This window comes from Protopterus annectens, chromosome 2.part2 (genome assembly GCF_019279795.1).
Source record: "Protopterus annectens isolate FY-2018-M chromosome 2.part2, PAN1.0, whole genome shotgun sequence".
Taxonomy (NCBI): domain Eukaryota; kingdom Metazoa; phylum Chordata; order Ceratodontiformes; family Protopteridae; genus Protopterus; species Protopterus annectens.
Window position 1 is genome coordinate 786806420 of NC_056730.1, and position 144179 is coordinate 786950598.

A 144179-nucleotide genomic window follows, 5' to 3' on the forward strand; every position below is an offset into this window, starting at 1 on the left:
GGTGCTTTGATGCGTATATGCAGTCTATTGCACCCACTACCTCAGGGTATTCTGCTATTTGCTGGAAGAGACACATATTGCTGGCCAGTACCTCACGGGAATTGGGGAAATATATATATATATATATATATATATATATATATATATATATATATATATATGTATGCTGACATGGCATCCCGGAACTGGTGCAGTACTCTGGATGCTGATGCCTGTGATATCCCCATCATATCACCAGTTGGTCTCTGGAAGGTACCTGTTGCTAGTATTCTTAGGCCAACACATACCTTGGTTTCCACTGGGATGGGTTTCCCTCTGTTGGTTCTGTGTGTGAGGCGTGGCCTGCACAGCTCAACAATTTGCTGCAGGAGGTCTCTGTCCACTCTATATTGCTCCACTATCTCCAGCTCATGTAACCCCTGGTAGGTGACCCTGGGCCTGTACACTCTTCTCCGTCTCCCCACTGTGGCTTGTCCGGCAGCATTTGCTTTATCACTACCCTCAGCATGTTGCATATGTTGCCTTATAACAGCAATGGCAGCCCCTAGCATTTTTTGTCTGAGTGAAGCTTTTTCAGTTTTCACTTCTAGTAGCTTACTCCAGTGTTGCAGTGTCTCTTGAGAGAAACAAACTGCACTGTTGTTTGGAGAGTTTTAAGTGCTGGGCTGGGCTGGTGTTCTGCCTGTGTAATTGTCTGATTCCGACTGTTTGCACCTGCTAGCTCTACTAGTATTCCCTGGTAGCTTCCTACTATTTGTTGTGCTTCCTTTTTCCTTTCTGTTTCCTCAGGGGGGAGTGACGCGCATACAAGTGCAAACACACTCACAGCAGCTCACACGCATGCACACATACTTAGACGGACTAATACTTGCTTATTCGGGTTAAAATGCATGCACACCAGTGCAAACACGCTTACAGGTCTTTAAACAGCCTTATACATGCTTACTCCAGCATAAACACACGCACTCACGCTTCCATGCGCGCACTCTGTCTTACTCGAGTTTACAGGCACGCACACGCACGCATACCCGCTCAGCAAGAAACTTTGGTGTTATCCACAGTATACACCTTCCATTTCTTGGCTTTCCCTGGCCTACCTGTTGACACACCTCTTTCCATGATGTATAATTGACAGCTAACACATGCCACTCTGCTCCAGTGAGCTTCACTACTTTCATACATACCCCCTTGTGATGTCACCTATCTCCTACTCTGTTACTCCCCATATCCTACTCCTACACTGCACTGACTGTGCTCATTTGCTATGTAAAAGTGTGATTCACTATCCTAACACTCATTTACATAGGACTGCCTACTAATGCTTGGTTACATGTCTTAGACTGGGCTTCTCCCCTTAGCAACCCCAACTCGGTGGCCATGTTGTCTTCAGACTGCTATTCCATTACATTGTAATTTAACAATTTTCATAAGTTCCATGTTTGTGGCTTTTATTTTCTTTTTTTATGGTTTTTATAGCGCACCCCATTTGCACGGCGCTACGCTATGCTTAAACATTGGAAATCGCCGGAAAAAAAAAAGTATTTTTATTTTAATTTTGCATCTGGGAACATTACCAATGGCCGTATATTTGGCCATTGGCATGCTTCCTCAACCATATGCAACCTTTATTTGGAGCTGACAAGGCTCCATTGTGCTATTTGCAGAACGGTACTCAGTTGTCAACTGAGTACATTTCTGCAACTAACACGGATCCTACTCGGAGAGGTTTGTGCTTCCTGGATCGCAAATTTACCTCATTTGCATGCCTTTCAGCTGCAAGTGAGGTAATTTGCATATCCCAGCCCTGTCCGTGTAGGAGACATTTTAGGAGCTCTCTTACACGCCCCTACAGGCTGTTCCTGGATTGCTCATTGGACATGATGGCTGCATGAAGTCTTACTCTACTCGTACACTCCATGCAAGCCATCGTGAATCTGGCCCTATGTCTTTAATGGTAAAGACAACAAAGGGACAGACATAATTTTACCAAAGTTTCCTTACATTTGAAATAACAATTACATTATTTGCTGCAACTTAAATAATATTAGATTTGCCATGTAACCCATATTTAAAAAACAGTGCAAGAATAAAAATATTCAAACAAATAAATATTCCTTATATATTTACAGAATACATTTCTGCTCTATGCATATAACTTTATGCCTTCATATACACATTATATATAAGTATAAAAAGAATATATAAAATCATATGTATTCTTATGTATTATAATTTAACACTTTCAACATAGTATGAATAAACAGTAGATTATGTGATATTTATGTTCTAAAATCTGAAATGCTACATTTGTAACAATATTATGTCATAGAACCCCAAGTTTTAATAACTTCTCAGAAAAAAAAATAGCAAAAGGAGAAAATCTTAATGTTTTAAACTTCTTTATGGTATTGTATCATTCGACCCTGGATGGTGAGTCCCATCCAGTTCTAAAATACATTTTCTTTCAACAACCTCAGTGCAATTTCTAATATTTCCTCCACATGTAGACTTAAAGAAACCAGTTGAATAACTAAAAACTTAAAAGGCATGCAGCCAGATGCAATAACGCCTACACAGTCCATTTAACACTGTGGCATGCAAATTACAGATAAGCAGCTGAACTGTATGCTATTCAACCAATCCAAGATGGAGGAGCTATTCAACAAGCTATAAAGCAACCATGTAGACTTGGTGCTGGTTTTCCGGTTTTCCCTGCAAATTCCCATGCCTATTGGAATACAGCCACAAAAAGGAGTCCATACAGAAACAATGTTAGGGGCTGCTGTTGCTTTAATTTATGTGTATGTACAACACACCAAAGTCTATGCTGCTGCTGCTGCTAACAGGCCAAGGCCAAGAAGGCAAAGAGTTTTCAGACCCTGGGTAACTTATCACAACCTACATGATGTGGAAATTACAGAGGGTTACAGGGTGGAAAAAGACAAACTACAGAAACTCTGCAACCTCTGTCATTCTAAACTCAGAGCCAGGGAAAACCAAAGGGAAACCATCCTAGTGGAGACAAAAATATGTGTAGCACTTAGAATTTTAGCTACAGGTACCTTTCAGAGACCGACAGGGGGCATGCTGAGGAAGTCGCAGGCATCAGCATCCAGTTTCCTCCATCAATTCCTGAATGGAATGCTATGCTCCAACATGCTAGTGACCATATATATTTCCCTGTACTCCTGAGGACAGGGCAGAAATATGCAGGAGTTTTACCCTGTAGCACATTATTCTGAAGTACTGGGTGCCATAGATTGTACACATGGAGAAATTAAGGCACCACCTGGGGAACAGGGAAAGCTCTACATTAATACAAAGGGCTTCCACTCTATTAACTGCCAAGTCATGTGTAATGCCAAGGGAATCATCCTGAACATGTATTTTGGCAACCCCAGGCAGTTACCATGACTCACATATTTGGCACACCTCCCAACTGTATCAGATTTTCACTAGGGAGATGTCCCACAGAGTTATTTACAGGGGGATGCAGGTTATGCACTTGAGCTGTGGCTGATGACACACATCAGAAATACACACACACACCTGCTGAAGAATGCCATAATGAGGCACATGCTCAAACCAGAAATATCATACAGCATGTGTTTGGGCTGCTGAAATCATAGTTCCGGTGTCTAAATACATCTGATGGAGCCCTGCAGTACAATCCATGAACATGTACTGAAATATTCACATTATGTGCCATGCTACACAACATCATCCTGAACAGCTTCAGCAGGATCAACAAGGGGAAGGGGTACACATCCCACCACCAATGGCAAGGTCACCACAGCCACATGCAGGTGCGGAGTCAAAGGGGGAAGCAGCAGCTGCTGTGTGTGTAAGCAGATATAGGCATGCTCAATGTACCAAAGAATTGGATAAGAGACAACACAAAGCACACTGACTCACCACCTAAGTGACTAAAACCTTCTTCCTATACCCATACATATAGTCACATTGATAGCAGACAATGCTCACAACCTTTACCTACTCATGTATTGGCTGTGTACTGCTTGCATTACACAGAGTCAGCCCTGAACTAAATTGTTGCAACTGACGGATTTACAAGGCAAGTGTTGACCCTGGCATGTATTGTGTAATAATATGAATGACTGGCATATCCTTGCATGTTGTTACTTGGTACTGTAAGCAAGTAAAAAGCGGTAGATTTGTACATAAATGACCTTGATATGTGACATCAGAGACTTATATGTGTCCATTATTAAGTAGTAGGCCTTAGGCATGAAAGATTCACACAGTCAGTCATACCTCTCAAAAGTAGTTTGGTCACTGCATGCCCCCATACGTTTGTACTGGAAAATCATTAAAAGAGAGAAGTTAGAAAGTAATGATACACATTTCAGTTTTAGACTTCACAACCCCCACAACATCATTAACAATAAAGATGAAATATTTTGATGTTATCAACTGTCTAACTTTCTAAGACCAATATAAGTCAAAGGTACAATTACCAATTCAACATCACAAATGCAGATATACTAAGCACTAAGTCAGCTATGTATCCTGAGCATCAGACACAAAGCTTATATATCCCTGAATCCAAAAGATACAAGACAGGGATATCGCACAGTTATCATCACTTGGACAGGGCATTGTTTGGGGGAGGGGGCAGGAAGCCTAAGCTGACACAAAAGGTCAGTCAGTGTGTGTGAATAACAAAGAGAAGCAGGCAGACATTTGGATAAAGCAACAAATGGACAATGAGAAAAAATTAGGTTTTAAACTTCACAGCTGAACCATGTAACTATTGTGTCTGTATGGATTCTCCAGGTGAAAATGGTATGTGAGTGTCTGCATGTACACAGCCAAGCTCTGTGCTAGCTCTATATCTTGGTATAATGGACAGGTGTAAGCCATACCTCCCAACCTCTTCGAGCAAGAAATCTGGAAAAGTCATACATAAAAGTGGGACAAATGCCAAAAATAGGGACAATTTTTAAATATTTCTCTTACAAACTTTGACAGTTGATAAAATAACAGGCTTTGCATTAGCACAAATGTTTTGAAGGGAATGAGGCCTGAAACTCAAATGTCTGTCATTATTTTCTAACTTCAGTCTTAAAGGATGTGCCACAATCTTATGAAAAATGGGCCAAAAGTATCAGGCAAAAATCTGGACATTCTGCGAAAATCTGTACAGTTGAGAGGTATGGTGTAAGCTGTGCATGACAGAGGTGGCAGTTCATCATTGTCATACCTGACCAGAAGAACTGGCTCTGCCAGGAGTTACACTGGCACATCCATGCCCATGGTCAGATGCACTGCTGATACCTTAATGTGAATGATGTCTGCTGGATGAGTTCCCCACAAGGATGCCCAGGACCATGACCGCATGGTATGACATGTCTGGGTGTTGACAGCTCAACCACTGATGGAGCAGTGGAAGTACTGAAACTATGGGAGCCTGATTACCATGACCACATTGGCTAACAGCAGATGATGTAGCTTTCTTACATGTGTGAGGATGCAATCTCCCTCCCAGCAGATGTTCCATCACAGATGCCACTTGCTCCAATATGTCATCATCCAATCCATTGAATCAGAAATACTGTGGAGACAGACATGCATCTCGACCTGTGCCACATCTAAAATCCTAAGCATTTTGCCACATCTACAACCCTAAGCATTTCTCCGGAGAACCTATGGGAATGTTCCTGTGCCTCTATGATGGCCCTAAATATATGTTGAGTGGCATGGGAAGAGACACCTGGATCAGGTGGAGGATGGATGGCAGGCTTCATCTGAGCACCCCTAACAACCTTCCTGCATGACACCTCACCCACACTTTGGCTACAGCAAGTGTCAACAGGCACTGAAGCTGTAGTAACCACAATTCCCTGATCGATTATCTCAATCTCCATCTGTTCAATATTTGAGGGCTCATTGGAATGGGTAGGTTTAGGCCTACTGACGTGTCAAATTCAACCTCTGCACCCCCTAACCCAACTGTGCCTCTTTTTGGTCCCCATCATTATCAGAGTCTGCTGATCCTCTGACATCAGGTGGTAGCAGTCCCACACTTCTACTGTCAGGATCATCTGTGATAATAAGCAGCAAGCACAGGAACAATTAATACCTACATTACTATAGTCCAATACATGCTAACCAAATAACAGTGGTGCTAATATTAGACAATACAGCAATACACACAATAGTCCTGACATCATCACAAAAACTAAAATATTTCTTTGAAATGCTCATCAGTACTGACATAAAAAATGCTTGGCTTATGATGTGCAGATGATGGTAGGCTCTCTATGCTGGATGGTCCTGAAAGAAGTTAAGCAAAAGGTAAGGACAACATCATCACAAATAACAGTAACACAGAGGGTAATACTTTTCCCCCCTTATATGGCCATTAACTATACTTTCAACAAGGACTTGGATGACAAGTCCAACCTAAGCCCATGTATAATCAATCAGAATGTGTTGTTAACTTCAATCCCCCACCCACCAAAAAATTCTTGTGAAACACAAACTAATATATTGATTTAAATTGTTCTAATATTCAACAGTATTTTAACAACCGAGATACAAAAGCCTACCTGGAATCTCACCCTGCGACATGCGTGCTGTCCCTAAAATAGTAGTAACAATGTCAAGGACATGCTGTTCTGCAATTTCCTGGTACCTGTCTAGATCCATGACAGTGGACAGGAGCTCTTAATTTGCTGTTAGTGGTGGCTCTGTAACAGGCCCCCGTTATCATCCAATCACAGGCCACTGCAGCTGTTGTCTTGCATGCATATAAGATCATGTTAGTGGCCCTGTGGCTCACCTGATCATATGTCCTGCTATGTCTACCTACTACATTCACATCTGAAACTATCTACTGCCAAATTAGTATTTTGCTTGACATATCTCCATACCCCCTCTCAAGCAAAAGGCACCATGTTAACTAAAAGCTTCCATGATGACCTGATTCTAAGGATCAGTGAAGGGTAGTTTTAAGGGACTGAGATGGCTATGTGCCATAGTCCTAGGTGTTTTAAAAGACAACAGAAGGTCAATAAACATAACTATCACATAACTACAAAATAACTGTTCCCAAATAAAACAGAAAAGGTAGCATTTCAGTATTACCCACTGGAAAAACATAAAACAGTCTAGAGATTTAAAATATGAACATCAGGTCGGATGCAGAAAAAAAGGAGAGTAGCAATAGCAGCATATTTATAACAAGTGCACATCAAATTTATGTAATATACGCCTTTGGTTTTAATACTCTAATACTGTAATATATTTTAATCAGAATGCAGTTTTTTATTAGTTTTTCTCAACCATTCATTATTAAATTTAAGCTTATTTATCTGGGAATACTTTAAATATCAACAGTACCACACTCGTACGTTCTCTGGGATACTATATTCAACTCATTCAGAATTTAGGTAGGATTAATTTTGCACAGACATGAGTGTTATTTATGAAGAGATTAGGTGTACAGAACTTAATTTTAACTTTAACTGGGAGACAGAACAGTATATGCTGCTTTTGGTGCCAGAGTGCAAAATCAATTATTCAATTGATTAATGATTAAATTGATTTATGACTTATTATTCTGTTGAAGTACTTGTTCAACAATAAATTTCTTAAAATTGAATTCAATGGGCTGTTGGCTATCTACTTTGGACAACCTTCATTGTGCCGGATCCTGGTTTAGTGCATTTTTTGGTATTTCAAGTGTTTGGTAAGGTTAATATCCTTGTTTGTGCCAAAACAGAAATGCAGCATTACTCCCCCATTCCCAAAAGAACAGGCAAATAACACATTTTGCTAACAAACCATCAATGAGATGCTAAAAGTGCTATCAAATGAACTGTCCCTGAAACATCTACAGAATTAACATAGAACAATCCATTTTAAGGAATTGCCAATCATGTATACCTGAGAAATTCCATGACAAACATGCCCATGCCGTCAGTACACTTCAAACTAATGTATACAGATAAAAGTGTAGCCTTTGCTAATGCAAAAAAAAAAAAATATGTATATATATATATATATATATATATATATATATATATATATATATATATATGTGTGTGTGTCTATCTCTCTCTCTCTCTCTCTATATATATATATATATATATATATATACATACATATACACACACACACACACACACACACTATATATATATATATATATATATATATATATATATATATATATATATATAAGCTATTAAACAGATTTTTCTTAATTACTTTTCAGAATATGCAATGTATAGCTGACAAAATGCAAGCATACCTTCACTAGTTCATTAATCTTCAGTGCAGATGTATACCAAAGTAATAGCCTCTTTCTGTATTCTCCACATAAGCAAGTCTCCTCACCGTCAGTTTTCCTAGTTACACAGCTGCCTTTTTATGGTGTAAATTCAGGGCTGTCAGCATGGTGAAGATGCAAAACAGGTGTGAACTCATTAGAGTTATTGAATCCTGAATACTATGCTCCATGTATCAAATGTAAACAAAGTGCAGACACTCCTTCAGTGTTTGTTTTCAATGGATTGCAACTGTGAATGATTAATGGCATGGAAAATGAAAGCTCAACAGCAATGCAGACTGCCCTACATACAGTGTGTGTGTCAGGTTAGACTTGTAAAGTGTTAGATGTAATTTTCTCAAGGCTGAAAATGTAAGCAATCAGCACACAAATCACAGATTCTGTTCATTAACATCCAATCTATGTATTTCTAACTACATTCATCCTATTATTGCCTCTCTTACTGCTTCTTACACTCACATCTCTTAACATCCACTTACACTCCAAACATATCTCCCTACAAACCCAAAATGCTGTAGCCATATAAATAATCATCAAACCTTCTCCATTTTTCCATCTATCTTCTCATTAACTACTCCCTTACCAAAAATACACTTACCTAACACCCAACTAACACCTACCAAACGCAAAACCAAATACTACACCCCCACTGTTAATATGCTCAAACTCATCTACCTCCACAAAAACCATTTTCTTAGCTGGAGACATCCATCCCAACCCTGGTCCAACACACCCCACTGCTAGCCCTCCTAACCCTAAAGTCAATAATCTCCCAAACAAACATCTTTCCTATTCAATAAACACTAGGAGTATTCTGAACAAATTAAGCAAACTACATGCTTGGATCTCCCACCATACTCCAGATATCCTTGTTCTGACTGAAACCTGGTTGAAATCCTAACACCAAGGCATAGAAATCTTGCCCTCTGGCTATAGCATACACCATCTAGAGAGACCAAAAAGGAAAGGTGGAGGCATTGCTATTCTACACTCTAACCACCTTACCATTGCTAACTCTACATTTACACCCCAAGCCTTCTGCCCAGCAAAACTTTTATCTGTAAACCTAAATATTAATAGCCATTCCACTATCACCATTGTAGAAATTTGCATTCCACCAGGTGATAACATCCCCTACTGGAAAATATGCTTGCTCATACCTCCCAGCACATCCCAAATGAAACTATTATTCTTTGGGATGTCAACATTAACTGGCTATCTCTCTCTTCTCAAAACTCCTCACAACACCTCTTATCTCTATGGCTTTACTCAACTCATCTCTGATCCCACTTATTTCAATAACTCCCATACAGCCTCATCTCTCCTTGACTGGATTCTTGTCTCACACCCTTCCAAATACCATAACCCTGAAACACTACCAAATTATCTAAGTGATCACTGCTCAATAAAAATACTCAGATACACATCTCATCAAGTTAAATCTCAAAGGTTTATTAAGCACCAAAAACTAACAAACTTTAATCCTGAAACTCTCAAATCTTTATTATCAAAAGTGAACTGGAATCCCTTAAAACTACTCCCCTTGGATGAAGCTGTCCACTTTTTTTAACTCCACTTTCCTTAGTATTTTAAATTCTCTGGCAGCCCTTAGAACAGTCTGCATAAAATCTAACATATCCTCATGGCTGACCGTAAACACTCGTGCACTACTAAAAAAAAAAGACAGAGCATGGAAAACTTGGACTAAAACTAAACATCAACCAGACCTCCAGAGATATAAAGAACTTAGAAATCTTGCCAAAAGTCACATAAATAAAGATAAGAAAAACTTCTATAATAAATCATCTTCTACCTTTAAATTCAACCCTAAAATGTTCTGGCACTCTGTTAATCAAATACTACACCCAGGTGCACTAGTCTCCCGAAACCGTCATCCTGATAAAACACATGAGGAAACTGCCTCCATATTCAACAACTACATTATAGACACAATATCCAAATCACTAAATCAAGACACAGACCATCCCACCAACAATAATAGACCTAATAGCTCAAACTCTTCCATCAATAGTAAACCTACCACTACCTTCTCCCTCAAACATGTCTCCACTAATTATATTAAAACTCTACTATCTAAATTAAAACCTTGCTACACATCTGTAGACAACATTCCCTCCACATTCCTTCAGGCTGCTACTGATGTCCTTGCTTTCCCATTTTCAATTCTAATAAACTGCTCTATCATGGAATCCACATTCTCTTCCATCTGGAAGCAATTTTACACCCTTCCAATACACAAAGGAGGAAACTCCATAGATATAAGTAATTTTAGACCCATAGCCATACTCTCACCACTCTCCAAAATTCTGGAAAAATGTATACACAATCAATTCTTACACTATCTTCTGCAAGAAAATCTACTCACACCTACCCAACATGGCTTTCGTCTCATGCACAGCACTAGTACAGCTGTCGTCTTTCCTAAACTCTGTATCACTAGCTACAGACAGTAACAAACTTATTTCCTGTCTCTTCATTGACCTCTCTAAAGCCTTTGATACAGTCTCTCATAAACTCCTTCTCCTTAAACTTGCAAACTTACAGTTCTCTCCATCCACCATATCTTGGTTTAACAGCTATCTCTCTGACAGACTCCAATCAGTCAAATGGCTCTCAGCTTTCTCCCCTCTTCTTCCTGTTAAAATGGGCGTTCCACAAGGCTCCATCCTTGGGACACTTCTTTTTAACATCTTTACCAACCTCCATCCTTGGGCCACTTCTTTTTAACATCTTTACCAACCTTCTCTACTTTTCCTGTCCTGGATCCTCACTGATACAATATGCAGATGATTCTACACATCACTATTGCCGAATCACCAACTCAACTAAAATCACACATACAATCCTCTTTTACCTCTGTAGAAAACTGGCTATCTGAAAACTTATCCTTAATCCAAAGAAAACCAAATTACTACTCTTTCTCCCTAAAAATCTTAACCATATAAAGTCTTCCTTCTCCATATTGCTACACAATAATACTCAAATGCAGGTGGACACCAGTACAAAACTCTTAGGTATTGCTATTGATGATAGACTAACCTTTGATTTACATGTCAATAATTGTATCCGAAAAACACATCTCAAGCTAGTCTCCTTTATAGACACAAACAATATATTACCAAAACAGCAAAACTAACCCTTTCTAATGCCTGCCTCTTACCCACTTTACTCTATAGCTCCCAAATTCTCATCATCCTCAACACTGGGCTACTAAACAAGTTAGAAACAACTTATAACAGGATTGCCAGATTTTCTGTCTGAAATTCTTACAAGTTCCATCACTGTCTCTCACTAAAAGAACTAAATTGGCTAGAATTACCTAACCTGCTTCAGTATAATCAGTTTCAGATTATTCACTCCATTCTCTACAAACCCTCTTTCTGTATAAATATCTCATCTCTAATCTCTCATTACCTACCCACTAGATTACTCCGCAGTTCTGAACAAGGCCTACTAAAAATCTACAAATGAAGGACCAAAATGGGTCACCTAGTCTATAGCTTTAACCCTCCCAAGGCCAGGAATAGCCTACCACTAGATATAAGATCCCTTGAATATCCCAATCAATTCAAAACCGCTAAAAAAATACCTTCATGAACAATGGACCTACTAATGTAATTATCCCCCATAAACACTCCCCTATAACCTTCTACTTCCCTTCTTTCTTTCTTCACTTCAATAAACAAACTTACTACATTATCCTCTCCTCTTGCTACATCACTGTACAAACATAACTAGTAGATTCATAGGTTCATAGGTAGGTACTAGGCTATCAGCCCGAAGGGATTTATAAGCCTAGCCAGAATGTGTTGGCTTTTGCTTTCCCCTTAGATTAGTTCCCTGTGCCTCTGTCCAGTAGAGCCATTGAAGTGATCCCCGGGGTAAGCTTTCTGTTTCCCATCCACTCGTCATGGTTTCTCTTGAAGAGTGTTAGTGAGGAGCTCTGCCTAATGTAGATTGGAATCTTGTTCCAGAGCATGGGAAGTCTCTGGGACAGGAATCTATCCCTCCAGCATGTCCTATTTATTGTTGTGGTGAGGTTTAGATCCCTAGAGCATGTGGCTCGAGGGGATATGATTTTCTTTAGGTGGAGCATGTCCATCAATTCTGGGTTGGACATGGCCTTGTATGTCAGGTATAGATCACCTCTGAGTTGGTGGTATGCAACTGAGTACAGCTGGAGTTTCTTCAGTCGAGCTGCATAGGGCATCTGTTTGAGGCCAGTGATCCTCTTGGTGAGGTACTTCTGTGGTCTTTCCAAATGTTGTAGGTGTCGTGTAAGGTACATCCCAAATGGGACATTGTACTCTATGATGGGTCTGATGAGTGATGCATAGAGGGGCACATGGACCTCTTTTGATCTGGATGCAAACCCTTTTGTGATTAGATGGGCCACATATAAGGATTTTCTAACCACTTTGGCAATGTGATTATCAAAGGAGAGATTACTATCTACTTGGGTCCCCAGATCCCTTATTATGTCTTCCGTATTTAGGGGGCTACCACCTATGTGGTAGTTTGTGGGTACTTTGTTTTTTCCAAAGGGGATGACTATGCACTTTTTGGCATTTAGTTTGAGGCCATGGTTTTGACACCAAGTATCTGTCTCAGTGAGACCCTATTGGAGGATGTCTGTGTCAGCCGAAGAGTCAATTATAGTCCCTAGTTTGCAGTCGTCTGTGAACTTGGTCAACCGTAGACCTCCTGTGCTAGCCTGTACCTTTGAGAAGTATATGCTGAACAGGAGGGGGTCCTAAGACTGAGCCCTGGGGAATGCCACTTGTTACCAGTTTAGAGTCAGACCAAGCTTTCACAACTCTTACCATGTGGGTTCTGTCCATGAGCCAGTTGTCAATCCATCTTGTGACATAGGGGTTTATGTTCAGGCTGATGAGCTTGTCTATAATACCAGAATAGGGAATGGTGTCGAAGGCCTTTGCAAGGTCTAGGTAGGCTGTGTGGATCACCTTTCCCTCATCTATAGCCTTGGTAACTGACTCAAAGAAGTCCACCAGGTTTAGGAGGCATGATCTGCTCTTAACAAAGCCGAACTGGGTAGTGTCCAGTGTTTGGAGGTTCCCAATGTCTCTATTAATGAGATCCATGATGGTTCGCTGCATAGCCTTGCAGAACAAACTAGTCAGGCTTATAGGGTGACATTTCCCAGGGTCTGTTGTGGCTCCACCTTTGTGGAGCAGAATAACCATTGCTGTGCACCACTCTATGGGCATGTAGCTTGTGGAGAGGCTGAGTCTGAACAGTGTGTTTAGGTGAGTTAGTTCATCTTTGAGCTCCTATAGGATGCAACCTGGGACACTGTCCAGTCCCATTGATGCTGTGTTTTGGGCTTTGGAGAGGGCTGTTTTAACCTGAGTGTCTGTAATCTCAGGGGTACTACATTCTTCTGGTATGGTTATGGGCCCTTTTGGGGGTGAAAGGGGGCTGATGTTTGCACTGAACCTGTCTGCCAGGATGTTGATGATATCGGTTGGTTTAGTGTATTTTGTGCCATTCTGCACTAACTCTGAGCAGACCTGAGAATTGCCACTTAGATTCTTGTCATAGCTAAAGAATGCCTTGTGGTTATCCTTGGAGTCCTTGGCAATTTTTCTTTTAAAGCTAGCCATGGATGATTTTATGAGGGATTGTAGTTTCTTGCTGATACTTATCAGGGATATCTTCCCTTCTTGGGATTTTGCTCTTTTCTGTACTAGTTTCCCCCTATTATATAGGTTGTTTATGGCAGGGGTCCACCAGACTGGTTTCCTTTTCTTGGAGGAGTGAGTCTTGGTTTTGCTTGGGATAGCATGATCCATGCATTCTTGTAGGTGCTGATAGAGTGCATTAGTAAAGGATTTTGCAGCTTGGGCAGCATTATACTTTAGCATGGGGGCTTTGAAACTTTCCACCTCAGTCTTAAGTAATGTGAAGTTTGCTTTTGAAAAGTTATTCATGGTGTTTTTTTTTTTTTACCAGGGGTGGGGGCGGAATGTGGATATCCAGAGTGATTAGTTTATGGTCAGATCTAACCAGCAAGGGGTTGACCTCTGATGTGGAACACTGGTCGCCCATGTTGGTGATGACCAGGTCCAATATGTTGTCACCTTTGGTGGGGGTGTTGACCAGTTGATCCAGGGGGTTTGAGTTTATAAATTCTAGAAAATGTTGGGCAAGGGAGTTAGTACTTCAGTACTTTTCCAAGTTAATGTTTGGGTAAATGAAATCACCCAATATCAGGGTGTTTAGTAGAAATGCAGAATGGGGGTCCTAGGACATAGTGGGTGATCTGTAGCAAGCCACAATTTGAATTCCTGTTTTGCCCGTTGTTAGTTGCCCGTGGATGATCTCTGCAGCATCGTGCTGTGCCACTAATCTGGAGGTGTGGGTATCCTTGATGAATATGGATACGCCCCTGCCTTTTGTATTTCGGTCCGGGTTTTGTGGCCAAAATGTATGGTATGAGTTGTAGCCTTGTAGTGCTGGGGTGCTCTCTGGAGCCTTAAACCAGGTTTCTGTTACTGCATATATATCGATTTTCTCCATATTGAGGAGAGCCTCGAGTGCGTGCATTTTGAGGTTTAGACTTCTGGCACTGAGTAGCATTACCATCAGTTTTTGGTTACTTGTGCTATTTACAGTGGTGAGTTTGTCTTTTGTCCCTTGCCTAAAAAAGGCACTATGGGGCTGGCAAGAGCTTTGGTCAGTATTCGAAAGCCTAAGGGTGACAGGTGCAAGCCATCTCTATTGAAGCAGTGTGGCTTGTCGAGCATTTCATCCCAGGCTGATAGACACTGGGTCCCCTTTGAATGACACCAGAAGCTTAGCCAATTGTTGAAATTGATACTTTTTTCTTTATACCGTGGTATCATTCTTGGTGATGGCAGGATACTACTCAAGGTCAGGGTCATACTGGCCTGAGCTACATGATCAGAGTGCTCTTCCATGTCTCTTTTCATGTAGTCCAGGGAGGTACAGCTCAGGTCATTCATACCAACATGGACAATGACAGAGTCATATTTGTACTTGTTCTGGAGTGACCTGAGTGCTTGTGTTATGTGGCGGATCCTGGCATCTGACAGGCAGCTAACAGTAGCCTTCTCCTTGTTCAGCCTGGCGAGTGGGACGTCAGTGTGCCTGACTATAGAATCACCTATTATTAGTGTGTTGGGTATGTTATCTTGCCTTAAGGGCTGTGATTGCATGGGACACTGGTTTTGTGAAGTATGTGTTTCATGGTTTGTGTTGGTGGGTGGAGGTTGCTTGGTTGTTTGTTTTGGAGGTCTCTGTTGCTTTTGCAGATTTTTATTTAGAGCCTCCGAGTATGTCTTTGTGAATTTATTTTTAACCGGTGCTGGTTTCATAGGTCTATGTGAGACTGTTGGTGTGATGCAAGTAATTCCTTTCTCCTCTTGACTGTCTGGTCCAGTCTTGGGTTGAGAGAGCTTAGCCTCCAGTTTGGCTGTATAATTGCATCTCTCGCATGTGTTAGTGTTTGGTGGTAGGAGGGGAGAGTTGTCATTGTACATGAGGCAGTTGTAACATTGCCTCAAAATGCCCAGATTCACCAGTTGGACCAGAGAATACACCTGAAACCGCCCTTTAGACATGCCTGGATAGGTACAATGAACTGTTTTACTGATTGGCTTGTAAGGTTGAATAGAGAGCCTTGTCCTTCTCTACAGTATAGGGGATCTAGTGCTAAGGTTTATTAGTGCTTGCTATGAGTTTTGAGCAAGTGCCGGACTGAAAAATGAATGGTTTGAGTGCTTAAGTTGAAAGTTTGTCTAGTTCCAAGGGAAAAATTAAAGAGTAGACTTTGTGGAGCTGGGAACAGTTATACCCTAGCTAACCATTGCTGCCCGTCGGGCAAAACCGCACAAATGCGGATTTTATAGCAGGGAAATGAAAGAGATACAAATTAGCCCAAAATGGCCAATAAACTACTAACTACTAATTACAGCTATGTAACTATTGCACTATTATGTAAATAATATGTAATTATGAATGTATCCCTCTGATTAATGCATTTTTATATGTATTTCACTTGCCACAGTGTAATGTATGACACTGTAGTGCAGTAATGTGTGGTACTGATGAATGTATTCTATATGTATTCAATATGTAAAATTTCTATTTTTCTGTTGGATCTTTTCTCCTCAGGCATCTGCTGAAAACGGGCAATTGTAGCCCAGTCGGACAAACCCGGTCAACAAATACAAAATAAAAAAATAAATAAATATAACCTCTCCTTCATTTTTTTGCAACCGCATGTCATATTATTCCCATTTAATATCCTCATGCATTTTAAGGACAATTATATAGAATGGCTTATGGACTGCATGTCTCAGATTATTGGTGAGATAACAGAAAAATGAGCAACAAACACAGAAAGATAGAAAGCTGTATATTTGGAAGCAATATTCATAAACTGGTTGCGTGATCACTCACTGCACTACATCCAAAATGAGTAAATGTAAAAATAACTTGTTACATGGTATCATAGCACTGTAGATGTTGCAGTTGGTTGTATGCAGAATGCTTATCTTTGCGTGAAGCAAGGCAATGCACAAGCTTGGACCAGTAGCACACCCAGGAAGCAGACAGAACACCTGCAGAACACCAGAAAATGGGGCGTCTGTAAATGGGCAAAGGTCAAAAGCAATACATTGTTGCAATTTTGTTTTCCATCATACAACTTCGCTTAGCTGTGTTGCATGGCAGTTAGCAAGATTTCCTAAGAGCTGCAGCGATTGAACACTGGCAGACAGGACTCAGACATCTAATAACTGAAAATGAAAACATTCAAGTAATTCTGCTGGGCACCACTCAAATACACTAAGTGGCATTGTGTGGGGGTTAACACAGAGAACTTAAGAATGATTAGAAATTAGGAAATGCCATGTAGTTAACCATGTGGCAGCAGGTTTAAGAATAAGGCTAGAGTACAGATCGTCTTGGGTTCTAGTACAGGGTGGGCACATAGCTTGCTTCGAGGAAAAGGTTAGTTTGCTTTTTATTTCTTATATTTTGCATTACTTTATTGCATTTTTCTATTTTGTATATTGTGATTTGTTTTCTTTACACACTGTGTTTTACTATTATTCTTCCCTTAACTGCATATTAAAACTTGAAAAGAGACCACAGCTCTGTCTCTTGTGAGTCAGACAGAATTTTTTCCTACCCTCCCACGTTATTACTGTTCTGTTGTTAAACACCACTGTCTTTTTAGTTGCCTGCCACTTATGTTAATTTGACCATATATCTCGTTTCCTCTCTGCTTTTACTGGCTGGTGTGGGTAAGCATAACATTATCATTTTGTGAAATCACTCCCCTTCAGCTATTTAAATTTATTGACCATCCTACTGTATTCCATAGTACCAGAATACAAAAGTTCCCACCCCCTTTCAATCTATCTTGCTCTTTTAAAAATAGTGGCTCTCCACTAAGACTTAACTTTTTATACACCTAAAACTTAATTTACCCACTTTCATATCTAATGGCTTAGTGCACACTGCAGTGTTTAAGATAAGCCATTTTTTTTCATCTTACCTTTAAGCATTTATTGCAAGACCACCAGTTATGGTAGAGCCCACATTCTGTCTCTCAGTTGTCATCTTGGGATTAGTGCTTCTGTATTCCCCTGGTGAGAGGAGTACATGGACATTATTTCCTGGAGACTGCTGATCACCAGAAAGCCTAATAACTGCTTTGTAGGTGACAGCTTGGAATCGGTGCTTATATTCTGATCCTGGTGGAATAGGAGCAGACTGCATTGATTCCTGACTGTTTTTGACTGGAGAGTGAGTGTCTCTGCTTAACGTTGTGATTGGTCTGGTTGTTATTCGAGGCATCTACCAGTAAAAGGCTACAAGCCTAAAGACCTTTGTATCATCTGGGACAATACTGTGGATTACTAGACAGGCTGTGGCCTGCTTCTCTTCTCAGGATTGGTGATAACATTCTGTTTCTGGTGAGAGAAGAAGCAAATGAGTATTGTATCCTAACAGAGTGAAACTGTGGTGAGACCAGCATTAGTAGTATCCAGGCAGTAGCTTTTCATGCGACTCCCCTCTTTTCATCATTCTTGACAAGCCAATTCTTTTTTTCAGTAAGTACTGCTTGATTTGTTCTAACTTCAGAATATCTGCCTAAATACTTCCTTAAATTTTCAGGGTCTACATATTAGTTTCCCCTCAAGTGTTTGGCAGTGCTCTGTACAGACTCAGACACCTTGAGTGATATTTTTACTGTAAACGCACAATTGAATTTTCTCCAATATCTAGTTGCACAGAGGAAAACTAGTTTGCAGTAACAAGCACTGTCCACATAGTTGCAAACCACATACTCATGACAGTGATTGATATTCTCACTCCAACAGTATAATCAATAACAAAGGGTCTGTTGCCATGGATATGAACTTTCCTACAGCCTCCATTACTGGCTTGATGGATATGGGCATCTTGAGGCAATGTAGAAATTGCATCATGTTTACTGACAACCAGTTAATTCTCAAACAAACTGATATGGTATGTAAGAGATGTATTTACATAACATCACTGGAGGCAAAGCTCTCACATAAAGTACTCCTAATGTCAATAAGGTCATGCTGCACCCATCAAGCACAATTCAAAGCAAACCTAGAGACCCACATATGCTGAGGCACTTACATGTAACCGTCCTAAATCACAAAGACCTCCTAGACAATGTACACATAAGAAATACCCTCAGCAGCCCCAAACACACTCTTTCAAAACAACACCCACATCAACACATAGAGTTACATCTCATTGAGCCTCTACCTTTAAGCCCATAAGGCAACTTAACATACAATCCAACATTCTAATCATTGGAGACTCCATCATGAGACACACTGATGTCCCTCTCACTTGGCTGGGTAAGGAGAAAGTTATGGTCAGTTTCTTATCCGTGGCTAGGGTCCACCAAATTTACACATGCACTACCATCATTGGACCACAATTACCAATCTGACTCAGTCGTAGTCCTTGTGTGAGTAAATGACCCTGAGACGTACCTCCCTAGACTATATGAAGATAGACATTATAGAGCTCTTGGAATATGTATCTCAGGCTGGTATGAGCCTAGCATTGAGCAGCATTTTACCTTTTCCAAGGATGATGCCACAATATGAACAAAAGATTATTGACTTTAATAATTGGCTTAGTTTCTGGTGTCATTCTAATGGGGTGCAATATTTGTCAGCATGGAAGGAGATGGTCAACAGACCACTCTGCTTCTCCGGGGATGATCTGCACCTCTCCCCTCTAGGCTTTCAAATATTAGCTAAAATATTGTCTTCCCCATAGTGCTTTTTTAGGCAATGCCAAACTGAAAGTACTTCTGACATCGCAAATCAAAAGCAAGAAAATCTAAAGTTATTGCTGCTCAGTGCTAGGAGACTAAACAAAAAACTCAACTTTCTGGAAGGTTTCTTTGTCCTAGAGGATGCTGATGTCTGTGTGGTCTCTGAGACATGGTTTAAAGCCACAGAGAACACACCAGCAGTGTAGGGTCATAATGTCTTCCACACATTTAGAGCATCTACTTCACGGGTAGGGACTAAAGGTGGAAGTGTCTCTATTTACATCAAAAATAAATATACTTCAAGGGTGGTCAAACAGGACAATGCATATGAGCTGCTCAATGTTCAAATCACCATAGGTAAAATCCAGTACCACTTCCTTGCAAGCCATAGGTACCCCTCTATGACCCAGAAAATCTATACCATGTATTTAAACATATTAGAAACACTAACCATCTAACCCAGTACCACATTAATGGGTGACTTTAATTACATCACTATTAACTGGGAATCCTAAATGACATCAAATGTACATGCACAGAGATTCCTGGATTTTGTAAACACAAACATCCTGGACCAGATAGTCAATACATCATCCAGGGGTGCATCCGCACTTCATCGGGTCCTCACTAATATGGGAGAGTGCTGCACATCACCTACTGTAATGCCTTCCCTGGTAAGGTCAGACCACAAAATGGTCTCCTTTGAAGTAAAAATAAAACCTTGTCTTCCAGCTCAACCGGGAATATTCAAGAACTATTCTAAGGCTAACTTCCTCATATTAAGTGAGAACCTGGCAAAATATCAAGTCCCTATAAACCCTAAGAACACTTCTGCCTGTGCAGAACTGTTCACAGAAACCCTGTATAAGCATGTTAATAGCTGCACAGAGGCAGCTGTACCCACCAGGAAGAAGTACAGCACTAACTCAAAAAACAAGCCACTCTTGTGGAATCACAAAATCAGTCCGATGTATAACAGGAGGAAGAAAATCATGGCAAAAATTAGGTGGTGCAGCACCCAGAAAGATAAAGGCACACTCATCAAACTAAGCAAACAACTCAGAGGACAAATAAAATTTACCAAAGCCAAATTTGAGGTAAGTTTGACCTCCCAGGCCAAGGTCAACCACAAAGCATTCTTTAGCTATGTTCGCAACCTCAAAGGCAATACACAATTGTGTGCAGAGCTCACTGCAAATGCAGCCACCTATACTGAGCCAGAAGATATAGCAAACCTCCTAGCTGATAAATTCAGCTCTAACTTTACCCCCCCAGACCTTCCCTCAGGAAATATCATCAAATATAACTCCCCGTACTATCACTAGGGAGCAGGTCCTTAATGCTCTCTCTAAGACCAAGAACACTGCATCAATAGGCCAAGACAGCATCCGAGGATACCATCTAAATAGCATGAAACATGACCAATCAGGGCTTCTGGAGTTTCTATTTAACTGTAGCCTCCAAACAGGCTTTGAGCCTCATAGGTTCATAGGTTCATAGGTTCATACTAGGCTATCTGCCCTAGGGCATTTATAAGCCTAGCCAGAGTGTGTTTGGCTTTCACCACCGATTTTAAATTAATTTTGCTATGCCCTTTTTCGAGGTAAGTATACTGTGCCTCTGTCTAACAGTGACACAGAAGTGATACCCGGGGTAAACCTACGATCTCCCATCCACTCATCAAGATTCCTCTTGAAGAGAGTCAATGAGGGACTCTGCCTAACCTGGACTGGGATTTTATTCCAGAGTGAAGGGAGCTTCTGGGTTATGAATCTGTCCCTCCAGCATGTCCTATTTATTTCAGTGCTGAGGTTCAAGTCTCTCAAGCGCGTAGCTCAATGGGATTTGGATTTTCTGAGGTGCAGCATGTCCATTAATTCCGGGTTGGACATGGCTTTATATGTCAGGCACAGATCGCCTCTGAGCAGGCATTATGCCACTGAGTAGAGCTGGAGTTTCTTTAACCGGGCAGCATATGACATCTGTTTGAGCCCTTTGATCCTCTTGGTGAGGTACTTTTGGGGTCTTTCCAGTTGCTGCAGGTGTCTGGTAAGGTACATCCCAAAAGGGGCATTGTACTCAATTATGGGCCTGATGAGGGATGAGTAAAGAGGCACGATGACCTCCCCTGATCTAGATGTGAATCCCTTCATGATTAGGTAGGCTATATAAAATGTTTTTCTAACCACTTTGGCGACGTGGTTGTCAAATGAGAGAGTGCTATCAACTTGGGTCCCCAGGTCCCTAATTACTTCTTCTGTACTTAATGGATTACCACCTATGTGGTAATTTGTGGGCACTTTGTTTTTGCCAAAGGGATGACTATACACTTTTTGGCGTTTAGCTTGAGGCCATGGCTCTGGCACCAGTTGTCTGTTTCTATGAGGCCCTTTTGGAGGATGCTTGTGTAGGCTGGAGAGTCGATTATGGCACCCAGTTTGCAGTCATCTGCGAACTTGGTCAGCCACAGTCCTTCCGTGTTGGCCTGTACCTCCAAGAAATATATACCGAACAAGAGAGGTCCCAGGACTGAGCCTTGTGGGATGCCACTTGTAATTGGTTTGGAGTCTGACATGGCTCCAGCAATTCTAACCATGTGGGTTCTGTCCTTGAGCCAGTTTGCAACCCATCCAGTGACACAGGGGTTTATATTTAAGCTGGTGAGCTTATCTATAAAGACCGAGTGGGGTATTGTATCAAAGGCTTTTGCAAGGTCCAGGTAGGCTGTGTGGACCACCTTCCCCTCGTCAATGGCCTTGGTGACTGTTTCAAAGAAATTGACCATGTTTAAGAGGCAGGATCTGCCCTTAACAAAGCCAAACTGGGTAGGATTCAGTGTCTGTAGGTCCCCAATATCTTTATTTATGAGGTCCATGATGATCCTTTCCATAGCTTTGCAGACCAAGCTAGTCAGGCTTATGGGGGCGATAGTTTCCAGGATCCATTGAGGCACCACCTTTGTGGAGAGGGACCACTGTTGCTGTACGCCACTCTTTGGGTACATATCCTGTAGTAAGGCTGAGATTGAACAGTAGTTTTATGTTTGGGTTTAGCTCTTCTTGGAGTTCATGTAGGACGCAGCCAGGGACACCGTCTGGTCCTATTGATGCTGTGTTTTTTGCTTTGGAGAGGGCAGCTCTTACCTGAGCATCTGAGATGTCAGGGGGCAGCACTCTGCTGGGATAGATATTTGCCCTTTTGGTGGGGGGGGGGGTTGTGCTGAACCTGTCAGCTAGGCTGTTGGCAATGTCTGTGAGTTTGGTGTATTTTTTGTCATTTTGGACTAATTCTGAGCATATCTGGGAATTCCCACCCAGGTTCCTAACATAACTAAAGAAAGCCTTGTGATTATCCTTAGTGTCCTGTGCAATTTTTCTCTTGAAGCTGGCCTTAGACGATTTAATGAGTGCCCATAGTTTTTTGTTAATACTGATCAGAGATGCCTTCCCTTTTTGGGATTTTGTTCTATCATGTAGTAGCTTCCTCCTTCTATTGTATAGTTTGTTTATGGCTGGGGTCCACCAGATAGGACGTCTGCCTTTGGAGGATTGGGTCATGGTTTTATTTGGGATTGCGTGATCCATGCATTCCTGAAAGTGTTCATAGAATGCATTTATAAAGGATTCTGCCGTCTGGGCCGTATTTTCCACAGGTCCGGAGGCTTTGAAGGATTCCACCTCGGTTTTGAGGAGTGTGAAATTTGCTTTAGAGAAGTTTTTCACTGTGGTTTTCTGGGCAGGGGGTGGGGTCGGGATGTGAATATCCAGTGAGATTAGTTTATGGTCTGCTCTTACCAGTGAGGGATATACTTCTGGTCTGGGGCATAGAGTCCCCATGTTGGTGATGATCAGGTCCAGTATGTTTTCCACTCTTGTGGGAGTGGTAACAAGTTGTTCCATAGCATTTGAGTTTATAAATTCTAGGAACCTTTGGGCTAGGGTGTTGGAGCTAGGGTAATGCTCCCAGACTATGTTTGGGTAGTTGAAGTCACCCAATATAATGGTGTTTGGAGAGACCTTCATATTTTCCAGTGTTCTCAGGAAGGCCGAGTGGGGTTCCTGGGTTTGGGAGGGTGGTCTTTGGCAGGCTATAAACTGGAAGGCAGTTTTACCCACTGTTAGTTGCACATGGATAGTCTCTGATGCTTCGTGCTGTGCCACTAACCTGGAGGTGTGGGTATCTTTGACGAATACTGATACTCCCCCTCCTTTTTTGGTTCGATCCAAGTTTTGGGTTGAAAAGCATGGTATGAGGTATAACCTGGTAGTGCTGGGGTGCTCTCGGGAGCCTTGAACCAGGTTTCTGTTACTGCACAGATATCGATGTTCTCCATGCTAAGGAGAGTTTTGAGTGCATGCATCTTGAGGTTTAGATTTCTGGCGTTTAGTAGCATTACTCTTAGTTTCTTATCCCTTGTGATACCTATGGAGGTGGGTTTGTCTTTTGAGCCTTGCCTAAAAAAGGCACTATGGGGGTAGCAAGAGCCTTTGCCAATATCCGAAAGGCCAGGGTTGACAGGTGCAAGCCAACCCTAGCGAAGCATCGTGGCTTGTCGAGCATGTCATCCCAGGCTGACAGGCATTGGATCCCCTTTGAATGACACCAATACTTAAGCCAATTGTTGAAATTGATCATCTTGTCTTCATATTGTGGCATCATTCTTGGTGAGGGTAAGATGCTACTCAAGGTCAGGGTCATACCAGCCTGGGCTACATGCTCAGAGAGCTCCTCTATGTCTCTTTTCATGTAGTCCAGGGAGGTATGTCTCAGGTCATTCACACCAGCATGGACAATGACTGAGTCATATTTGTACTTGCCTTGGAGTGACCTGAGTACTTGTGTTATATGACGGATCCTAGTGCCCGACAGGCAGCTCACCGTGACCTTCTCCTTGTTCAGCCTGGTGAGCGGGACGTTAGTGTGCCTGATGATAGAGTCACCTATTACAAGTGTATCAGTTGTGTTGTTTAGCCTTAAGGGCTGTGACTGTTCGGCACACTGGCTTTGTGAGCTATGTGTTGCACGTGTCTTGTTTTCGGGTAGCGGTTTTTGGGTGTCTGCTTTGGAGGTCTCTGCTGCTTAGGCAGATTTTTATTTAGAGCCTTCGAGTATGTTTTTATGTGTTTATGTGTTTGGTTTGCTGTCATGGTAGGTCTATGTGAGACTGGAATTGTAGTGAGTGTGGTTTCCTTCTCTTCCTGACTGGTTACGCCAGTACTGAGTTGAGAGAGCTTAGCCTCCAGTTTGGCTATATGGTTGCATCTCTCGCATGTGTTGGAATTTGTTGGGAGGAGGAGAGGGTTGTCTGTGTACATGAAGCAGTTGTAACATTGCCTCAAGTTTCCCAGATTCACCAGCTGGACCAGAGAGGAGATTGACAACTGACCTTTGGACATGCTGGAATAGTATTGGGAATTCCTTTATAATTGAAAAAAGGGCCAATGGGGAACAAGGTACTCAAGGGGAGTTTGTGAGGGTGTAGTGCTTTTAATTTTTTAGTGCTGACTTATATAATTGTTTTAGTGAGCAAGTGCCATGAATGGAGAAAAGCAACAGTCATCCCTCTGCACAAAGGTGAGCCATCTACAGACCCTGGAAACTACAGACCCAGAAGTCTCACTAGTCTTATATGTAAAGCCATGGAAAGGATTATCATGGAGATGATCAATAGAGATATAGTACACCTCCAGACACTGGAACCAAACCAGTTTAGTTTTGTCACGGGCAGATCATGCCTACTCAGTCCTGTGGACTTCTTTGAGAAGGTCAACAAAGCAATAGATGAGGTCAAAATCGTTCACACTGCCTACTTTGACCTGGCCAAGGCATTTGACACAATACCCCACTCAGTCATTGTTGACAAACTCAAGAGGTTAGGTACAAACCCGTATGTCACCTGGTGGATAGCCAACTGACTCACAGACAGTACCCAGGAAGTTAGAATTGGGGAGTCCATCTCTACAAAGAGTCCAATCACAAGTGGAATCCCTCAAGGATCAGTCCTTGCACCGCTCCTTTTTGGCATTTACTTCTCAGAAGTCAAGGCCAATGTCAGTGGTCTGTGGCTGACTAAATTTGCAGATGATTGCAAATTAGGAGCTGTCATTGAATCTCATACTGACACAAATGTTCTCCAGGAGGGGCTGACACAGACAAATAACTGGTGTCAGCGCCATGGACTAAAACTAAATGCCAAGAAATGCATAATAGTATCCTTTGGGAAGTCATCCATCCTTGGTAACTATCATATTGACAACATTCTTCTTAGAGTTGACCCAGTAGTCAGGGACTTAGGGACACACATAGATAGTAATCTAGCCTTTGACCATCACGTGTCTACAATGGTGCGGCAATCATTCTATGTTGCTCAATTTATAACCAAAGGTATGACATTTAAGTCCAAGGAAGTCATTCTTCCACTGTATTCGGCATTCATTAGACCTATCATTGAGTAGAATGCACCCTTTGGTATGCACATAACCAGGCATATCCAACAACTGGAATGTCCACAGAGGTTCCTCATTAAAAGAATACAGGGAGTAAGTAATATATCCTCTGCAGACTGCCTCAAGGTCCTATCCCTGTTTTCTGTCTCCTACAGGCTTTTGAGGAGAGATCTATGCCTGGCATACAGGGCATTGTCAGACCCCATTCTGATGGACCTCCTGCCAGTAGCAAAATTACCTGTTCTAAAGACATAAACCTTGCCTGTGATATAAATAGGACCTGCTGGAGAGACAGGTATGTATCCCAGAGACTACCCCATCTATGGAACAGGCTCCCCATCCATGGGAAGCAGAGTTCCTCCCTAACCCAATTCAAGTGCAATTTGGACAATTGGATGGGAAACTGGAAATTCATCCCTGGTTTGGGACCTATGTCTCTAATGCAAACAGGTATCCTGTAAATGGTTGATCTCCCAGGCCCATGCTTACACTTATCAAGTGTACCAGAACTTGTAAGAGATTTGGGATGCATGGCTAGGCTTAAAAAGGCCCTTGTGGTCATTAGCCCAGTAAATACCCATGAACCTATGAACCTATTTGTACTGTTGTGGCAGTGCAGTTTATAGCAGTGAACTGAAAAATAGAGAAGTGTTATTTCAACGTTCTTGTGGCAGGAGGTGTAAGTGTAGGATTGCCATACACATGGTCCTGGATTCTAATACAGGATATTCAATACACTTTTACTATGGCTTCACCTTCCATTTTATTCACTCTCACTTATGGCACTTTACATAGTGGAGCTGATATGAGATATATGTATGAGGGATGAGACACAATTATTGTGTTTTCAGATGTTTGACTGAGGGTATTCTCTATATTATATTTCTGAAAGAATAATTCTGCTATTTGAACTTGCATGGCCTTCATAATTACATACGACACATGCACACCTAGATGTATATCCAATTACCTTGTCAGGTCACACACATACTTATGTAACACCTCAATCTGTCACCCGTATTTATGTATGATTCCTGACTATGTCTGAGCAGCACTTCTGTGGTAAAGATGGAAAATCAATGCTGTGAAAGAAATTTCTTGTCCCTTATACCTAGGTTTGAATTCCACAGTGTAAAAATCAATTTTCTGTGTATAAAGGGAAAAACAAATGTGTCAGATCATTGCATTTATACCCCAGTTAATGTCTGCAAACTTAACTCACCTAATAGTTACCTTACAATTTCCAATATATATTTCCAGGCTACATCAGTAGACACCCCTCAAAATAGGACCAAGTGTCAGAGTAACCTTTCAATTTCAATTATTTAATTCTTCCTTGCTTGGCACTGCTGCTCTATGCTTAACATCCTTAAATTGTGGTTGGTATCTTTGCTTAGGTTTGTGCATTACCAGTAAGTAAGATAACTGGAATTGTAGAGAAAGCATCAGTTTCCATTGCTCTAGTTTGGTTGATAGACATAGCTGGCATTAAAGAGGAAGAAGCCAAATTTAGGGTATGGGGGGTGGTGTCCAGGAGTCCAGGATATGTATTGGACTCTTGGTAAAGCGACACGACCAAAGGCTTCTGCAGGGGGATGATTCTGCCTCCCAGTACAAGTCTGAGGCATGGTATAGTTTGGCTCAGGATGTATCCAGTGGCTATGGCATCCCACACACTGCAGGGCAGTGTAGACATCATTTTAATGGATGCACTCACCTGTTGGTTAAATGAATTTCAGACTGTGGACATCCTGCAGCTGTGTACATATGACAATAACAGAATACTTGTCCATAGGTTAATACTAGGCTAACTGCCATTGCAGGCTATTTTAAACCTATCCAATTACCCCATGTGAAAATCAAACCCTGCACTGTGTATTTGTAAGGCAAACACCTTAACCATTATGCCAGCCTCCCACTCTGCAAGACAGCAAAAGCTAAATATAGGCAGGACTGGTGTGAATAATGCTCTTCTGTTCTTTTCTGTTCTTTCCTCAATTGCCACTGTACATGCATTCAATAGGCAAGTTCATGTTGCTCAAATGGAAAGACTGAGGGAAGCAAGTGGTATGTATGCAGCGCAAAAGAGGTTTTATTCTAGCTTTAAAAGTTAAAGATAGCTTTTTGGATCTTTATACAGTTTTATCAAATTGAGCATGCATATCCCAATTGTAAAAACAAGTATGCATGTATTTCTCTGTAATGTTGTATAAATATCCCATTTCTGTAAACATGTCAGGCATTACCTACCTAGGTGCATTTTAGAACAGCACTTTATATGCATATTCACCACAGAGGTGGCTTCTTGGACAAGTGGGACACTCTCTAGCAGAGAAAATATATATTTTCCAGAAATATTATGCATATATGTCATATGCTAGTAATTATATCAATAACTTGAACAAGAAGGTGTTTGTGTCACTCCATGGTATCAAATGTTGGAATACACAATGCTGAAAAAACTTTACACTGATAGTTGGTGTCCAACTTGCACTCCTTTGTGGATATTTACATTTATTTGTCAATGAAATATGAAAATATGCATAACTTACTACCAAGTTACTTATTCAATAAAGAATTACCATTATGTCTGGATGGCGTATTATATTACCATTGTGAAGCATAGTGTGTGCTGACAAATGTATATATATTTTAACTCTTTTTGTAACTCTTAATAGTTTTTGAGATATATAAATTTGTTTACGGGTAGTTTAGAAAACTGTAGTCTCAGAATTTAAGCTCATGTGAAACTTGGACAGACAGGTGCTCTGCAGGCGTCAGGTGGTATGAAATTCATCTCAGGCAAGGAGTCAGAGAATTCACAGTGTGCAGATGCAGGAGCTGTGCACTAGAGGGTGCTGTGCAGTCAGAGACAATGATCAGCATAATTGCAGAATGTGTGATTCAAGTGATTGCGTTAGCAATGATTTGCACATCCAGGCAGCTCAGTATTGTAAGTCTCAGGAATAGAATGTAGTGTGCAATGATGCAGAATTTCGAAATACACTTATGTATTTATCAGAAGACATATGGTAACACAATGCTGACTTACAACAGTAGAATTTCTTCTTCATACAGAAAACAGTTTGCGTCTACATTTACTTTAAAATTTGCAACTACCAGGTTGGCTAAATGACAAGAAGAAAGTTCTAGTAACTCAAATTCATTAAATTACATTTATGAAATCACCACAAGGACTGATGTTCAAACCACACACATTGTGCCAAACCATCTCCATGTCCTCATGTTAGGTAGAATATATGAAAAATACTTGGGAATTGTTAAGTGCAAACAAAATGACACATGGCATTGTGATCTGGCTAGAATTTCCAAAAACTTTGAGCTGGTGATTAAAAAAAGTAAATAAAATAAAGTGTCAAAGGCGTAACATAGAACAAAAGTATTTCCAAAGAACAGTGATATCTTATCAAATTCCATAATGACCCTGGAATAAAACTGCTTGAGATTTATTTTAGTTTAATGTCAACATCTTATTTGTTTATTACTATTCTAACTACCCTGGGTTCATGAAGCTAAAATATACTTTTCACCAGCTGTCAGAGCATAGTTGAAGTCAAGTTTTCCTTACCACTCTACTCCCGATATGCTCATTGCACATGGTGATTCATAGTTTGCAAGTCACAAAATTCAACTGTCTCCTTCACAGCCAATGGATTTTTCAGTATATTACAACTTCATCAAGATGCCCTCAATCAATTGTTCAAGAGATGAGCCTGTTCCTCAAACTGTAAAAAAACATCAATGTGAAAATGTCTTTTGAGCTCAGAGTAGGATTTGCTGCATTTCTTTCATACAGAAACATACGTCATGAATCCTATACAATCTGTGCCTTTAGAACCATTAATGAGAAGGAAAGTAAGCATAAAGGTACCAGTTCTACTCCAGTCATAAGGAGCGCAATAGGTCCAATAGACCAAACAGAAAAATACTACAATTGCAGTTAACAAAGACAATCTTTTCCTTCAGAAATATATACACAGCAGTGGTGTAGAGGGCATAGCTTTACATTTCAAGATATACAAGGGTAGGGAGGGGGGAAACCAATTGCAAAACAAAAATTCTTTCATGGTTCAACAGCAAGTTGCTGTTTTTTTTTCTGTTCATCATAACTAGTTTTCATACTCTTAGGTGTTGAATGCTACTTTGCTGATTTTTAGTGAGGCTACCATTTACAGTGATACTATGTTTATGCATAACCCTGATAATACCTGAAATCATTTATTAAGCTATGTATGGAAGCAACCAAAGAAACATATGTACATTGAGTTGCTAGTGACACTGTTTACAATCTGATAGAAAAGATATTGGCCGGGATTCACTAATCCTCCGTGTAAGACTAACTAAGTCTTACTCGGAAACTGCAGTCTAAGAGTATGATGTCAGCGCATCATGCATATTCATGAGGGCACGCTGACTCAACTCTAAGGCTAACACGGAGCATGCAAGAGTGCAGGGGGCGTGTCAGACTGCCGAGCAGTCCAAATATCTACGCCCCTGCAAGTGCCTAAACTGCAAATGTCAAGTGAAATGATCGGGTCCGCTCAAATGTCTACATACCCAACACTACACTCCCCCACATTCTAAATCCCAGTACAAGTTTAAAATGTAAAGCTTTCCTTTTTTTTATTATTCCTGATATAGCTGCCCGTATTTGCGTGTGTATGCACGGGTTTGCCTATTGCTTAGCTACAGTTAGCAGTGTAGACATCGAAGAAGATAATAAACTAATTATATGCAAATTAAGCCAAATAGCAATAGCATAGTGGTAGAGCCTTTGCATAAAGAGGAGGCATTCCCGGTTCGAGTCCCACCACTCCCCTTCCCATTTTCTGTAGGAAATCTGTGCATAAAAATAATTCCTTACATTTACCTTTTAAATTTTAGTAAAATGCATTGAAATGGCCTATGTACTAGTGAACGATATTTTATATATATATATATATATATATATATATATATATATATATATATATATATATATATAGATATAAGAAGATTAAATGGTCATGCATACTGATAAATGCATAAATAATGTATCTTAAGCAATGTGAAGCACTGCTAAGCAAAGTTTACTAGTATTAAGCACAGTTAAGTATAATTGCTCATAGCTTAGCTCTACTTTAACTAGTGCAATGGCTTTGTGCGGAACTGCGCATCGCGCCAACTAGTGCAAACAAAACATGTTTGCGCGGAGCTGCGCACCGAGTTAACTAGCACAACGACGGGCAATGTCGGGCAACATCGGGCAACGTCGGGCAATGTAGATCAACATAGAGCAATGTCGAGCAACATTGGGCAAAGTTGAGTAAAGTCGGCTAAACACAGCCACACCTCCTAGCCGGTCTGGCCAGTAGTAAAATAAAAAGCAATGACAGGCCTCCAACCCAGGATACTGTGCACCATAATCACAGTACTAAACCACTAAGCCATGACAGCTTTACATATGGATGCATTTCCAACACACTCATATATATCAGTGGAAGTTTACCCATTGCTAAACAGGTTTGCTTTTAGCTGAGATTTTTCAAAACCAGCCAATCACAAATAAGTGCGGGAAATGAGGCATATTTAAGCTCCATAGGCGGGAATAATTGCCATAACTGGTTGTAGCTCCCATCTGCAGACAGTATGGCTGGTTTTGGAGAGGGCTCTCATTTTCGAGTGCAATGGTGGGGCATTGAGGAGTCAAAAGTAATGGTTTGGCTCCTCATCCATCATCATGATGCAAGACTCCTATAGGGCCAGTTTCAGGGCACTGAGTACAAAGCGGAAGCCTGAACCATCTAGCACATGATCTCAACAGTGCCACAGGCTTCCCTTGGACTGGTGAGCAGGTCAGACACCACTACTCAGACCTGAAGAGACGCAAGGAGGACCAACTGAACCAGTGGATACAGGAGGCCTGTGAAATGGAAAATGCCCCACTACTGAGTATGTAGCCATGGAATGAAGTATGTAAGAATTGCTATTGTAGTCTATATTATGGATAGGTATGTCTCAATATCCCTTCATTTACTTCACAGCTGCAGGTGTCCGTGCTGCGAATCAGCAAGCCTACACAGATAGGTTGCTAAGGCTGCGCCACCAGGCAGGGTAGTAGTTATTCTGCATGTGTTGTCATATAAAAGAAGTGAGAGAGCCTGAAAAAGAATGTTGTAACCCATTAATAAAGGTATAATAAGTGTTGAATAACCTCTCTGCATGTAGTGTTATATAAAATAAGTGAGACAGCATGAAAAGGTGGTGTAACCCATTAATAAAGGTATAATATGTCTTGAATAAAAGACCTCTGCATGCACTGATATATCAAATAAATGAGAGAGTCACTAGAAAAGTGTGTAATGTAATTAATAAAGGTATAATTCCTGGAGTGTGTCCTTTCACTTTCTTCGATATGTTGTTGTACCCTTGCATTATAGAAATAGTACTGTTGTATTAAGAGAAGTCAACCCATACATGGGTAGGCCTATATAAAGTGGATGAAGGGAGTGCCAGTAGCTGTTAAGCATATATATATATATATATATATATATATATATATATATATACAGTCCTCAACTGTCGGTTCATGGCCGGCATGTACAGGTTAATCTGGCACATGAGTAGCTTGTTATTGTGTTCCCCAGAAATGTCAGTGTCCTGCTAGAAATGTAGGGGGCTGTTAATATATACTTGATAATGTCACCTGAACACATCCAGATATGTAGATATATAAATATAAATTAAATATATAAATATGTAGCAGTAACATCTGCATCCAGGACATTTTGTATGTCAGATACAGGTCAGGTATATTAAAAACTAGCAAAACCCATTTCACAATTTAACAGACATTGCTTAGTGTAATTATACATGTAGGGGATATATAACTGCAGTCAATAGGAATGTAGTGTAAACTATAAGTATATATAAGTTGTTAATGGAGGTATCTTTTTACACCCTACTGTATGTGCATAAACAATGCAATTCCACACCTCAATGGGTATGTCTAATCTCATAACATTTGTTGGGACACATGTCTTATTGGTTTATAAATATCTGCATTTACTTTGATGCATGTGCCCTGTTCACATACCACGATTTTGGTGGCCTGTTGCCACCAATCAATCCTGCATGCTGTTGGAATGTCCACTGTTGTTCTATATATGCATGTATTATGCTTCCTGATCAACTGTTGGAACTCTGGTGTGTAGGGTTAATAGGAATACTACTGTTTGCTGTTATAAATAAATTGGAATGCTGTTGGCTATTACTAACCCATACTGACATTAAATCCTCCTAAACATAGAACGTATGGGAAGGCCGGTCCCTGCGGACCCACCCGTCCCACCTCAGCTGGCGATGGCACCTGGCACCAGCAGATCCGGTGCCCAGCCCGGGACCTCCTTCTCCATTGGTCCTGTGCCACCTTTGGATGGAAGTGCTGCAGGTGATGGGGCTCGTCTCCCCCATGCAAGCGTGGCCAGAGGAGGGTCACCTATCACCCTCCGAACTGTCCGGGCTGTGGTGTGTAGGGAGATCGAGTGTTCAGTCGCTGATCCTCTATGCCAGCTCGAGGCAAGAGTGGCACAACTCACGGGTGAGCCTGCCCCTCCTATGCAGCCCCCAGCACAGCCACCCTCCGGGCTGTGAAGGTGCAGTGGTGACTGCCCATGGGTGGGGATCTGAGCTCCACTGTTGCCATCTGTGGGCTCATGGGCTTGCGATTTCCAGACATCTTTCCCTGTCAATGGTGTTCACCTACCCCATGTGTCATATTCCACCCCTGTATGCATCTTGTTTGTCTTGTCTGTTTACCTCCCCAACCTACCTCCCAAAATATACCTACTTTCCCTACCCCACATTCCACTCTCACCTGAAAAACAAAAAATGGGCAATCTGCTCCCACAAAAAAATTACGCCCCATACATAGCTGCCCATTTTGTACACATGGCCACTGGACACATAAACTGAAAGTTAATTGGCAGTACAACATACTTCGTTGTCCTCACCCCTCTCTCAGGGGAGATAGGTTTCAAATTTCCTTCCAAATTACTAGTATATGCACAGCTGTTGCTGTTAAAGAAATGGGCAGCTATGGACCTTCCCTACACCCGTCCTGCACATCCCGAGCTGTTTTCCCTACTGTCTTTCCCTCTGTGTGCCCCTTTTTCACCACTTTCCTATCTCCCCATTTTCTTTTCTTTCAAATAAATGAGCGCAGGGGTTAGCGGGAGTAAGCACTTTTAAGCAGTAGTTAGCGGGTTTGCGCGAGTGTGTGCTTAGCTATGCATTGCTAAGCGTCGTGCAAACCCATGCAAACCCACTTACAACTGCTTAAAAGTGCCTTACTCACCCTGCATGTGAGGGCCCTTGTTCTGCTCAGCAGCAAAATAAACCACCACTGGTAGTCTCGAACCCCGGACCTTGGACACACTAGATTGCATAAAGTACCACTAAGCCACAGTAGATATACATCAGGTTGCTGCTGAAATATATATATCATGCATCAGAATGAGTGAATGTAAAGGAAAGATAGGAATGCCATAACACAAAACCTGTTCTGTGGAACTTTACCAGCAGTTGTTGTGGAATTGCATTACATGACTGTGATAACAGAACCAGACATTCTAGCAGTAAATAATGTTACAGCAGCACTTTACAACCCCCACACAGTATCATAGCTGGACAATCCCCACCCAAATGTACAAAATACCTGTGTGTTCAAGGTCCAGCAAGGATGTAGGTAGGCATACTCAGTACTGGAATTGTCCAGTTTTCATGAGCATCCTGTGATAATGTCAACAAATGAAAAAGCACAAACTGTGCAGAAGTGAGTACATTAATATCCACAGTATAGCAGTTCCCAAACAGTTCATGTGCCAAATGAAAACATCTCAATAACTACGTATGTATGGCAGCTAATTGTATAAGTAGAAAATAAACTACATACTCCCATGTATCTTGTGTTAGGATTTGTAGGGGTGAGTACAATTCTGCACTGTCAACTTTGTACTGGAAGTGGCAACATTCAGGTCTGAATACAACATTCAAATCACTGGCTACACCCCTAGCATCAGTTATAAGAAGTATACCAACCTTCTGACTTACATAACGGTGTCCACAGCAAACAAGCATGGTCCCCACTTTGGAAAGCTGAAAGGGCTACGCCTACCTGACTTAGCAATTTATAGCATTGGACTGCTATAACAGTGAGTACTGCAAGTACCACACAGCAGGTTGCATGCAATTGCCAAATGGTGGCCACCAATTCGTGCAGAGGCCATCACATGCACATGTGCAGATACCTATAAAAGCAGGCTGTACTTGCTGTCCACACATGCAATCATTTCATTGCAAGTACGGAGGGAGAGAGAGAGAGAGCGAGAGATAGAGACGGACGCAGACAACAGCAGCAGAAAAAAAGAAAAAAGATAAAAAAAAATATATCAAAAGAAAAACTAATATATTGAAAAAAAAGAAAAAACAAAAGAATATATTGAAAAATGAATAATATATTGAAATAAAATATATTGAAAAAAAAATATACTGAAAAAAAATTAAAAAATTATATTGAAAAATAAATAATATATTGAAAAAATATATATTGAAAAAATATATTGAAAAAAATAAAAAACTATATTGAAAAATAAATAATATATTGAAAAAAAAATTATATTGAAAAAAAATATGTCTCGAAAAAAAATAAGATAAAAAAGAAAATTTATTGCAAAACACACGGAACCAACAAATACGAACACATGCAAAGGAAAGGTATGTAACAACTATGTATTTACTGGCATGTAGTAGATGTTTATGAAGAGTATTCTACATAGTTTGAATCATCCATATGTGGCAGCAGTACGTATCTATGCACAGATGCCCTGCATAACTACTGGCATGGAGAAATCAGTGTGTAGCTGTGTGCAGTGGGATATGACTGTGACATATGTAGTTCAGCATTAAATGCCAAACATCTGATCCATGTTATCTGTGTTCTGTACAGTAGTTTGTACAATGTCTGTTTGAGGGAGTAGCGCATACAGTTATATAAACATGGATGTGACAGAGTAACAAATGCATGATAGTCATATTAATGTGTAGCTTAGCATTGGCAACAGCTGTACCAGGCTAGTATGCTAATCTAGCATTTGCAGCTATATATACACCCTCTAATATTACTGTATGCTCACATGTGACACCTGTTCATGTTGCAGCAAGGCCCAACAGGTCAGCCGTGAAGTACACGAACTTACAACAGTGCTTGTGTGTGTATGCCACACACATATGGAGAGATATGTCTGTGTCAGATATATTAGCATCTGTACATGTGCATAGAGCAAGGGACATACTGCAACTGTTTGTGAAGGGTGGACATATATATGTTGTTGAAGGTTGTTATGTGCATATTTCTATGTAGGTTGTAGTGTGTGGCAAACAAGACAGCATACAGTGCTGGTATATGACATGTGTTGGTTAAATGCTGTGGGTATGATTCATAAGGTTTGCAGTGTTGCAGCCAGTGAGGCCTGCTAAAGCTACATGGGCTGAGAACACCTTCAATGCATTCTGCACAACACTGCAATATTATGACATAACTGTATACCTCACAACCTTCGCATAATTGATATCCCCACCATGAAAGGTGGACTGTATATGTGCCTATATGTATATCTATATGTACACCAATGGATGTTTATATATATGTACGTGTGTGTGTGTGTGTGTGTGTGTGTGTGTGTGTGTGTGTGTGTGTCTGTGTGTGTGTGTGTGTGTGTGTATATATATATATATATATATGTATGTATATATATATATATATATATATATATATATATATATATATATATATATATATATATATATATATATATATATATATATATATATATATATATATATAGAGAGAGAGAGAGAGACATGGTCATATTTACTGCAACAGATGCCTGGTGACAAAGCCATGGACTCAAGCTCAATGTTGACACTGCATTGGCATCTCTTCTTGCAAAACTCTGTACCCATTAACTACCACATAGGTGGTAGTCTACTTAACACTGAAGGTGTGATAAGAGACCATGGGATACAGGTGGACAGTAGTCTCCCTTTTGATAATCACAGTGCCACACTAGTCATGTCATCTGTCTACATGGCACACATCATCACAAAAGGTGTGTCATCCAGGGAAATATAGGTCAGTGTTCCCCTCTACTCATCACACATAAAGCCCATTATAGAGTACAATGCCCCATGTGGTATGTACCTCACAAGACATCTACAGCAACTGGAAACAACACAGACATACCTCACAAAGAGTAATACTGGCCTCAAACAGATGCCCTATGCAGACCGTCTCACAAACCCACAGCTAGACTGTGTTGCATACCGCCTACCCAGAGATGACCTCTGCCTAACATACTAAGCTATGTCAAGCCCAGAGCTGTTGGACATGCTCCACGTAAACAGATCACAATCTCTACGAGCAACATGCTGTAGGGACCTAAACCTTGTGACCTCAATAAACAGCACATGCTGGAGGGATAGATTCCTATCTCAGAGACATCTGGAACAAACCACCTATCAATAGCAAACAAAGCTCCTAATTAGCAGTCATCATAAATAATTCAAATGATTGTATGGGAGATAGTAAATACACCCCAGGAATAACCTCTGTGGCTCTGCTTGACAGGGCCACGTGAAATGTAATTGCCTGTGTGTCAAAGGCCAGGGTAGCGTATGGCTAGACTTCTAAAGGCCCTAGGGCCAATAGCCTATTACCTACATATGAAGCGATACACACCCACATGTACTTGTTGCAATGATTGCTATATGAGGTTGACTGAGTGTGATGGTGAATGTGTTGGTGAATGTGTCAGAGTTCTGTATATGTGTGATAGCTGAGTGGGAAACTGTTTCTGTCATGGCATTATGTGTCCTAGCTGTGATCCCAGCAAAAGATGTGTATGCAATTGCTAGGCAGAAAAAGCAGTATGCCATACGGTCTGACGTAGTCCCTTGGTGTTGAGTGGGGTGTCCCATTGTAGGCTAAAGCAGTACATGTATGCTTATTGAGTGTTACTGCTGGTGAATCCAACTCCTGTATGAACTGTAGTACTACCTGAAGCTGTATGCCTAAACAGCACAGTATGGTGTATGTCCACATTTCTTGGAACCCCTGTTTTGTGTGCTCCCTGTAGTCCTCACAGATTACATACCTCAGGCATAAGGTTTTGTAACTACTGACACACAGCACTGCATAGTACACAGGTAAAGGTCATCTGGGTTGCCATACCTTTGTGTCTGGTATGTATGTCTGATGTGTGTGTGGGTATGCCTGTACCATGGCCTCAGTCATATGTGTGTTACAGGATATAAGTGCGTATCTAGCAACATGTATAGTCTAGTACAGCAGTATGCCACCTATATTAATGAATGTGCACATATATTAGGCAGGGGATTGCCATCAACGACTAGTGTGGTATACTGGTAATATTGTAACTGGACTTTGCAATCATTGCAATGGATTACATATTTCTTGATGCATTAGCTTGATATATACCTCCTGTGGCTAGGTGATGCATTGTGTCGCATACAGTGTGCCATGTACTGTTGTATAGTCTTACATACTTGTTTATCTCTGTTGCTGTGCAAAACATGGTTTGATATATGGAGTGTGCCAGGCACTGTCAGGCAGTTGTGCGCTGAGCACTGATATATGATATTGAAAGTGTGTATCCTCTGACAGCCAATAGGGTGGCAGTTAATTGATATCTGTACTTTAGAATGTTAAGTGTGCCACATGACTTGCTCACACATATTGTTTCATTGTCTTCCTGGGTAATGGCCCACCATCGTAATCCCACCTATAGCCTGGCAGAGGAGGAACAGTTAATGACAAACCTGGTGCAGTACTATGCCCTGCTTTTCTCCAGAACCAGCCAGGACCAGCATGAGCAGACTGCACTGTGGCAAGATCTTGTCCTCAGGGTAAATGACATAGGCATGCATAACCGGACATATGAGCAGGTACACCATCACTGCAGTGATTTAATTAGACATGTCCGGCAGCGTGCATCTGATATCCATAGACAACAGCTTGCCACAGGTGGTGGGGTAGCCATCCATCCCCCCCCTCACCAGAGTGGAGGAGCTGCTACTGAGCCAGGTGGCTCCTGGCCAACAACAACAACAACAAGTAACATGTATCATCATGGAGGCCGGAGCCACCCAGCAAGTTGACACGGAGCATGCAGGTAACATGGCATAGCTGTAGACTACTGTTACCTCTATTGGTAGAGCATGCTTATGTGAGATGTGTACTGTGTAGTTAGAGGATGTGGTGCCTAGTGTTGTGCAATACTAATAATTAGGAATATAATCTGTAGGCCTGTGACTGTCAACTGTTGTACTACTGTAAGATTGCAAACACACAGTAGCAATGCCACAGTTGTTGCCACTGACAAACTGTCTCATATCCTTGTAGGTCCTTCTGGTGTGACAGTAAGGCAGCAGACCCATGCTGGTGAGTGTGTTCTACATTTAATATTGCTAATTAAATGTGCATGTCATAGGTGAGGTGTAGGCCATGTACACATAACACACCTATGCATAATGCATGCTGTGCATGTTTGCTGTGAGACTATGCACATCCCAGTAATGTGGGTAGCTGCCTAAGACACATACAATACACAGAGCATCCCACACAATTGTGGCTACACTGTAGTGGACATTGGATAGTCAGAGTCAATACACATGCACACAACATACACAACTTTGTCAAACGCAGTACACGTTAACATGTTACACATGGCATATTCAGACACCCACTGTAGGGTCACATTCCAGTATCCCAAATGTCATCCACACAGCACACATAATACACCTGAGGGGTAGATGCCTCTCATGTGGCTGTGCGACACTCTTCAACACATAACACATTCATGTTAGGCAATGCCCCCTATTGGGCACCATACAAACCCATGTAACAACTGGCTGTGAAATGGTGAATGTAGCCATGGTACTGCAGTTCTAGTACAGCATGGTATGTGCCGGTCTGGCACACATTAGATGCCTTGAGTGACCACATGATGTTGCATGATGATGGCTCATGGCACTACACCCCATCCAGTTACAGTGACCACAGTACTACACATAGCATTAACTGCTATGCACTTCAATGTTGTGTATGTGCAAACATATGCACCGATACACAATATGCATAGCAATCACCATTTGTACAAAGTGGCACATATATGTCTTGTAATGCTGTTGAGTGTATAGGTCACATGACACGCACTGCATATCTGTGATATTTAATGTTGCAGTTGTGTTGTAGCATGTCATGTCATAGCTGGCACTGACATGTCCACAATATGTCCTGCACTCAACATAACCACTGTACAATGGTTATGTTGAGCAATGGTATTCCATCAGGTATACAAGCACCACTCATCCTGTGTGTATACATAGCATGCATGTGCTAAACATGTGTCCACATTTATCTGCTAAAGACACAGATGCTCTAATCAGAAATGGATATCTATGTGACACACAGATACACGTACAGTATTGATATATATACCTGTGAGTGATGGTGCACAGGACATTGCAGAGCTTTTAATACTTGCACAGCAATGTTGTGTCCATGTACACATTGTGTTCCAGGGTGAGGCCAATCACCGAACAACAACACACATGCATCAAAGCCATGTATACTGTTATTAGCCAGGGCTGTCTACACCTGCACTGCATGCTGTTGAGCAAAACACATCCTGCATGCTGACACGTGTGATATAACTGTTTGCCTTGTGATACTGTACCCCACCATCACCCGCTATTGAGTATGTTCTGGATTGCTGGTGGTGTGTGTGTGTGTGTGTGTGTGTGTGTGTGTGTGTGTGTGTGTGTGTGTGTGTGTCTGTTTTAGTGAGGATTGCATTTGTGTGCATGTGTTCACGTGTGAATATGTGCATGTATGCATGTGTGCATGTGTTCATGCGTTCATGCGTTCATGTGTGCATGTGTGCATGTGTGCATAAGTTCATGTGTTCATATGTGCATGCGTGCATGTGTTCATGTGTTCATGTGTGCATGTGTGCATGTGTTCATGTGTGCTGACATCATGTACAGGTTGTAAAGTGTGTTTCCTGTCTTCCTCTCACAGGTGCTTACTTTGGGCTGGTTCACTGCAGCAGGGAAACTGATGTCACTGAGTAAAATAGTGATAATGATGATTGTGTGTTGAGGCACAGGCATGTTTGCTAGGGTCTGTCATTGGGCCACCAATTGACAGTACACAAGTGCCCACCCCATCCATGCATGCAGTCATACTGCCAATACAACTATCACCAATGCCCCTAACTGAGGGACAGCGTACAGTCGGCATTGGCCAGGACAGTGTGGTATCCATGGCACATGCATCCCGACACAGCAGCCATACCCATATGTCCGGAAGGGTACCACATAGGCAGATGTCCAGGGGTTCTCGTCGGAGCACTGCTTCTCATCATGCCACTGGCAGACATGCCACAGGTCTTACAACCTCACGCATGTTCCAGGCTGTCATGGAGGCACAAGCATGTATGGAACGGTACACCAGGCAGGGACTAAGGGCACAGAGGGCACATAACACTGCAGTAATTGACAGTATCTGTGACCTAGCAGGTGCCATCTGTAATTACACTGAGGTCACTGATAGATGTTGGGGAGAGACATTAGATGTCCTCCGCAATGTCATGTCCATGTGTCAGGACAGTGCGGGACGGTTGAGTCGTCGAAGTGGATGTATGTCAGCAACATCAACAGCTGGCAGTCGCCATGGAGGTCCCTCAAGCCACAGCCACTCCTGTAGTGCCAGTACCAGCCCCAGCAATGTTGGGGGTGGGCTGTCCATAGAACGTCCTACAAGACCATGTGCATGTGGCTGTGGACAGTCCCAGCAGGGACCTGGGTCCAGTGTACATCTATCTACCTCTGGGGATAGTACCCAGTCTGGCTTAGTACATGATAGTGTCAGTAGCACCCCTGCCAGGCACAGGTACTGTATCCATGGCCAGAGATGGTGATCTGTAAAGCCTGGGAGGTACAGTCTGTGGCTGTCCCACAAATACCCATATATGGCAGCCACATGGTGGAACTGTGTGCATGCAGACACACACACACATAAACCAGACACCTAGGGCTAACACATACCTGCACACATTACATCAACATTGGCCCATAGCAGTACTCTTGCCCCTCACACACACATACATGTCGATTGGATGGCTCACTGTAAGCCTCTGGCAAACCAACAAAACACCCTGTGCATATGATGAAACCTGTGCCACCTCCTGTCATCTGTAACATTGATGCAAGAACAGGCTACCATGGTGCTGATGCACAGGGTGACTTTATAGCAGTATAGCAATGTTAGCATGTTGTCAGCAGTAGAGTGTAATGATATGCTTGAAGGTGTAGCTGAGCAGGCATGATGCATTAAAGCTATGATTGTCATTGTAGTATTGTTTACACCAGTGTTAGTTCCAATAGTGTAATGTCTACCCACGTGCCACTTGGCTGATGTGTGCAGTATTGGCAGCATGTGTTAGAGAGTGGACAGTATGTGTGGGATGTGTGTAGCACAGATTTGCAGGTGTACATTTGTGAACATGGTGGAGGTGCACTGTCTGCATGTACATGCATAGTGGACACATGGGCAGGGTGACATGCCCTGTATTACACAGTAACACTCCATAGTTTCTATTGGTGGCCACTATGCATTGTACTACACACATTTTGGAACCTGACTACACATGTGTGTATGACATGGTTTGACACTGTGCTGCAGGTGATACTGTTACTATCTGTCATTGTTTTGCATTCTGGTAGTATACATAACTTCAACAGCCTGACCATAACCAATCGCTAGATGATGTCTTGACAACTGACACACAGATGTAGGACACACAGCAACATTTGGATCCTTCAGGTACTATACTATGCCAGTAACAAGTGGTATTCACCTGCACCCATTACTGAGACCACTCCTGTTTCGCATATAGCTCTCTTAGATACAAGCAATCACAGTAGAGATATGTCCGCCCACATCTGGTAATGCATACTGTGGCCTATAATGCATTGTCCAGATGACACACACATCCTCCACAAGGGTATCATACAGACAGATACCTGTTGTCAAACCCATGCTGTAAATCTATAAGCCAAAATAAGCATAGTCATCCACCTTTACGGAACATAGTATCCCCACAGTACCACATAGGTAGTAGCCACCAACATGATGAACAGGTACTGATGTGTACATGCAACCTAGTGTTACGTCATCTCTCCTTTGATAATCACATTTCCTAAGGTATTTTGAAATCCCCCGGTGGATCACATAAGCAATAAGGGGTCTGCATGCATATCCACAAAGGTTGTTGTACGCCTATAATGAATAGTAATCATTGACAGACTTTGCTGCGTTTGAACTGTTCTGACATATGCCTCGGCCATAAACCCTCACTCACAAAATTCAATAGAAACCATAATGAGTGTGTGTGACACGGATGATCTAGGCCAGGGATCACTGCAGTGGCTGGCCTTTTCACAAGCATACAGATGTGACCTAAGTTTCTGGGAAGCAGCAGCACAGTTTGGCAAAGATGACAGCTGTGTTCTTGTAGAAAGCAGGGTTCCCACACATGCAATAATTGAGGTAATATGTATGTATATGTATTTGCCACACAGCTACCTCACATGTGCAATGTATACTGATATGTCATACAGTAGTAAAAGCAAAACCCACAACACATTGACCAACAGTGTTACACACATAGAGCACACACACTCACCAAGTACAGGACTCAAACCCCTACCTAACTACTTCACGATACTAGAGAAATATGCATTTACATGACGTGCTATACACATTAGTGTGGAAGCCGCTTTTCCACAGGTGTATTTGTAGGATGGTGACATCATCAGACTTGACAAAGATAAGTATACCACTTATAAGGTGTTCTACTACTCTACAAAAAGGTTGCTCTTTTCCAAGGTAATTACACACAAACAGTTGTCAAGTGCAGGATTCAAGCCCCTACCTAACTACTTCATGATATTAAAGGAGTACGCATTAACACATCATGCTATACACATTACTGGGACATCTTTTTTCCACAGGTATATTTGTAGGATGGTGACATCATCAGACTTGACAAAGATTAGTATATCACTTTTAAGGTGTTTTACTACTCTCCAAAAAGGTTGCTCCTTTTCAAAGAGACCACACACACTTGTCAAGGGCAGGATTCAAACCCCTACCTAACTACTTTATGATATTACAGGAGTATGCATTTACACAATATGCTATGCACATTACTATGGATTTTCTTTTCCACAGGTATATTTGTAGGATGGTGACATCATTAGACTTGCCAAAGATTAGTATACCACTTTTAAGGTGTTTTACTACTCTCCAAAAAGGTTGTGCCTTCCCAAGGTGACCACACGCACACACTTGTGAAGTGTAGGATTCAAACCCCTACTTAACTATTTTATGATACTACAGAAGTACGCATTTACACAACATGCTATACACATTACTATGAGCTCTGCTTTCCACAGGTATATTTGTAGGATGGTGACATCATCAGACTTGACAAAGATTAGTATTCCACTTTTAAGGTGTTTTACTACTCTCCAACAGGTTTCTCTTTCCCAAGGAGACCACACACACTTGTCAAGTGCATAATTCAAACCCCTACCTAACTACTTTATGATACTACAGGAGTACACATTTACACGACACGCTATGCACATTACTGTGATATTTCCTTTCCACAGGTATATTTGTAGGATGGTGACATCATCAGACTATAGAAAGTGGGTTACATTAGGTGGGCTACATAGAAGGAATGTCTAAACACTTTGGCCATGTGATCATCAAAGGGGAGTTTACTATCTACCTGTGTCCCCAGAGCCATAATGACTTTCTCCGTACATACTGGATTACCACCTATGTGGTAATTTGTGTGCACATTGTTTTACCCAAAGGGGATGACTATGCATTCTTTGACATTCAGCTTGAGGGCTTTGTTTTGACACCAGGTATCAGTCTCTGTAAGACACTTCTGGAGGATGTCTGTGTCAGCCGTAGAGTCGATTATGGACCACAGTTAGAAGTCATCTGCAAACCTGTTCAGCCATACACCTCCAGTGCTTGCCTGTACCTCTGAGCAGTATCTACTGAACAGGTGGGGTCCCAGGACCAAGACCTGTGGGATGCCATTTGTGACTGGCTTAGAGACGGACATGGCACCCACAATTCTGAACATGTGTGTTTGATCTGTGAGCCACATGGCCACCCATCCTGTGACATAGGTGTTAATGTTCAAGCTGGTATGCTTGTCTATGATGACAGAGTGGGTAATGGTGTAGAAAGTCCTTAGTGAGGTCCAGGTGGGCTGTGTGGACTATTTTCACCTCCATCTATCTCTTTGGTAACTGTTTGAAATAAGTCAACTAGGTTTAGGAGCCAGGATCTGCCTTTAACAAGGCAAAGTTGTGTAGAGTCCAGTGTCTGGAGGTCTCCAATGTCTCTGTTTATGGGTTCCATGACAATTTGCTCAATAGCTTTGTAGACCAGGCTGAGTAGACATATAGGGCAATGGTTTCCAGGTTCTGTTGTGGCACCCCCTTTGTGGAGCTGGATGATTGTTAGTGTATGCCATTCTTTGGGTACATAGCCTGTAGTACACTTGAGTCTGGACAGTGAATGTAGATGAGGGTGTAGTTCCTTTTGGGCCTAGTGTAAGACGCAGCCTGGGACACCATCCAGTCCCATTGATGCTGTGTTCTTAGCTTTGGAGAGGGCTGTCTTTACCTGCATGTCCATGACGTCTGGGGCTCTGCATCCTTCTGTGATGGACACAGGCCCATTTGGGGGTGATGGGGGGAGTTTACACTGAACTTGTCCCCCTGGATGTGGGCAATAGAAATTGGTTCAGTGTATTTTTTTTCATTTTTCAGTAGCTGACAGCATATTTGGAAGTTGACACCTACATGTCTGTTATAGCTACCAAAGGCTTTATGGTTGTTATTCTTACATTCCTTGGCTATTTGTCTTTAGAAACTGTCCTTGGATTATTTTATGAGCGATCATTGTCTCTTACTAATAATGATCAGTGATGCCTTTCCTTTAGTGAAGTTGGCTCTATCATGTGTTCGTTTCCTCCTTCTGTTGTCTAGCTTATTTATGGGCAACAACCACTTGATTGTTGTTTTATTTTTGGAGGAGTGCATCTTGGTTTTATTTGTGATGTCTCGTTCCATGCATCCCTGTAGATGCTCATAGGATGCACTTGTAAATTATTCGGCAGATTGCATACCACAGTGGTTTCATTGACTGGGTGGGGAGGGTGGGATGTGGATGTCCAGTGTGATTACTTTATGATCTGATATTACCAGTGAGGGGTTTATCTCTGTTGTGGAACACTGGTACCCCATGTTGGTGATGATCATGTCCAGTATGTTGTCACCTCTAGTGGGCGTGGTGACCAGTTGTTCCAGGGTGTTAGAGTTTTTAAACTCTAGGGAACATTGGGCAAAGGACGTTGTACATGAGTAATTCTCCCACTCAATGTTTGGGTAGTTGTAATCTCCTCATATAATGGTGTTTGATAGGACCTTTATATTTTCCACTGTTCTCAGGAATATTGAGTGAGGTTCCTGAGACAAGGTACGTGATCTGTAGCAGGCTACAATCTGATGAGCAGCTTTGCCCAATGTTAGTTGCACTTGCATGGTCTCCAAGGCCTCATGCTGTACCACTAACCTAAAGGTGTGGGTATCCATAAGGTAAATGGGTACACCCCTTCGATTTGTATTTCACTCGTGGTTTTGGGTCCAAAGGTCAGAGGGATTGTGACTGTTTTACGTGGAGCATGTCCAACAGCTCTGTGTTTGACATAGCTTTGTATGTTAGGCAGTAAACACCTCTGAGTAGGCGATATGCAAGGGAGTACGGATGGAGCATTTTGAATTGGTCTGTGCATGGCATGTATTTCAGGCCACTAATGCTCTTTGTGAGGTATTGCTGCAGGCTTTCCAGTTGTTGTAGTTTTCTTGTGAGGTACATAGCAAAAGTGGCATTGTACTATATTATAGTTCTAGTGAGTGATGAGTAGAGGGGAACAATGTCCTCTTCTATTCTGCATGAGACACATTTTGTGATGAGTTGTGCCACGTAGCAGGGTTTCCTGACTACTGTGGGAATGTGATTATCACAGTTGTGTCCACTGTCCACCTGTGACCCAAGGTCTGTTATCACGGTTTCAGTGTGAAGTATACAAACACGTATGTTGTAGTTCTTGGCTACAGAGTTTTTAACAAAGGGGATGACAATGCACCTTTTGGCGTCGAGCTAGAGCCCATGGCTTTGACAACAGCCATCTGTCTCAGTGAGGCCCTTTTGTAGGATGTCCACATCTTTAGTGTTTACAATTATGGCTCCTAGTTTGCAGTCCTCTGGAAACTTCAGTAGCCACAGACCTTCCATGTTAGAGTTTACTTCAGGGAAGTAGATACTACACAGCCTGGGAAGTTATCTGGTCCCATGGCTACTGTGATACTGGCTTTGGAGAGTGTTATTTACCTGTGCAGCCATGATGAAGCAACTTTGCAGTCTTCCATTATAGAGATGTGCTCTTTCATGGGTGAGAGGGGGTTAAAGTTAACACTGATCCTATCTGCCAGGATGTTGGCAATATCAGTTGGGTCTGTATATTTAGTGCCATAGAGCTGTAACTCAGAACAGATCTGAGTGTAGCCATGACATGGACCTGTCTGTTGGGCAGAGATCTGCTGAGTAGACAGTATTCAACAGAGTACAGATTGGGTTACATTCAGTCTTGTTGCATGGGGAAACAATTTGAGGCCAGTAATCCTCTTGTTAAGGTACTTCAGTGGTCTTTCTAGCTGCTGAATGTGCCTAGTCAGATGCATCGCAAGTGTGTTGTGGTACTCTCTGATGGGTCTGATGACGGCTGAGTGATGGGAACCTCCTTTGACCTACATGCACTGACCTTGGTAGTTTGTGTGAACATATAGCATGATTTTCTGACCACTTTGTGAATGTGTTTCTGGTAGTAGAGGTGACTATCCACATTTGTCCATAGATCCCTTATTATCACATTTGTATTTAGCCTAAGTGTGTGAGCATGCCCAGTATGACCTTTAAGTATGTTGCTGCCTGACATTTGCTTCATTTCTTTAAGTGTGTGAGCATGCCCAGTATGACCTTTCAGTATGTTGTTGCCTGACATTTGCTTCATTTATTAAAGTGTGTGGGCATGCCCAGTATGACCTTTCAGTGCGATGCTGAATGAAATCCACTACATTTGTTGGAGTGTGTGAGCACGCCCAGTATAGACATTTATACTATATGTGTATGGAAAATCAAGTTGTATTTTTACAGCAGGGCTCACCTTTGTGTCATAGATCAACAAGGATCATGCTGTGCCTGCAAGGCTTCCATGAGACACTTTGCATAGACTTATCAACATTTCTACATACAGGGGGGACAGCTATTCTTTGTACATTTCTACCCAGGGGCACACCTGATTGTTACTGTGGGTGTACATAGGATGAGGGTTTCACCTGACACTTATACACATTTGCTTATGCCTGCACTGCTATGTACGGTACACCATTTCCGTCTGTACTGCTGCCTATTGTACTGGCTTGAGGCATACTACTGTGCTACAGATCCTAGCGTCCAATGTCACGTATATTAGGTTGCGACTTCATAGCCTTACACAACCCACATCACCCCACCTGGCCTGATGTTCTCTGTCTGCATAGGCCTGTGAGGTTACCCATATGCCTCTTTAGTGGCATGATACAGCATTTCTTTGTGTTTGCATTAGTGTACAATTGTCCTGCTGTGTCTGTGCCACTGAAATGCTATCATGGCTTAGTGGATCAGTGCTGTGACTATAGTGCACAGTATCCTGGGTTTGAGCCCTGTCACTGCTTTTATTTTCATGCTGGGCAGACCAGACTGCTTAAGGAACAGTAAAGCAAATATGATCATGTTTACCTGACTTTTTTCAACTGTGCACGACTTTGCCTGACCTTGCCCAACATTGATCAATGTTGCCCAACATTGCACTAGTTAACACAGGCAATTTTGTTTACATATACTAAATATTGGTAAATGCTGCTTAGCACTGCTTTATATTGCTTAAAACATGGCAATCATGCCTCAGGTGGTGCTGCAGGGCTGCCTATGTTGGATGCACATACTACACTCCCTATACATGTTTGGAAACAGGTAGTGTCAAGTTAGGCATCCCTTTTATTTTATGTGCAAGTCAGAGAGAGGTATAATTTCCAGTGCTCCTACTGAGCCAGTGTATGTGCTATGCGTTGCCTCTTTGCCAAGGCCAAGGCATACTGGGCATGCCTCCTTCTACCTACTGGGGCAGGCTCAGGTTATTCCTCCTCCGAGTCACGCTGTGCCTGTGCAGGCCTTGGCAATGGTGGGGGGCTGTTTGGCCCTGCCCCATGCTGTTCTTGCTGCAGCTGTTTTCGGAGGATCATATTGTGTAGCATGGCACATACCATGACAATTTGGGTACATGTAGTTGGTGAGTACTGCAAGGCTCCACCAGATGTGTCCAGGCACTGGAACCGTGACTTGAGCATCCCAAACACACGCTCGATTACATTTCGTGTTTGTGCGTATTTCCTCATTATGGAGTTCTTGTTCAGGTGTGTGTGCATTTCTGATAGGTGTCATCAGCCATGGCTCCAGTGCTTATCCATCATCCCCCACTAGGTGACCGTCAGGGATGTCCCCATTGGCAAATGTCTGGTACAGCTGCATCAGATGCCAGATATGGGAATCGTGGTAGCTTCCAGGGCAGCCATTGCACACATTCAGTATTATGCCCTGGGCATCACACACAACCTGGCAGTTGATGGAGTGGAAGCCCTTGCGGTTGATGTAGGCTCTACCCCGCTCACTGGCTGGTGCTTTGATGTGTATGTGCATGCAGTCAATTGCACCCACTACCTGAGGATATTCTGCTATTTGCTGGAAGAGACACATATTGCTGGCCAATAACTCACAGGAATTGGGGAAATATACATGATCACCGACATGTGCTGACATGGCATTCAGGAACTGGTGCAGTACCCTGGATGCTGATGCTTGTGAAATCCCTATCATATCACCAGTTGGTCTCTGGAAAGTACCTGTTGCTAGTATTCTTAGGCCAACACATACCTTGGTTTCCACTGGGATGGGTTCCCCTTTGTTGGTTCTGTGTGTGAGGCGTGGCCTGCATATCTCAACAATTTGCTGCAGGAGGTCTCTGTCCACTCTATAGCACTCCACTATCTCCAGTTCATGTAGCTCCTGGTAAGTTACCCTGGGTCTGTACACTCCTCTCCATCTCCTCACTGTGCATTCGCAATGGCACCACCCTCAGCATCTTGCACATGTTGCCTTATAATAGCAATGGCAGCCCCTAACATTTTTTGTCTCAGTTAAGCTTTTTAAGTTTTCACTTCTCTTTGTATACTGCAGTGTTGCAGTGTTTCTGAGTAAAACATGGGGGAATGTTGTTTGCAGAGTTTTAAGTGCTGGGCTGGGCTAGTGTACTGCCTGTGTAATTGGCTGATTCTGATTACTTTCACCTGGCAGCTCTGCTAGTTCTCCTTGGTTAACTTCCTACTACTACTTTTCCTTCCATTTCCCTTTCTGTTTCCACAGGGGGCAGTGCCACGCACACAAGTGCAAACACACGCACATGAGCGCACACAGCCTTACACAGGCTTACACTGGCTTAGACAGGTGCACAGATGCGCACACAGGCTTAGACGAGTTTACAGGTGCGCACACGCATGCACACAGTGTAAGCATCTTTGCAAGAAACTTTACTGATAGCCACGGCGTACACCTTCGGTTTCTGGGTTTCAGTTCAGACAATTGTAGACACGCGTCTTTCAGTCCTGAGTAACTCACAGCAAACACATGCCACTCTGCTCCAATAAACTTACAGTCTTTGATACATACCCCCTCATGATGTCACCTATCTTCTACTCTGTTACTCCCCTAATCCTACTCTTACACTCTAAGGATATGATTCACATGGCAGGGAAAATTGGGATTCACTATCCTTATACTCATTTGCATAGGATTGCCTACTAATGCTTAGTTACATCTCTCAGACTGAGCTTCCCCCCTTAGCAACCACTACTCAGTAGCCATGTTGTCTTCAGCCTGCCATTCACCTGCATGGCAGATGGATATTTTTAATAAAATGCCTATTTTTGGATTTTATTTTATTTTTTTCTGGTTTTTAGAGCGCCGCACGTTTGCTCGGCACTGCGCTATGCTTAAACATCGGAGATCGGGGGAAAAAAATATTTTTTATTATTTTGCAACACATAAAAATGCCAATGGCCTTATATTTGGCCATTGGCATGCTTCCTCAACTGGATGCATCCTTTATTTGGAGCTGTCATAGCGCCGTTTTGCTATTTGCAGAACGGTACTCAGTTACCAACGGAGTACATTTCTGCAAATAACACTACTCTTACTCGGACAGGCTAGTGTTTCCTGGATCCCAATTTACCTCATTTGCATAGCTTTCAGCAGCAAATGAGGTACTTTGCATAACCTAACACTGTCCATGCAAGAGTCATTTTAGGAGCTCTCATGCATGCCCCTGCCGGCTGTTCCTGGATCGCTCGGCAGACATATTGGCTGTCTGGAGTCTTACTCTACTCTTAGACTCCATGCAAGCCTTCGTGAATCTGGCTCATTGTTTGCAGGGCTAGCATCACCCAAGATCATATCACGGTCAAGCATATCAGATCCAGTGTTATTTTCTTGTGTTACAAACAATCACAAATGAGCATAATAATCCTTGTACATTTTTCTTCCATAGGGGGACAATCCCCCTTCCACAGACAGAAAAAAATGACACAACAATGTTCAGAGCTACTCTTCAGTAATACTGCATTCTCTGACCCAAAGGAAACAGCTAATATCCTAGTTAACAAATTCAGTTCAGATTTTACTCCACCATTCACAGTTGTAAGTACCACATATATCTGACAGTCCCAGCCACTCCTTTTAATTACTATGGACTAAGTTCTCTTACCCTCTCAAAAGCTAAGAACATCTCATCCATGGCCCCTGGTCATTTATCCAGTTGCCTGATTAACAGTGTCAAATGTAACCTATTTGAACCTCTTCTAACCTTTTTAAATTAAGGTTGTCCACTGGATACATGTCTGACCCTGGAAAACAATCACTGTAATGCCACTACTCAAGGGTGGCCCAACAACTGACAATGGTAACTATAGACCCATTGCTTTCATGAGTCATATGTAAAACTTGAAAACAAATTGTCCCAGACTACATTAATCTGGGCGATGAAACATCTCCATCCCTGGAACCTTATCAAATCAACTTTGCAAAAGGATGGTCCTGCATATTTAACCTCATCAATTTCTTTGAAAAAGTAGCCAAAGGAGTGATTAGCATACAGCATATCTAGACCTGGGTGAGGCCTTTTACACTATTCCTTATGCAGGCATTATTCACAGACTTCTAAATTTGAAAATAAATCCTTATGTGTGCAGTGGATAACTAACTAATTATTTGATAGAACCCATATAGTTAGAGTCACTAATGCCAGTTTGAAAGCAGATACATTACCAGTGATTTACTACAGGGCTAAGTTTTGGGTCCACTCTTATTAGGTTCATAGGTTCACAGGTAGGTACTAGGCTATTGGCCCTAGGGCCTATATAAGCCTAGCCAAAAAGGTACCCTGGCTTTCACCACCCAAAAAAATTATTTTCCTGTGCCCCTGTCAAGCAGAGCCGCAGAGGTGATCCCTGGGGTGCATTTCCTATTTGCCATTCGATCATCAAGATTTTTATTCAAGAGTGCTAATGAGGAGCTTTGTTTGATATAGCTAGGCAGTTTGTTCCAGAGTATAGGAAATCTCTGGGACAGGAATCTATCCCTCCAGCATGTTCTGTTTATTGTGGTGACAAAGTTTAGGTCCCTAGAGCATGTAGCTCAGAGGGATTGCGATTTCTTTAAGTGGAGCATGTCCAACAGCTCTGGGTTTGACATAGCCTTGTATGTTAGGCAGATATCGCCTCTGAGTAGGCGATATGCGATGGAGTAAAGTTGGAGTTTTTTGAGACGGTCTGCGTAGGGTATCTGTTTGAGGCCAGTAATCCTCTTTGTGAGGTATTTCTGCGGCCTTTTCAGTTGTTGTAGATGTCTTGTGAGGTACATACCAAAAGGGGTGTTGTACTCTATAATAGGTCTAATGAGTGGCAAGTAGAGGGGAATAATGACCTCTTTTTTCCTGGATGAGAAACCTTTTGTGATGAGGTGTGCCACATAGAAGGATTTCCTGACTACTGTGGTGATGTGATTATCAAAGGAGAAACTACTGTCCACCTGTGTCCCAAGGTCTCTTATCACACTTTCAGTGTTAAGTAGACTGCCACCTAAGTGGTAGCTCATGGATGTAGAATTTTTACCAAAGGGGATGACAATGCATTATGTGGCATTGAGCTTGAGGCCATGGCTTTAACACAAGGCATCTGTCTCAGTAAGGCCCTTTTGTAGATGTCCACATCATTAGGAGTTTTGATTATGGCTTTTAGTTTGCAGTCATCTGCAAACTTTGTTAGCTAAAGACCTTCTGTGTTAGCCTGTACGTCAGAAAAGTAGATACCAAACAGGAGAGGACCCAGGACTGAACCCTGTGGTACTCCACTTGTCACTGGTCAGAAGTAGGATTTGGAGTCTGCTACTTTCACAGTGTGGGTTCTGTCAGTGAACCAGTTGGCAACCCATCTTGTGACATAGGGATTTATACCTAGTTTACTGAGTTTATCTATATTTCCAGAATGGGGGATGGTGTCAAAAGCCTTGGCGAGATCTAGATAGGCTATGTGAACCACCTTATTCTTGTCTACAGCTTTGGTGACTGCTTCAAAGACATCATTCAGGTTTAAGAGACATGATCTGACTTTTACAAACCCGAACTGGGTGAAGTCCAGAGTTTGGAGATTACCAGTGTCTTTGTTTATAAGTTCCATGATGACACATTCCATGGCCTTGCAGACCAGGCTCATTAAGCTAATGGGGCAGTAGTTCCCAGGGTCCGTGGTTGCTCCCCCTTTGTGGAGTGGGATAACCATCGCTGTGCGCCATTCTGTGATCACAAAGCCTGAGGTGAGGCTATGATTAAACATGGTGCTAGGTCTTAGATTTCAGGTCATTTCTGTTGATTTATTGTTGGTGGAAAACTACAGATATGGTTCTGTAATTCAGTCTTCTACAGACTCAGATTTACTCCAACATGGTTTAGACCATGTTAAAATTGATGCAAGGGCAATGGTCTCAAATTATATATAAAAAAATATAAGAATAAAAAAAAATTGTATCGTAGTCCAGTTTGGTTAGCAGGACATTTTTGTAATCCATATAGATGATACATCCTTCCAATCAAACACTGTCATTAGAGATCTAGGCACTCTAGTTGATAATGCCTTATTGTTTGACTATTATGTATCCATAATAGTTTGAAGACCCTTCTGTGTGGCGCATCTAATTTCTAAAAGCATCATCATTATATCTAAATAATTCGTAATTCCCATACGGTTGAGAGGTTGGCCTAATGGTTAAAGTGTTTGCCTTGCAAGCACAAAGCGCAGGTTCAAGCCTCACAAAGGTTAATTGGCTAGGCTTAAAATAGCTCACAAGGGCTGTTAGCCTAGTACTTATCTATGACCCTAATACCCATTTTCTTAAATCCTATCACACAGTTTATTGAATATAATGCACCTTTTGGTGTGTACTTGTCTAAACAAGTTTATATGACTTCACCAATTTTTTGGAAACTCGAAATTCATATGGTCAGGACCATATGATGAAGTCTCCAAAAACTTGAAATAAAAAAATCTACATTTTTGCAGGGAGGAATACCCACTTGCACCCCCCCCCCCCACGTGGGGAGCTATTCCACCAACACTCCCTGCAGGTTATATATACCAACTCAAAGACCACACTACAGTGGGGAAAAGGGTAAATTCACTGATCCCCTCTGTAGCCCAATCTACACAGAACTACTTCAAAGGGGAGATTGCCAAGTACTTACCTATGAAACAATGATTTAATGAAAATATGTTAACACTGCTTATGCAATCCTTCTACAGCTACCAAAATATTCATGCACTTTACTGTTGTTTCCACCACTTCTATTTCCCTTAGTTATTTTGCAGTCTAAACATATTTCACTTTAATCTGCAATGCACAACAAAGAGTACAGTTGTTGTTTGTCTTTTGGCTTTTCCCGATAAGAGGTCGCCACAGCAGAACTTCGGTCCACTAATGATTGGCAGTAGATTTTTACGTAAAGCTGAGATGCCAGCTCGATGCCCAACCTTCAACAAAGGCATGCCCATTTACACACACATGTCTTTCGAACGCTACCCAACTGCGGGAAGGACATGCAGACTCCACACAGAAGGCACTCCTAAGCCAAGCCGAGAATTGAATGGGAGAACCTCTTGCTGTGAAGTAACAACGCTACCGCCATAGCACAGTAATGGTGTAAATATTGAATACTGGCATTTTCAGTGTAGAGATTTCCTGTTACAGAAGTCATTTTGATTAATTTTCAGAGTGCCTCATCCAGGTTCCTTACAGAATTAATGTATAATGACATATCTCTGAAAACTGTGCATTTGTCTATATCACAGGCATATACCTAAAATATAAAATAATTACGGGTAAAACTCTGTAAGAAAACAAAGTATGGGAAAGACTTTTAGTGAAAAAAGCATGACCATATTTTTAAAATAATTGTGTGAAATAGCACTACGTTATACTGATGAACGGACGGGTGATCGGCTGTGGTGACCCCTAACCGGGAAAAGCCGATAGAAGAAGAAGATACTCATGTGTTTAAAAAGGCAATCCTTTTTGTTCTTTGAGAAAATATTTTTCATGTGCTATTCATCAAGGTATGCCATTATACTTTCTGATCCAGCACCTGCATTTGCCTTTACTTTCACAGCTAAAGCAGCTCTAGATTAAGGGATACACTGCTTAACAGAAAATCTATGTGTTCATGATTAGTTAAGTTTTGTGAAGATGAAAAAGAACAGCTACTCATTATTCTGTGGTACAAGCAAATGCATTTCCAGAAACTGACCTGATTCCTTAGACTCATGGGAGTCACGCGGTCTTTTCACGGTTGTATACTGCTACGAACAGCCTGAAACTGTTAACCAAAAAATGCTTACTTTTTTCTACATAAAGTAAAACTCAAATGCAATTGCTTTGTGTTATGTAGTATTAAAAAGAAAAATTTCACTTGTGCTATTCTTAAGAGCCTTAACATGATTAACTTGAAACATTTGTAGAATATCTGCCAAATCTATGCAAGCAGAGTGAGAATATATGCTAGTATAAATGCATGATAAACATATTAAGATCAATTATGGATTTCTTGGTGAAGACAAATGCTTACAGTAAGAGATCATTGTTGCTCCTGTATTATATTCTGCAACTGCCAGTGGAGAACAGAATCAACTGCCATGTATAACCTATGTGGACTTCACATCCAAACCAACTGCATCTCATTAAAACCCTAAGAACAATACAAACTGTGTGTATCTTCTGAAACATATTTAGAACATGTCACTCTATATTCTTTTTATTTTATATGTATCCTTTGCAGAAGTGCAATTTGACATTGCAGGGATTCTTCAAAAACAGATTAAATTATTTATTGAAAGAAATAAGAACCATGTTTTAAAATGAATCTTGGTGTATTTCCATTCAGTTTTGCAGACAAAACAAGTCACTGGGAAAGTAATTTAGTAGAACGGTACTCATATTACTTTATGAGCCATTATTGTTACTTTAAAATTATACAATATTCTTCATTATGCAAATTGTTTACCCTTTTATATTTGCTATGACATTTTCCTGTATTATTTATTTTCATTTCTTACATGGAGTTAACCAAGAAAATGTTAAAAAAAATCAATAAATAATATTTAAAACAACAAAATGACCTGGCAGAAAATATTAAAACTGGAGAAGGGAAGCTGATCATCTTCATAGCAAATTAGCTCTGGCAATAACACTAGTTGTTTTTTGCATCTGTCTAAAATACAGAAATTTCTAAGTCCATAGCATTGTCTCATCCACTTGTGCAGGTAAACTTAACATAGGTGTTCTTAAAGAGTCTCTCTTCTCTTCTCTTCTCTCACTTTGTTGATGTTCCCCCCTTAGAATTACCAAATATTAAATTAATAGTGTATGCAGATGATATGCTCCTCCTGCAATCAAGTACTGGTCACTCTGACCTGCAAACCATTTTACAGAGCAATTTGTTTCAGTTACACAGCTGGTCCACTAATTAACCTACTAATTAACCCTAAGAAAACAAATGTCATGGTCTTTGTCTCAGCCAAGAAATGACCAACTATTCTTTCTATTCCCTTAATAGATCTTAATGGGAATATAATATCTAATGTCACTGAACAGAGGCACCTAGACCTAATACTTAACCCTACCCTTTCCTTTACCACACACACACAGATTTTACAACTAAAATACACAACTAAAATTGTGTTACAAGATTGGTCACCTCCTTTCACCTAGTGCTCATAGGCCCATTTCTAAAAATATTTTAATACCTAAACTTGAATATGGCCTTCCTTTTCTTATTATGCATTCATCCCACATTGCTCACAAATCTACAAATGTCTTCTGTTAGTAGACCCCCAGCTACACCACTGCAATTTGCTAACATTTTCAAATGGCCTTTAATGCCTCACAGGACCCCGTTCTTTCTATGTACTCTAAATTGCTAGGTGCTAAAACAGGGTCACTGCCCCACTTTAAGAGTGAAACTGCCTTTACCTGACAACCCGTATTTACTCAGAACTGCACAGGGCAACATTTTCACGTTAGTATGCCCTCCATTTAAAATTGCTAGAAGTGAGGGAGATTTCTCTAAACTGGGCCCTGCTGTTTGGAACCACCTGCCTATAGACATCAAAAATCTAGAAACCATTAAAAGCCTTAAAGATGCACTTAAAGAGCATGTCTTTATTGCATTTACTTGCAGCTGCTGCCATGGCAATGATTAGGTAACTTACCTTACCATGACATTAATAACAGAATACATTTAATTAACTTTTCTGAGCTTTTTAATGTGGTATCTTATATATATAAATATTTCACATGCATATAGGCGTTTGTATATTATACGTATGATTGCAGTATATTTTATGCATTTCTTATCTTGCGTTTTGTATATATTTTTTTCTCAATGTATTCTGAGTGGATATTTTAATCTTACCCTATCTGCATTCAATCTTTTCCACAACATTCTGAATTTTTCTATGTACTCATTTTGTATATAATATTGTTGATTGAAAGGCTATGTATTTTCAGCTCTTTGAGCTCAAGTCATGGCTGAAAAGGGTCAACATTCCAGTCTGTTTACCTGGTGAATGCATATTAAACAATAAATAAATAGCATAAAGGTTCATAGATTCATAGGTTCACAGGTTCATAGGTGTTTACTAGGCTGGTGTCTTTTTAAATCTATCCATGCATCCCAAATCTCTGACAAGTTATGATACCCTTGATAAGTGTAAGCAGGGGCTTGGGAGATAAAACATTAACAAGCTAGGACCTGGGAGATGAACCATTTACAGGTCACCTGTGTCCATTGGAGACATAGGTGCCAAACCAGGGATGAATTTCTGTTCCCCATCCAGTTTGTCTAAGTTGCACTTGAACTGGGTTAGGGAGGAACTCTGATTCCCATGGATGGGGAGCCAGTTACAGAGATTGAGTAGTCTCTAAGATACATACTTGACTCTCGAGCAAGTGCTATTTATATCACAGGCAAGGTTTAAGTCTTTAGAACTGGTAATTCTGGTGGTGTTTGTTTTGAGGATATGCAGGAGGTCTATCAGAGTGGGGTCTGACAATGCCCTGCATGTTGGGCATAGATCTCCCCCGGAGTCCCCTCAAAAATCTGTAAGAGACAGAATACAGGGATAGAGCCTTGAGGCAGTCTGGATAGGACATTTTATTTAAGCCCTGTACTGTTTTAGTGAGGAAACTCTGTGGACGTTCCAATTGTAGGATATGCCTGGATAGGTACATGCCAAAGGGAGCATTCTACTCAATGATAGGTCTGATAAATGTCAAATACAGTGGAACCATGACTTCCTTGGACTTAGATGCCATACCTTTATAAGTTGCACAACATAGAATGATTTCCTCACTACTGTAGACATGTGATGGTCAAAGACTAGATTACTATCTATGTGTGTCCCTAAATCCCTGATTTCTGGGTCAACTCTAAGGGATGTGCTGTCAATATGATAGCTACTAAGGGTGGATGACTTCCCAAAAGATACTATTATGAATTTCTTGGCATTTAGTTTTAGTCCATGTCTCTTGACACCAGTTGTTTGTCTGTGTCAGCCCCTCCTGGAGAACATTTGTGTCAGTGTGAGATTCAATGACAGCTCCTAATTTGCAATCATCTGCAAATTTAGTTAGCTAGAGACCACTGACATTGGCCTTGACTTCAGAGAAGTAAATGCCAAAAAGGAGTGGTCCAAAGACTGATAGTTGAGGGGTTCCATTTGCGACTGGACTCTTTGTAGAGGAGGACTCCCCAGTTCTTACTTCCTGGGTCCGGTCTGTGAGCCAGTTGGCTATCCACTGGGTGACATACACGTTTGTACCTAACCTTTTGAGTTTGTCAACAATGTCTAAGTGGGGTATTGTGTCACATGCCTTGGCCAGGTCAAGGTAGGTAGTGGGAACCATTTTTCCCTTATCCATTGCTTTGGTGACCTTCTCAAAGAAGTCCACCAGGTTGAGTAGGCATGATCTGCCTTTGACAAAACCAATTTGGGTAGGGTCCAGTGTCTGGAGGTTTACTATATCACTACTGCTCATTTCCATGATAATTCTTTCCATGGCTTTACACATAGGACTAGCGAGACTTATGGGGCTGTAGCTTCCAGGGTCTATAGATGGCCCATCTTTGTGCAGAGGAATGACTGTTGCTGCTCTCCATTCACAAGGCACAAAGCTTGTTTGGAAGCTACAGTTAAATAACAAGTCCAGAAGCCCTGATAGGTCATGCTTCATGCTATTTAGAAGACATCCTGGTATACTGTCTGGGCCAATTGATACAGTGTTCTTTGAGAGAGCATTAAGGACTTGTTCCCTAGTGATAGTAAGGGGAGCTATATTTGATGGTATTTCCTGTGGGAATGTTGAGGGGGAGAGGGGTAATGTTGGAGGTGCATTTATCAGCCAATAGGTTTGTTATATCTTCTGTCTCAGTATAGGTGCCTCCATTTACAATGAGCTCTGCACACAACTGTGCATTGCTTTTGAGGTTGCCTTTGAGGGATTCGTCTTTGTGGCATAGAGGGTAAAGCCCTGACTGTGGCCCAGGTGACTGGACTTGATTAGCAGGCCAAGTTATTGTAGAACTTAAAGACGAAGTGTGGAAATGAGAAACTGACACTTTACCATCTTGTGGGGAGGGAAGCAATCCAGCCTGCTGTATTGCTAGCATTTACTGTTTATGACATGGAGCGAAGGAGCCAGGGACATGTCATGCTACATTCATGTGGTATCCTTTATGAAGCATTTATAGAATGTGAACACCCACAAGGAAGGCACTGGAAGCTCTCCTAGTTAACAGGATGGTGACTACACCATGATTAGCCCTTTCCATAGTGATGGGACACCAGCGGGCAGTTAGAGCACAGGCTACATTGCTGACAGATAGGCAGGTATATGGAAAAAACAGATATGCAAGAAAAAACAGGAAAAGGGAAACACTAGAAGTGCAATGGAAAGTACAATATTCATTTCCGAGATATATATTTGAGGGCTTTATTAAATCAGTTTAGTACACCCGCGGTGGTGGTGCTGCGGTAGTGTTGTCGCCTCACAGTACGACGCTATCCAGTCCGATTCCCAGCTAGAGCATCTCTGGAGACATGTATGAATGGGCGTACCTTTGTTGAAGGTTGTGCGTCAGGCCTGGCAAGCCGGTATGTAAAAATCAACTACCAATCATTTGCGGACCAGAGTTCTGCTGTGGTGACCCCTAACTGGGAAAAGCCGAAAGACACAAACAAAAATTAAATCAGTTTAGTAAATGGGTATAATGGACATTCATTTTCATTCTGCTTTTCTATTCTTATTATAAAGAAAAAAGTGATTGATTGCCGACAACTCCTCAGTCACTTATCTCATGTACTCAGAAAATTGTCAAAGGGGAAAAATTTCTTGTGGATGCCAAAGTAACGTGCACATGCCATTTCATCTTTGTATGTAGTGTAACATTGTACTACAAGTATAATTTTATATGTATTTAATGGGATAACAGAACACAGAAATTAAAGTTGTGAGTGGCTTAATTCTGATACACTTAATATTTATAAACTGTTAAACCATTAGAGATTGTCTAGAATAATCACTTACTGAAGTAAGGCCTGGATTTCTTCTGTTAACATTTTACTGTTTGGTTACAGAAATCTGTGTAGCCAAGGAAAGTGTACTATACTGTTGCTTGTCTTGCCTTATTTACCATATCTGAGTGTGGAGACAGGCTACTTGACCACTGTTGCCTGCTTCTTGTTTTATTGCTCTTAGTAAGACATACACAGTCTAGAGGATTATCTCTGTATGAAGAGCACAATACATTGACTAACAACATTTTAAAAAAGTCATCAGTCTGGTATCAGTCTGATAATTTTGCTTTCTGTGCATTATGGTCATACATCATGCACTGATAGCAGCTAAGACACATACAGAATTCTGCACTCCATTAACATCATCCTGTTTCTTAGTCAATTATAACTGATAATGTAGCAGTTGTACTTAGGATAAACTGATACCCTCTAGAGGTGCAGAAGAGATCAGTGCCCATTGAAATATACAGTGGTCATGCGCTTACAGTGTCTCCATGTAAGCATTGCAGGTTCTTCGGGAGTTATGATAGGTAGGCCTCTGAGCTAATAAGACAACTGTTCTTAAAGGAAAACTCCACCCTAGGCTAAAAAAAAAAAATCTGTTTTTTTTCACTCCATCTTTGTTTCCTGACCTATTTTAACACCTCAAAATCACTTTAAGTGTTTTATTTGTAATTTTAGCTGGTTTTCCACAACATGGCTGCCAATGGAGCTTGATGTATCAATGTGATCTTGTTCTTCCTCAACCCTTTCTCTTTCCCATAATGCTTTGTATGACTCATGCCAGACATAAGGAAGTAAATTTGAATTCCTACGCCATTGGCATACAATGGGATTTATGTGAGTCATTGTTAATTTCTTTACCTTCTATAAAAGGACTGCTTTTTTTCTGTCTATAATCACCCTCATTTTGTGTTAGACTCAGACCTCGTTTTACACTATACTTACAAGTTATCCAGCTACAGCCAGAAAAGTAACTAAATTGCAAGCCTTTGTTCAGGGTTTTCTTTTGTAGCCTAAGAGGAATTGATTCTGCAAAGGTCTCTCAGTGCAATGACAGTTTTAACACCTCTGCAGTAGTATAGGGGGAGGGGACTCACAATTCCTCCTGAACCACAAAAGAAAACACTGAACAAAGGCCTGCAATTTAGTTACGTTTCTAGCTGTAGCTGGATAACTTCTAAGTATAGTGTAAAACAAGGTCTGTGCCAAACATAAATGAGGATGGTTAGAGACAGAAAAGAAGTAGCCCTTTTACAGAAGGTAAAGAAAATAACAGTGCCCCTCACAAATCCCATTATAAGTCAATGGAATGGGAATTAAAAGTTACTTCCTAATGTCTGGCATGAGTCATATAAAGCATTATGGGAAAGAGAAAAGGTTGAGGCAGAACAAAATCACATTGATACATCAGGCCCCATCAGTAGCCATGTTGTGGAAAACAGACTAAAATTACAAATGAAGCACTTTGACTGATTGTTGAGGTGTTACAATAGGTCAGAAATAAAAAGAGTGAAAAAAAACAGATTTTTTTAGTTTTAGGGTGGAGTCTTCCTTTAACTAAGCAACCAAATTGGCTTGCATCACAGTACTGTAAACTGGGTGGGACAAAGGTGGGTGACTATCCCAGGTGCCAAAGGAAGTGATGAAGCAGTGCCAAGAGCAAAATGGCAATAGTCTTTTTTTTTTTTTTACTTCTGAAGACTATTTTTCTTTGGTCTTCAGCATTGGGTTCTGATTGTCATTCTAGAGACTGCTGAGGATATCAACTTGCCTAGCTCTGTTGCATCATTTTCACAGGATTAATTTTTTTTTTCAATAGAAATATTATTCACAAGTGGGAAATTGGTGGAGGCAAAAAAGCGCCATCAAATTACTGTACATTCAAGCTGAAGGAAGTAAAGAAACATGGCAATCTACCAAAGCCAAAACCATTAATGCAAACCTAGATCAGTGCAATCAGAGGAATGATAGATCCAGCAACAGAAAGCTGATACATACATGATTAAAAACAAAAAGTTTACAAGAGGTAAAACCTTTAAGCAAGCAGAACATAAATATTCCAATTCAATCTCACAATTAATGGAAAATGGCAGTATTAATTTATGCGTTTTTTGTCACCCTGATATAAACATTGCAAACTTACAACATGTAACCTTTTACCTTTGATAATGCAATCAGATCAATATTTCCTTACACAACTTAGCAAGGGAGCCATCTATAATTACATGCTGACAACCAGTAAAAAAATATTAGAGCAAAACTCCTGTAGCATGGGCACTGAATATTCTCCTCATTTGACATGCTACTTTGTAAACGTAAACAGAAAGAGACTTTTAATTACTGCATCATTAGCACTAAATGTTCAGGCAGCGATGTAAGAAAGATAGCAGAATACACAGCTTGTACTATTTTGTTAAGTGACTGGCTTTAGTCATGAGCTCTGATATTCTGAGCTTCTACATCACAAATTTTCTGACTGCAATAGTATGGCTCTTGGGTATCCCCATTATTTTTGATAATAGCTATGCAAATTACTCTGAAAATATGAAGAAAACTGGAGTACATCTGAAGTATATAACACAGAGGATTATAATTGGGTCAGCATTTGTAACGTATATATATATATATATATATTTTTTTTTTATGCGTCTGAGACATGGATGCCAAGAGATTCAGTCTTGGCATCCATGCCAGGAACACTTAGGATTTTGTTGAGACTGGAAATCTGATCATAATTCTTTGTAGTGCATGGAAATTTATCTGCTCCATGTACTAGTAGTTAATGAAAAGCAAGCTTTGAAAGCTGGTAAAGCAGTGGGTAGTGGTCGACTCTCTTATGAGTTCTCTGTTTAAGGGAAACAGTTTAATTCAAAATGTGTGTGCACTTTAGCAGGCAGAAATGGGAGTTGAAGTTGTGTCACATCCTACTGCTGCTATTTACTAATCATGGCTGTCTGCTTTAGTGCAGACTCAATGTTAGCAGTGTGTAGAGGGTGTATAACGATTATTAAGCACCACTCTAAATGTTGTTATGGTTGGGTCTCACACTAGATTAGTGCTGAGCCAGGATTTAATTTGTCCATTTTTTTTTTTAGTTTCATTGAAGAACTTTATTCCATACATAGTTGTTGATTTAGTGTAAACATTCCATATGAATAGTATTACCGCACAAGAAACATATAACACCAAATAAAGACAAGAGGAATGTTTGCACTATGGAAGAGAGTATCTGGTGTTCTGCTTGCATTACAGAGCTCTCCACAGGTGAGAGATCTATGGAGAAGAGCCAAGAAAAACTATAAAAAAAATATGGAGAATAAAAGCCCCTATACCATTAAGTTAAAAAAAACTGACTCATGGGCTAGGGAAAATATGTTATAGTCAGCATACTGAATGAAGTACTCAGTTTGGGGAACTAGTAGGAGTTTATATGGGCAAGTCTAGTAGCACAGATAAGATCACAAAGGGAGTAAGACGGAGGCTATCAAAGATTTGTATGGCAGTAAGATAATCGGGAAACTTCACAAATGTATCTGGTAAAGAGCTAGAGAGGATGCAGGAGAAGGGAATGATGGAGGTGTAGACAACAGATAACAAGTTAAAACCAAAAGAGGATAAATAGAGATAAAATAGTAAAAACATAATCATTATACTACGTAATTGTATAAAGTATAGGTATTACAACAGCAGCAAAGCCAGGCTATGTAGAGGAAAATGGACAATTAATGTAGTTTCTTGCTAATACAAAACCTCAAAAAACATAATTATGACTTTATTACATCATTTGATTATATAGTAAAATACTTTTTGATATGTTGTTTATATATTTTACAATAAATAATAGAGAAGCATGAAGAAACCTTAATAATGATATGAAAATCTAAGGAGTTTGTGTGAATTCTTCAAAGTCATTCACTATGTGCCATAAAGTGACATGTTAGAAAATATTCCCAGCAATACAAACAAAATTTTCAGTGACATTTTATAGCCCTGTAATGAGAAGTGCTTTGGCTCTACGTGTGAGTAATTGCCAAATTAGGTTATTCAAGTAATATATCATCTTAGAATGTGACTCATCATAAGAAATTAAAGGCAACTGAGTCTTGCAACATTTAAGCATTGCTAAAACCACCCTTATGCTATACTTCCTTTCTAAATGAGGGCTAGGTGATTCAAGCCTGGAGTAAATTTTTTAATTCCCATCCAGTCATTCAGGTCCCATTTAATGGAAGACAATGTATCACAATGTTCAGTTCTCTAGGGAATCCTATTCTAAAGGCACTGTGTAATAAACCTATCTCTCTATTAGGTTTCATTTTTCTACTGGTGATGATTTAGTTCCTTGGTTATGACATTTTTCGGTCTGTTTGACTTCTGGACATACAAGAGATTCTTGACCAGTGTGTCCCTAGTAACATGAAAGGCAAGGACTAGATCTACTGTCTGGAGTCTATAAGATATCCAATAAAGGGACAGTACTTTCTGTCTTGGGAAATGAAAGCTTGACACATGGCTTGTGTAGTGTTGGTCATGAGAACAAATCCAGAAAAAAATGATCAAACAAAGCCAGTCATGGGTAAAACTGTGTTACATACGCTGTAATGTGCTATAATGTTATTATAAAATTCCATTACTTACCAGTTTTGAATAGTAACATTGTATTCTGTTAGATTATTTATATTTCTTTTCAACAATGATATTTGTATGGGGATGGTTTAGTGATGCATTGTGCATGTGTACTCCCATGAACGTGTTGATGGTTGAACTGTACATCAGTTTATTGCAACTGCTGTCATTTTGCATATATTAGAGTAGCTTATGATTTCAAAAGTGGCACATGTGGAACATTTGTATCCCAGACATTTTGTAATTCCTGGCACAAATGATACAATGACAACAAAATAGGCATATGTTAATTGCTTAACTTGTATTATGTTGGAGTAGTAGACAAAACCTGTGAAAGACAATATTGTTATGCTTTGACAGCTGCTGTAACATACATAATACTGTGACTCTCATAATATTTTCTGTAAATAATTCAGGGCTGGTAATGTGCATGGTGATTGCTGCACTCAGTCAATTCAGACATGTTAGAACATACTTTACATCTTATTGTATAATTTTTCTTGATAATCACTATATGTTCACCAGCAAAACACTGATAGGTATAAAATGCCATAAAACTGCCACTGCATTTATATAATTGTTTTCAATTTATAGTTTAATTTTAATCCATATTTATTTATATAAGAAATGTAACTGAAACATTTGCTTATCCAAATACAGCTGCAATGCAGCTACTTATACAGATATTCTGTTTGTGTTATAGGGAAGGGACATATTACTTCTTTAATGATAGTAGTCTGGAAGAAAACCTTTAAGAATTAACAGTTTGGGTGTAGATGAGTCTGAAAGAGGCAGAAAGAGGACTGGACATTTCAAATTAAATTATCTATTTCAAAATTGACATGATACTTACAGAAAATGGCACAACAAATCAGAAATCTGTTTAAAGTGATTTACTTAAAACTCATTACAGCCAAGTGCTCCTCCAGGCATTTCTGCAGTTACCTCCTATTGCCCCTCTAGGCATCAAATATTACTTGTTCATATTTGCATTAATAATTCCAAAACCATGCGACATACAAGGGATCAGAATATTTTATCTTGAAGCATACACGATGGCAAACACAACTGTATTGATATATCGGACCTTTGTCAATGAATATTTGTTAGAACTGTAAGGTGATAACTTCATTTTTAAAGGCTCAAGCCACACACACTGGGAGTTAAAGGTATACACTCAAAAGAGCTGTACTGGAGGGAATGAGTTTTTCTGTAGCAGCGTGTCAGCACCTGTAGGCATAGATCACACAAAGACAATTCCTAAAGACTCAGACTACTTCCTCATATTTTAGTCAGTAATATTTTAACATTTCATGTTCTGCTTTGTATATTCCACAACTCAAGAGCCGCCAGATCAGAACTAGAAACATAAGCAATGCTCATCTAATGAGTGAAGTTAAGCATTCACTTTGATTATTAGTGCTACATTTCAGGATTACTACATGGTTGACACATCGGCAACAGTAGTGTTATAGCTAGGGTTTTTTTAATAATGAGCGAAAACTATCTCATAGGTAATAAGCTCTTGTCCTGGAAGAACTTGTGATATATCAGTGTTGCTGTTACAATAATATAAAAAAGTTGTAGCCTTCAAGAAATCCTATAGGAATGAAGATGCACAGTTAAATCTGTTGTCAGTTCTTTGGTTAGAGTCACAGTATGGTTCTGACATTACTAGGAGCCACAGATTCAAGCTCTGTGGCATGCCTAAAGCTTTTGTGGTCTTCACAGTTAAATAATTATATGTTGTACAGATTTACATGATCATAACGTCAAAAGACAATTGCATGCAGTAACTCCAGTTACATTAGATATACTGTAGCTTCATTTACAGTTCATCAATTGTGCACTATTTTTTTAAGTTATTGATTCCATACAACATATTGAATTCACGCACAAATCTGCATTTGCGGTTCACCATAACTCTTCAGTGGTTGGCTGCATCATATTTTGCCCTATCCCTGTTGTCCCCTCAGCTTACCTTTGAGTTCACCTTCTCCTTTCTTCTGGTATAATTTTCACTCTTGTAGTATTCTAATACATATGTTTATTGCCTTTTTCATTTTCCCTCACCTCCTTTCCCTATTTTAGTTAGTGTTTGCCATCAGTTTCCTTTATCCAGGAACCTCTTGTGTAATATGTACAGTCCTACTGCTTTCATCCTCTTCATGTTTTCAGGGATGATGATTTTTCGTATGCAGCAATTTCTCTATCTTTCCAGATGCTGGTCTCATTCTTTATTCCCTGTATATAGATTTCCCAAGTATGCACTGCTTCCTTTTGCAATGTCTCCTGAAAACTTCTTTGCCTTTTTCAGGCTTCATGTTCCCACCCACAGTCATAGAGAATGTGTGCCACTCCCTCATCTTCCACCTAATATTTCCAGCATCTACTATTTTCCTTTCTGCTTTCCGTTAGCATTCATGTGGGGGTTAGGTAATGCCTAGGCAGTATTTTCAAGATTACATCAATCACTCTATGTACCTCCTTCTTGTACCTCACTGCCTGAATTGTATTCGACTAATATTCTGCAACTCACATGCATCAGTTCTCCCTTTCCTATTTTTTTCTATTTCTCTTTTCTTCAGTCTTGTCCACCCTTTTTAGATACATTTTGTTCTTTGCCTCCCTAACTTCTACTGTTTCCCCAGGATACCATTATTTCTCCTTTTGATCTGTCTTCTTTGCTTTTCCTTTCTTTTGCTGCCATCTCTTCTTTCTTTTTCCAGGTTTCCCTAAATACTAGGTAGTTCCACCAATCGGCCTTTTGTATTCTGGATTTCTCTATTAACCCATCCATTATCTTACATATTTTCAAGCCATCCTTTTCTCTCTGTACCAAATCCTCATCTAGAGCTATTCCTCCTCTGCCCCAGATTTCTTTATTTTTTCCTCCCTATCACTGCACTCCACTCTTCTGTCCCCATAGTTATTTGGTGTTGCCTTCAACCCACTTCATGCATCCGCCTTGTTTTAGTGCTGCTTCATTCATGCCCTTTTGTTATATTCTTCATGTCTCCCTCTCCCTTACTTTCTTTGGCGTATCTCCCTCTCCCTTACTTTCTTTGGCGTATCTCCCTCTCCCTTACTTTCTTTGGCGTATCTCCCTCTCCCTTACTTTCTTTGGTGTATCTCCCTCTCCCTTACTTTCTTTGGTGTATCTCCCTCTCCCTTACTTTCTTTGGTGTATCTCCCTCTCCCTTACTTTCTTTGGCGTATCTCCCTCTCCCTTACTTTCTTTGGTGTAATGTCCTTATCTTCTGTTACTATGCAGTGAATGGTGCTACACATCATTGCACATGTAAAGATATATTGGAGCGTCAAGCCCCCCTCCCCATTTCCCATTCATTATCATTGTTGCCTTGCTCATTCTTAACCTCTTGCCTTTACTGACCCAGAACTCTGTGTCTGTTTGCATTTGTTGTAGCCTTTTATCCATTGGCTTTATTTGTATGTTACAGAGTAGGAGGCAAATTATTTGCATTATCATCATCCCTGCTTTGTTAATTCTCCCAAGTGTCCCTTACTTTTTTTCAAACTTTCTCTAGGTTTTTCTCTGTTGTATGTCATACTGTGATCCCAACACAGAATGATGGATACTCGGGAAACTCAACCTCTTTTGTTACATGTATTGCCCCCTTCCTTTCCTCTTCTCTTTCCCATATCTCACTATCACTGTCTTTTTATTGGAGCAACTGAGTATTGCCGTTTCCCTAAACTTTTCAAATGTCCCTCTGATAGTATCCATTGCTGCAGACACATCATCTGACATTAACATTCAGTGATCGGCATATAACACAAAATGAAATGTTGTCTTTTCCTTTTCTTCCAGCATTGATAAATTGTGTCTGACTACCATTTTCAGTTGCTTGATCACAAGTATGAACAGAGCTGGGGATAGCAGAAACCCTTGTCTGGTCACCCTGTCTATTCTAGTCTCTTCATACACAATTCCATTTATAAGTATTAGCTTAAACATGCTTCTGTTCAGCCTTTCTTATCTTGTTATACTGTGAAACATATCTTCTTCTTCTTCTTCTTTCAGCTTTTCCTGGTTAGGGGTTGCCACAGTGGATCACCTATCTGTTCATGATTGGCAGTGGTGTTTTACAGTGACGAGTTGCCAGCCCGGCACCCAATCTTCCACTGAAGCCACACACACACACATGCACACTCACACCTAGGGCCAATTTAGAGTGTCCAATCCACCTACAGCATGTCTTTGGAATGTGGGAGGAAACTGGAGCTCCCAGAGGAAACCCATGAGACCTCAGGGAGGACATGTAGACTCCACAGAGAAGGCACCCTAGTCGAGGGTCAAACCGGAGAACCTCTTGCTGTGAGGCAGCAATGCTAACCACTGCACCACCATGGACGTCCATACTGTGAGAAATATATTTCTTACAAAATAAGAGAAGGTGATTGATTATTTTAATATCTTTAACACATATAAAAGTTACTGAAAGGAGTCTGTCCACATTTAAAATACACGACTACTCAGACAGCCTTTTCTTCATTTCATCCTCTGATTTTTTTGCAGTTTCATCAGAGTATCTGAATAGCTAGTTAAAGCTTCTTCTATTTTTTCTGCCATTTGTTATTTGAGCTGATATATTCCATCAATGTTTCATTTATTTTAATCTTCTCTGAGTACATTTATTTCTTCTTCAAAATTACTCAAAGCTATCTCTTGAATCAAAGCTGAAACTTGAACTGCTTTTTGCTGAGCAGTTCAGTTCAATTCCTTTATTTGTATCCTTAGGTACAGTATTCTTCCCAGTCAGTGTCTTCTTTCAACCTTTTCTGGTTGATTTTCTTGCAGATTCTCCATATTTCTTCTTTGCTGGCATCCAGGCAGTTTTCTTACTAGCAAGTAACTGAAGTTTCCCCAAATAAGAGTTCCAATAGCCCAATGTTTTCTCATTTTCTGCCTTCACAATGGGAGAGTTGCAATTAAGCTGCTGATCAGTGTGCAGCCATCTTGGAATAAATCCTTTCCTAGCCTTGTGCTAAAATATTGTTTCTAGCAAGGCATGACTGAAAAACAAGTATACAACGATAGCTATCCAATAAATATAAACTCTGCATACAGGAAGAGCTGCAGTGTGTATCACATTCAATTTCTTTTGCTGTTTAAGGATGTCTATGATCACAGTTGATTATATTTTTAAGCAAAATATCACCTCTGTTTTATTTTGGCAACAGGCAGATTTCATTGAAGAATGCCAGCTAAATAATGAATTCTTACAGAAGTAGAACAGTAAGAGAGATGTAGCTGGCTGATTACAAAAATAGCATCCATAGCAAAGCCAGGCATGAGTACATATAGTTCTCATAAATGTCTTCAGAGCCTGTATGCAGAAACATTAACAAACCATGTGAGAAGGTGCTCTAGCAGGTCATAGATCAGAAGTACGGACTGCTTAGACAACTGTAGAAGAAATAATTAATGGGTATAGAAAATCAAGAAAACAAAGTAGTAAAGGAAAGCAAATAGTACTAAAGATAAAAGGTGCCTCATGATGGAGTAACTACTGCTAACTTCTTCAGAAGACAAGCAAACAGTAGTAATCAATTCAAAACACTTATATAGTAATCAAGCTAACTGTTAGTCAATTAATTAATTAGTCAAACACAGTAATGATCGAGTTCTTAAAGGAGACTTCAAAACAGGTAGATCTCATACATAATCTCCATATAGTAAATCGATCGCTAATAATGCCAACAGTCAGGTAGTTAAAACCAAGTACATGATCCCTACCACAAAGTGTACAGAAAAAAATAAAAAGTAATAAGTAATAGAGAATAACCAATTGTCAAAACACTTATTTAAAAACGAAATACAAAATGTGTATCTTGGCAGTGCATAAAACAGTCAAAATGAACAGATAATCTGTATAATAAAAACTTTTTTCTCTCTATCCTTCCCTGAAACATCGCATTACATAAATGTTGAATAAATATTGAATAAATATTGAATAAATATTATTACTTATGCCTTATTCAAACCGGGGCTGAATAAACATCGTTCATGAATTACTAATATAACAATTTATCCATCTAGAAACCTAATGTCTAGGGGTAAACACTGTACACCCTATTGTCAAATGCTTCGAATGATGCAGTTACATAAAAACAGTAATTTAAATAATCAATAAGTATTCGTACAGCGTCTATAGAAAAATCGCAACTGAACTAACCAACATTTTATGCGAACCCGATCTGTAGATAGACAATAAAGCTGTACGTATAAAACATAATAAACAAGTATGAATATAAATATATATATATACAAAATGTAAATACATCATATATACAAAATTATTAATTGTGAAGTGGTTAAATATTAATTTGATGAAAGTGGTGTGTTGAATATAAAAATAAATAAAAAGGACAAATTTACGTATTAAACGTCAAAAAATGTTTTAACCTTTTAATCCAGCTGTAATCCACTGCCTAAAAACAAGTAAAAATTATATCAATTTTCCAATAAGAATTTTCCTTTAAGAACTCGATCATTACTGTGTTTGACTAATTAATTAATTGACTAACAGTTAGTTTGATTACTATATAAGTGTTTTGAATTGATTACTACTGTTTGTTTGTCTTCTGAAGAAGTTAGCAGTAGTTACTGCGACAAAAAGTGTATGAGAATTTTACGCACTTAAAGAAGGAAATTTTAATAAATTGTTTTGTGGAAGTTTGAGGCTCTTTTTGGGTTCCTGGTTCGCTTTTCTACAATGATATATTAACAGAAGACTATATTTGCATATATATATATATATATATATATATATATATATATATATATATATATACATACACAATGTTAGGTCCTTATAAAAGTATTAGATTACTAAAATAATACAGTTGAGAAGGATTATTGAGAAAATAGAAAAGGAAGAATAGCAGAATAATGATGTGGTTGCTAAGAAAGAGTGGTAAAAGTAGCATGAGTTTGAGGAATTTAGGTGAAGTGCCTCTTATGGAGTAAGTTGTATTTGACTTGCAATTGTAGACGGGTGAGCAGATCATTTCTGAAGGAGGAGTTTTATTTGAGGGACTCTGGGATGGATTGCCAGTGATTTGAGGCAGTTATGGAGTAGGCATGCCTGGTAGACTGTAGAGAGGATCTTATAAAGAGAGACAGGGAACAGGTTGAGAAGTTTTGTAAGGTGTAAGATGTGGTTATATCATGAAGTTAGGCAGACAAGGAGTTAAAAGTTCAAAGGTGTAGCAACTTAAAGAGTTAGGTCCCTAGAGGAAGGTTGAATTTTTATTTAATGGGAAGCTATTTTGCTTTTTTCAGTGTTAGGCAGTGGTGCTCCTGGGGATGATCTATCTCCAGACTGAATTAGTGTCAATTTGGAGTGAAGAAGAGTTAGGTTTTGAAGCTGAAATAATATTCAAGTGGATTGAAAAGGGCACCTTTACCAACAGCAGACCTGTTGGCTGAGGAGAGAAAAGTGGAGATTTGGAGACTTTCTTAGACAAAAAAGCAAGGTGTTTATCTTTGACTTTTTTCCATTGTGAATGAGAATATAGAAGTTGAGATGATCAAGCCATTGTCCTATATTATTGAAAAAGTTTGTGATTTTAATGATAGAGTTATTTAAATCAAAAATGGTGAGTATGCTTGGGTAATTGGAGAGTCTATGGAGGAATGGAATGTTCTTAAGACCACAGTTTTCTTTTTGATTGGACTAAAATAGGTTTTGTTAGATTAGCCAATGTTGGAGTCAATATAGGTCAGAATGAAGTTGGGGCTGGATTTTATAGTGGAAGGAACTTGAACTGTAGATGCCCATGTAATCTACACAAAATAGTATAGGAAGTTGGGAGAAGTCAGAAGACAATTTGTTAATGAAAATAGAGAAGAGTAGGAGGGAAAGAAAGGAGCTTTATGGGAAAGTAGCTAGGCTGAGTGCATTTCCTATTTTGTCTTTCCATTGTCTGTTTTCCAAGAAGTTTTTGAACCATGGTAAGCAATTATTGCCAATTCTAATATCTGTAAGAGAATTAAAAAAAAAAAAGAGATGATGGTCTATCATTATTAAGGCCTTTGTGAAAGCAATGTATAGGGCACTAGTGATGTCAATATTGTTTGTGTTTAGTAACATGTCATCACTGAGAGTCAAAATCCCAGTCAGACTGCTGAATCCAGGCTAGAAGCCATGTTGGTGGTGTGATAAGCGGTAGTACTACTTGATATATTGGAAAAATTGAGTGCAAACCCTTCTGAGGATCTTTACTAGAGTAGGTGGGATGGAAATGTTAAGAAAGTAGGAACTGTGGTTAGGGTTAGCTTGCTTAGAGAGGAGCTTAATGATGGCTGTTTTCCAGATCGGAAGTATGAAATTTCTGGTGAGGCTAAGTTTAAATATATGGGTGAGTGGATGGACCAGGGAACCATATAGTGGTAGAAAAGCCAGTAGATGAGATTGTCAAATTAAGGAGGGACACCTGTCCAGATGCTATTAAGCAGAGCCTCTGTATCTTTATGTTTTATTTGCTAGAAGTAGACGGGATTGATAGAGGAGGTTAGGTTGTTCAGAGGGGGAAGAGGATGGAAGCTGATAGGAGAATGCTGAATTCTTGGAGAAAGTCAAGGGGCATGAGAATGGTTTAGCGCACTGTAAAAATATAGCAGGGTGGCTTGGTTCTTTTATGTCTTGCAATGATAACTTCTTTTCAGAATTGCTTAGGTTTTGAGTTGTGTATGTTGTATTTGTGTTTTTTCTAATGCCTTTTTGGCTAAATTTATTAGTGTGTTAAAATGGACATGATTGCTGATGGGGGGATCTAACTTCAATGAAGACTATACTTCAGTCCTGGGGTTTAATAGATGTTTAAGTTCATTGGTTAATCAACTGGGGTTTGAGGTTGTGGCAGACTTTTTATTTTTGAGAATATCTGGTCTTGTAATTGTAGAGAGTTGATGTAAGGGTGTTTGTAGAATTTATGGTATCTTTGTCTGAGAGAATATATGACCATGACAATGAAATGAAGTAGTTTTTATGACTGGAAATGAGGACTGAAGAGGCATGTTACAGTTGGGCATTGCTGGTTGATTTGCAAGCAATATAAGTTTGTGATCTGTCAGAAAATGTGATACTGTCTGAAAAACAAGCGTTTAAAGTTCAGGTTTAAATCTCCTAGGATGACAACATTATTGTTTTTTGAGATGTAGGAGAGTATGATTGAGATGAGATTAGAGAAAGCCTGAAGAGAGGATGGTGCTGTAAGGTAGGCAGAGATAATGAATTTTTTTTTCTATGTGTGGCTGGAAATTTTAAAATAATTCATTTTAGGCTGGAGTATGAGATGTTTTTAGCTTGGGCAGTGATTCTAGGACTAAGGTTGTTTCTGTGGAGGATTACTGTTCAACCTCTAGGAATTTTCTCAGGCATGCAGTCTTGGAGGAGGTAGAAATTCACTCAATGGATTTTAGTCATAATTCATTTATTGTGAGAATGGTTCGATATTCTTAAAGAATAGAACAAATGCTAAGAAAACAAATGTTTGTAGAAGTGGCTTCTGTCCGATAGTAATGGCATGCTATGGATTTTTGGACCTGAAGAAAAGTAGGATGAGAATGCATAAGGGGAGAGGCTTGGACAGGATCAGTACAGTGGTTTGGACTGAATGAGAAGGAGAAGGTGGGGAGGAGCTATAGAGGAAGTTTGGGAAAGGTGCTATTAAGCAGTAGTTGTGCTTTTAGTGGGCTTTTGTAAAAGTTCAGTGGGAAGATAGAAGAGGTGGGCAACAACAGGAATAAATGTCTGAATCTGGGGGGGGGTGGAGAATGAAGTGGGCTAGAGATCATGTACTAGCAAGAGTCAAACAGTACTTACTTGTGCACTGTGAACAAGACTTAAAGATAGACAATATGAGTAAAGTTATCAAACAATATCAGAGAAACGTTATTAGGATAAAATAAAAAATTATATAAAGCATAGGGTTTGATGCCTATAGAGAGGTAGACATTAATGTTTTCAAGAAACAAAGTAGTGGCTCTAGGACTGACATATTGTAAGGCCCATTATGATGCTTCTCCCATCCTTTTATTTGCCCTCATTCACAACTACTGTACTTGTATGTATTTTTATGTATCAATGTTTCTCATTCTCCTTATTTTACCTTGTGCCATCCCTGCAGCCCCTAACTTCAAATCCTTCTTCCAATACAGTATAATCATAGTTACTACTTTGTGATATAGTACAATTTCCTGCAGTCATTTTTCTCCTCCATCATATAATAACACTTGGTCTATATTTCATCTTACTTTAGTCTTTCACATGTGAAACACTTTTATATTTTCATTTTGAAATGTACACACAGAGCTGCAACTAGGTCTTCTGACACATTGGATCCTGGACCATTCATCACTATTGTGCCCCTCTCAACATTAAGTTCAACACCAAAAAAGGGGTGACTGCTCTTCTTTAATGTGCAACAAACCACTTGATAAAAATGTAGCATTTGGCTTGTTTCAGCTGAATGAAACATGGGGGGGGGGGTCTGAAAGCTTCATCCCTGAAAAAAATGCAGTATTAGCATTAATTTCTGAATGTCAGTACTTCACTAGACCATACTTGGACCAGTGAAGCACTTTGCCAAATGCAGTATCAGCATTCAGAAAATGCTGGTACTGAAAATCATGACCCCTAACATCTTGCACTAAGGGTGGCTGTCCCCTTTTTCCTTCCCTAGTTACACCTCTATTTACATGATTCAAAGGTTACTGGTATAGCCAGAAACTTGTATTTGTATCCAAGCCTAATGTTGTTGTCCCAAATAGCTCGTATTATTTATCAAATGTTCTCATCCCTCATAATGCCACTCCATGCATACAGGAAACTGACTCATTATTTTTAACTGTTGGCACTTATAACTATAAAATGGTTAATTTAGAGGTCTTATCTCACAATGGCATATTAAATATGAATATATATATTTCCACTCCAAATATACATTCAGTCTGCTTTAAACATTCTATGCTATTTGATTAATGATACTTCCACAAGATGTTCAGAAACAAACAGATTTCAGTGAGTAAGTATTGCTAGCTGTACCATTGTCTGTAGTCTTCTGTTTGATTGGGAAACTATGGAAAACTATTTCACAGTTATGACAATATAAGTCTGAATGTTAAAGATGAGAAGTAATTATCACCATCACATAGACCAGGGTTTGAATCGATACGTTTATTTTAACTTAGTCTGCACATACATAATGCATGCCTCAGAAGAAGACAAACCCAGTGCGGCTAAGTCATTATTTAAAACAAACACTTGTATGTCTACTGGGAATATCTTGCTCCCAAATAAATGAAGCATTCATCAGCTCACTTGTACCCTCTAGTGTGTGACTAACTTGCATTCATTCATTCCCTACCAACAGGAAGTACTTATTTTCAAAGTCTCTTCATATTTAATGGTTTAAAAATGAAGTACAAAATAAATGTACATCTATGCACATACTAGGTATTGAATATACAGCTGTTTATAAGGAAAAAAAAAGAAAAAGAAGGCTTCCTTGGCTGGTATATAACTAAGCCGTAACACAAAAATGGAAGAATATCTCTTAAAGTTCAACATTACTAGCATGTAGCAGGCCGCAGGCTAATGATTTTCCCCATGTTTGAAATATATCACCTTACAAACTGGAGAATAATACATACAATAAAAAGAATGTTAGCAAATACTTAGAGGCAGCCAAATTACTAAGAAATACATTACTGACACATATCAATAGCATTCAGCTAGTAGTCCAAAAGAAATACCACAGAAAGACTTAGCTCAAGTGAGTTTAATACTCAACAAATATGATAATAGGCTATATTTCAACTTACAAAATTTCACCTAGTTATGTAAGTGCTAAAACTTGTTTGTGTCTTTCGGCTTTTCCCGGTTAGGGGTCGCCACAGTGGAACTCCGGTCCGCTAATGATTGGTAGTTGATTTTTACATGCCAAGTTACCATCCCTGATGCCCAACCTTCAACGAAGGTATGCCCATTCACATATGTCTCCACACAGAAGACGCTCTAGCTGAAAATCGAACCGGACAGCGTCTTACTGTGAGGCGACAACGCTACCGCAGCACCACCACTGCATGTAAGTGCTAAAACTAACAAGATTGACTTGCCGTAGATCATGCTATATATATATCCTAAAGATTCTCCTTTCAGTTGATAATATGGTCAAGCATTTGTTGGAATCTCAATATTTTCTTGTTAGTTTTTTTACGTAAGTGCTAAAACTAACAAGAAAATATTGAGATTCCAACAAATGCTTGGCCATATTATAAACTGAAAGGAGAATCTTTAGGATATATATAGGATGATCTATGGCAAGTCAAACAATAAGTATCTAACAGCTTTCACAGATAGGTGGACCATTGTGGTGAACCCATTTGGTCTATGAATGCTTCAAGTACTATGTATTAATAGCTGCCACCTATGTCCAAAAAGTGTACATTCTCACAAGGATCCATTTTTGATCCACTGCTGTTTGTGATATATATATATATATATATATATATATATATATATATATATATATATATATATATATATATATATATATATATATATATATATATATATATGTGTGTATACCTACACACACACAAAATATATACACAAGTATAGAACACAAGCATCATACAATATGCAAATGAGTCAGTATTAATATGCTCACCCGTTACTATACAGGAACTTCAGACATTTACTCAACTCTCCTTCAGTACCTTAGTGAAGTGACTTCAAAAGTGACAGTGATAAAAATTAAATAAATAAATATTTTCTTTTTGCCCCACCATATGTACAGGAAAATACAAAATAATTTAAAATTTTCTCCATTGACAACACATATATAGAAGAAATTGTCCTTACAAAATTATTGGCAGTCATAACTGATTAAAATTCAGAATTTGATAGCCATACTAAGTATATATACTTGTAGTTACTTCTAATAATGGTACCCTCTTATCCCCTGAAGCTACCACCAAGCTCCTAGGAATTACTATAGACAACAACCTTAACTTTGACACCCATATTAATAACACTATAAAAACAGTTAACAGAAAAATGGGCTCCCTATATAGAGTCAAATCCTTCCTCACTCCTATAGCAAGAACTACTGTTTTCTATTCACATCTAATCTCAACACTTCTTTATGCCTCACCAATCTATACTAATTTGTCAAAAAATAATCTTCTCATACTAGCTACCTCCTATAACAACATTGCCAGATTTGCCACTGGTAATCCCTTCAGAACCCATCACTGTGTGAATCTAAAACAACAAGGATAGCTTGAACTACAAAATCAGCTTCAATTTAGCCAACTTACCATTGCACATAAGATCCTCAACCACCCTAACAATACTCCAATACTCTCAAACCTCATAACCCCATATAAAAATCTTACTAACTTACGATCATCAAATAAACTGTTAGTTAGTATAAGTAAGTCGAACAACATGGCAGGTGATTCTCTGTTCTCAAACACTACTGGGAAAAACTGGAACCTTCTACCTACTGAACTGACTTCTCTTCCTTCCCTACCCCTCTTCAAACAAAAACTGAAAATACTCCTCAGAACAAACTGGTTATGCCCTTGCAGTAACCCTGACTAATTTACCACCTCTGCTATTCCCTCTACTCTCCCTAGTTGAGTTTATGTTCTTTATTGCATATGTAAGCAGAACTGTTAACCAGGAAACTGTTATGATAGACTTTATGTGAATATTGTGTTCTATATTTTGTAAATAGTTTTAACTAATGTGTTGCAAAATGTATTTTAGTATTCTTCGATGTTAACTTTATTGTAACCTTAAACATTATTTCTCTGTATTTGTCTTGGAGCTTTTCTCCCTGGGCCTCTACTGAAAATGGACATATAGTCAGTTAGACTAGCCCGGTCAACAAATGTAAAATAAATAAATAAATAAATAAATAAATAAATAAAATAAAATAAATATTAAAAAAATCGCCACACCTGGGCTTATTATCCAGGACAAAAGCTTATCTATCATATGACATAATCTTGTACTAGAGAAATAAAAATGATTAATGATAGGAGCCATTGGGTATATGGGTCTTTCCTGGGGTGATGAATCAGGGACAAATCCAGGCGTCATTAAATATTGCTTTAAATGCATTTTAAACATATGTGAAGTAGATTGCTGTATGATGTGAGCTGAGATTGACTTCTATGTCTTGGATGCAAAGCTTGGGTACAAAGTATCACCAGTAGCATTAAAGGCCTTAGATGTCCAAACAAGCCATTTATCTAGACAGTATAGGAGCCTGGGATATACTACTTTAGCAAACCCTATAATGATGGACACTTTTCTGGAAAATAGAGTAAGTTGAGAGGCGTTTTTAGGTAGCAGAAGGTAAGATTATGATGCACTTCCATCCAACTGATGTTTCAAGGCTATGCAGTAGCATGTTTTGGTAGATGTATCAGCTGCAAATTCAGCAACTTTGTTGTAGCATTGCTCTAATGTAAACAAAAGTGATGCTTGTGAGTTAATGAAAATTGAAATGATATGAAGTAATGTGGGAAGCAGTTAAGAAGAACAAATAGTAGAATCGACGTACAGATTACATAAAGTCAGATGTGAAAATCATACAGTGAATATTAAACAGAAGTCATAGGATATTGAACACCTAGTAAAGTATAATCAGTATTGATAACCAATGGTAAAGATGTTAAGCATTTTAAATATGGGCAAACGACTAAGAGAAAGGAAATAGATTTAAAACCTGGGGGGAGATTAGGAAATAGAGTTAAAGTAGGGAGCTATTGGAAAAGTAATTGGTGCTTTGGCTAATAAGAGAAGGGAGGAAAGGAAAGGGGAGAAAGTAAAGCAAGGGAAAGAGAAGAGCGAAGGAAGAGAGATGGAAGAGAGGGAAGAGAAAGGCAGAGAAGGAAGCTTTACCTCCCTTCACCCTCATCTGGGTCCTTATTGAACTACTCACCCAGAGTTCAAAAGATCCTGAAAAGAACCAAGAAGTGTAAATTGACAATAATAATAAACACTAGTAGTATCACTGCACTTAAGTGCTTTCAAAATATACTCACAACAGAGTAGTGCAAGCCCAGAAGTAAAGGAATACTACTTATAAACAAAGGAAATAGTCATTTCTCTGTAATGCTACATATTGAAAATATATTGAAAATGTAAACAAACACTTCAGATGGAGCTGGACTTCAATAAGATAGTTTTGGTTTTATCTCACTTCATGTAGGTGCACTCAGCAAATTGTCATGTTTCCTTTTTATGATGCTCTGGTTAGATAGCAGCATGTTAATTTTAAGTTTTGTAAGTTGTTTTGAAAAGCTGAAGTACAGAGTTTTAACTGCCCCTTAAACAGTGTAATTCTTATTTTATTTTAAATTTTTCTGAAGAAATACTATACATATCTACATCTATATATATATATATATATATATATATATATATATATATATATGGGTCTACTTCTGATTGTTGAAAACACACTTTCACTTCACAACCAGAAGATCAAACCCATTTAAGCGAAAGTGCACTAAAAAAGTGCACTTTCACTGAAGCTGGTTCTCTGAAGCACATTACAGTGAAGATAAGGAAATATATCCTTTTACCCACTGTAGTTTAATCTTGGCATTAGTATATTTAAGTAGGGGGGTTGTGGGGGCTGGGGGTGCAGGGGGGGCTTGCCCCCCTGCAAAGTACTGTTTAAAGTTTTTTTATGTTTGTTTTTTCTGGTTCAGAGAACTGGCTTTTGCAAAAGTGCACTTTCTATGTAGTGCACTTTTGCTTTAATGGGTGTCGATGTTTCCTGTTCGAGATAGTGAAATTTCAGTAAAGAAACACATACCCATCTATACAGAGATATATATTCTTCCTATGACTTCATTTGTGTTTGGATATTGCAGATGGATGAGGCTATGTACAACCACATTTGAAAAACATAAGTGGCAGAGTGCACTGCTTTTATTATTAATATTTTATACAGGAGTATCCTTATTGGGCACCCTGTTAATTCATTTAAAAAATGGAAAGCAGAAGATAGGAAAATTTGAAAAAGGGGAAACACAACAAAGAGGGCGACACAGTAGCACCTTTCAAGAGGCTTGTGCTGGAAAAGGTGGGAAAGATGGGGTATTACAATTCTGATGGGAGTTAGACCTCCTATTTTTTTATTTTTTTCTTATAAAAGGACTGCGTGGGTGGATAGTACATAAGAAGGTTTAGGGGAAAGGATAAGGGACAAAGGGGTTATGATGAGTAGTGCCCAGAAAGAGTCCTCAGTGCACAAAGCTTCAAACATTTTTACTGACAGATAGTGTTGCAGTGATAAAGCCAATTTTAAGGATGCAGAGGCCTGTGAGGGCACAGTGGTTGGCACCAACTGGGGCAGTGATCCTTCAACCTACGGAAGAGAAGCCTCAATTGTCTGAAGCTTTCTGTCTACAATCTGCTTCAGCATGTCTTCAACCAAGTCCCAAAGCCCACATTCAGTGATTCTTACCATGCAGCCATGTTCCAGGGTGCCTGCAGGACAAATGCCACTTCCTCAACACTGTGAGTGTGTCCTGGACAGACAGAGGATAAATATTCCATAACTTGGGAGGTATGCAACTGGGATGCTACTAAGGAATTTGGATTTGTAAAAAAGTGAAGAGAAATTGGACAGAAACAAAAATAATATAGGGATAAAGGCCCCAAAATGGGATTAGATTTTAAATATTGTTGTTATCTATTTAGAAAGTTGATCGAATCACAGGATTTGCATACCATGCATTTTCTGAAGGATGTGAAGTTTTGAAACCCAAATGTCTGCATTATTTTATGATTTCAGTCCTCAGTGATTTGCTAGAAATTCACAAATTTTATGAGGATCAGATGAGAAATAGAAAGCTGAACATGCCACAAATGTCTGGACAGTTGACAGGTATGATAGGAACACTGATATGAGAAGGACTTATATATAACTGGGGAGAATGAGATGATAAATGCTTATGGATACTTGTGATCAATGATATAAGAAGTGCTTATGCATACTTGGGAAGAATCTGTGTATTGTTATCAGACTTTGGTGGGGTTATCATTTTGCAGTCTACTATACTAATACATGAAAATCACCATTTATAAATTCTTCTTTCCTTCTTTTACTTTTGGCTACTCCCATTAGGGGTCACTGCAGTGTATCTTTGGGCCACAGAACAAGTGGCATTACAGTCTTTGCAGTGTCAAGTTGACAGCCCACTGCCCAACTTTCCTCATAAGCACACACAAGCACACCTAGGACCACTTTAGAGTGTCCAATCCACCTGCAGCATGTGGGAGGAAACTGGAGCACCCAGAGAAAATCCACACAAACATGATGGGGAGGACATGTAGACTCCACACAGAGGGCACCCCAGCTAAGAAATGAATCAGAGAACCTCTTGCTGTGAGGTGACAGTGCTAGCCGCTGGACCACTGTACCATCAAAACTTTATAAATGCTAATGTAATAAAATCAGTTAAGGACACAATACTTCATTTATAATCTGACATATCTTTTACAGTCTCTTGCAATAATATACTGAAAGCATTGTAAGCTTTCAGTTATCATCTTTTATAAATACTTGCTTATATGCATTAAAGAAATCAGTTACAGACAGTGTACTGCATTAACTACTTTATGAATGCTTTGTAGCAGCTTCCGCCAATTTCTTAGTTCTCCTACTGCGTTGGCTGCTGTTGTAAGCTCATAGACTAAATAGAGAAGACATAAGATGACTGTTGTTTAGTTGTATTTCACCTTTTTCCCCTTAAAATTACTCATACACCTACTAGTACTATGCAGGGTATTTCATTCACTGCTGTACATGCTTAGTATGTGTGTGTTTAAATATTTATTAATATCTGCATTTTCCTATTATGCCAATTTATCTTTTAATGCAAGTTACAAATAACTTGTTACATTTTTATATGTGTAAACAGCTTGTCTGTTTTAGGGGAAAAGTGTTGTCTGGAATTTTTCCATACCCTTTTAGTCTGGGTTCTACTTTTCTACTTTAAAATGTTATGGTTTGCATGCAATAGTTTTTTTCAGGCAGAAGGTATACACACACACACACACACACACACACACACACACACACACACACACACACACACACACACACACACACACTCTCAGAAAAAAATGTAACAGTTCAAGGAAGTTTTCTGTTTCTTTCAAACTGACCTTAAAAATATATATATTTGTGTTACAGACGTATGCAATGCATATACTTCAATTCTTACAGTTTACTTTTATATTTAATGTGACAGAAAATGAAAAGAAAATCATTCCTACTATAAAACTGTGGCCATCTTGATGCTACCTGGTAACCCACTTGGCTGGCAGGTTGAGTCTATACTTCTTTAGGTCTTCTTACCTCTGATGGAATTATTGACTTCATTTTGCCTTTTCTAAACATAGTCACGGTTGTACAAACTCACATGCATATGACTCCATTTTGCCTTTTCTAAACATAGTCACGGTTGTACAAACTCACATGCATATGACTCCATTTTGCCTTTTCTAAACATAGTCATGGTTGTACAAACTCACATGTATATGACTCCATTTTGCCTTTTCTAAGCATAGTCAGCTCCGAGCATGACTGAGACTGTCTGCATGTTCCTATGACATATTGGAAACTGCTGTGGACTGTTGTGGACTCCCATACTTTCCAGAGCTTGTTCACATGAACCTGAGGCTGTATTCATGATAGCCAAGACCAACTTACATGCATAAGTGGCTGTATACATTTACATGTTACTGCGATTCATAGAGATAAATATACATTTCCATATATGAAGAAGTTTTATATGATAGACATATTTCAATGACTTTAGTGAATATTGTAAAGCAGACATTTATAAATGTAAAATTATCAGCAGTGGAAATGACTAGTGATCACTGATGAAAATCATTAACTTTGCAGTTATTTAGTGATCATGCATATATGGAAGAAATGCAGTAATTTAATTGATAAGTACTGCAGTGGTATGGATGCTTGGTTGGCTCAACATGCGTGTGCCTTTATTCTGAGTGTCACTGATGAATGAAAATTACAAGATTATAAATACAAGACAGTGGTAGGGGCTAATGGAAAGATGGATATGTTAATAAACTAATTGCTTTACTGTTGTGAATGTATTTATGATAGCGCAGACTTTATTTGTAGCACAACATTACTTAGCCGGACTGAGAGTTTGCATGTGTATATAATTAAGAGGTTTGCGTCACCTTTTTTATGAGCATCACTGGCATGCTTTTCTTTGTTAGAGTGATGATCACATCAAATTTTTTTTTGTGTACAATTGTGGCACATTTTTTATGTGCAATAATGATGCAGAACAATGGATCAAAGTAGAAGAAGGACAGTTTTAACCCTGAGGAAAACCATATTCTCATGTCAACCCTTAGGACATATGGCAAACATCTGTTTGATAAAGGGGGGACCAAACAAAATGACAGGGCAAAAGCCTGGAATCTAGCTGGAATAGACATTAATGCAGTCAGTGGAAGTAATCATCCATTATAACAGTGCATGGCGAGGGCTACTGATATGGTAGTACATGCTGGAAGCAAGGCACGGCAGAAAGCAGCACATCTGTTCAGTGAGTTTATATTTATACAGAGAACTGAATATTATTATGGAATGATTACATTAAACACATGACAATTACCATTAGACGGAGAAACCTTCACATCTGCACAGAATGACAATGATGGAAGTGTGCATGGTAAGTGTTCCCCACACCTGCTTAATACACATACAATAGTGTATACTATTTTTTAACAGTGATATTGTCAAATAATTTATACATATTGAAAAGCATAAACAAACAGTTCCACAATCCAATAAATATGGAGGATATCAGTAGCAAAATGTCTGTTGAAGATGATGACGATAGCATAGTTATATGTTTGAGACAGCCATAGGAAAGTAGCACACAGTCCCCAAGTTTAATGGCAGAATCTCACACCCCATAATATGTTACTAACTCTGCAGGAAGTGACAGTGCATCACAAAGTAAAGTACATGATGACATCATGCTCATGCTTGTACAGGGAAAAAATAATGCACTTCTACACCAATATTTCTAAACCCAGAATGATGGCAGGCATTCAGTGGTAACAGTGTCCACAACGACACCTTAACAAAAGGGTACCAGCTGCAACTATTTGTCACAGCCACCAGCCAACTCCTTATCAGATACTTTAAGGCCCTTAACAAAGGGTGTCCAATCTTACTGTGTAACTTTACTATTAATCCAAATGGTCGTTTGACCAAGAGCAAGGCCATTAAGAGTGGCCTCAACAGTGTCACCAAATATATATGCAAGTACACTAAGAGCTTAAATATCTCCAGACAGACCAGCCACAATTGAAAGATTTAAACACATTTAATAATAAATAATAAAAGAACAAGACAATACTAAATATGTATTCAAAGCTCAAGATCACAGGAAATATTTAAAACAACATTGCAGGATAGTCTCATATAAATACAGAAAACATCTAAACTAATCTTTACTATATTCCTTACTGAATCTAAAAGAAATTACTGTACCCTGCTTAAGTTACTTACAGAGGTAGGCAAGACAGATGTGTTTAGTGGGTTTTCCCAGCTGATGCTGCCAGGTCAAAGACACAATAAAAAATGCACAGTCTTTCTCTCTCTCAGAGATTTCTTAAATAAATATCTCAAATATTGCTGCTGGGATTCTTGCAGTATGACATCACTTCTTGTCATCTGACTGCAGTTCCCCAGCTCAAAAACAACCATTGAGGTAGCATATAGCATCTACCTGTGAAAATATATAAACAATGGCTTTTCCTTAGATGTTTGCAGATCCTGAAAGTCCTAAAACAATGAAACTCTTCACATCTCAAGCCTAGTAATTATCTCTCTTTCAAGACAATACAAAAAACTTCTAGCTCTAGACATTGCGTTTGTTACTGTACTGAAACTGAGAGATAACATCTTTCGTTAATGGCCCAGCTATAAAGTAACTTAATCTAAACCATTTTTCTGAAGTTTTGCAAGTTAATCTCCTGTGTTTCAGTGCCAACTTTTAAACAGTTACAATAGTGTATACAAAAAATATCTTCAGCACACATGTCTATACTGTATGACATACACTTCTAATACATTTGTAACACAGGCATATCAATCATGTTGCTAGTCACAAATGGCACACAACCACTTACAAAATTCCAGATAACTGGCCTGGCAGTATCTCCTTCTGTCACACTTCTATATAAATCATATTAATATTCACAAATGACATATAATTATTTACAAAATTACAGATAACTGGGCTGGCAATATTTCCTTTTGTGACACTGACAACTACTTAGTCCTGAAACAAACAAATGCTTTATGTGAGAGATGTAGTTACACTATGAAATTGGAGGCAGGGCTCTAACATAAGGACAAATAGAATGCCAAGCAGAGTTGTCAGCGCACACACACACACACACACACACACACACACACACACACACACACACACACACACACACACACACACACACACACACCAGAGTCTCAAAATATAAGTCCATAAGGCATAGCACCACAAAACCAAATGTATTGGTCATAGGTGACTCCATTGTGAGACACACAGATGTTCCCATCACCAGGCTGGATAAGGATTGGGTTGCTGTCAGCTGCCTGTCAGGTGCCAGAATTTTGTCAAGTCACTCATATACTCAAGTCACTCACCCACAAGTACTGGCATGACTCCGTCATTGTCTATGTAGGGGTAAATGACTTGAGAAGTACCTCACTGGACTATATGAATAGAGATATGATTGAGCTATTAGATTATGTGTCACAGGCAGGTATAAGCCTAGCCTTAAGCAGCATTCTACCTTCTCCAAGAATGATGCCAGAATACAAACAAAAAATGATTGACTTTAAAAATTGGCTTAGCTGCTGGTGTCAGTCCAAGGGAGTCTAATATCTCTTAGCCTGAGAAGACATGGTTGACAGGCCATGCTGTTTTGCCAGAGATGATCTGCACCTGCCTTCTCTAGGCTTTCACATACTGGCAAAAGCATTAGCCACCCCTGTTGTACCTTTTTTAGGCAGTGTCAAAATAAGAACCCCCCCCCCCCAACATAATAAAATTCTTTCTAGATAACCGTACGGTACTGTTTTTTAATGCTAGGAGTCTAAACAAGAAACTATACTCCTTGAAAGCACTCCTCACTTTGAAAGATGTTGATATCAGTGCAGTCACTGTGACATAGTTCAAAGGCACACAAAGCACCCCAGCTTTGCAGGTATACAATGACTTTTATATGGTCAGACCACAGACTGAGCAAGAATGAACCAAAGGGGGAGGTATAAACATCTTCACTACAGATAAGTACACCTAGAGACTGGTCAAACAGTATAACTCCCTTGAGCTACTCCATATCTAATTAACTATAGGAAAAGCCCCCTACCATATGACAGCTAGCTATAGGTCCCCTACCATAGAACATGAAAAGTATACCACATACCTTGGCTTACTGGATTCACTTGCCATACAGCCTAATGCCTTACTTATGGGTGATCCTACCATCAACTGGGAAACATGCACATCCACAAACATGCTGGCTCAGAGGTTCTAGAACTTTACCAATGCAAGTTTTCTGGAACAGCTAGTCAGCACAGCCACAAAAGGCTGAAATATCCTGGACATAGTACTCACTAACACATGAGAGCATTGCACCCCTCCCCCTGTGTAATGTCCTCTCTGGTAAGACTGGACCATAAATTAGTCTTGTTCGATAGAATTATAAGACCAGATAACCCATCAAGCTGAAAAATGCTTAAATTTTTTTATAAGGCAAATTACCTCCTACTAAGTGATAGTATAAGAAGTTTCAAAGCCCCCTTGAATACAGATAACACAGGCTGCTATACAGAGGTGTACACCAATGTCCTGTATAACTACTTAAGCAGTTGTGTAGAATCAGCTGTATCTGACCGGATTAAAACCAGGCCACCCTAGTGGACCTCTAGTATAAACAGGCTATACAACAAGAGAAAGAAATTGATATTGAAGAACAAGAGGGAACTGGCTCAGCAGAGGAAGATATTCCTCTCTATCTTAAATAAACAAATCAGAGATCTTGTCATGTTCTCCAAAGCAAATTTTGAAACATAAATAGCCTTCCTAGCTAAAGAAAATCACAAGGACTTCTTTAACTGTGTCTAAAGTATATAAGAAAATACCCAGATATGCACTGAACTGGTTGTGGATGGCACCACCCATACTCAACTGGAGGTAATAACCAACTTGTTATCTGACAGATTCAGAGAAAATGTCACCCCCCCCCCCGTCCCTTATAGTCATTCCCCAAAGTATACCTGCCACCATTCCTCACCTATTATCTCAAGAAAGCAGGTCATCTCAGTGCTCTCCAAGGCCAAAAACATGACATCAATGTGATGAGACAACATCCCAGGTTGCCTTTTAAACAACTTAAAACATGACTTTGCAAACCCACTTGGATACTTGTTTAACCACAGCCTGAGAACTGGCTATGTTTTGTTGGAATGGAGGACAGCAACAGTAATCCTTCCACACAAACGAGGCCCATCAGTTGACCCTGGGAATTATTGGTCCATGAGCTTGACTAGCCTCATTTGCAAGGCCATGGAAAAAAATCATTATGGACTTTACTAACAAGGACATAGGCAATTTCCAAATTCTGAACCCAACCCAGCTCAGATTTATAAAAGGTAGATCATGCCTGTTAAGCATTGTTGACTTCTTTGAGAAAATCACCAAGACTGGGTGAGGAAAAGACAGTGCATACCACCTCTCTTGACCTAGCCAAGGTATTTGACATAACCCCCAACTCAGGTATTATAGAGAAACTCTCCCAACCTGGAATTAACCCCTACATTACCAGATGGGTAGCTATCTGGCTAACTGACAGGGCACATACTGTGAAAGTGGGTGACTTCACTTCTAGCAAAAGACCAGTCACCAGGGATGTACCACAGGATTCTGTGCTAGGTCCATTACTGTTAGTAATTTTTTTCTCAGAAATCCAGGCAAACTTGGACAGCCTGTGGCTGACAAAGTTCGCAGAGACTGCAAATTGGGAGCAATCACTGAGTCCCCCGACAATGTTAATATACTGCAGGCAGATTTTAACACAGACCAGTGACTGGTGTCAAAGCCATGGCTTGAAGCTAAATACAAAAAATTGCATTATTATTCCCTTTGCTAATTATATTATAGACAGCAACCCCCTAAGTGTAGAACCAATGGTATGTGATCTGGGTACTCAGGTTGATAGCAATCTGAACTTTGGCCATCACGTATCAAGAGTACTAAGTAAATCCTTATATGTGGCACATCTTATAAGTAAAGGCATCATATCTAGATCTAAGGATGTTATAATTCCATTATACTCGGCCCTCATCAGACCAGTAATTGAGTACAATGTTCCCTTTTGTATGCACCTCACCAGACACCTGCAGCAACTGGAAAGACCACAGAGGTTTCTCACCAAGAATTTACAAGGTACACAAAACAAGTCTTACATGGAGAGACTGAAAGCCCTGTGACTGTATTCTATCTCCTACAGGTTTCTAAGATGTGACCTGTACCTGGCTTATACTTCAGTCATTGACCCATCCCTAATGGAAATGCTACACATTTGTAAATCAAACTGCAGGAGGCTCATTCAATCCAGGGATTTTAACCTAGCCTCTGACATGAACAGGTCATGCTAGAGAGGTAGATACATCTCTCAGAGCCTGCCAATTTTCTGGAACAAACTTCCAATTCATGTGAAACAGAGCACCTCCCTGATCTGCTTCAAACACAACCTAGATCAATGGATGGGTGACTGCAAATTCACTCCTGGGGTGGTACCCATGTCCCTCATGGTCAGAGAAAGTTGGTATTAAATACCATAGACCCTTACTTCTGTGAACTTCACTCACCTAACTGCTGATAATTGAGGCAACTCGGTATAAATATGGCTAGGTTTGTAAGGGCTCTGTAAAAGATAGCCTAGTAACCTCCTATGAACCTATGAACCTATGAGCTCCACATGGAATTGTGTATAGCCTCTGAGGTTGTGGACTTAGCTAAAGAATGCTTTGAGGTTGTCCTTGGCCTTGGCTTTGGTAGACTTTTTTGTCCTCTGAGTTGTCTGCTTAGTTCTATGAGAGAGCTTTTATCCTGCTGGGTGCTACACTTCCTAACTTTTTGCCAAGATTTTATTCCTTCTGTTATACAGCCTACCAATGGTCTGATTCCATTACTGTTAGTTCTGTACTTCTTCCTGATGCCTACAACTGCCTCTCTGCAGCTATTAACCTGCTTGCATAGAGTTTATGTGAACAGTCCTGAGTAGGCAGCAGTCTTCTAAAGATTTATGAGGGTTTGAAATTTTCCAGGTTATCATGTATTGTAGGAAGTTAGCCTCAGAGTACTTCCTGAACATCCCAGTTTTAGCTCAGGTTCAGAGTTTTAGTTTTATTTCAGAGGAGATAATTTTGTGGTCTGACCTTACTAGAGAAGACATTGCACTAGGTGGTCTGCAGCACTCTCCCATGTAAGTGAGAATCAGATCCAGTATGTTTGCATCCCTGGTCAGCATATTGACAATCTGAACAAGGGTGTTCGTGTTTACAAAATCCAGGAATTTCTGTGCCTGCATGTTTGGTGTTGTATATGATTCTCAGTTAATAGAGGGGTAATTAAAGTCATCCATGAATATGGTATTGGGTTGGATGGTGAGCGTTTCCAGTATGTTTAAATACATGTTATAGGTTTCCTGGTGTCATAGAGGGGGACCTATAACTTGCAAGGAAGTGGTATGGGATTTTGCCTGTGGTGATTTGAACATGGAGCAGTTCAAGTGTATTGTCATGTCTGACCAGCCTTGAGGTATATTTAATTTTTATATAAATTGAGACACCTCCACCTGTAGTCCTTATCTGTGTAGTAGCTCATCTGAATGTGTGGAAAGCATTATAGCTTTGCACTGCCAGTGTGCTCTCCATGCTGGTATGTTCTCCATGGCTTTAAACCATGTCTCAGTGACCGCACAGATGCCAGCATAGGGCCATAGGATGAGGAGAGCTTGTAGGTTGTAGAGCTTCTTTTTTAGACTCCTAGCATTGAGCAGCAACACCTTTAGAATTTCATGGTTTTGATTTGCTATGTTGGAAATACTTTCAGTTTGGCATTTCCAAAAAAAGGCACTACGGGATGTCAGATGAAGAGAGACAGTAGACCATGAACCCCGCAGTATAGTTAACAGATAATACTGCATGCATGGATTATACAGAAACAGTAACCTAAATGTCTTGGTACATAGCTCTGAACTAGACACTATCTCTTTAACTGCACAGCCATATACCATGCTTGAGTCTGATGCACCCTACCCTTCCCTTACTACTGCAGCTGGCAGGTCATCATTAGTTGTAGTAGGGCCTAGAACTGGGAGATGCAGTTAAGGAGTCTCTCCACCAGAAGATTTGGGTAAGATCATGTTTTGCAGAATGCAACATGCTGCAAGCATCCTGAATGTAGTAGCTGGGTCATACTGAAAAGCACACCCAGTTTCATCCAGGCACCTAAAATTATCCTTTTGGAGGTCATAGACTATCTTAATGACAAAACAGGTCTGGGACAAAGCTCAATTAAAGTTGTCTTCTGTAGCTCCACCTGGATTTTTCACTGGTGTCATGAACTGTGGCTCCAGTGCATATAAAGCATCACCTAAAATAAAAAGAGACAGACAGAGAAAATGTGGGGAGGACAAAACAAACAAAAAGTGATTTAATACTCAGCAATGCATTTTACTATGAAAAAGTATTTAAATAAAATGGAAAAAAAAGAAAAAAAATCCAATTACCCAAAAGATGACCACAGGGCATCCTAATTTTCAGAAAGAGTCAGCAGAGTGAGCTAGTGTGCCAGATATGGGAATCATAGGCACTGCCAGGATGCTGGACAGAGACATTGGTGATGCACCTTCATGCATCACATACTACCTGGCAATTGATGGTATGGTAGTCCTTCCTATTGCAGAACTCATCTCAGTAACCAGAAAGAGCCCTAATTGCAACATGGGTACCATCTATCACACTGAATACCTCAGGAAAATGTGCCATTCCATAAATGGCACACATAGTCTTGGCTTGGTTCAGAGGTTAAACAACAAAATGGATGTATTGATCCACATGTGCCAAGAGTACATGCACAAATTGCTGCAGTATCCTCAAGGCAAAGCCTGTAAGATACCTAATAAGTCCCCAGTCTTTCTCTGGAGGGTCTCTATGGCAAATATAGTGAGTGCTATCCATAACTTAATATTCACAGGGATAGGATGCCCACATGTTCCTCCAATTATCCTATGGGGATCATACATGCATTCTAAGACCCTTAATAATATCCCTGTTTACTCTAAACCTGTCTAGTATCTCTTGATTATAAACATTATAATGAGTTATTTTCTACTTATAACTCTGCCTTCTTGGTTGGCAAGCAATACTGGTCTCAAATGGCTGCAGCTCTGCCAAGATTAGCAGCTCATAACTGGAAATAAAAATGCTAGCAGCAAGTGACAGTTCTTCATGGATTGCAAAGCAGATACAACAATAGGAATGACTCTTCTAATACTGAATCTCTGGACTGTGTGGAAAACAGGAACATTTAAATATGAATTGCATCTAGGTGAGAGAATGCTTCATTCACATATGTTGTTTTACAGCATTTCTCATTTACATCTCACCATGACTTCATCTGATTAGATACATACACACACACACACACACACACACATATATATATATATATATATATATATATATATATATATATATATATATATATATATATGTATATACATATATTCACGGGCATTAAGCTTTAATATAAGTGGCCTCTATGAATCACAGCTTACCTGCACTCATTTGCAAATAGCACAGATCATCTTAACGCATTTGCATTATGACTATAAATGCCACCCTTAAAGTTCTAACAATTCTTATATGCAAACATTACAGTTAAGCTACAGTTCAGTCCAGTTATCCATCAATTTCTACATTTCAAAATACAAACAGCTTCTTTTCACAATAAGTATTTAATTAGATATTTTAATGTCAACATAACTTTTTTTTCCTTCCTTGCTCTAAAACCATATGCTGAAAGCTCACTTCTTTGTGCTATGCTTATAAAAAATGTGGTTGCTTTAGTGGTGTTCCATTCATGATTACAACTGCCCAACAAATGTCTTAATCCTAGTTACTATATTTCTGTTTGTTCTATGTGGTCTTTTATGAAATGCTATGGCCTAATGAGCAGTTTTTGCATCATTAAATGTGGCATCTGCATTTGTAATGACAATTCAGAATCTCAGGGTTAGTTGTTACTGGAGTTATAGACACTGTTCGGTTTCAACAAGTCTGGTTTGCCCAAATGTCAAGCTTGCCAAAATGCAATAAACTGAACTTTAGGAGATGGCAGCATCACCAATTGAGGCAGTTTTGTAGTAATCTTCTCTCCTAATATCATATATCACTGAACTCTAAAATGCTATGACATTTAAGCTGATAATAAAATGAAGCATTGTGTGACGTACTTTACTCTCACTTGGCAGATCTAGTGAATCTGTCCTCCAGCTTGTTTTATTTGTTTGTGTGCATGTGTGCATGTGTGCAAATGTGTTCAAGTGTGTGTGTGCTTGTGTCTGTGTGTTATGTCTGTGTCTGCATGTTTGTGTGTATATATGTATGTATGTTTGTTCTGTAAATGTGTATTTGTATACTTCTGCATTTGTTAAAGATGCTGGTTTTGATGAGGTTGAGGTTTCACAGTTTAGGCTTAGAATGCACTGGTGTTATATCGGACCCCGATTTTAATATATAGAAAGAATTTTTCTCACCAGCAATATTGCCCTGAGATATTATATCAGACCGTGCTCTTAATGTATAGAAAGTTTTTAACTCACCAGTATTATTGTCTTGAGATATTAGTGTTTGGATGCACAACCTTTAAGTGGTGCAGTATGTGGACTTTTTCCTACCTTCTTCAGTTATAGCAAACCTAATGCAATGTTGACCATTGGATAAATCTAGTTTCTACTCTACTTCATACTGATCATTTATTTTGTAAGCATTATTATGTAATCATTATGCATACATTAGGCAAAACAAAAAAAAAGTCTGAGAATGAGATCCTTATATATCATTTATAAAATTGTGGATATACTACATATGTTAAAAGGGTAATAAAGAAAATGAAAACTATGGAATACATGTTTTGTGGTGTTATATATCTGAATTTATTTAGTTTATTACAGACTAGCCTAATCATATCTCATGTTAGATGCTTTCAGACCAGTTGTCCATTTTTTATTTGTCATAATTTTTTTATGAAATGTAATTTGACTTAATATGCTTGTCACAGCTGTTGGGTCTGTAGAGAGGTGTTGTTTGTATCCAGAAAGCAATGAACTAATAAAATAGTATATTTTATCTTTATAGCTATTTAGTATTTGGCATGATTATAGTCACAACCACAAAGATAAAAAAAGGAAAAAATAAGTGCATGTTTAGTCAAAGCTGTTTATTTAGAAGATGAGAAAATGAGCAGATTAGATGAAACTAGACATTCTTCTTTGCTGACAAAATATGTATTTATAAGACATTGAAAAGATGATTGAAATGTATTTTGTATCTCTTAATACCTATGTGATGTCTGGCTATATTCCACCGGACTGCCACCAATTAAATGACGTCTCTTACTATCCTGGGTCAGTAACCAAGGAGCTTCAATCCTCACTACTGACTCCAGTATGAGACTGTCACTTAAACAAAAGTAATATTTCACAATTTTCACCTAAGAGCACAAAAGGAACATGCTTTATTTTTCTGGGACTGGACTATATATCTCTGCCCACCCAAACATATTTTTCTCATTTCATACTTCAGAGCAAAGTGCCCCAGTTTAAGACCTCTGATACACTACTCACACTCAAAATATCACACATCCAAACACTTCTGAGAAAGCCAGACACAGATATACAGCTGAGTCTCTTTCCCAAAATAAATACAGAAGTGCTGCCACCAATCAGAGGGTCTTCATGCCCTTCAAAAGGGATGTCTGAATATTAAAATGAATTCTCAAAAGAAATGATAGCTATGACCAGAACAGTCAGGCCATGGGGTGACCTGGGGAGTATCAAACTGGTAGAAGTACTCGCTAATCTCTAAAGAAAAACTCTGGTATTCAGACACAATGTAAAATAATGAAAAACATTTAATAATAAATAAAAATGATTATAAAATTGAAAATCAATAACTCTCAATAAACATTAGAATTCAATCACGAGAAATGTAAATCAAACTGCAGGATAGGAGTCCATTATTCAAGAAAAACTCTATCTTAATAACTAAACTTTCCTGATCTAACTAAAGAGCACTGTTTCTGATCTACTCTAAGATATTATAATAGCAAGGCCAAGGCAAGCTTACAATTTTCTTGGTGAGTTCTCTTTTCTTGGTGTCATCTGACTGCTCAGTACCTGAGAGACTGCACAGCTTCTCATTCTCAACTGTCTACTTCAGCAGTCAATCTCAACTGTCTCAACTATATAATTTCAAAATATAACAGTCAGCTGTTAAAAAGATGCTTTTTCTGTCGATCAGCTGTTTAAATCATCTCCTAGCAACCAAAAATATTTTAATGACATCAATCACTGCTCAGCTGATTCTCCACAGTTTGTACTTTAAAATGTCCTTCTCAAACATGTGCAGTTAGAACTGTATCAAAGCAGTGACAGATTCTTTAAACATTCTCTATCAGGACATCTGTAGGAATATCTTTTGACACACCTACTTGCTTGCTTCCTCTTCCACCCTCCCAGTCAACATGAACCCTAGCCAAAGGTATTTGGAATGGGGTTCCTCCCAACACTCTGACTGGAGTGGACTGCCCAAGCAAGTACTGTTCTTTTCTAACCACTGCAGGCCTCGCAATGGTTATATCAGAAGCTTTTTCCTCTTAGCAGTTACCTATTTACTATCTACTAAGACTGGATATAAACTATGGTGATAATTTGCCACCACATTTGTTTCTAAACAACTTACCACTGGGAGTTTGTCATCATCACTTGCTGGCTCCCTTACCTTCTGTTTCTCACAATGCCTCAATGGACATTTGACTGGTTTGTTTCCCTCTGGTTACACTTGAAACATCTAAGCCCTAACTGTGCACTTGGATTCGTAGTTTCCCCCATTACTAGTGTACTCTGTTGGAGTGGTTTAGACTGCCACCATGGGTTCTCTTATATCTGTGCACAGCACTGGGTATCCCTCTCCTGTGCAGTGGTGCTCTGCTTGCCAAGTAGAGATCCCCTTTTCACCCCTACTCCTCTGCAGAGTTGCACTCATGGTCTACTAACAAGGATCTCATGTCATTAGGCAAAATATTGAGGACTTGTTCCCTCGCCAAAAGGTCTGCCAGTCCCTCAAAAGTGGTGGCCTGACACCCACTCACCCATCTGTGAAAGTAAGTACTTAAGCCAGGAATATAATCACATACACTTTTATCTACCTTGTGACTGTGTTCACAAAGCTTTCTTCTATAAGATTCAGGTGCAAGTTTGAAACAGCCAAGCAAGCAACATTTCACTTTTTCATAATTCAAACAATCTACCTCATTTAACTTTGATACAGCCTGAGCAGCTTTACCATGGAGTAAGGGAGTCAGGAGCCAAACCCAGATGTCACGGTCAAAATCATATTGTCTACATACCCTCTCAAAAATATGAATAAAACTATCAAAGTCATCCCCATCCCTGTATTGAGGAAAAGATTATTGACCTTTTCAGCTTCTGGGATCCATTACCTCCATGACCTTCTCAAAGGGTTTGAAGATCCATTTTGTGCTGGCACTGTCTCTTGTTGTCCTAGGCTTCTAAATGCCTCAGTCTCTCTTCGGTCTCCGCTGTTTGGTCTCCATTTCATATTGACACTGTTTCTCCTCATCCTCCAGATGTCATATTCACTCCTCAGCCTCCATTTCCAATCTCATTAACTCCAGGCAGATTCTCAGGTCCTCCAATGAAAATGTGGACTGTCCGGTCTCGGCAGGTTGCACATCCCCAACACCAAACTGGATATCCTATGGCCAGCTGGTCTGAGCTCTGGCTGCAAGCATGACTGAAATCATTGCTTCCTTGGTCAGGTTGGCATGCACCAATCCTTTGGCTTCACACTCCTTAGCCAACTGGATCTTTGTCAGCTTGCTAAAATCTTCTGCTGACATCCTTGCCTGCCATTGCTGGCTATCTAACTAAAACATAAATAAAACTGTGGTGGATTGAAATTGAAATTCTGAATGTTTACCTTGTCTCTGTCAAGAGTGCATACCTTAATGACAGCTACCTATAGGCTACTAGAATCCAATTAAAAATCCGACTGCTGCCACCAATTAATGTGATATCTGGCTATATCCCACCAGACTGACACAAACTAAATGACAACCTTCACTATCCTTGGCCAGTAACTAAGGAGCTTCAATCCTCACTACTGACTCCAATATGAGACTGGCACTTAAACAAAGTAATATTTCACAATTTTCCCCTAAAAGCACAAAAGGAACACATTTTATTTTTCTGGGACTGGACTGTATACCTCTGTCCACCCAAATGTGTTTTTCTTATTTCACACTTCAGAGTAAAGTGTCCCAGTTTAAGACCTGTGATACACTCACACTCAAAATCTCACATGTCCAAACACTGCTGAGAAAGCCTAACACAGATTTCCAGCTGTATCTCTTTCCCAAAATAAATACAGAAATGTTGCCACCAATCAGATGGTCTTCATGCCCTTCAAAAGGGGTATCCAATTATGAAAATTAATTCTCAAAAGAAATGATAGCTATGACTAGAACAGCCAGGCCTCCGGGTGACCTGGGGAGTATGAAATAGGTAAAAGCACTCTTTAATCTCTAAAGAAAAACACTGGTTTCCAGCCACAATGTAAAATAATGAAAAACAATAAGTAAAAATGATAGCAAATTGAAAATCAATAACTCTAAATAAACATTAGAATTCAATCACCAGAAATGTAAATCAAACTGCAGGATGTTAGGAGTAACTAAACATTCCTGATCTAACTAAAGAATACTGTCCCTGATCTATTCTCAGATATAATAGCAAGGCCAAGGCAAGATTGCAGTTTTCTTGGTGAGTTCTATTTTCTTGGTGTCAACTGACTGCTAAGTACTTGTCAAACTGCACAGCTTCTCAGTCTTTGCTGTCTTCTTCAGCAGTTTCTGCTGTCTCAACCATCTAGTTTCAGAAAATAACAGTCAGCTGTAAAGAAGATTGGTTTTCTTTCAGAAAATAACAGTCAGCTGTAAAGAAGATTGGTTTTCTGTCAATCAGCTGTTTAAATCATCTCCTAGCAACCAAAAACATTCCAATGACATCAGTCACTGCTCAGCTGATTCTCCACAGTTTGCACTTTAGAATGTCTTCTCAAACATGTGCAGTTAGAACTGTATCAAAGCAGTGACAGATTATTTAAACATTCTGTTTAAACATTTCAAAATTTATTTAGATTTTCACAATTAGGCATGCTGGCATACAATACAAATTAATATGAGGCTATGTACAAATCTCATGCCAAACATGCTAACAAAGATGATAGTTTTTTCAGTTACATCTCAACCTAGTTTACTGATATCTGCATTGGATAGAAGGTTTTAATGAACATCAGATTCAGAGTTCAAGGTTTGGACATGCTAAGCTCTCCTGGTGTATAATTAGTATCAGAAGTACAAAAGATTATTTTATGTGGTGGAATTTAGCAATACATCAAAACCATTTGAAAAAATACATCAAAAAATGGAAACACTAAGGAAAATGGCAACTAGGTGTATCATTTATGTTGTCTGTATGGTGGATTATCTATAATTCTTCTTCCATTCCCAATTATTACATCTACAATTACAGAACAGGAAAATGTGGCTTTGTGCAGACATGAGGTAAACAGAAGTTGTTCTAGGCTACAAAAACAGTGATTCATCTGAAGTATGCCAAGTTCTTTAAGTCAACAAGGCTCTTCCAGGACTATTCTGATAGAAAAATATTTCAGGTAAAAGATAAATATATGCACTGCTTTAGAAGACCCCAAGCTTTGTGCCAGACTCAAACATAAGGATTGGATGAAAGAAATGTTGCATTGTATATTTTAGAAACTTAAGTTATACAATTTAGGAAATAAATATAATTCAAAACCTATTAAAAACTAAGGGGGAAAGCATGTGAAACAATATAAAGCACCTCAGAAAGAAGACATGATAATCAGAACTTGTGGAAGGTGGGTAGAAGTGAAAACTGTAGGCTATCTGGAAGATGTAGCAAGTACCTTTCAGACTCATGAATTCTTTCACTGATATGTTTGCAGCAAATTATAACATGGGAATGGAACAAAATGAGAGAGAGAAAACACCCATCAGGAAGCAGTTGTGTTGTATACTTTTATCACAGTTTGGAGAATATGAAGGAGTTTTCTTTGTAAGGATCATGAACCAATGTCAGCCACAGTGCAGGAATACATTCTATTTTGGAAACAGATGATTTACTGTGGTAGCTATCAAAAGCTGAAATAGCTAAGGCCATAAGGTTTGAGTATGGCTAAATAATAATAATAATAATAATAATTGTTATTATTATTATTATTATTATTATTATTATTGTTGTTGTTATTATTATTATTATTATTATTATTATTATTAAAACAAAAAGCTCTACAGACGGAAATGGTTTACTCCTTTATATCTCTCACATAAATAAAGTTTAAAGTGACACCTGAAAGCAGGAATAAGATGCATGTTTTACTCAAACAAATGCATGGCAAAATATAATATCCAGCTTCAGTTTATAGCATGAAAATATATGGATACTATTACTGTAAGCCATAAATAACCTTTTAGTACAAAAGTCAAAAAGCAACAAATAGTAATATTTGATACATTTCTTTTCTTGAAGAGTGAAAGTAGTGTACCAACAAAACAGGTTCTTTGAGGTATTTATTAAGGACTTGATTGAAGAGAATTATAATGTAAGTTGACCACTGCTCCTTTAAATAAGTTCAGTTGAACATGTAAACTGAAGAAATGTAATAAATTAAAATGTTAGGCCTACATACACACACATACACACACACGCACACACACACACACACACACACACACACACACACACACACACATACATACATACAAACACACGCAGATGCACACACAAGCATGCAAAACTATACACACACATATGTGCATACACAGGCATACAAGTACACAAAAGTACTTACAAACACACACACACACACACACACACACACACACACACACACACACACACACACACACACACACTCACACACACACACACACACACATCTGACTACTGGATAAGGCTCTAAGTCAGTATTAGTCCACTAAAAGTAACATATTCTGACTTGTGTTTAATTTCCTTCTAATGCGTAAAATATGTAACAGTTGCTGTCAACTGGAATGCTGTTGCGACTACTTTATTGACTTATTGACAGCCAAATTAGCAATGACGTTAATAATTTATAAATTTAGCATTTGAAATAAAACTTGCAACATAGTCTTTCAATAGCCACAACACATTCAAAATCACTGAATCAAGTGAAGCCAGTTAGTATAACTCCTTTCTGTTCTGGCCAACTCGTTTATTAACTTACGGTGTGCACAGTGCATCCACAGTTCAACTCAACATGCATATTTCCTAGTGCCTTAAAAATTTTACCTCAAACCTTCTGAACATATCAGGGGGGACAGGGGGATAATTGGGTGGGGGGGGACTGCACAGGCCAGTTCAGCCTAAGCCCTCCACTATACTGTAAATGAAAATGATCTTTTGGAAGCTCTGCAAATCCTGTGATTCATGAACCTGTGAAAGATTTCCATAGCTGAAAGCCTTAGAACAACATTCCAATAAAACCTAGGCAGTATTGTTAACTGGACTACAAACATGTTAGAGTAGTTTATATAGGTTCATAGGTTCATAGGTTCATACTAGGCTATCTGCCCAAGGGCATTTATAAGCCTAGCCCATAGTTATGTGGCTTTCACCACCCCTTTAGTTTGAATAAAAACTATGCCTATCATTTTGCTGTGCCTCTGTCAAGCAATGACACTGAAGTAATCCCTGGGGTATATCTGCGATCTCCCATCCATTGGTCAAGATTCCTCTTGAACAAGGCCAGCGAGGTGCTCTGCCTCACATGTACCGGGATTTTGGTCCACAGCACAGGGAGTCTCTGGGTGATGAATCTGTCCCTCCAGCGCGTTCTATTTATAACTGTGTCAAGGTTTAAGTCTCCCGCCCTTGTGGTTCTGAGGGATCTAGATTTTTTGAGGTGAAGCATATTCATCAAATCTGGGTTTGACATGGCCTTATATGTCAGGCACAGGTCACCTCTGAGCAAGCGGTATGAGACTGAATAGAGCTGGAGTTCTTTCAGTCGGGCAGCATAAGACATATTTTTGAGACCCTTTATCCTTTTGGTTACGGCACTTCCCTCTCCCCTTTTTTGCCATACCGGATAAGGAGTTCTGCCCCATCGAGAGAACAGCGGAACAGCTGGGGCAACAGGAAACGAAAGTTATCGGAGGAGAATGCAGCCTTCCAGAGAAGGCGACAGAAACAATAGAGACTTCACTTTTTTTCAACCTTTCGAGGTATGTTTTGTCTGCACAGGACAAGGACTTACTTAATATAGGGCTGTCTTTTGTACCCTCTCAAGGAAGCCTTCTTCATGACTTATTGTTAGATGTGAGAATGTTTGGACGTGCTCTTGCATTAAAGATATTTTTTAGATCAAAATCTAATATTGATAATGTCTCAGTTAACGAAATAACTACATTTAAAAGAAAAAGCGCCTTTTCTCCTACACTACCAGCGCATGTTGAGTTATTTATTAAACTTTGTGAAAAGGACATTTATAATTATTGTACTAGTACAAAGAAGAAATGCATGTTTTATAATATGACTAAGGACTTACAAAATTCACTATTTACTTTAACTCATGAACCCAGTTTAACTTTTAGATCTGTAGATAAGGGAGGAGGTGTGGCAATTTTTGATAGTATGACTTATCATACCTTGATGACAGATATGTTAAGTGATGAATCTACTTATCAGAAAATAGACAAAGTAAAAATGGCAAGCATTATAACTAGGATTAAAGATGAGCTATATGATCTGCTTATGTGTGGCCAAATATCACAGGCTTTATATGAATATTTCATGGTAGATAATCCACAGGTGCCTTTAATCAAAGGATTACCTAAAATGCACAAAGGTGTTGCCCCTCCTCCCTTAAGACCTATAGTAGCTAGTGAGAAATGGGCAACTGAAAATATCTCTGTGTATCTGGAGAAAACTATGAGACCTCTAATTAATGAAATTCCCAGCATCCTTAGAGATACCTACCAACTTTTAGAGTCCTTTGACTCCATTGACAAAACTTTGGTTAAAGGAAAACATCTTTTAGTTACTATGGACGTCAATAGTTTATTCACGTCCATACCTAATGTTGAGGGGATACAAGCTGTGAGGGAATTGCTATCAACTTTCCAACAAGTGAAAAGGAATGATGCTATTTTAATTTGCCAACTATTGGATTTAGTTTTGTACAATAACGTGTTTGCTTTTGGTGGGTGCCTATATCTACAGACCTCCGGCGTGGCTATGGGCACCCCCTGTGCAAACACTTATGCAAACTTAGTTATGTACAAATGGGAGAAGGATTATGTTTTCACTCACCCACTTTTTAAGCAAGTTATAGCTTATTACCATTTTGTTGACGATATCCTATTGATTTGGGAAGGTTCCATAGAAGATTTTCTTATTTTTAAAAGTTATTTAGAAACCACCACAACCTTCCTTAGGTTCACAGCACAAGTTTCGTTTGATTCTGTGAACTTTTTGGATACAACTTTGGATATAAGAAATGGCTCCTTGAATTCCACTTTGTTTAGAAAGACCTGCTGCAGGAATACTATATTACGCTATGATAGCATGCACCCACGGCATGTATTTAAGGGGGTAGTTAAAAGCCAGTTTATTAGGCTTCAAAAAATTTGTAAGGATCCAATAAATTTGACTTTTGAAGCAGATAAATTAGAAAACCTGCTCGTAGATAGACATTATGATCCCAATCTAGTAAGAACAATTAGGATGCAACTACTCAAAGATGTAGAGCCCTCCACTTGTATTAGACATGTTCACCCTCACATCACACATACCACTCGTGAACCCTTTTCCACTGAAAGGTTAAGTTTTGTTACCACCTATACTAATGATAGTTGTACTGTTAGAGAGATAATAAATAATAATTGGAAGGTACTTATGACAGATACCTTTACTCGACAACTTGTAGGAAATGTTCCACATTTTACATATAGGAACAACAAAAACCTTAAAAGATTGCTTTGCGATAGACCAATTCCCACCAAACCCATTTCTCATGTAGCTTTGGGCACTTTTCCTTGTAGACGCTGTAACTATTGTAAATTTATTACGAAGGAACAAATTTTTGTACATCCAGAAATAAAATATACCTTCAAACCCAGGCTTTTTGCTACCTGTGATAGTTCCGGGTTAGTCTATTTAGCCACGTGTGTACACTGCCCTGCATTTTATATAGGCCTTACGAAGCGTAAGTTAAAAAATAGGATTTACAATCATACCTATGATATAAAGAAAATGAATGAACTAAATGCTTTGGCAAAACACGTGCAATGCTTCCCTAACCATTCCTTTGTGTTCAGGGTGTTAGAAATTGTAACACCCAATGTTAGAGGGGGAGATTATCAGAATTTCCTTGAACTAAAGGAACTAAAATGGATATTGAGATTAAGAGGGCATTATCCACCAGGTTTAAACCTATATGTTTCTATAAAATCATACCTTAACACACGCAGATGAGATTTAGCTTGAATAACATTTTTGTATTCATGAGTTCATATTTCATATATCTCCCTGCCCTAACCCCCCCCCCTTCCACACACACACCCCTCCCCCCTCCCCTTTCACTTTTATCAAGTTTTCTCCCCTGTTACCCCTTGTTTGTTTAATAGGCTTACAGTTTCACTTGGTTCTTGTAGATTTGTTTTTGTATGTTCTTATTATAAGCTGAGGTGAGTTTATTTATGAATAGTGGCACTTTAGACATTCTCTTTTTGCTAGATGGTCATGTTTTATGCAAGCTTCACAAGAAAAAAGTCTCCATACTTTTTAGTTTTTTAAACTTACTTGTTAACTTATTGTGCTGACAACACATATCTTCATGCATATTCCATATGTACCTTTAGCTTTAATGCATGTATTGAAATGTTTTAATATAAACTCATAGCATTTTAGTTGCATACTTTTTTAATATTTTTTAATATTTTATGCCAGTATCACTAGTTTCTTTTTTCTGCGTTTTTAGAGTAGGTTTATAGCAGCTTTGCTGATGGATATTTGTTTTTAATGTTAATGTATCTTTAAGTCAAGATTTATCATTTATCCTTAATTAATTGCTTATTAAGTTTACTGGCTTAATTAATTGTTGCTTGTGTAGCTGCTATATAAGAATACACAGTTGCACCACTGTTTTTATGGTCGGAGGAAGCGTACTGAAAAGTACGTGAAAGCGCTTACCAAATAAATTCTTAATTTTATTTGTCGTGCAGAGTCCGAAGTTTTATTTCTACTATTCACCTTCAGTTCGACTAACTAAGGATTCTGTTGAAGTGGTGGTCTATTTCTATTTTCCATACATACATACATACAAACACACACAGATGCACACACAAGCATGCAAAACTATACACACACATATGTGCATACACAGGCATACAAGTACACAAAAGTACTTACACACACACACACACACACACACACACACACACACACACACACACACACACACACACACACACACACACACACACACACACACACATCTGACTACTGGATAAGGCTCTAAGTCAGGTATTAGTCCACTAAAAGTAACATATTCTGACTTGTGTTTAATTTCCTTCTAATGCGTAAAATATGTAACAGTTGCTGTCAACTGGAATGCTGTTGCGACTACTTTATTGACTTATTGACAGCCAAATTAGCAATGACGTTAATAATTTATAAATTTAGCATTTGAAATAAAACTTGCAACATAGTCTTTCAATAGCCACAACACAATCAAAATCACTGAATCAAGTGAAGTCAGTTAGTATAACTCCTTTCTGTTCTGGCCAACTCATTTATTAACTTACGGTGTGCACAGTGCATCCACAGTTCAACTCAACATGCATATTTCCTAGTGCCTTAAAAATTTTACCTCAAACCTTCTGAACATATCAGGGGGATAATTGGGTGGGGGGGGGCTGCACAGGCCAGTTCAGCCTAAGCCCTCCACTATACTGTAAATGAAAATGATCTTTTGGAAGCTCTGCAAATCCTGTGATTCATGAACCTGTGAAAGATTTCCATAGCTGAAAGCCTTAGAACAACATTCCAATAAAACCTAGGCAGTATTGTTAACCGGACTACAAACATGTTAGAGTAGTTTATATAGGTTCATAGGTTCATAGGTTCATACTAGGCTATCTGCCCAAGGGCATTTATAAGCCTAGCCCATAGTTATGTGGCTTTCGCCACCCCTTTAGTTTGAATAAAAACTATGCCTATCATTTTGCTGTGCCTCTGTCAAGCAGTGACACTGAAGTAATCCCTGGGGTATATCTGCGATCTCCCATCCATTGGTCAAGATTCCTCTTGAACAAGGCCAGCGAGGTGCTCTGCCTCACATGTACCGGGATTTTGGTCCACAGCACAGGAGTCTCTGGGTGATGAATCTGTCCCTCCAGCTGCGTTCTATTTATAACTGTGTCAAGGTTTAAGTCTCCGCCCTTGTGGTTCTGAGGGATCTAGATTTTTGAGGTGAAGCATATTCATCAAATCTGGGTTTGACATGGCCTTATATGTCAGGCACAGGTCACCTCTGAGCAAGCGGTATGAGACTGAATAGAGCTGGAGTTCTTTCAGTTGGGCAGCATAAGACATATTTTTGAGACCCTTTATCCTTTTGGTGAGGAACTTTTGGGGCCTTTCAAGCTGCAGCAGGTGTCTGGTCAGATACATTCCGAACGGGGCATTGTACTCAATCATAGGTCTAATGAGTGATGAGTACAGGGGGACGATGACCTCCCTTGATCTAGATCTGAATCCCTTCATGATCAGGTGGGCGATATAGAAGGTTTTCCTAACTACTTTAGCAACATGAGTGTCAAACAAAAGGCTACTGTCAACCTGGGTCCCCAGATCCCTGATGACTTTTTCTGTGCTCAGTGGATTGCCACCTATATGGTAGCTAGGGGTAACCTTGTTTTTCCCGAAGGGTATGACTATGCATTTTTTGGCGTTTAACTTCAGGCCATGTCTCTGGCACCAGTTATCCATTTGTGTGAGGCCCTTCTGGAGGATATCTGTGTCAGATGTGTTTTCGACTATGGCGCCCAGTTTGCAGTCATCTGCAAACTTTGTCAGCCATAACCCTCCTGTGTTTGCTTGTACTTCAGAAAAGTAGATGCCGAACAAGAGTGGACCCAGGACTGAGCCCTGTGGGACACCACTTGTGACAGGCTTTGAGTCTGACATGGCTCCAGCAACTCTGACCCTGTGGGTTCTGTCACTTAGCCAGTTTGCAACCCATCTTGTGATGTATGGGTTTACATTCAAGCTGATGAGTTTTTCGATGATACCTGAGTGGGGTATTGTGTCAAAGGCCTTTGCCAGGTTGAGGTAGGCTGTATGGACTGCCTTTCCCTCATCAATGGCCTTGGTGACTGTCTCGAAAAAGTCAACCAAGTTTAAGAGGCAGGATCTGCCTTTGACAAAGCCAAACTGGGTTGGATCCAAAGTCTGCAAGTTCCCTATGTCTTTATTTATGAGTTCCATTATGATCCTCTCCATGGCTTTGCAGATAAGGCTTGTCAAGCTAATGGGGCGGTAATTTCCAGGGTCTGTGGAGGCACCACCCTTATGAAGTGGGACCACAGTTGCCGTGCGCCACTCCTTGGGTACGTATCCTGAGGTGAGGCTAAGATTAAACAGCTGTCCTAACTGTGGGTTTAATTCCTCGTTGAGTTCATGAAGCACACAGCCGGGGACACCATCCGGTCCCATGGATGCTGTGTTTTTTGCCTTAGTGAGGGCAGTTCTCACCTGGGCGTTGGAGATGTTTGGGGGGCTACAATCCTCTGGAATAGATATCTCTCCTTTTGGTGGGGGGAGAAGTTTGCACTGAACCTGTCAGCCAGTATGTTGGCAATGTGTGTAGGTTCAGTAATTTTCAAATCATTTTGAACTAATTCTGAGCATATCTGGGAGTTTCCTCCTAGGTTTCTAACATAGCTAAAGAAGGCCTTATGATTGTCTTTAGAGTCCTTGGTGATTTTTCTCTCAACATTTGCCTTGGATGATTTTATGAAAGCTCTTAGTTTTTTACTTATAATGATCAAAGGTGTCTTACCTTTCAAGGATTTTGCTCTATCTTGTAGTAGCTTCCTCCTTTTGTTGTAGAGCTTGTTTATGGCTGGGGTCCACCAGACTGGATGCTTGCCTTTGGTACAGAGAGTCTTAGTTTTGTTTGGGATTGCCTGATCCATGCAGTCCTGTAGGTGCTGGTAGAAGGCATTTGTAAGTGATTCAGCGGTTTGAGTAATGTTTACCACTGGCTCAGGGGCCTTAAAGGAGACCACACTAGTTTTAGAAGTGTGAAATCGGCTTTTGAGAAGTTTTTCACTGTGGTCTTTTTTGTTTCAGGTGGGGGCGGGATGAGGACCTCCAGCGAGATTAGTTTATGATCTGATCTCACCAGTGAGGGGTATACTTCCGGTGTTGAACATTTTGATCCCATGTTCGTGATGATGAGATCAAGTATGTTTTCTCCTCTTGTGGGGATGGTGACTAGTTGTTCCATGGCATTTGAGTTTATGAACTCCAGGAATCTTTGGGTTAGAGTGTTCGGGCTTGAGTAGTGTTCCCAGTCTATATTAGGGTAGTTGAAGTCACCTAGTATGATGGTGTTTGGAGATACATTTATCCTCCAATGTTTTCAGGAAGGCCATGTGAGGTTCCTGAGTTTGAGAGGGTGGCCTGTAACATGCTACAAATTGCAGAGCAGTCTTGCCTATGGTTAATTGCACCTGGATGGTCTCCTATGCATCATGCATTGCCACCAACCTTGAGGTGTGGGTGTCCTTTATGAATATGGACACCCCCCCTCCTTTCTTGGTGTTGTCCGGATTTTGGGGCCGGAACGCATGATATGAGGTGAAACCTGTTAGTGCTGGGGTGCTCTCAGGAGCCTTGAACCAGGTTTCTGTCACAGCACAGACATCGATGTTCTCCATATTGAGAAGGGCCTCGAGTGCGTGCATCTTGAGATTGAGACTTCTGGCATTGAGCAGCATTACCCTTAGTTTTTTCCTTTTGGTGTTCTAGGGTGGTAGGTTTAGAATTTGAGCCTTGCCTAAAAAGGCACTATGGGGTGGCAAGAGCCTTTGCCAATATCCGAAGCCCAGGGTGACAGGTGCAAGCCGTCCCTTGTGAAGCAGCGTGGCTTGTCCAGCATGTCATCCCAGGCAGACAGACATTGGATCCCCTTTGAATGACACCAGAATTTAAGCCAATTATTAAAGCTGATCATCTTATCACTGTATTGTGGCATCATTCTAGGTGAAGGTAGGATACTGCTCAAGGTCAGGGTCATACCTGCCTGGGCTACATAATCAGAGAGCTCCTCGATGTCCCTTTTCATGTAGTCCAAGGAGGTATGTCTCAGGTCGTTGACACCAGCGTGGACAATGACTGAGTCGTACTTGTACCTGCTGTTGAGAGACCTGAGTGCTTGCGTTATGTGGCGGATTCTAGCGCCCGACAGGCAGCTTACTTTGACCTTCTCTTTACTCAGTCTGGTGAGCGGGACGTCAGTGTGTCTGACTATGGAATCACCAATGACAAGTGTGTCTGGCATTCTGTTTGGCCTTAAGGGCTGTGACTGTTTGACACTCTGACTGTGTGGTCTATGTGTTGCATGTGTTGGGTCGTGAGGTGGTAGTTGTTTGGGTGTCTGCTTTGGTGGCCTCTGCTGTTTTGGTAAATTTTTGATCAGAGCCTCCGAGTATGTCTTTGTGTGAGTATGTGTATGATTTGACGTTGTGATGGTACCATGTGTGACTGGGTATGTATTGTGTGTGGTTACCTTCTCCTCCTGTCTGGTCTTGCCAGTCCTATGTTGAGAGAGCTCAGCCTCCAGTTTGGCTGTATAGTTGCATCTCTCGCATGTATTTGTGTTTTGTGGGAGAAGGAGAGGATTGTCTGTGTACATGAGGCAATGGTAACATTGCCTCAATATTCCCAGGTTCACCAGTTGAGCTGGAGAGGACACTAGCAACTGATCCCTCGACATACTAGAAGTAGTAGATAAAGAGACTTTCAAAGGACTCCCCCGGAAGTGGGTTTTAGGCTGGTGGGGTACTATCTATAATAAGAGTGCTTTATCAAGGTGCAAGTACTGTAGGAGTAAGTGCTAGGCTTTACAGATAGAGAATAGTCTACTTGGGAATCAAGTAGAGATGAACTTTTCAGTTATACGATATGCTGGTTAGATCAGCAGTACAGCTCGAGGAAGGTAGTTCTAAGGGAAAATTTGAAGAGTGGAATTTAGATGGCCCGAATAGTTTAACCTTGTTTAACCACCGCTGCTCTTGTGTGCAACAGTGGCAACTCCGCGCTAAATTGAGCTAACGCGCGTTTAGCGTGTTTTATAGCAGGGGGCTGAAGGGAGCTAGGAATTGGCCCAAAACAACCAATGGACTACTAGTTTCTGGCTGAAACTTCACCAAATCAGACAAAAAGGTCGCTCAGTGCTTCCCACTCCCACTGGTAAGCAAAGAAACTTCCCTCCTTCCTAATAAGGCAATGGATCAGTAACAGGAACTAAAAACAAAGCCCAGGGATCAGCAACTCTGAAACTGGACTACTCTAGTTCAGTAAGGCGGGAAAACAAGAGATTTTTTATTTTTACAGAGACAAGGAAAAAACAGACAGTAAATGCTATAAATGCTGTAAATCGGCTAGCGCACTTTAGTGTGTAGCCTACAGAAACAATTTGCAACAATTAGTAACTTAAAGTGCAATAAACAGTGTAAAATGCAGAAATCACTTAAAGTAGCAGTAAAACAGGCGAAATGCAGTCGCTAGCTTAATAACAGTGGGAAAGCCACAAAAATACTTATATCTGGTAGAAAGTCACTCTTTTAGCTCTCTGCTGCTTGGATCACTCTGCAGGCCACCACGAGGATCTGTGCTGAGTTGGTACAAGCTGGAAAACGCGCATTTAGCGTGTTTTATAGCAGGGGGCTGAAAGGAGCTAGGAATTGGCCCAGAACGACCAATGGACTACTACTTTCTGGCTGAAACTTCACCAAATCAGACAAAAAGGCTGCTCAGTGCTTCCCACTCCCACTGGTAAGCAAAGAAACTTCGCTCCTTCCTAATAAGGCAATGGATCAGTAACAGGAACTAAAAACAAAACCCAGGGATCAGCAACTCTGAAACTGGACTACTCTAGTTCAGTAAGGCGGGAAAACAAGAGATTGTTTTGTTTTTTTACAGAGACAAGGAAAAAAACAGACAGTAAATGCTATAAATGCTGTAAATCGGCTAGCGCACTTTAGTGTGTAGCCTACAGAAACAATTTGCAACAATTAGTAACTTAAAGTGCAATAAACAGTGTAAAATGCAGAAATCACTTAAAGTAGCAGTAAAACAGGCGAAATGCAGTCGCTAGCTTAATAACAGTGGGAAAGCCACAAAAAATACTTATATCTGGTAGAAGGTCACTCTTTTAGCTCTCTGCTGCTTGGTTCACTCTGCAGGCCACCACGAGGATCTGTGCTGAGTTGGTACAAGCTGGAAAACGCGTTTAGCGTGTTTTATAGCAGGGGCTGAAAGGAGCTAGGAATTGGCCCAAAACGACCAATGGACTACTAGTTTCTGGCTGAAACTTCACCAAATCGGACAAAAGGCTGCTCAGTGCTTCCCACTCCCACTGGTAAGCAAAGAAACTTCCCTCCTTCCTAATAAGGCAATGGATCAGTAACAGGAACTAAAAACAAAGCCCAGGGATCAGCAACTCTGAAACTGGACTACTCTAGTTCAGTAAGGCGGGAAAACAAGAGATTTTTTTGTTTTTTTTACAGAGACAAGGAAAAAAACAGACAGTAAATGCTATAAATGCTGCAAATCGGCTAGCGCACTTTAGTGTGTAGCCTACAGAAACAATTTGCAACAATTAGTAACTTAAAGTGCAATAAACAGTGTAAAATGCAGAAATCACTTAAAGTAGCAGTAAAACAGGTGAAATGCAGTTGCTAGCTTAATAACAGTGGGAAAGCCACAAAAATACTTATATCTGGTAGAAATTCACTCTTTTAGCTCTCTGCTGCTTGGATCACTCTGCAGGCCACCACGAGGATCTGTGCTGAGTTGGTACAAGCTGGAAAACGACGCTTAGCGTGTTTTATAGCAGGGGCTGAAAGGAGCTAGAATTGGCCCAAAACGACCAATGGACTACTAGTTTCTGGCTGAAACTTCACCAATTCGGACAAAAGGCTGCTCAGTGCTTCCCACTCCCACTGGTAAGCAAAGAACCTTCCTCCTTCCTAATAAGGCAATGGATCAGTAACAGGAACTAAAACAAAGCCCAGGGATCAGCAACTCTGAAACTGGACTACTCTAGTTCAGTAAGGCGGAAAACAAGAGATTTTTTGTTTTTACAGAGACAAGGAAAAAACAGACAGTAAATGCTATAAATGCTGTAAATCGGCTAGCGCACTTTAGTGTGTAGCCTACAGAAACAATTTGCAACAATTAGTAACTTAAAGTGCAATAAACAGTGTAAAATGAAGAAATCAATTAAAGTAGCAGTAAAACAGGCGAAATGCAGTCGCTAGCTTAATAACAGTGGGAAAGCCACAAAAAATACTTATATCTGGTAGAAAGTCACTCTTTTAGCTCTCTGCTGCTTGGATCACTCTGCAGGCCACCACAAGGATCTGTGCTGAGTTGGTACAAGCTGGAAAACACGCGTTTAGTGTGTTTTATAGCAGGGGCTGAAAGGAGCTAGGAATTGGCCCAAAACGACCAATGGACTACTAGTTTCTGGCTGAAACTTCACCAAATCGGACAAAAAGGCTGCTCAGTGCTTCCCACTCCCACTGGTAAGCAAAGCAACTTCCCTACTTCCTAATAAGGCAATGGATCAGTAACAGGAACTAAAAACAAAGCCCAGGGATCAGCAACTCTGAAACTGGACTACTCTAGTTCAGTAAGGCAGGAAAACAAGAGATTTTTTTTTTTTTTACAGAGACAAGGAAAAAAACAGACAGTAAATGCTATAAAAACAATTCACATGCAGTGCAAGCTGGCACACTTGAGTATGTAGCAATATTAGTCCACACACAGTATGAAAAAAATGTAATTAAATTAAAAAGGACTAAAAGCAAGTGCAGAAAGGGTTTATTAGATAGAATGCGGTAAAGAGATGGGACTGGGGGAGTGTCCTAGATCAAATCTACAGTGGGGCAGGCACTGCAAAAGCCACCAAATTTAAACTACAACCAAGAACAGGGGGGGGGGTGGGGAAGACAGTTTCAACAGAGCTTGATCTGAGGAATCAGTCCAAAATTATAAAACCACAATAAAATGCAGGAAATATACTTAAATCAGCTTATGTCCAGTTGATGTATGCAGACAAATCTCAGTAGCAAGCAACTCTATTTAAAATGATTACAAGAGATGTAACCAACACAGGTTTTAATGTTATCAGAAACCCCCCAAGCTAATTAACACTTAAAGGAATTTCAAAACAGTTTAACAACTAGTGCAGAGCTTCAGACACACACACAAGACAGTTTCAACAGAGCTAGATCTGAGGAATCAGTCCAAAATTATAAAACCACAATAAAATGCAGGAAATATACTTAAATCAGTTTATGTCCAGTTGATGTATGCAGACAAATCTCAGTAGCAAGCAACTCTATTTAAAATGATTACAAGAAATGTAACCAACACAGGTTTCAATGTTATCAGAAACCCCCAAGCTAATTAACACTTAAAGGAATTTCAAAGCAGTTTAACAACTAGTGCAGAGCTTCAGACACACACACAAGACAGTTTCAACAGAGCTAGATCTGAGGAATCAGCCCCAAATTATAAAACCACAATAAAATGCAGGAAATATACTTAAATCAGCTTATGTCCAGTTGATGTATGCAGACAAATCTCAGTAGCAAGCAACTCTATTTAAAATGATTACAAGAGATGTAACCAACACAGGTTTTAATGTTATCAGAAACCCCCAAGCTAATTAACACTTAAAGGAATTTCAAAGCAGTTTAACAACTAGTGCAGAGCTTCAGACACACACACAAGACAGTTTCAACAGAGCTAGATCTGAGGAATCAGTCCAAAATTATAAAACCACAATAAAATGCAGGAAATATACTTAAATCAGTTTATGTCCAGTTGATGTATGCAGACAAATCTCAGTAGCAAGCAACTCTATTTAAAATGATTACAAGAAATGTAACCAACACAGGTTTTAATGTTATCAGAAACCCCAAGCTAATTAACACTTAAAGCAATTTCAAAGCAGTTTAACAACTAGTGCAGAGTTTCAGACACACACACAAGACAGTTTCAACAGAGCTAGATCTGAGGAATCAGCCCAAAATTATAAAACCACAATAAAATGCAGGAAATATACTTAAATCAGCTTATGTCCAGTTGATGTATGCAGACAAATCTCAGTAGCAAGCAACTCTATTTAAAATGATTACAAGAGATGTAACCAACACAGGTTTTAATGTTATCAGTACCCCCCAAGCTAATTAACACTTAAAGGAATTTCAAAGCAGTTTAACAACTAGTGCAGAGCTTCAGACACACACACAAGACAGTTTCAACAGAGCTTGATCTGAGGAATCAGTCCAAAATTATAAAACCACAATAAAATGCAGGAAATATACTTAAATCAGCTTATGTCCAGTAGATGTATGCAGACAAATCTCAGTAGCAAGCAACTCTATTTAAAATGATTACAAGAGATGTAACCAACACAGGTTTTAATGTTATCAGAAACCCCCAAGCTAATCATTAATAGAATAATAACATATTTATTTCTTGTAAAAGTTTATAAGTTCTTCAAATGCTATTTCTAATTATACTTTCTTGATTATACTGCTTATGCTTGTTTGTAAATAATCTGTCATGCTTTAACTAATAATAATCAGAACTAAATAAGAGTAAATAATATGTTTTATTTTTAACTCTATTAATATAAACAGTAAGTAACATTCCATTGTATATACTTCTTACAGCTTTCTCTTACATTTTTTTTATTTCTGCCTCACTCCCTTTTATTTTCTACTCTCTTTTTCTTTTCTTTATTAATGTATAGAAATGCTTTTGACTGTGTGGGCACAGTGAATAATAGGATTTGTATGAAAATTGAGTTGGGAGAAGAATGCTGAGTTTTATTGCTTGTTGGTAATTTTGAGTTTAATTTCACTTGCATAGAGGCTGTGATGATCTGTGGAATACATTGTGGAGGTTCTGTCATGTTTAGATGCATTTACACTGCTAAATGAATGTTTGTCACTAGTTTTAATAAGTTTCCGCCAAAATGTTAAGAGAGACAATCTGGGATGTGGGCTGTCTTATGCACAATGTCCTTGAGTTACCTCAGAATCTTCAAATCACAGAATTCTCACAGAGAAACTGAAAGCAGTTAGTATGAACATTGACAAGGTTATCACACTGACACACCACAGATTCAGGAAAAATACTCTGTTCATAAAATATGTCAGTTATAATGAGTTTAAATGATGTAGTTTCTTGTAGTAAGTAAATGTCTTATTTTAGAAGGCATAAAAAATGAAACATTTATTTAAATGTTTTGAAAATCTACTTAACAGCAGCATAATAATCTGTGTTAAAAATTTGTGTTCCAAACATATACTTTACTATAACTCATTTAATTCATCTGATTGACAAACATAAATAATCTTATAACTCTATTCTGGAAGAAATATCATGTGATATATTTTAAAGCAGTAGGTTAGCATGATTGTAAAATCTGGTTACCAATATGTGTTTGCTGTGCATTGTTTTGTATAAAGCAGACAGATTTATTCTGGGGACAGCAAGTGGGATGGTGCTCTGCAGGGACACAACTCAGTGAGATCATATATATATGTGTGTGTGTGTGTGTGTGTGTGTGTGTGTGTGTGTGTGTGTGTGTGTGTGAGTGTGAGTGTGATGGCTTTTTTTCTGAGAGTCTGCATGGCTATCCAATATGATTTGTAATGATTTCTATGAATACAATGTTTTACTCTATTGACAAAATGAATGTTTGCCACAAGTTTTAATAAGTTTCCCGCCAAAATGTTAAGGGAGACAATCTGGGATGTGGGCTGTCTCATGCACAGTGTCCATGAGTTTCCTCAGAAGCTTCACTCACAGAATTTTCACAGAGAAACTGAAAGCAGTTAGTATAAACATTGACAAGGTTATCACACTGACACACCACAGATTCAGGAAAAATACTCTATTCATAAAATGTGTCAGTTATGATGAGTTTAGATGATGTAGTTTCTTATAGCAAGTAAATATCTTATTTTAGAAGGCATAGAAAATGAAACATTTATTTAAATGTTTTTGAAAATCTACTTAACAGTAGCATAATAATCTGTGTTAAAAACTTGTGCCCCAAACATATACTTTACTATAACTCATTTAATTCATCTGATTGACAAGCATAAATAATCTTATAACTCTATTCTGGAAGAAATGTCATGTGATATATTTTAAAGCAGTAGGTTAGCATGATTGTAAAATCTGGTTGCTAGTGTGTGTTTGCTGTGCATTATTTTGTGTGAAGCGGACAGATTTGTTCTGGGGACGGCAAGTGGGATGGTGCTCTGCAAGGGCACGGCTCGGTGAGATCAGATATATGTGTATATGTGTGTGTGTGTGTGTGTGTGTGTGTGTGTGTATGTATGTATATATGTGTATGTGTATATGTATGTGTGTGTGTGTGTGTGTGTGTGTGTGTGTGTGTGTGTGTGTGTGGGTATGTGTGTGTGTGTATATGTGTGTGTGTATATGTATGTGTGTGTCTGTGTTTATGTGTGTGATGGCTTTTTTTTTTTTAGGTAATAACGCAGGTGTTTCTGAGAATCTGCATAACTATGCAATATGATTTATAATAATTTTATGAATACAATATTTTACTCTATTGACAATAATGAGTTTAAGTAAATGCTCATATACAAACAATTCAAGATTTTTGGAAGCTGTTGATAGAATTCACATGACAGAAAATAGATGCATCTTAATGCATGTAATGTCTGAATCATATTAGCCAAAGTTTTGATTTAAATGAATGTTAGAACATAATTTTCTCTCCTCTTGATTTCTAACATTAAGATTATTTGAATGCTATTAGAATACAAGTGTTATATATTACATAGATCTATATAATAGTATGAACAGTTTAAAAAAAAAAAAAAAAAGTTTATTTTAGTTTATATGATGCTGTTTTACCAAATGTGTAGTTTTGTCTTGATAGATAATTGAATTGAAAACTGTTAACCTCAGTTAAATATAACTAGTATTAAATTGATAAGGTGGTAGCTGAGGTACTGCTGCTTAGGGTAGGGGTTAACTTGAGTAGTAAATACTGCTCTAAGTTGGAGTTTTCAACTCCAGGTCGGATGCAAGGTTTAATCCTTACATTATTTTCACTTGTTCGTTGTTATATGTATATAGTTTTGACATCCACAATATATTTTGTACACTCATTGTCACTACAAACAAAATTGAATCCTATACAAAATCCCATAAGAGATTTAATAAATACAGCTATGTTTAAAGGTACACCTAAAAGAGGAGATGTAACATTATTTATCTTGTTATTTGTTATTTCGATCATAAGATTCTTGAGTTTTAAAATGCCAAATGACATCTTTAAAAGGAATTTCTTTAAACATTAATGGATTGAATAATCCGTGTAAAAGGGCAAGCCTAATAAGATACATTAATCTACACAAGGCCAATCTAGTCTTCCTGCAAGAAACCCATCTCTTGAAAAAGATATTGATAAACTAGCCACTAATAAGTATACAGTATTGGTTAGTTCAGAGCACACTCAGAAAAAAGAGGAGTGGCTATTTTATGGAATAAAAGTATGCCCATTCCTAAAACCATTAAGTCTTATCAGGATGACAAAGGAATGTTTTGTATGGTTACAATACAAATTAATGGGAAGACTTACACTTTAATTAATGTATATTGGATACCTGGAATTGGTATTAATACTGTGAAACATCATATTGATAAGATCATATCATTCTCTGTAGGGGATATTATTTTAGCTGGTGATTTTAATTGTATACTACATGAAAGTGATACTACCACTATAAATAAAAGAAGAATTACATCTAATGCAAAACATTTAAATGATTTTGCTAATTCTTATCATTTGAATGATATTAATAATCAGATAGAGTCAAAATCATTACCATACACCTTTTTTTCTAACAGATACAAAACTTATTCAAAAATAGATAGGGTCTTTATTTCTAACCAGATGGTAACAGATTTAATTAATTCCAAAATCATTTCATGTCCTATATCTGATCATAACTCAATTGTTTTCGAATTCATGATAAAAAATACTCATAATGTTCAGATCAAAAGGATACCAGCATACTTAACTCAGCTAAAAGACTATAAAGAATATATACTTTCAGAAGTACAGCATTTTCTAGACATAAATAATACTCCTGAAGTCTCCATTGTATATGTTTGGGATGCCTTAAAATCATATCTATATGGACAAAGTATCAGATGGTATATTAACAAAAGGAAATCTTGGGATAAGGAATTGTTAGATATTCAAAGTAAACTAGACTCTTATAAACATAATAATAAAGAAAATATTATGGACAAGAAAGTTATTGAAGAAATAAACAAACTAAATGAGAAATACAAAGAAATTTTAACTCATAAAGTTAAAATAACTTTAGAGAAATACAAGTTTTTGTCTTATTCAATAAGCCCCAAATACTTACATAGACTTAAAAATAAAACAAAAAGATTGAATAAACAAAACCATATCAAAGAAATCTTTTCTCTAAAGAGAAGAATGTTTCTAGTATACCAGAAATACTGGATGAATTTAGAAATCACTTTCACAAGATTAACCATAACAACATTAACATGGAACCTAAAGATAAAATAAAGGAGTTTATAACCACAAACATGAATAAAAAGCTTAATAAACAACAGATTAAACTATTGGACAAGAGTATTTCATATACAGAAGTTATTACACAAATAAATAAGCTTAAATCAAACAAAGCACCGGGTAATGATGGTATTATACCAGAGATATATAAAATCCTTTCTAAAACTGCATATTCATTAATACATAATGTTTTTATTCTGGCCCAAACTGAGTTAATAACCCCCCCATCTTGGCAATATACATTTATTTCACCAATTTTAAAACCTAATTAAGATCCAACTAGATGTTCTTCATATCGACCCATCTCATTACTTAATGTTGATTATAAAATGTTTATGAGTATTTTTGCTGATAGATTGAAGACAATTATCCCCGGCATTATAGACATAGATCAGACGGGCTTCATTGTAAATAGAAATACTTTTGATAATATAAGAAGAACTTTAACATTAATTGATTTTGCAAATAGGAAAAGAAAGATTTAACACTTATTAGTCTTGATATAGGTTCAGCATTTGATTCAGTAAGTTGGGACTATCTGTTTACCTTACTGAAGTGCACAAATTTCTCTGATGCATTTGTAAATTTAATTGAGCATTTATACAAAGGAACGCTGGCTTATATTAAGGTAGGAACATATGTTTCACAAAAAATACCCATTCTTAAAGGTACAAAGCAAGGATGTCCACTTTCTCCACTATTATTCACTTTAGTAATGGAGCCTTGGGCTAATTTGATTAGAAACAGTACTGGCATAGAGGGTTTTGAAATAGAAGAAAATACAACATTAAAAATTCAACTTTTTGCACATGATGTTCTAATTACATCAGCAGGATCTAATTCTTCTATGCAGTCTTTATTTGATAAAATGATGAATTTTAAAAGTATTTCTGGTTTAATATTCAATGAAGAAAAAACTAAAATACTACCTATATATACACGAAAAAATACTCTCATTAGTGATTTTACTAAATATGTACCCAACTCAGGTCAGATAACTTATTTAGGTATAATACTATCTAAAGATATTAAATCTATTATATATAATAACTATAATACCTGTTTTCTTAATATACAAAATCTTTTTAATACCTGGAATAATATGTTTTTTACTATGGAGGAGAGACTTACAATTATTAAAATGATAATATTCCCCAAGATTTTATACTTAATACAATCAATAATACTTTCACCTACAAAAATAACTATCAAGAAACTGAATACACTAATGTTAAATTTCTTATGGGCACCTAATAGACCTAGGATCGCATTAAAGAAACATACTAATAGCTGGTCTCAAGGGGTATTTCTTTTCCAGACTTTAATTTATATATTATCTCTTCTATTATAAAAGTTATTACTTTATTAATAGATCGGTCATATGTCGCAAAATGGAAAGATTATTGGGAGCTAATTAGTATGCACTTCATGAAAATCTCCTTAACACATAAAAATATGATTATAAATAACTCCATGTTGTGGTTGCTAAAGGAATTTTGTACTTCACCTATTACACCTAAACATATGGTCTGTTACCCATTAAATATTATTATTAGTTATCGTAACTTTATATTCATGCACCCTAAGTATAGGGAATGGAATTTTATTGTATTCCCTATAATTTATACTCAGGGTATGCTTATGTCATCTACTTCTGAAGGAGCTCATTTAGCTATAGATAATAATCTAAAGTACTGGTATCAGCTGATATCTGATAATAAAGTTAAAAATCTAGATTTCTTAAAACAAGAATTTGATCTAAGAGAAACTTGCTGGTTAGAGGTTCAGATCTTTAGACAACATCTCATTGATAGAATAGATCTAATGTCTATAACAGTTAAAGAATCTATTCCAAAACTGATTGATTACTTGATAATAAATTTACAGCATAAAGTTTCTGATAAAGGTAAACTTTCATATATACATAAAATTATCAGACAAGAAACTTTTACAATGTAGATTCATACTGGAATTATTTCACCTCTATTAATGGGGACCCACCAACTCAACAAGATAAACAATATATATTGAATCTGCTTATAGAACTACATCTTCCATTGTCTGGAGACTTTATACATGGAAATTTTTACATAGATCTTTTATACACCTTTGATGATGAATAAAATTAATAATAAAGATAATCTATGTAAGAGATGTAATGTAGAAATTAATGCTGACTGGGCTCATATGTGTTATGACTGTATGAAGTTGAAAGAATACTGGAGGTCAATTAATGAATTTTGCAGGCTCTTTTACAGATAATTTCATTATTTCTAAGTCTCTTATATTATTCAACACACCTGTACCTCAATGTGTTAAAAGATTAAGCTTCCCTTGTTATGGTCTATCCTAGCAGTGGCTAGGAAAATAATAACTAGAAATTGATTTCAGATACACCTCCTTCGTTCAATGAATTTAAAAATGTTATGAATATAATGTGTCATATGGAAATAAGCACAATTAGAATGAGAACAACTAGAAAAACATCACATTTTATTGTATGGGATAATTTACAAAATTTGTTAAAAAAATTCTAATTTCAATAGCACAGTATTTTAGTTTAATTAATTGATCTGATTATAGTGGATGTCTTTGTAAATACTTTAGTTGTTTTGTTGAATATTATAATAATACCTATTTTTAATTATTTGTATAAAATTGTTATGATATTTCTCTTATATGTTAAAACAATAAACTTGTTTTGAAAAAAAAAGAAACCCCCAAGCTAATTAACACTTAAAGGAATTTCAAAGCAGTTTAACAACTAGTGCAGAGCTTCAGACACACACACAAGACAGTTTCAACAGAGCTAGATCTGAGGAATCAGTCCAAAATTATAAAACCACAATAAAATGCAGGAAATATACCTAAATCAGGTTATGTCCAGTTGATGTATGCAGACAAATCTCAGTAGCAAGCAACTCTATTTAAAATGATTACAAGAGATGTAACCAACACAGGTTTTAATGTTATCAGAAACCCCCAAGCTAATTTACACTTAAAGGAATTTCAAAGCAGTTTAACAACTAGTGCAGAGCTTCAGACACACACACAAGACAGTTTCAACAGAGCTAGATCTGAGGAATCAGCCCAAAATTATAAAACCACAATAAAATGCAGGAAATATACTTAAATCAGCTTATGTCCAGTTGATGTATGCAGACAAATCTCAGTAGCAAGCAACTCTATTTAAAATGATTACAAGAGATGTAACCAACACAGGTTTTAATGTTATCAGAAACCCCCCAAGCTAATTAACACTTAAAGGAATTTCAAAGCAGTTTAACAACTAGTGCCGAGCTTCAGACACACACACAAGACAGTTTCAACAGAGCTAGATCTGAGGAATCAGCCCAAAATTATAAAACTACAATAAAATGCAGGAAATATACTTAAATCAGCTTATGTCCAGTTGATGTATGCAGACAAATCTCAGTAGCAAGCAACTCTATTTAAAATGATTACAAGAGATGTAACCAACACAGGTTTTAATGTTATCAGAAACCCCCAAGCTAATTAACACTTAAAGGAATTTCAAAGCAGTTTAACAACTAGTGCCGAGCTTCAGACACACACACAAGACAGTTTCAACAGAGCTAGATCTGAGGAATCAGCCCAAAATTATAAAACCACAATAAAATGCAGGAAATATACTTAAATCAGCTTATGTCCAGTTGATGTATGCAGACAAATCTCAGTAGCAAGCAACTCTATTTAAAATGATTACAAGAGATGTAACCAACACAGGTTTTAATGTTATCAGAAACCCCCCAAGCTAATTTACACTTAAAGGAATTTCAAAGCAGTTTAACCACTAGTGCAGAGCTTCAGACACACACACAAGACAGTTTCAACAGAGCTAGATCTGAGGAATCAGTCCAAATTATAAAACCACAATAAAATGCAGGAAATATACTTAAATCAGCTTATGTCCAGTTGATGTATGCAGACAAATCTCAGTAGCAAGCAACTCTATTTAAAATGATTACAAGAGATGTAACCAACACAGGTTTTAATGTTATCAGAAACCCCCAAGCTAATTAACCCTTAAAGAAATTTCAAAGCAGTTTAACAACTAGTGCAGAGCTTCAGACACACACACAAGACAGTTTCAACAGAGCTAGATCTGAGGAATCAGTCCAAAATTATAAAACCACAATAAAATGCAGGAAATATACTTAAATCAGCTTATGTCCAGTTGATGTATGCAGACAAATCTCAGTAGCAAGCAACTCTATTTAAAATGATTACAAGAGATGTAACCAACACAGGTTTTAATGTTATCAGAAACCCTCAAGCTAATTAACACTTAAAGGAATTTCAAAGCAGTTTAACAACTAGTGCAGAGCTTCAGACACACACACAAGACAGACAGTTTCAACAGAGCTAGATCTGATGAATCAGTCCAAAATTATAAAACCACAATAAAATGCAGGAAATATACTTAAATCAGCTTATGTCCAGTTGATGTATGCAGACAAATCTCAGTAGCAAGCAACTCTATTTAAAATGATTACAAGAGATGTAACCAACACAGGTTTTAATGTTATCAGAAACCCCAAGCTAATTAACACTTAAAGGAATTTCAAAGCAGTTTAACAACTAGTGCAGAGCTTCAGACACACACACAAGACAGTTTCAACAGAGCTAGATCTGAGGAATCAGTCCAAAATTATAAAACCACAATAAAATGCAGGAAATATACTTAAATCAGTTTATGTCCAGTTGATGTATGCAGACAAATCTCAGTAGCAAGCAACTCTATTTAAAATGATTACAAGAAATGTAACCAACACAGGTTTTAATGTTATCAGAAACCCCCAAGCTAATTAACACTTAAAGGAATTTCAAAGCAGTTTAACAACTAGTGCAGAGTTTCAGACACACACACAAGACAGTTTCAACAGAGCTAGATCTGAGGAATCAGCCCAAAATTATAAAACCACAATAAAATGCAGGAAATATACTTAAATCAGCTTATGTCCAGTTGATGTATGCAGACAAATCTCAGTAGCAAGCAACTCTATTTAAAATGATTACAAGAGATGTAACCAACACAGGTTTTAATGTTATCAGAACCCCCCCAAGCTAATTAACACTTAAAGGAATTTCAAAGCAGTTTAACAACTAGTGCAGAGCTTCAGACACACACACAAGACAGTTTCAACAGAGCTAGATCTGAAGAATCAGTCCAAATTATAAAACCACAATAAAATGCAGGAAATATACTTAAATCAGCTTATGTCCAGTTGATGTATGCAGACAAATCTCAGTAGCAAGCAACTCTATTTAAAATGATTACAAGAGATGTAACCAACACAGGTTTTAATGTTATCAGAAACCCCCAAGCTAATTAACACTTAAAGGAATTTCAAAGCAGTTTAACAACTAGTGCAGAGCTTCAGACACACACACAAGACAGGTTCAACAGAGCTAGATCTGGGGAATCAGTCCAAAATTATAAAACCACAATAAAATGCAGGAAATATACTTAAATCAGCTTATGTCCAGTGTATGTATGCAGACAAATCTCAGTAGCAAGCAACTCTATTTAAAATGATTACAAGAGATGTAACCAACACAGGTTTTAATGTTATCAGAAACCCCCAAGCTAATTAACACTTAAAGGAATTTCAAAGCAGTTTAACAACTAGTGCAGAGCTTCAGACACACCCACAAGACAGTTTCAACAGAGCTAGATCTGAGGAATCAGTCCAAAATTATAAAACCACAATAAAATGCAGGTAATATACTTAAATCAGCTTATGTCCAGTTGATGTATGCAGACAAATCTCAGTAGCAAGCAACTCTATGTGAAAGGTTCAGATTTGCCAGTATTTTGGTAAGTGACATGATCTTTGGAATGACTGGTAAATGAACTTCATCTAAGTTATAAAAGTCTGCATTCAGGGAGTTTAAGTCATTGTATTCTATAAATGAAAATGATCTTTTGGAAGCTCTGCAAATCCTGTGATTCATGAACCTGTGAAAGATTTCCATAGCTGAAAGCCTTAGAACAACATTCCAATGAAACCTAGGCAGTATTGTTGACCAGACTACAGACATATTAGAGTAGTTTATATGTGAAAGTTTCAGATCTGCCAGTATTTTGGCAAGTAACATGAACTTTGGAATGACTGGTAAATTGTTCCCACCTAAAAGAATAATTAAAAAAATCAGGTGGACTGCTTTGCTTAATCAAGCTTTGAAACAAAGGCAATAATTTAAGCCACAAAAGTCCTGGAATGCCTATCCATTCAAAACAACAGTGGGAAGGGTTAAAACATTTTTCCATTGCTTCTTGCTCGAGCTTTGATAGCTGCTTTGCATATGAAGGAGTAGCCAATTATCCATGCTATCAGACTACCTGCAAATGACAGAAAAATAAGATTATCTAATGCAAGTTAAGAAGGCATTTGATTTCAATCTACCCGCTCTCTTCAAAGTGTCAACAGTCTCTCCTTCTTTGACTGTCTGATGCCTTCCCTTTTCTTAAGGAGTATGTGACATGAAACCTGTACCTGAAATGCCTTGACCCTTCATTGCTCCTTTGATCATGTTATTTGCTTCAGTAAGTAATAACTTATGTCTAATGGGGTGTTGAAAAAAGGATCTGGTTACCTCATATATCTGATGTGTCCTCCTGAATGCAATTGTCCAATTAGAGTGGGCATACTACTAGAGTTTCCACACTCTTAAGTACCGCCATCTGGTCTTTGCCCACTCGATAGGTTTTGAATGTTCTCAACCAAACAATAACCTATTTTTGGGTTAACACTATATTTGTACAAAGTAAGAATTATACAAATTCATTAAACCAGAAAGCTTCTGCATACATAATATGGCCCAGAGTAAAAATGTGTGAAATTCTTAGACTGACTCTTTAATTCCTCTGATTAGGATGAAAAGTAATTGCTCATCTAATGGTTTTCTGGAACCTCTGATACCTGTGATTAGGTGATTCCACCTTCCTATTGATTGCCTAATTGTCCACTGATTAGGGATTAAGGTTAACTTTAGAAAATGAGGCACTCAAATAGGAGCAGTAGCCTGCAGTTTGATGAAAGCTGGGGAATCACCTGTTATGCATCTGCATAAAATGAAATGAATGATAAGGTCAAGCGACCAGCATCTGTTTGATTTGGCTTCAAACACATAAAAGGTTACAAAGTTCTTGAGAACTGTTGAGTAAACCCTATTGGTGTTATCAGCCCAAAGCTAGGATGCATTTCATCGTTCTTCTCCAGTTTGCCAGATATGTATTATCGGAGTGGGAAGCAGTACCTCTTTCTTAACCCTGTAACAACCATCCTCTTTACTGACAACAGGTATGGTTCCCTGACTCAACAAAAAGCACTCAAAATGTCCCCAAAAAACCTCAATGATCAGCACTGATCAGGACTGTCAATCATTGACTTGTGGCTAGAAAAGGGGAGTGAGCAATCACTTAAAGGAGCTTGGTTTCAGCTCGTAAACTGGAGTCCCATAGTTCATATGACAACAACGTCTGGGAAGGCAGCTTTTGATTTCCCCTGTTTTTAAATTTTTATCAGTGCCATATTACTGCCACATCATGTAAGGTATAACACATGATTATTACAATAAGGATGAAAAAAAAGAGTCATTTTTTTTACACCTTACACATACTATATGATTAAGCTTGGGAGTTCAGTATTTATTGACATCAAACTTATAAATGGGAAAATAAATACTGTAACACATGATGTATGAATCCAGCAATTCTTTTACACACATAAAAAGGGATATAAGTTCTTGAAATGGTACTTTTACAAAAGGCTTTCAGTTTGTCATCACTTGTCCATTATTTCTCCAGATATACTCTATAAATATGAAGTACTAGGAACATATTCTACCTAGCCTCTAACACAGTGATTTTTCCTTCTTCATTTAAGGAACATATAGCATGAAATGCTCATACAACACAAATGTTGATTCTAATATCGCAGAGTAAAGAAAGTGTTCATCTGATTCCAGAGCCACATCATGGTCAAATGGGGCCCTAGGCAGAGTAATAAATCCTCCGTGCAGCCATTCCACTGTCCCATTACTTGGTTATTTCTCCTCATTTACCACAAACACTGTTCAAGCCTGTCAGTTTACATACTATTTTCTTCTTTACTTCTAAAATGATTCTTGATATTTGGATTTAATTTAACACTTTTATTTCATATTTTATAGCACAAACATTGGTATCCATTTATTAAATAAAACAACACAGTCTCATATTGAAAACAATTTGCATGTGCAACAATTAACTTCTTTGCCCTTAAAACACACATTCCTTGGAACTGCATTGAAAGCCACCTCATAGAATATGCATCTGGTTACTGGTAGATTATGTTTATCTTTGGGATGTTTTCAAACTATGGGCCTCTTACACACATTTTTAGGGCCATGCCTACATGATATGTTATTTGATTCACCTTCCAGATTGTATTAAATTATATTCCTTGTATAATACAGCACCACTTGCTAGGATGTGTTTTAAATTTGAGTTTTGAGCATCTTTTAACATAAGCAATGAAACAAAACATATGAACCAATCCATTTCAGAACATTTTAAGTCTAAAAGTCTAATCAGACTTCTATCATTACAATCCCTTAATGTCAGACAATATGTGCAATCTCTGCAGAAATAAGTCATCTGAATAATTTCACATTAAAGAGAACTTAAAGTAATGAAGAGGTTGCTGCTGACAAACATCTTTGCATTTCAGTGATCCTCTACAAATTCATTGCCTGCTGCCCTTGAAAAATAAATTGCCTATGTTACATTAAAAAAATGGTGTACTGGTAAATGGCTGGCAAACTGAGAAGAGGTTCATAGCTACTAGGCATCTCATTCAAATGAGGACACAGTCAGGAGTGCAGCACTCCCATCCCCCCTTATGCTGCAAAGTAGTGTCTGCAATGAATCCACCTGTTATGAAAAGAAAACCCATAACCTTCTGCACCAAAAGCATGACTTGCACCACTGACATGGAGCAACACAGCTCTGAAACTCTATGACTGACACTGACAGAATGCAATTTTCAGTGATCAACAATAAATAAATAAATAAATAGAGGAGTCTTGGGAGTTGGTGTGGAGGTTTAAGGCACTTGCCTGCCCTTAATTATTAAGTTTCAGGCTTTGAATCTGAGCAGAGTCACATAAGTAGACAGTGCTCCTAACAGGGGCATTTCACACACACACACACACACACACACACACACACACACACACACACACACACACACACACACACACACACACACACACACACACACCTCTATCTGCTCTAAAGGAAAGAGCAACTGTGCATATACACACACACACTTCTGTCTGCTCTAAAGGAAAGAGCAGCTGTGCACTCACCAGAACAGATCTGTGCTGCATACCAGTTTTTGAATCTCCCTTGTGGATGTTGCCGGCTTCTAGTTAAATCTCCCAGACAGGTTCATATGACATTAGGATGTTGTCCTAATGAGGAAGCTTCTAAGGCTTACAAGAAGTTGCGAGGTAAGGATGTTCTCCCGTAAGGTCCTAATGCTTGCTGTGTTTACGGAAGGATCTCACATGTTTTTTAATTTGTCTATTTTTTTTTTTGTATTTTTATAGGAAGCTGGACCTCCCCAGCCAACCCAGGTACAAGGTAGCTGCCTAGGTTGCCTAGTGCTGGATCCAGCTCAGTCTACTTCCATATGTCATTAACCTGAAACAAGCATTACTTGTAAATTCAGCACTGCATTATACCTAAACACTGAATATTTCAACACCATAAGCATGCAATGAACACTGGGCATTCCTCATAGATATTATTATGGTAACCATTTGAATAGCCAAGACAAGTAATGCCAAGTTGCAGAATGTGGAGTCTAAATAATGTAAAATCTGGATTTCTATATACTAAGTATGAGATTGATATTTCTCAGAATATTCCATTTTCTGCAGGATGTTGAGATCTTAGAATTGATAAATATATATTTTTATTGTCGGGGCTTGGCCCCATATCAGCAGTGTGATGTCACTGCACTAGCCCAATAATCAAGGAGCCTCAATACTCACCACTGGCAACAATGAGGGGTGTACACAATGGGAGGATGACAAGTACACACACAGTAAAGTCGAATTTCCCTTAACAACACACAGAGATCACATTCAGTCTGGGGGCTGGTTTCTCCCTCTTTCTCCAGATCCCCAGTAAGACTCCCCACTGGCACAGCTATAGGGTTAAAATCTCAGCTGAAGGGTCAAGCAAAGACCTCCAGCACCCTCTCTGTCCAATCAGTGCTTTGTGTCCCTGCCCAAGTAGCTGGCACACAGCCACTTTGAGATTTGATTTATATACAAAAACACAGACAGTCTCGGGGAAGACTGACACAGGTTTACTAGCTATGCCCCCTTCTGCCCAGACTGTAAGGTAGTTATCACTGCCACCAACCCCTACTTATCAGCTGCGTAAGGCCATTAGAAATGGTGACTAGTCCTACTGTGTAATGTTACTATTATCCAAATGGTAAGTGTGACCAAGACCAAGGCTATTTACGAGTAGCCTATACAGTGTCACCAAATACATATGCAAGCACTCTGAGAGCTTAGATATGTCTCACAAATATCAGCCACAAAGATAGGCTTAAATATACTTAATAACAAATAATAAAAGAACAAGACAATACTCAATCAACACAGTAACTAGAGAGTTCAGAATCACAGGAAATATTTTAAAACCACATTGCAGGACAGTCTCAAATAAATAAATACAGAAAACATCCAAACTAATCTTTACTATATTCCTATCTATATCTAAAAGAAATTACTATGCCTAAATCTTACTTACAGAGCAACACATATGCAGAAGTGCTGAATAGATGTTTCTAGGTCCAAAACAAGATGCAAAGTACCCTGTCTTTTTCTGAGAGAGTTCTTAAATTAATAATAAACACACTGCTGGGTTAGCTTGGATGGCATCACTCATTGTCACCTGACTTCAGTTCCCAGGCCAAGCAGATGCTTAGAATTTAACACCTCTGTGTCAAAAATACATATCTCTCAGAAATGTGCAGCTGCTAAGAAGTCATAGAGCAATAAAAACACTTTCACATTTGAAACCTACTAATTATTTCAGTTTCAAGACAATAGGAAAACCTCTAGCTCTAGACATTGTGTCTGCTTGCTGCGCTGAAACTGAGATAGCATAATCGTAAAACACTTTACTGTTCAACTTATTTTCTTGAAGTTTTACAAGTTAACTCTGTATGTTCCAGCTTCTACTATTAAAACATACATTTGCATAGGTATATAGTTTATATACATCTCTGTTATTTTCCAGTAAAGTACACTGTGGTTACATTCTTGAAGCTCAGTACACAGCACATGGTTCTCTTACATTTGTAGGACAAGCATATGAATCATACTACTATTCACAAATTACATATGATTATTTACAGAATTCCAGATAGCTGGGCTGGCAGTGTCACATTTCTATATAAATTATATTAATATTTTCAAGTGACATATAATTATGTACAAACTTCCATATAGCTGGGCTGGCAGTGTCACAAGGAAGTACAGGGAGAATTGCTTATTATAAAAAAAAAAAAAAAAAAAAAACAAATTTAAAGGATAAGAGTAATGTTCAGTTTTCACTCTTCTGTATTTTTATCCTTCTTTTAATATTTTGGGAATTTTCAAGATGCAGCCTATAATTACAGCTGTATATTTTTTCAGGATTATGTAGAAGAGCATTTAACCCCTTGAACAGAAAGGCATCTTAAAGAGTGGGCTCTCTGATTTCAATAAAAGAATAAGCTATAGAAAAGACATATTTCTCAAAGATCCCATAAAAGCAGATCTTTCCATTCTTTTACTATGTTTATAATATTTTCAAACTTGTATGTTTATTTATGCATGTAAAATTAATGTTACCAGTTTTGCTACATCCCATCTGTTAAATGCCATTTGTATTTCTCATTCAATAAGTATGATGAGACTTGCCCAGAGTAGACATCAGAATAAGATATTCCATTTTACTTGCTCTATGACAAAGATTCCACTGGTCAGATATAGAAGACTGGGGTAGGAGCCTGGGGTGGTCTCATGAAAGTTGAAAGGCTGAATGTGTGGCCTTCTCCTAGCTAAAAAGTTATTTGGAGAAAGGAATTTACTGTAGTTCTGAACCTTTTTTCTTCTTCTGGCTTTTTCCCGGTTAGGGGTCGCCACAGCGGATCACCGTGTCTGCACATTGATTGGCAGTGGCGTTTTACAGTGTCGAGTTGCCAGCCCGGCACCCAACCTTCCACAGAAGGCACACACACACGCACACCTAGGGCCAATTTAGAGTGTCCAATCCACCTGCAGCATGTCTTTGGGATGTGGGAGGAAACTGGAGCACCCGGAGGAAACCCACGTGACCACAGGGAGGACAAGCAGACTCCGCACAGAAGGCACCCCAGCCGAGGATTGAACCGGAGAACCTCTTGCTGTGAGGCGGCAATGCTAACCACTGCACCACCATGGCTGCCCAGTTCTGAACCTTTTTTCTATATTTTACAAAACCAAACCTATATATAAAACTTCCTATATTTCATGCAAAATGTCAATGTATGTGTGTGTGTGTGTGTGTGTGTGTGTGTGTGTGTGTGTGTGTGTGTGTGTGTGTGTGTGTGTGTGTGTGTGTGTGTGTGTGTGTGTGTGTGTGTGTGTGTGTGTGTGTGTGCGTGTGCGCGTGCATGTGTGTGTCTGTGTATGTATTTGTCTGTATGTGTATTTACATAATACCATACCATTCCTCTCAACCTCTTAGTGCAAGAAATTTGACAAAAATTGATAGAATGGGGGGGACAAAGGCCCCAAAATAGGGACAGATTGTAAATATTGCTCTTATATACTTAGAAAATAGCTAGAGTTACAGAGTTTGTGTTAAACATTTTCTGAAGGATTGAAAGTCTGGAACTCAAGTGTGTGCCATTATTTAATGACTTCAGTCCTCAGATCATCACAGTGATTTGCCAGAAAAATACAAATTTCATGAGGAAGAGACCAAAATATGAGACAAAAATCTGAACATTCTGCAAAAATTTGGATAGTTGAGAGGAAAGTACTGATTTGTCAAATATGTGACTCCTTGACAATACCTCAACTTCCTGAGAAGTTCTGTGAACCAAAATGTTTACACTTGTTGAGTCATGTGAAGGCAAATGCCTTAATTGCTCTGTATTGAGAGTCTAAATCAAAAACAGGATGTGCAATTTCTGAAATTGCCAAACTTAATTTTATATGCGTGTGTGTGTTTGTGTGTGTTTGTGTGTGTGTGTGTGTGTGTGTGTGTGTGTGTGTGTGTGTGTGTGTATATACATATATATATCTATATATATATATATATATATATATATATATGTATATATATATGTATGTATATTATATATATATATATATATATATATATATATATATATATATATATATATATTAACTAATAAAGACGATAGCGGACCACCACGAAAAATAAAAATGTTTTAATGCAAACAAGATAAGCGCTTTTGCGTACATCCCAGGTACGCTTCATCAGATCTCAATTAACTAGGCAAATGCTAGCATTATAAGAATTATCATTAATTGAAAGCCTCAGAAACAAACAATTAATTAATCAAATGATTTAAAGTTGTATTCCAAAGCTCCTACAATGTACAATACTTACATAGTAACATTTCACATAATAGAGCCTAGAACCCACAAGAAATCGAGTCATAAAAATTCTCAAACTAAATATAGTCATCGTAAATGCTGACTATAATCGTAATGATGATAAAAAATAAAAGATAAATAAATGGATATTTCATGGATGCCATGATTCTATCTGTATGTATGGATAAAATACCTAAGTGTGTTACTATGCTATAGATAGCATGTATAAATCTGACTATATATACACTGCGTGCTCAAAATCAACATAAAAAATAAATTATATAACAAAAATAGTTGACTAAACAAACTTATTAGATACTATAAAAAAGGTGCTACAACCTGTTTATATTATATACAAAGACATCTATATAAATAACCAAGTCAGACTCATAATGATATATATATATCTAAGACCATAATAAACCTAAAAACCTGAATCTGATGTCAATATTAAGCATATCTATTTCATCTAAAACTGCTGAACCTTCATTTCAATTTGCGTGCTTCAAGTAAGGGTTTGATAGTAATGGATTGATTAAAACCTGGGTCCTGGTGTGCTCGTAGCTTGAATATCCATTCAAGTTGTACTTTTTCCAGATGGTTCATGTTATTCCCACCTCTCTTATTGGGGGGTACTACTTGCAGTATTCTGAATTTAAAGCTGTGTCCTGAATGCCTACATAAAAAGCATGGCATAGATCACAATTAGCTAAATATATCAAATTTGTGTCATCACAGGAGTCATGACAACCAGGAGACTGAAGGACAGGACATATAACCACACATATGATATTAGGAACTCTGACCAACGTAATGCTTTAGCCAAGCATTCTATGTCCCATCATAACCTAGCATTGCCATTTGTCTGTAATGGCACCTATGACATATTTGGGATTATGAAGAAAAACATGCAATCAGGGTTCAATCAGGCTCAAATTTCAAAAGAAGCTAATTAAATTAAAACATTATTTCATAACATTGCTGCAAAACATCTCACTCAAAACAGTCAATAAGACTTCAGTTTCATGTATTGTAGGCAGTATAAAGAGTAAAGTTTGAAAGCAGCAGTTGTAAACAATTCATGGTGTTCCATTCATTCAGTGTCATAACTATAAAGTGAAGGTCTGATGTATTATGCAGGAAAATGACAGAATAATTATTTACCTATTATTTGTTTTCGGACAGTAACTTATTGCTAGCATTCCATTTATATATAATTCAGGTTTACGGTGTATTGTTTTCATAAGTATACTATTCAACCACATTTAGTTAAATGATTTCTTGCAGCTAGGTACCATTTCTACTTCATAAATCAGTTATTTATGCTAAAGCATGTAACCCACTTCTTGCATATATCCATTTCCAAATGTACTTGGTTATCTAGGTTTAGTACTTTAGAATTCATAAACATAACTGCACACTAACTGGCAAGCATTACATTAAAAATTCATAAAAGTATATTCAGATTTTACATTCCTGCAGCACATATACCAGTGGTAGTGTCAGAGATGAAAGCAACAATGGGACAGTTTAAGACTTCTGCTTTTGCATGCACTAAATGACTGGCTGAATTAAATGCAATTGTTTTAACTTTACTGACATACAGCAGACACACACACACACACACACACACACACACACACACACACACATAGATTATGAACCACCCAAACCTAATTTTAAGTACTGATTTTGTGTCAATAGTGTTTATTGCTTCATAGCATATACTACATTGAAATGAAGGTCAAGTCCTCAGATGTTTCATTGTACCAGCAACAACCTAATTTCTGTTACTAGAACAGTGAAAATGTGCATTATCAAGGAGGAAGCAGAGATGCCCCCACCATTCCATGCTGTGGGTTGTACTCTCTTCACAATCATAATCTCATATGCCACTGCATGTTGAGAAAAAATGATATTATTCCATTACAGTGAAAGCCACAGATTATCTCACTTTTAATGAGATGCAATATTCATACATATGGCACTCTATTGATGTTGTGCAGTGATTAGCTTTCAATGGTGCGTGCTCACTCGCGCATGTGTGTGTGTGTGTGTGTGTGTGTGTGTGTGTGTGTGTGTGTGTGTGTGTGTGCGTGTGTGTGTGTGTGTGTATGTGTGTGTGCATGCATGCTTGTGTGCAGGCTTGTGTGCAAGTGTTCATGTGTGTGCGTGTGTGTGTGTGTGTGTGTGTGTGTGTGTGTGTGTGTGTGTGTGTGTGTGTGTGTGTGTGTGTGTGTGTGTGTGTGTGTGTGTGTGTGTGTGTGTGTGTGTGTGTGTGTATGTGTGTGTGTGCCTGTGTATGTGCATATGTGTTGATATTGTGGTTAAGGTATTTACTTCACTGACACCCAAACTGCATGGTTTGATTCTCACCTTTGAAAGAGAGATTGGCTAGACTTGAAACAGCCCACAAGGGCATCTAGCTGAGTACTTAACTATAAATTTGTGTGTACGTATATCTTATTGCAGATTTAAGGTGGCCATATAATATACTAGACTGATCAGTATGAAAGTCTAAACTTGAAGCTGCTACATTCATAGTTTGAACTGAAGCTTTGATTTTTAATCCTTAGTCATTTTTTATCTATTTATGGGTGTTGCCCTATTCCATTTTCTGCTATAGTATAAGCATAACAACTATTTTTTTTTGCTATTGCTCTTATATGTAATCATTCATGTGAATTTGTTTACCTGGGTATGTTTTAGATCCATGCAATAGTGTTCCCAACCAACCTGGGTATGATAAGAACCAAGTTAAAATGCACAATCATAAAAAATAAATAAATAAATAAATAAATAAATAAATAAAAGAAAACAAAGCATACAAACAGATTCAATGTGCTACATATATTAGAATATCAAGTAAGGTACATCAAATAGTGTTGCATATTTCAAAGGTAAGTGTTGCATCGGAGTACAGCTGATGAACATGTGGTAAGAGTTGCATCTGTTATGAGAACAGCTGATGAACATGTATTTATATTATTTATGAAAAAGAAGTGATACAGCATATAAGTGGGTATGAAAAGTGAGGAACAGGGGAAAAGTACAGTGAATGGTTTGAGAAAAAAGAAACAGTAAATGAGATGAAGGGATGAAGGAAATTGGGAGATGAAACAGGAGAGAGAACTGAGGAAGATGTCTAATGCTGTTAAAATAAGGAGTGTGTGTATATTTGTTAGAAGTGAAATGTGTGAGATAATGCAGGGAATGGAATGGGAGTGCTGTGAAAGGCAAAGAAAAGACATAATGATGTAGAGGTAAATTGATGACAACTTTTGAAACGTATTACAAATATGGAGTCTGTTATGTCTGAGTGGAGTTAAGAGTTTTTATAGGGTGCTTCTTAACAGAACTGTATCTAGTATATATGGCATTCTGTGCTGTTTCCTGAAGCGCCACCTCCCCTTCAATTTTTGTTGAAGACAAAAAATAAAAAAAGTTGCTTGCAATGAAACTGAAATGACAATCTATTAACCACCCCCAGAGCTTCAGTTATAACCACAAACGCAATACTGTCATTTATTTCTGAAGCCATGATACTCTTCTGCCTTCAGAAACTAATTCCAAATCTGTACTCCCACACCAACAGCACCTTCTAGTAGCACTCCCTAGCAACTTGCACCCACAACAGCTGCCCCCTTTGCCTCACCATAATTACACCTCTGATTTGTGACAGGGATTTAGATAGATGGCATTTGAGTGAAGTTTTAAGTCAAGGTAAGCATTAAAATCTTTGATACTGGGTGGGATGGATTCCCAGAGGTTTGGGGTCGACACAAAGAAACTGTGATCCCTTTGGTAAAGTCTCATAAATGCAGCCCTGGTGTAAGAGTAGAAGATGTTAAAGATCTCAGTTTCATTTTTTTTCCTTACTGAGTGTTATTTTACAAGAAAGAAAAGCAGGTGTGTTACTAGTAGTTTGTGTAAAAGATAAGCTAGCAGATGGTCTCATCTTGATTGCAATGTGAGTCAATTAGCTTTAAAAGAACAAAATACAGATGCTGTCATATACGCATTCAAATGCCTTTTATCAACAGCTTTTATAGTTATGTTATCACTATATGTAAATGCAGAAGGTATGTGGAAAGCCAAGAAGATGCAAAACAAAAAAAAAAAAAACTCTACAAATTCAGGTAAACCAGACGATGGCAATGAAAGTTGTTTGCAATCATGAAAAAAGCTGTGATTTGCCGAACAAAGGTTTACAGCTTTATGTTGGCTTACACAAATGAAAAAAAGATATGTAAGAAAAAATGTTCTAAAGTAATTATCACTGTAATCACTACTGTAAGAATGTAAATGAATGCATTGTTAAACGTCACAGAGTTGGTAAACACTATAAAGGTTTCACCAGGATCATCATTCTGAACGTCACAGAGTTGGTAAACACTATAAAGGTTTCACCAGGATCATCATTCTGGAATGTGATGCATTTCATTAGATTTTAAGATGCATAGACAAATGAATCAGAAAATGTACCAGGCAACTCAGATGCTTTATATCCTGTTGGTTTTGAAAAAAAGGGATGCAATGACAATCCCAGGCAGGCCTTAGTGGCACAAGCAGTTCAATTCATGACACCATGACATGGTGTTTGCTGATCCAAAAGTTCTCTCATAAGTATGGGCTAAACAGGGCAATGACAGCTAGTTCTTGTGACATGACCCATTTGGCCAGCGTGTTAGTATGCTGGCTGGACCTCATCACTTTTACTGGTGCTACTGATGTTACTTACATTACTCCTACCTGTCTTATACACCACTCTTCCTTCTGTAAAGTCTTCATATAATGCTTGTATATCAATACAAATGTTATTATACTGACCATTATGCCATGTCTTCACGAAAACTGCATTATAAAATGTGTTATTATAAATATTGATTACATTAAATGTGTTACCTTAGAGCTTTTTCTCCAAGCCTCTGCTGAAAAAGGACACCTGTATCCAGTTAGACTTTCTGATAAACAAATGGCAATAAATAAATAAACAGTGCCACAGTCAGTATCCTCCCAAAAGGAAATTCCAGAAGCCTAAAAAGTGATAGACTGTACATATGCTTCTCCTATATGTGGGATACTAGAAACAGTCCTCATTTTAAAGCTTTAGGGGTTTGGGTAAATAAACCATATTCCTCACTATCCCTAAGAAGGACAAACCACCAACCAAGCATTTCATGTGTGGCAGGTCTACAGATGTTAGCAATACAAAATACTGTGCCCATTTCTCAATACTTGCTTCACAAAGAAACAAAGGATGGCATGTACAAATCAGAACAGCTATTCCTTCAGATACCAGGTTGTACATGTGTGGTTGGTATGACCATCAGTGTGTTTTGTAGATGCTGTGGAGTACCATAATCTCTGCTGATGATAAATAAGTAGCCTGATTCAAGCATGTACCCTGGATAATACAGTTATTATTTATTATTATTTTTTATTTTGATTTATCAGTAAAGGTCAGCTGGGCACAAGGTCCTTTTTCAGTGGATTCCCAGGGAGAAAAGCTACATACACGTAAATTTAAAGAACAATACATTCTACTGTCACGCTTTCATTCTGTACTAATATTAAAACATTATATTACATAATAGTAATATATAAGACATTATACAACTGTACATAATAGAAAGATAAAGTAATAGAAAAAGGCTCCTGAATATATTTAACATATATTAGGAACAATATATTTTTGGATTGTTTAGTCAATGCTACAGTTTTAGTACTGAGGTAGTTGAACAGAAGTTTTAGTGCAGCGTTTGTTATGGTGGTAGTTCTAGTTGGTAACAATATCCTGGCTGTGTACCTTTGTAACAAAAGCCTATGGCAGGGTGCCTTTCAGGGTGATGCATGACAATCTGTGCTACATTCAGTTGAGAGATAGAGAGGCACTAGGGTAGCCCTCCCTAGATGAGGTGTTTAAAGACAATGCAATGATGAGGTGATTAAGCTTTACTGGATGAGAATCTGGCTGTTTTACTGTAGCACTGCTCAGGTTTGCTCTTCTGTGTCATCAGTAGGTTGGTGAAAATTGGTGAGATATATAGGAGTGTGGTAATAATATAGGAAGAGATGAGGGATGTCCTGCTACTTTCACTGAGATAGTGTTTAACTGCATATAAGAGACCCAGCTTTTGGTGTTTTTCTTTCTTTTTTTTGATAGCTTGTTGTATATGTAAATCAAATTTCAAGCTATTATTAATAGTGATACTTAGTAGTTTTGTGCTGAGACTACTTTAATTATTGTATTGTAGAAGGGGATGATTTCAGAGTTTGTTTTTGTAATCAGTATTGTACTTAGAGATGAAACAAAGTAGTTTTGTCTGTTTTGGATTCTGGATAAGGTTGGATTTATGTAACCGACTTTTGGTGGAGATGAAAGAGTCCTGAGTGAGTTGCTGAACCTGAGTAGGATTCTGGACAAAGCATACAGAGTAAGATCATCAGCATATCAGGTTAAGGTGGCATGTTTAACAGCAATGTGCAAATCATTAGCAAATATTTTGGACATGAGGGGACCAGGTATTGATCCTCCGTGTACACCGACAGATACCAGTAGGAACTTAGAGTAGCTTGATTTTTATTAACAGCTTGTGATCTGTCTGACAGGGGAGGGTGCAAGTGAATGGGGTTAGGGATGCTAAATGAAACAGTAGCTTGACATGTGAGACTGTATCAAAAGATTTTGATAAATCATAGTGTGGATACAATATTACTTGTATTACATTTTTGATTGATGGTGTTTATGAAGTTGAGTAATTATTTGGTCTGAAACATGCTGGATGGAAGAGAAAAGATTTTTGTCAATGATATGTTCCAATAGTTGAATGTGGATACATTTATCCAGCACTTTAGACAATGGAGAGCATAAGGTTATAGGCTTGTAATTGGATATTTCATTGATATTGGTTTCTTTATGAAGAGATAGGATATAAGCTTTCTGCCAGAGGAGGTGACATAATACTATTGGATAGCTCTATTTATGAGAATATAGACAATATAGGTCATGGCTTCAGCAGCAGTTCTGACACAGGTGCCTGGTAAGTAATCAATAACTAAGGTGGTGACTTTAGTTTTGATAGGATACTTTTTTATGACAGATGTGGGGACTGAACTGAGGAAGATGACATTGGAAATGGTGATGGGTTGAGAAGTATTTTGTGGATTGTTATTGTTATTTTGTACTGAGTAATGAATTTATGGTGTTTATGAAGAGGGAGGTGAACAGAGTGGCAGTAGTGTGTCTAGATTCATATTAGGGCATTGGTTGGGCTGTTGACATCTACCAAGGTTTTAGAGTTTTTTGATGGAGCTGAACTACTCTTTTGGGTTTTTTATGGTGAAAGCTTTGTGAATCAAAGTAGCAGTGGATTTTATCTTTTTTTTTTTTTTTTTAACTTTTTCTTGGTGAAATTGTAGAGGTATCTAAAGTTTAGCCAGTTCTGTTGTGAAATTTTTAGTGTCAGAGGACAGCTAGGCAGTAGTGTTGTGCAAGACTCTCTTTCCCCTAATTGGAATCAGTATTTAGTACATTAAGGAAAGTTGTTCTAAAGAGAAGAGTGGCATCATAAACAGAAATGGTTCTGCACAGATTCCAAATGATGGATTTTGGTGGGGAAATTAATCTGGTTGAATTAAAGTTGGTTAGTTTATGCACTTCAATAAAGTGATGCTTTCATGGTATCTGGGTAGTACTTGTAACTGCAAAGGTTGGGAGGTGATCACTACATGTGCCTGGCAATGTTCTTGAGGCGGATATTGTGTTTGACTTGATGCTCAGTATCTAGTCCAGAAGTGATTGCGTATTGTTGAGCTTGTTGAACGTAGCTGGGGTTTGGATAATTAGAAATATAAATATAGTGATGTGGTGAGTCAGGGAGAGCAAATCTATATTTGGGTCCCCAAGAACAATTGCTTCATAAAAGATGCATGATGTTGTCCAGGAAACTGTCTTCCATAGTAGAGATGCTGTCTCCTGATGAGATGTATGAAGCAGTGATACATAAATTGTTCTGTGTGTTAAGTTTGCGAAGGGAAATGAGGATTTCATCATTTCTGAAAGTCATTGGATTGCCAGGGTATAGAGAGAGTTCAATGGTGTTGGAGAACAATATAATAATGCTTCCTGACTTCTTTTCTATATAATTGAGTCTATAGTTGCTGTAGCCCGGTGGAGTTGGGGGGTGGGGGGCAGTTTCCACATCTTTCATGATATGCCACAAGGCTATTTTGTAGATAAGTGTATGTGCCATAAACATATGGATAACACTAAGGAGCACTGTCATACAGGAGAAATAAAGGAAAATACATTGAGATGAGCAAACGCGTTATTTTATTATTTTATACATGAAGCTACCTGCCACTGAAAACCTGGATGTCTAATTTCAGATGCCACTGAAGGTTTGCTGTGGAGAGTTGCACCTGGAAGTGGAACAAGCTGCTTTGTGTTTGGCATCTTGAAGATTCCAAGCTACAGCATTGAGTGTAATGATCCACTGCTATTTGGAAGCGGTATCACAAATGATGCTGGCCTTTGTCACACTACCCAGTAAATATGCAGATGCAATGGAGTTTGGCATTGCAGCAACACATGACATAATGGATGCTCACTGAGACATACAAAAGGGCAAAGAAAATGCAGAATTGCCAGTGATATATGTTACATGGTTGACACAGAGCATCTTTACCAAGGCATTGCAGAATTACCAGTAATATATGTTACATGGTTGACACAGAGCATCTCTACCAAGGCATTTTACAAGTGCCTACTAGAACTGCCTGCAATTTAGCATGCTACAGCTGGGAGTGCACTCTGAGTGATATCAGTATTCCCATGACATGCCCCAGACAATTGTGAGAAAATTCTAATGATATACAATGTCATTTTATTTATTTTATACTTGACTGGGTAGGTGGGTTGGTCAATTGACCCTTTCTAGCCATGACCCAGCTACAGAGATATAATATTTATAACAAGATATGGGCACAGCAGAAACGTTACATATCCAGAGAAAACCAGACAATGGTAAAATTCAAGGAAATGCTGCTATAAAATATATACACATATGAAATACTATATACAGTAAATATATACACACAAATATAGGTCTGTGAATTCAATTGAATTGCAACCCTCCTCAAACAACAGACCGTTAAGATCCTCAAACAACCTACTATGATAGCTCCCTATTCTCCCACCGAATAAAGTCCTGGAATTCCACACCTCAAACAATACTAAACACTGGAAATACATCCAAATTTAAACTACTGCATAAGGAATACCTAACCAACAAGTGGCTTTACTCCTGCACTAATCCAGGCTGATCTATACTGTCCTTCCTTGTTCTTACAACCATAATATCTTTTCCCTTACTATTTATTTATTTATTTATTTTACATTTGTTTACCGGGCTAGTCCAACTGGATACATTTCCATTTTCAGCAGAGGCCCGGGGAGAAAAGCTCCACGTTGAAGTTAATACAAAGTCTTTTACATAAAGAAAGTAATTAGTTAGTAAAATACATCAGAAATAAGGTTTATTCTAAATTCTAATAATTAAAAAATATAAATAAGTAAGCACATTAACTCAAATTTCTTTACAGTACAAGATTGGAGAGATTATACTTTAGTAAAAACATTAAAGAAGAGTTTAATTAAAAAGTAAGTGTAAACCATAGAGAGAAGTATATACATTCATAACAGAGGCTAAATACCAAGGGAGAGGTAGAGAAAAAAACTACTCAAGGGCAAAGAGTAGAAACTATATTTTAAACTTCCTGTTATCTCATCTCTCACTGAATTCCAATTTCTCTCTGCCTACCCTTAGTTCACTACTCCTTTTTACCCCTATCTACCTATCTCAAGTCTCTTATAATGCATCATATTTCCCTCCTTCTTGTACTTCACCTCTATATGTCCTTAGCTATCACTGTTTAGAAAAACTCACACTAACATAACAACAGCCAACTATTTTTTTGCTTTTATACCATACATGCATCTAATAAATATTTACCACCTATGCCATGATATTTACCTAAAGAACAACCATTCATGTATGCTATTTCATGCCAGCTTATTTGTCACGTTACTAGTTAATGATTATTACTTAGACATTTTAGGTAGATACTTGTTAATTAGGTGATTTTGCTAGTTATCTCTGTTGGACAATTGTTATTTAGTTTATTTTATTGTCTAGATGTATTTCACTAGTCTGTAAGGTTTTTCTGGTAATGTATTGTTTATTGCCTGTAATGTGTGTGCATTTTTTTTTTTTTTTTTTTTTTTTTTTTTTGTGTAGAGGAGCTTTTCTCCTCAGGCCTCAGCTGAAAAAGGGCCATTGGCCCAGTCAGATATCCAAAGTAAACAAACTTAAAATAAAATAGATAATAAATAAATTAATTAATTTACATACTCTGTTTCTCAGCCTGTATCTTGAAAGCATGAGCAATTTACCTTCTTAAAGAGGGAGTCCTTTAAGGCCTTTTTTAAAATGCTTCTTCTGTACTTTTATCTTTAACATTATGAGGCAAATGTTTCACAGTGTGGGCCCTTTTCTGGAGAAGGATTTCTCATCAATGGCTTGTTTGAACCTGGGATGGGAGAGGTTAAAAATATTTTGGTCTCTTATAGAAAGTTTCTTTTTGGGAAGGGAATGCTATCCAATTTTAAGAATTTTGAATACTAATTCTGCTGTCTAAAATTGTTGGC